Raw genomic sequence first — 124,630 nt, 5'->3', positions numbered from 1 at the left:
AAACCCACTAATGTATACTAGTAATGCGATGTTCACGCCTTTTTTACGCAAACACAATTTTTTCAAATTTCTATTATATTGGATATTAATGCAACCTATAATATGTATACACAATACTTTCTTACATTTAAGATTTATTAAATTCTAAACAATTAGTTCTGAAAAGGGAAAATTTGGAACACTATTCAACTGTATCATTGTATATAATACCTATTCTTAGTCCAACCAAGGACATTCCAACTAATCTACTAATACTAGGCTAGAATGTGTATTTCAATGTTCGCAGAATTAATTCTGATTGACTTCTGGATGCTGTGTGAAGATTGCTTCTGTAATTGTCGACCTAATTCCGGATATATCAGCCGCCTGAAACCAAGATATTTCTCAATCAGTGTGTTTTTGATATGTATTATAATTAATATTTAATACAATATACCTATTTGACTTATTTATAAGCTTCCCAGGAATCGCCCGTGTTGTCGGTAACTTAATAAATGTATATTAAAACTTTTCTAGAGATCAACTCTATCTTTAAAAATCGCATAAAATATCTTGCGTAATTTAAAGATTATAGCATAGACAGACAGCAGGAAGCGACTTTGTTTTTACAGCTACTATGCAGTGATAATAATATGTAATACAATAAAATATTGAATACTATTTATATTTTTATCTACTATATTACACACATTGGTAAAGAGCGAAGCTACGCACAATAAAAACAGTGTGTCACTAGTTCGGTGGATAATAATATTATCATGACTGATTGCAAGTGTGCCAATAAATATATTTTGTTTTCTTTTACTCTCTTTTATTACCTTACTACCTTAAGGTAGTACAGACTTAAGTCTGTCATGGTTTTCGCGTGAAATAGTAAATATTTATAACAGTAGTAAGTAGTAAGTGCATGTTAATTTATCTGCATATAAATATAAAATAGCTTCCAATCATCCATATGATTAATTATTTAAAATTAGTATAATTTAATAACTCAACTTTGTTTTATTAAGTGTGCAATACATTAAAATTTATTTGCATGATTCGTAAATTCTCAGACATATAATAACGTTTTATAAAAAAAGTGCAATTATCTTGATCCAGTTATGAGTTCATTACATTTTATGGCATACTTGCGAAGATAGTAAGTAATGAAAATTGTTGTATCCGTCCGCCCACGCTTGCTGTAAAATATATAAGGTACGGTTAAACAAAATAATTAATCGATGACTAAAGTTTGTTATAAAGTAAAGTTAATAATATTATAAATGCGAAAGTAACTCTGTCTGTCTGTTACGCTTTTCCGCTTAAACCTCTCAACCGATTTTGATGAAATTTGGCACAGACAATCTTTAGACCCTGAGAAATAACATAGGCTACCATTTATTGCGAAATATTTACCACGGGCGAAGTCGAAGCGGAAGGCTAGTAACATATAAAAGGGGTGATCACAATATATAGGTTGTTGAAATTGGCACATAGCAAAAGAGTGAGAGGAGCCACAACATAAAGTTAGTTAACTAAAATTAAAGGGTTATCTACCCACATGTTTATTCAATATTGGCTCTTAGTGCAATCCACAAGCAATTAGGAACCATTCATTAATGGTAATCAAGACGCTCTTACGTGTTTACGATATGGTTCATTGAATTATGCTTTAGTATCGTATAATAATTTATCGATTAGGTAATCTTTCTTGTATTCTATAAGGCTTTTTAGGTTTTAAATATTATTATTTAGTGTGTTCCCTCCATTTAGTTTAGGAAAATTAACTGTAAAGTTTAAAACTTAAAACCCTACCGCGTAATAGATAACGATTATTAGCGGATAAAGATTATTAAATTAAAACATTTATTAAACTTCACATCTTAAAATTCATCAGTTTCTATTAAGATCTTCAAACTTCAAGGTGAGGGTAAAAACGAATTTATCTCTGATTGTTTTATAGTTCCCAAACGCGTATAATCGAATACCAAGATTGTCCTTGTAAATTTTTAACATATTTCCTTCGATTTTGTAAAAGAATCTTGCGTAGTACGGACTGGTACAATAGTGTCCTTGGTAAAAAGGTCCTGTGTAAATAATACTGTGTAAGTAATATTGAAAATAAACCACAGATTACCAAAATGTGGTTTACAAGGAAATAGTTGGAAATCGGGACGAATTACCTTGAGATTTTGTTAATTATATCTTACACTCTGAGTGAATATTTTTACTACCTACTTACTTGAAAACAATAGATAGTGCTATCAGTTATACCTATATTTAAAATTAATTGGATGTATTTAAAAAGGGATTTATTTTATATATTATTAAAGTAAATAGAGCTGTTACTAGTATAATTTACCAGTATCAATTTTACCCGCTCTACTTTATCAAGCTCGACAACATTTTTTATAAATTTGATTATTTTAATACATTGTTTAAGCCTTGTCCAACTCGATACAGAATGTAAAATATAAATCAAACTGACTGTATTGTCCAAAATAATATATTTTTAGCATATTTGTTTGATTCAGATTTATTTTATACCGAGAAAACTAATGTAGAGCAATTATTCATTCTGAAAATAGATTTGTTTTAAATCGCATGCTATTTTCGTGATTTCACACGTTATTTATTTATATTTATCTTCTGTTTTGCGTATTGTAATTTTGTCTCAGTTTTTACTAGCTAATATTATAATATTAAATATATATTATATTTCATTAATCGAGAAATATAAATATTGGATGATTACATTACATTAAACAATTTAATTAAAATGGATTGACGATAAAATCGATTTCCTTAGATTATTTACGTTTTTAGAAATGTTTTTTAATTGTTTCATTCATATCGAATTTTCTATTAAAGTCGTAATGTTTTCGTAAATGTATCACGAGGTCATTCACTTATCGTATACGTCACAGCGTATCTATAACTAGGTGAATAATTAATTTCATGAGTTATCCTTGGATGAGTTTTATTAAAAATGCACTAATGACACATTAAAATAAATGTTATTTTTAATGCATATTTTAAACGAAGACGGAATTGTAGAATGTCGTTTTAAATTGAAATATTATGTGCATGTGTACATAAATAAGAGACTTTAAAAGAGAGCTCTATAAATTTTAAAATTTAATGTACTTTGACTTTTCAGTTTTTCTTAGTATCAATGAAATTCGATGACAATAAACCCGCATCTTTAATACAAATAAAAAACTGCCATTGACGATACTCGAAGTTCGGGAAATCTTTTTCCCAACTACACAAAACTTGCATCAAGTTTCCCGCAGTAAGGCAAAGAAGCTGAGCACGTACCCGAATAAAAAATCGCGGTCATCATTGTGGCTCCGAAGGGACGCATACGGATAGAAAACGCAAAAACTTTCCTATAATCCCCCTGAAAAGTTACAAAGTCCAACAGACTTCTAAATCAGAGAATTTATCGTTCTACAATATGTCAAACTGTCGAGAATAAATCCGCGTAGCTCGTAGATTTGTCAAGAAATTGTGTAAAACGAACCGATATTTTAAGAGATTTATTAAATTGGCAATGTTCAATCTGAGAGAATCTTCCTTAATTGACTGACACGAATCACGGTGTTGCAAAAACATCACGGGCTAACTCGGATAAACTGACGCGGGAACGTTCCTTGCTCTTTTCACTTTGAGACTAAACTCAGTTGCGTGCGCCCGCCAGCTGGCATCCGTACTTTCGCCCGTCGCGAATTAAAAAAATAACTTTAAAAAGTAACAGTGTCAATGATGTGACGTAATAATCGCGTGTTAACGATTCCAAATTTAAATTTATCAACGTGTCAACGATGTGATTGACAGTTTTATTTTTTAATTTAAAAGTTTTGGCGCGCAATGACAATGACTATTTCAGTTGAAAAGTAAATTGGAAGTTGCCGAATTTCGAGTCAAGGATTGCGAAACTCGTGAGTAATTATACATAATAGTATTTAAGTGTCAACTGGGTGTAATTTACCTAATTATAAAAGATAATTTGTGGGTTGAACTCCTTAGATTACTCCGGTCGAATATAAATAGGTTTAATGTAATAAAATATAATTTTAAAGCTCATAATAATAGGCTGACATTCGGATATGATTATATTTTTGCGTGAGCAAGCAATTATGTCGGAAGGGTTTGTGAATTACGTTATCATTGGTTAAGTCATTTATGCGTATGATTTAATTATTGATGTTAGCATATGCGATGTGTCTACAAATGTAGAGTTACAGAAATTACATACAATTTAATATTTAGTTCTGATTTCTGGATATTTGACGCAGTTATTTATTAAAATACTTCCTTCATTTTCCTTTCCTTTCCTTTAAATGATTTTTTCTAACAGATATAATTAGTATATCTTAGATTATGGATTGGTCTCCATAATCTAAGATATACCAATCCTTAATCTAAGTAGTATATGTAATTTAGGTATGTACAAATTAATTATTTGCTTTTTTAATATTTTACTAATAATATTAAAAAGTATGAGATAAATCATCGTTTCTCTTCAAAAGCATTGACTATCAATTATTAAATGACTGATATGGAAAATTAAAAAAGTTTTTTCATTTTGCAACAAACATTCATAGAATATTTATTAACATTTATACACTCTGTTGTTTCTTGTTTATCTCCAGAGAGCTGTAAATTCGTGAGAAGAATATAAAATTATAAATGAAATTGAAATTTTGATAAGATGTTATTAAAAGAAAACAATTTCTTAGTAACACTAAGCACGTATGAACTTTGACCTACTATAGAATTCTCGTATATGATCGTCGTAAAACAACATATTGTTCAGTTGTTCAGTCTTAAGCGACATAATATTTGAAATTTTTACTGTTATTTCATGGCTTTATTCTACCTAGGTTTTATATAAAATAATTCAATTGTATGATAAATAGCCTAATCTATACTTATAAAGCTGAAGAGTTTGTTTGTTTGAACGCGTTAATCTCAGGAACAACTGGTGATATTTGAAAAATTATTTCAGTGTTAGATAGCCTATTTATCGTGGAAGGCTATATTATTATATCATACCATCACGCTAAGGCCAAAAGCAGCGGAGCAATGCTTGTAAAACCGCGGGGCATACCTAGTATCTTATAATATCTTGACATTATGAGATATAAAATACAGAAGCAAAGCTCTACATAATAGCTAAATGGTGTAAATGTCTTCGAATCTATTTGTTTCATTTTAGAGAAACATATTATTTCAATAAAATCTTTATCTCTAGAATGTTACTCAATTTGCTGACGAAAAGTAAGATTGATATAAATACAATTTACATGTATATTGTATACTAGCTTCCGCCCACGACTTTGTACGTGCATCCCCGTTTCTCCCCGTTCCCGCAATAATTTCGGGAAATCCTTTCTTAGGGGACGCCTATGACATCTACCTGCATGCCAAATTTCAGCCCGATATGACCAGTGGTTTGGGCTGTGCGTTGATAACTTGATAGATCACTATATCAGTCACCTTTGAGTTTTATATATATTATATAGACTAGCTTTCGACCCACGGCTTCGCGCGCTTTGTCATTACATATATTATATTAATCTATAATAACTCTATCTATTAAAAAAACGCTTAAAAATCCGTTGTATAATTTATATAAATTATTTATGTAGACTTTTTAGTTATTTAAATGTCTATAATGATGTTATTTAAGATGTTCTTAGTGGTTAGGTGGCAATTAAGGAATCGTTAAGTGGATATGACTAAATACAGGAGTAGATGTTATGTTTTAGTAAAAATACGTTACATGAAAGAGAAGAATGATATGAGGTTGAAAATAAGAGAAAGAGAGCACTATATTTTTGGCAGTTTATCTTTTTTACATTAGCGAACTTTTTTATACCTAAGTGTTAAAATTGTGATTCTGATATTGTTTGTTTTATTTATATAATATTAATACATATCATAAACATTTCTTAAATGGAACAATAAAAACATTATCTTATTATTACTCATATAACACCTAAAGGTCAATTAAACGATGCACTAGGCCAGTGGAGTTTATACAAATATTTTTTTCCTGTTATTAATTTATGCGAATATTTATTGATTAATGTATTTGGATTTATAAGCAAAAAACTTAATGCAAAATTAAGCCAAAAGATTCAAATGTTTTTTTTAATGTGACTAAATTGTATCAACTAAATTCTAAGAACTAAATAGAAGATTATAAATTATGTAAATTATTTTTATAATTGTTTTTATTTTGTTTGTAATTATGTGTGTGAAAAAAAATTAATTACGTGTAGGTAGTTCATTTATTATTGTTTAATTTTTAAAGGAATGCTTTCCCGCTACTACCAAAAACGGCGGAAGGTATTTAATTCTTATTATGTATTTGTAATTTAATTCGATTTTTTTATAAAGTCTCTATTATAATATGTTAACTAGTTTCCACATTATGCATATATTGGAACATTGGGCATGGCTACATGCCCCGCGATTTTACCCTCATTGCACCTATTGGTCTCAGCGCGATGAGATATAGCCCAGCCTTCCTCGTTAAATGGATTATTATCTAACAGTGAAATAATCGGACCCGTGGTTCCTGTGTTCCGTTCAAGCAAGCAAACAAACTCTTCAGCAAAAACTAAAAAACTAAACACTTCATAATATTGGTATAGATTTCATGATAATCAGATCTAATTATTATTCGGGGCAGGACGTTGGGTTATTTGAATATCCTATTTGGCGATTAACTAAACCCAAACTATACCCGTACAAAATCGCGTTTAAATACAAAACTATAAACTGTGGTGAAATACTGATAAATTGCGAATAAAATTATGTGATATATAATATATTTAAATATTCATGAGCGCAGGTCGGTTGCTCTAGTTTTTAATTCTCGTTTGTTGATTTGAAGGCTATTTCCTTAAAATGTACGCTTACCCTTAAACTTCCGGTATCGTAAAGAAAATATTATGTACGTATATAAGTCTGTTTGTGTGTTTGATCACGCAAAAACTACTGAAACAGTTTGAATCGTTAACCTATTTTGTTTCCATTGTATCTCTACAGATCTCTCTCAGTTATATAAAGGTTTAGGACATAAATGTTGGTAAAGTTTTTTGATGGCTAAAATTGTTTTGATGTGCCGTTCTTCACGATTTTTTATACTCTAGTGGTGAATTCGATTGAGAACAATCCTAATATTCAATTATTAATTTGTAAGGATGAATGGATGTTTGCTTTCACGCAAAAAGCTAATCAGATGTGTATGAAATTTGTTACGCAGAGATACATAAAAGTTTGCATCAGCACATAATATGCTTCATTTATTCTTGCCACGCGAGTGAAACCGCAGGATCAGGCTAGTATGCAGATAAATTGAATTTTTCTATTAAAATTTATTGTATAAGGACTTAAAAGAGGACTGTTCAAGAACCCCCTAGCTTTTTGATTGAGGACGGAGGTATGAACTGCTGAGTCATTACCGTTCTTATATTTTTATAGCAGTGTATATTATAATATAGTTTATTTGTATTTACTACTTTATTTGTATACAGATGTGACTATATCTGTGAATTGAACAAAACTAAAGAAATAAATATACCTAATATAAGAAATAAATTTAAATAAAAAAATATAAATTACGATGATTAGGTACATCTTAGAGATAATTATTTATTGTTATGAAACAAAAGAAGTGAAAGGGAGAAAAGGTTGAAATAATATGATAATCTGTCTTTGTCCCTTTGTGGGATATAGGGCGGAATTTCAGTACTTACTAATTCATTGATCAATCTTATGTCGGGCTTGAATTTGCTCTACGTCTCGCTTTGTACTATGGCACATATTATAATACTTACTATACCGACTAGTAACTATACTATAGTAGCAATTTATATTATAATCTATAATATAATAACTGCGTTAAAAACAACCGACTTCAAACTTGCACTTGCAAAATTGCAAAAAAGGCGGGTCACTGAGTGGCTGAGTTGGTTAGGCATCCGCCCCGGAATGGCGCGAAGGATGCGGGTTCGAGTCCCGCCTCGTGATCGAATTTTTTCTATTCTTTATAAATTTATATTTATAAAGCATTTGAATGCCATAAAAACCAAAAAATATAGATTCAAGAAAAGGTCGTGTTCCATCGTTACAATATTGTATTCACTGAAAAGTGCTTCATATTGGTTGAGATGGTTGTTAAATCATCTCAATAGATGGCGCGCGGTGTGTCCCTTAAGACACATAAAACTGAAAGGATAGAATAAATTCGATTGCTCAGGCGGGTCACGAGTGGCTGAGTTGGTTAGGCATCCGCCCCGGAATGGCGCGAAGGATGCGGGTTCGAGTCCCGCCTCGTGATCGAATTTTTTCTATTCTTTATAAATTTATACTTGCAAAATTTACAAATACCTACAGACAAAAATGCTCATAAAATAAAAACTACTGGGCCTATCCGAATAAAATTTTTATGGGACCAATTCGACACCATCCCGCATCGAATAAAAAAGAATCACGTAAATCGGTTCAGAAACCTCGGAGTAATCGGTGTACATACATAAAAAAAAAATATATACCGGCCGAATTGATAACCTCCTCCTTTTTTTTGAAGTCGGTTAAAAATTAATCCCAAAATGTGTTGGTAAGCGAATAACTTGAGAACGGCTGAACCGATTTCGTTAATTCTTTTTTTATTATATTCCTTGAAGTACGAGGATGGTTTTTATGTAGAGAAAACGTAAATATGTACCATGGGCGACGCCGGGGCGGACTGCTAGTACATATATAAAAATGAAACCCGTTTTCCTTGGTCACGATATCACGCGTGAACGGGTGGACCGATTTTGATAATTCTTTTTTTATTATATTCCTTGAAGTACGAGGATGGTTCTTATGTAGTGAAAACGTAAATTTGTACCACGGGCGAAGCCGGGGCGGACTGCTAGTCTACAATAAAAATTTCAAATAATAATAATATGTACTACCTATCCCGCGACTGAAACGACGACGACAACTTATCACAGGGAAATTTCATTCAATATAATTAATCTTAAATTTTATAAAATACTAGCTTACCGCCCGCGGCTTCGCCCGCTTTCTCTAAAACGATTTGAGATTTAAACTATCCTATCTCTCAAGTTGGATCGAACTGCACATGGTGTGCGAATTTTATTATAATCGGTTAAAGTGGTTTAGGAGTCCATTGAGGACAAACATTGTGACACGAGATTTATATATATTAAGATTGCTTTACTGATAAAATAATATAAATATAAGTACTTATAGATAAACTAACATAATAAGTGTTATAATTTAAAATTGAATTATTTTACGACTCCATTGAAACCAGGGAAATTTTAATATACATTTAATTTTCAGGATATCAATAAATTAACATTCTCCACAATATCATGATTTTCAGTTATTCATTGATCAACAGAAACTACAGCTACATTTATTTGAATTTGCTGCGATATTTCAAATATAAATTTATTTTAGTTTCATCAATACATAAAACCGACATTGAATAATGTATCAAGTCAATTAGGATATCAATACACTTCTAATAAATATATAAAATGAATGTTTGTCTGTATGTCCATTATGGAACTATAAACTACGGATTTGATCATGTGTTGATTTTCAGCAAAGTAGTGTACATGAGCCCACGATGATTTCTGAGTTGCTACAACCAATTTTCGACAGTGTAACTCAGGCGAAGCCGGGATGCACTGAAAGTAATAAATATTATATTTTAACAATGTATAGTCACATTTCACACGAAGCCAGGTGACAACTTTAGTTTAAAATGAAATAAGAAGTCAAACATGATTTTTATTGAGTTCTATAGCAACTTTCGCAATACGACCGGTCTATTTCCTAAATTACGTAAAAGAATAACTGTTACTAACGAGTACAAGTAAAAATCCTATAAACACATATAATAATAACTCTAAATGGATGTGTCAGTTAGTTACTATTTCACGGCAAAACTGCTGAACTCGTTACGCTACAATTTATTATGCAAGTAGATTATGATCAGAATAATGGATTATTTTTATCAATTACCATGCGGGCAAGGTCGTAAGTTGAACTACTGGTAGGTACCTATACCTATATAGATTTTTATCACTTAGGTAGTCCCGTTGAACTAACTGTATCTATTCAAATACATATTTAAGTGTGTCATTAGTTCTTATTACGTACAAATAGATCTTTGTTCATGTTACAATTAACAGCTTCTTTAAAGTTCCGAAACAATATGTAGATTCAAGGAGGTAATTATGAATAAAAAGTTTTCCTCGTCCACTTCATACGGCTGAACATCGAAGAGAACAGACCAATTTGGCGGGAGAAATACGTTGTTAGCCGAAATCTTTTCAGCCAGAACACAACAAGGAAGTTGCGGGCGGAAGCTAGTGAAACAAAAAAAGCACACACACTCAAAATAACAATGCAAATGTAACACAAACGTCTATTAATATGTCATTTCTTTACGGTTTCCTACCACGCAATTCCACATCAAAGCGCGGATTGTTTTTAAAAACGGATCGAATTAAGCAATATTATTATTATGAAAGGAAACATAAATTTCAAACGAGATACGTATAAAGATTCCCGCAACATTGCCTGCTCGAATTTCCGTCGGGGAACAAACTCGCACTCGTAAATTGAACTTTATTCAATATAATCGAACGAAAAAATTGCCCCATTACGCTCTGCCGTGTGCGGTTTGATTTGTCGAGATGTGATTAATGTGTAATGGGGCCTCTACACAATGGGCAACATTGGCCCAATAAATAATTAATCGTCGATGTTTGCCGCCATTACGGCATGAATGAACAGCTACGCCTCTACCACAGATGAGATAACTACTGCCTCTACACTATCGTGATTGCCTCTACTCGCCCAACGCTGCCCATTGTGAAGAGGGCCCATTAAGATTTTTGTACGTGGGATTCGAGGATGATTTACCTTAATTTTTATTCATTGAAACATAAATCATCTTTTTACATTAAATCATTTACAATTGCATTTTGCACCTTAACGAATTACGAACAGTTTCGAAAAAAAAAATAATAATTGTGTGACAGTGCTTAATCATAGCCTAAACAAGGTAAGAAGGATAATATAATTATTAGGTATGTATTCTATAAAAGGAAGAATGAAAAAAAAAATGATCACGTTAAGCAACTTTAAAAAAGCTCTACAATTGTCCACGATATTCCATTCATTTCAATAATTGTTGACGATAATAATTATTTCATTCCAATTCGAATGTTTGCTTCCAAATTACCAAATTTACTTTATCTCAATTTCATTCACTCTTAAACCGTATTTAATTTGGCCTTACTTTCTTCAAAATCAAGGTTGGATCCTTGATTTTTAACGTGACTCGGGTTAAGAAGTTAAATTGAAAGTTAATCATTGTTCGAAACGTATTTAATTTAAGGGAGATGTCAGGAACACTTTGGACGTAATGAAAATTGTCTTAACTTGTTTTTACCTTAATCTATTGTATTGAAAGGAATAATTTTAGATTACCCTGTATATAGGTTCATTTATAAATTGACATGATAAGTTTTTATATAGGTAATTTTAATTTATATAATTCATACTAATATATAATATAATATTATAAATGCGAAAGTAACTCTGTCTGTCTGTTACTCAATCACGCCTTAACTACTGAACCAATTTGCATGGAATTTGGTATATAGATATTTTGATACCCAAGAAAGGACATAGGTTACTTTTTATATAAGTAAAAAAATGACAATATAAAATAACGAGTGATGAATGACTATGAAATGACATAATTTAAAAAAAATCTAAAAAGCCTACAGACAAGGAAAACAAACAAGGAACTGACTAAATATATAAATATTCTTTAGAATTTATCTAAAGCAAAGTATTCAATGAATTTAGCATCTCAATATTACATAGCACTTTCTAGAAGCGGTCACAGTAGAGATAAGAATTACCGAATAAAAGTTAAAACACACTTAGGGTACGTTCAGCTTGACACTCTGGTATGATGGATGGCAGTAATAATCTACAGGATTGGCTTTACAAACAAATCAATAAAACTTTTTGATATTCAATCAAGATTACGACAAGCTTCGAGAAGATTGGGAGTGGCTTGGAAACAATGTTTTGTGTGGAAATGGTTTAATTAAAGGATGAATTAGGTATTAGAATTTAAAGTACCCTTTTCCCTTTTCTAGTAGGCAACAACCGTAAGCTCAGTTGCCTATGGGCGGCGCACTTAGCTTACCACCAGGCAAGGCGTCAGCGTCGGCTCGTTTGTCTTCTTATATCATGAAAAAAAGCAATTAGTTAGCTGCTGTGGAGTGCAGTATCCCCCGCGCGGCAAAAAAAAAGTGTTTCTGTAGCTCAAGATAGTGTTAATATGGTACATAAGCTACATTACTGTTAAGTATTATCAAAATCCGTTCAGAGTTTTCGCGAAAAAGTGGAACATACATACATCCATTCATCCTCACAAAGATGAAGATTCCAAGAAGGTGTAAATACATAGAATATTATGTGATGCTAAATGTAAAGTTACCTTAATTGTTATATAAAATTGTAGAAATATAAAATAAGCGTGTATTATGTACATAAATAGAAAATTGTTGACTAAAATACAAGGCACAATTATAATAATCAAACAATAAAATAAATAAATACACAATGCCTGCAACTGAGTTATAATTAACGATTGTTTAAAACAGTCTGAACGTCTGAGTATTTCTTATATTTAGCAGAAGATATTTCAGTCCTGGTGGAGCTTCTGATGCTTAACTTAGTTATTCTAAAGGAAATTGTGTTCCATTTCCACAGTCACAGCAATTCAGGCAGTTGTCATAATTTACGAATAAGAAATTAGCATGTAGTTATGTAATAAAAATGTATCGCCAAATGTTTCTTTATTTCTGTAAAACTCAAGAACGACTAGACTTATTTTTTTACGTTTTTGTACGGTTCTTATAGAGAGAACATGAAAAAGGGGCAATAGGGCAGAACAATGTCTCTCGGGGCACGGCAGCTAGTAATTAATAAATAAAAAACTAATTAACTCCGCTTAACAATAAAATTATCACATAATTTGATTCCCACAGTTATATTATATAGAGCAAAATAATGAGAGACGTAGTTCTTTATTCAGTATTGCTTTCATAGTGTGAGAATTATGGAAATGATTTGACCAAGAACAAGTGATAATTCTGCGTTAAAAACAACCGACTTCAAACTTGCACTTGCAAAATTTACATATACCTACAGACAAAAATGCTCATAAAATAAAAACTACTGGGCCTATCCGAATAAAATTTTTATGGGACCAATTCGACACCATTCCGCATCGAACAAAAAAAGAATCACGTAAATCGGTTCAGAAACCTCGCAGTAATCGGTGTACATACATTTAAAAAAAATATATATATATACCGGCCGAATTGATAACCTCCTCCTTTTTTTTGAAGTCGGTTAAAAAATTGCAAATAAGCATACTTACTGTTTATTTACGAGGGTTGTTGTCTGCGGTAATTAAGCGCCATTGCAATAAAATAAAATGGACTGTTATTTTCAGAATAATACAATTAATATAATGTGCAGTGTTTTTTTTTATTAAATGTTCAATAATATTATAGTTTTAATTTTAGTTTCTTGATGTAGCTTTAACACGAAACTGATGAACGAAAGAAATTAAATATTATCCAACAATATTTCTGTTATATTTTATTAGCATTGAAATAACTAACGGACGTCAAACGCGACAGTATAATATTATTATTACAGACATCCTCTGGTCGTTAAAAAATCCTGAATGAAAATTTATTTCAATGCTTATCTACATAAATAACGTTGTATTCTTGTCGTTGTGTTTGTGTCTTGTTTGTGTGGATTTGAAAATGTTTATTTTTCACACAGTTTCATCTGTGTGCTCGATTTAGGGCCGATTTTTCAAACCTTGGTTAAAATTTATCCGTCCAATAAAGTATTACACGAAAATTTTACAATGTCACCTGTAAACTGTCAAATACGGACAATTAGAATACATTTTTGAAATAGTAGTTTAATACGTTATTCGATGAATAAGTTTTAACCAACGATTGAATCAGCCCTAAGTCGTCATAACACAGATACATAGATTACATATGCTTTTCGGCAAGTAATTACAAACACATTGTTATTATGAGAGTCCGTAAAACCACACAAGAGCTCAATTATGTCAAGAAATAAGTACCTATGAACTTATATGAATATCATTTTTATTATGCCCTCGTCGTATTGTACTGTAACGATCGACAAAAGCTGCCGATTGTTCTGTCAATTAAAATCTTTTAATTAACATTGATGTATTATTTTGACATACTTTTGTTTTTATGGATTGAATTTGGTTTTTATTTAATAGGGACTGCTGTCAGTTTTCAATGATATGTTGTGTTGTATTGTTTCATACTGCATAATAAACTTCAACTAAGAATATATTATTATTTAGGGCCGATTTTTCAGTCCTTGGTTAAAATTTATCCGTCCATTAAAGTATTACACGAACATTTTAAAATGTCACCTGTAAACTGTCAAATACGGACAATAAGAATACATTTTTGAAATGGTAGTTTAATACGTTATTCGATGAATATATTTTAACCAATGATAGAAAAATCAGCCCTTAGATATACAAAATTAACATAACATGTTTTGGATTATTTAAACAAACATCTTAATTTTACATTATATACTTATTGCCTACCCTTTTGCTCAAATATAAATTCGCATTATCTTTTCATATTAGTGTAGACCAAATTATATCTACTGAACAAGTATAACGATAATTTCCAAGATCTTAAGAACTAAATTGTATTTTCCGAAACATTTAAAAACTTAATTCAATGTTTGAATCTATACTAATATTATAAAGCTGAATTTGAAAAGTTTGTTTGTTTGTTAGAACGCGCTAAGCTCAGGAACTACTGCTCCGATTTAAAAATTATTTCGGTGTTAGATAGCTCTAATATCGAAATCTCTCCAATATCGAAATCCTGCAAAGATTTCAATCGAAAATGCTTAGACTAGTCACAAACGCTCCTTGGTATGTTACAAACCAACAGTTACACCACGATCTTAAAATTCGAACAGTGAAAGACGAAATCAAGCACTCTATGAGCTCCTACAGAAAAAGACTTGATGAACATCCGAATTCTTTGGCCATGGATTTAATGAAAAACGACACAAAATTCCAAAGACTAAAAGGAAAAGCTCCCATAGATTTATAAAAAAAAAAAAAAAAATAAAAATAAAAAAATAAAAAAAAACAAAAAAAAAATAATAATAATACGGCTGGCATCACTGGATCGCCTGCCCTACAAGTCTCAATCCATTCATAACCAAGTGCTGAATGTTCTTGAACAGATTGCATTTATACATACAAAAAAAAAAAAAAAAAAAAAAAAAAAAAGATAGCTCTAAGCTCATTTATCGAGGAAGGCTATATGTAGCTTTACGCTTAGACCAACAGGGGTGGAGCCATGCGGGTCAAACCGCGCGGCTAGTTCCTAATGAAATGACTTGTTGTAATAAGCACTCCACTTTATACAGATTATGAGAAAGTCTTAAGTCTATTTTATACAATGGCTCTTGTTTCTCTTAGTATCCAAAACACGTATTAAATGGATTCCATTACTTTAACTGTTCCTTGTTTCTTTATTTTTTGTTATTTCTAGACTGAAGTCACTCTTCGCTTATGACTTTAGAAATGAAATAAGTTTTTTTCAGTTTATTTATTTCGTAAAACTTTGGAAGTGCCTTGAATATAAATTAATGCGATCTAATCTTTCTTACAATATTATGAAAATATATGTGTATGAAGCTAAAACGGCTCATTCAATTTGATGAATTTTAGCCCTTATGTCCATATCTATTGTGTTTTATTTTTTAAGGTAGTCGCTACTCCTACCAGATAAATTAGATAGAATTGTTAAACATAAAATTATTATACCAATATTATAACAAAGATCTTTATAATATATTTCGATTTTCCAAAACTGTCTTACTCAATTTGGTAGTACGAAATACACATGTAGCTTCGAACCTGGCTTTCATCTTAGCATAGCGTGTTCGAACTTAGACGAGCTACATCTATAAATATCAACGGTGTTAAAAGTGATTAATTTTGTAGATTTCTTTATAACAATCGAAATGTGTCATATCAAATAGCCATGTACTTCTATACCCTATTAATCTTTAAATTTGTATACTTCATCACATTATTTATAGCCTACTTCTAACGCCATATTTCTTGCCAATCTGCTAGCCATAAAACGCAAACAAGCATTATTACTGAAATGTTATCACAAAAGCGTCTTAAGATTGCTTGTGCCAACAATTTAAAATCAGCTGGATACTGTTAACATATCACGGTGCATTTACATCAAACGAGCGAATGCTCTAACCCCACTATGACAAATTCTTTTAGTGTAAACAGGAATAGAACATTCTTTCGTTGTTCTTAGTGCGTTCCGAAATATTCTATACAATGTTCTAATACTGAATAACACTGAATACGATTTTTCGTATACACTAAAATATCACGAAAAAATGCTCTTGTTCTAGCTCTAGCTCTATGTTCGCTTGATGTAAATGCATCGTTACAGAGAGTTTTCTCAAACCCACTTCGTATAATATTACCGTTATAGGAACACTTGGGGTGCATATTATGTCCTTTTTTTGCCCTACATATTTTAGATAAAAAATGTAAAGATTAACGTTTTTAAAGCTGGCAATATGTAAACGTGTATGAAGCAGCATTTAGTTTATAGTCAAGATGAGGTATCAATACTTTTTAAACGCTTTTTCGTATTTGAACTTACTAAAAACTTTTGAAAGAGGAAATTGAGCGAAATTATGTAAAACAATATATTTAAATGCACTAACTTATTAAATGAAGTCATACTCTTTTTGATAATAACTTAATTATGAATATATAGTAGTAATTATTAATCACGATGGTAATTAATAATTATCTTTTGCTTTCAATTTCTACTGAAAACAATGCATTAGTACCCGTTTGCAAGAGAATACAATTACTACGCTGTGTTAAAACTTGTATTTTTCTTTTCAACTAATATTTATTTATTTGTGTAGTTTGTCATTTTTGTCAGCATATACAGTACCAATTTGAATTCACTTTGTTAACACACGCAGCTAGAAACAAAAAGGAATTTAAAAGTTTCCTTTGGGAAATATCGCGCTAAATATTTACACGAACAATTTTATGATGACGAGGAAAGATAAAATGATACAAAAGTTTATTGCTTATAATGTTGTCCAAAGTTAAATTGGGAGGTTTTATGAATAGTCTGTTGAAATCGAAAATATAGTTTATAATTATTAAAAAAAAACACTATCTATCATTTGGCACATATGATAAGAATAAACGTGCAAAGATAACATTTAAGTCCCTTTTATTAGGTAAAAAATATCAATGTAAAATGGCGATAGTATACACAGTGTCTCACTGTCGGTATTCTAAGCTCAATGGAGGTTTTAGTTTTGCATACGTACGTAAAAAATACTTATAAAATTTCAGATACATTTTTTTTTCAAATAGATGAATTCTAAAAACTCTTTGTGTACACCCATAACATGCAACCCGCCCGACTTTGCCACCCGCACGTGAGCTATCGTTTAAGATTATGTTTTCATAGACAAAATGCTCGAAGCGTTATATTCCGGCTGCGCCAAGATCAAAAAGAAAACAATATGAATTATAAGGAAAGTTTAGCAAAAAAAATTTGGCGTAATTTTGTTATTTAAGTATTTTTTACGTGATCAGTGTACATGCAAAAATACAAGTTCCTTCGCGCTTAGTATACCGATAGTGGGACACCCTGTATAATATTATTTGTCTAAGTAGTTATATGAATAAAGTCGTATCTAGTCCCAAAATTTTGCTGACCAGATTTTTTAAGGTCATTTATTTCTGTTTAATTTATTCAAATCAGCTTATTAAAAAGTTCAAGGACCGTTCATGCACAGATAAAAGAATATAATACACAATAAAATGACTGAAAGAACGATATTGTAAGCCCCAGGGAATAATGCTCCGTGAGGCGTATTTGTTTTTGCAGGAACTTTATTATTACTGAAGTTAAAGATCTGCTCCCGTACCATGTCAGAAAGCAGTATTAAATCCAATGTGGAAAAGAGGCAGCGCTATATACGTCGTCTAGCGCCATCACTTTCCAACACTGGATATAACACTGCTATAAGATATCATGGTATGGAGGGGCGGAGATAAAACGTATAACTTTTAATCAAGATTCATTCGATGGGAAATAAGGTTGTTTGTCACCGACTTTTTGTCGTTGATTGCAGCTTTAAAAGAGTAAGATCACATGCACTTAATTTTGTAATGAACCTGTATGTCTGTCCTGCCCCCCTATGTCTACAGCTTACGTCAATCTCATACATTCGTAGTCTATTCTATTGAACGCTACGCTAACAGAAAGCCACTTGGCTAGGGGGGCTGATGTCTTAGAATCTTAGATTAAGCGTAAAGCACTAAATACTGCGCATCACTGATGATGGTATGATGTCTCCTATAAATAATAGGAATGCTAAATTATATAAATTAAAGAAAGTTCTATTATTATTATTGTTCTTTTCTCATATCCTTTGATATTTAGCTCTTGAAACTATGTACATATAAGTATATTTAGTAGTGCTATCCGCGAGGGGGGCTAGTGATCTGTACTACAGGTCTTTCACAGACCTATTTTAGACAATAGTCCTTCACAACAAAAATGCTACACGCTTACATATTATTTGGTTCGTAATAGCTTTAAGTTGTGAAGGCAAATAAATGATCTATTTATTCATTTATTTATAGACGAATACGAGATTTTCGTTTTCGACATCATTAGGATGAAGAATAAGATTAATTTTACCTATATCTACTTTTCGCTTCCCATTACGCTTTTTCTCTTTACTAGCGTGTTCAAAATTGGTTTGGTCGCAATTTTCTACGTTCATGTCTATGTAATTTAGTCATAAAACTGTATGAAACAAAAATACGTGTTAACAACATTGTAATATTCATGTAATATTAGTATTCACATACAAGTGACACGTTTTTGCTTGCAATGAAGATGAGTTAATACTTATTCTATACTGCGAGAATATTTCAGAAAATATGTAATAAAAACAATATGTTCATCTACATTGTACCTGTCAGATAAGATCTACACTAATATTATAAAGACGATATATTATTTTTGTTTGTTTGTATATTATATGTATGTATAGGCTCCAAAAGTAATTGTCAGATTTTAAGGATTTTTTCGTTAATATAAAGCTAGATTTACAAGTTACGAAGTCTATATTTTATTTCCTCGTTATATGCTATATTTTATGTCCTAGTTCAGCCCGGGAAGAGCCAGGACGAGGGGTTAGTTACACAGTAAAGTAATTAGTAGTATGGTCAAGATTTAGACTTAATTATCTTGATTTATTGTTGCTCCAACGAAATTTATACGTAGATTTCCTTATTCCTTTAGACTATCTGCTGAAATGCATCAGACTTCTGATTTTGTAAATACACAGCACTTTAAAAAGTTAATTAGTAGTTAGTTTTTAAGATAAACAACAAGACTGTTTAGTCAAACAAGGCAAAGTATTTTAATCTTATTTATTTATAGAAGTTTTATTGTTTGTTTGATAACTCTAATGTTCATAGAGTACTAACGACTAGAATGCCTTATGCCAACTACCAATATCAGCTTTTAATATATACTTAGTTATAGTCGTCCACACAATAATTTTTAGAAAAATGATTGAATGATTAGAATTTTTATTGTTTAGATTTGAGAAATGAAATTTTAATAATTTCTTAGATTTTACCATCTGAACTATAGCAATCAAAATGCTTTACTCTGCTATTTTCTTCAAATAACACCAGTTGTTCTGTAGAAGAAAATATTCATTTGAAAACATTTCACTGTTTAGGCATTTTTATTTATTACTCTCTAAAAATTACATAAGATTTGAAAGAAGTTGGATAATCCTGCCGATTAAAATTTATAAGATGCTTGTTCTACCCACACACAAAACATGTGTTGTCGTGAATATATTCGTGAATTGAAATATATTTTTATACCTGAAAGTCATGTTCTTTAAATATTACAGGATGAAAAATGAATATATTCTAAGGAAAAAGTTCCGAACTGATCAACAAAGATATAAATAAACTTTATTACGTAGAAGCAATATTTAGGTATTTTCTCAATACTTGTTTTTGTTTCTCTACAATTAATTCGTCATTATCTAACATCGTATTACTATTAGATAGGGAGGCGAGGTAGCTAAATGGCGTAATTAAACGGCGCAATCGAGACTTATCAAAATCGATAGATAAAATAATTTCGAAAAGAAAAGCTTCTATGGTAAAAACCATTTTAGCGGTGGGTTTGGCGTGTACGGATTTTCAAAAATGTAAAAAAAAATAGTTACTTGGGCATTCTCGAGCGCGTCAGATATTCATACTACGTATGCCCGAAGTGCCTCTGATAACAACGGTATACTAATCTGCCGGTTTGCGTGGTGGGGCTAGGCATATTAATTCGTCAAAAATGCACAAAAAAAAATTTACTCGAGCGCGTCAGATTTTCGGAAGGGGTGTTAAGTAGGCCCCAAGGAAGCTCCCCTTAAAAAAACTGACGATTTCGGCGTGACGATAAGTTACGATGAATTTTTGAAAATGCAAAAAAAAATTCCTTTTGAAATACTCGAGCGCGTCAGATTTTCATAGGGGAGGTTTATCTCGGTCTCCTGGAAGCATATTTTCTTAATCTGACAAAAATGTTGGTGGGTTCTCTTAATCTGACCGAAAAAGGTTTGAGAGTTTCTTTTTTTTAATCATCGTTATTTCATATCAATTTTTCTTAACACCCTCAGTTTTCGAGATATACTCAAAAAACCGGGAGTTTGAGTTTTTATGATGCTTCAAGTCAAAAAGTTTTAACTTTGGACAAAAATGTAAAGAGACCTATTTTTTGTAAAATAAAATTACCTTTTTTGTTTATTCAAACTTTTTTTTTTGTAAAATGTATCGTTCGCGACTTATATACTGCAACGCGTTTTTCGGAAGACGAAATGGCTCCTCCAGACTTCCGGTCACGCGGAAACCGGCAGATTTTTTATTTTTAGTAAGTTTTAGATTATATTCTTCAAAATAAAAATAAAAACAATCGCGCTCGAGAATGCCGGATTAATGTTTCTTTTTTACAAGTTCGCGACCCTATAACTTGGCGGCGTCAAGGACTTATCGTCAGATTAGTTAGATTTAGTCTTAAAACACTAAAATCAACCCCCAATATCTTAATCTGACGCGCTCGAGTATTTCAGACTATCGATTTTTTTTTACTAATCTGATCGTCTATCCTGGGCGCGCGTCACTACTTAAAGAGCTAAATAGTTAACAAGGTTGTTCTATTAGGTCTAAGGTATCTCTCATATCTTAAACTGCCACGCTCGAGTATTGCAGAAAATTCCCCTCTTCGCCTCCCTATCTATATGAAAGAAGAAAAAATAACAGAGAAACTGCGTTCGCTAGACAAAGTTTATTGACTACGTAATATTAGATATTATTGGTATAGTATTATATTATCTGTGGTATTGTTGAATAATTTAGGTGAAGAATTTCAAAAATGCAATTAATAGATATGTTATACAGGGTGTCCCAAGAAGTAGTGATATACTGAAACCTCTAGGTTCTCTACCTCCCAGTATTCTCAAGACCAACAATCAGCACTTGTGAATATTTTTTTTGTCTTCTGCGTTGTTTATAGCCAATCATAATCATCAATATTTCTTGCTTCAGTAAAGTTATGAAAATGAAAAACAATAATTTTATGACAGCATAATATAACAAAGCATCGCGTTAAATCACACACAAGAAAAAAAATAATAATATTATACTTGAGTGCAAGCTACAAGCGTCGCAATGAAGAGCAAATACTTACAGCATAAGTCCAATCACTATGATTGCCTGAAATGTATCTCTTCAGATTTCTAGAGAGCATTTGAATGCTATAATGGTAATTATTTCTACGTAATAGACCTCAAAAATATTAAACTACACAAGTGTCTTCTATCTATCCTTATTGAAATAAAAGATAATAACTTTAAAATAAAATTACAAGTCAGCTTTGTGTATTATCTTCATTTTTGTTTTGGCATTTGCTGTTATTTAATTTAAAATTCAAAGAACATTAAAAATATTTCACGAGGCCTTTGAATAAAATATTTATTCGTCCTTTAAAGCGGTTATCTGTTTCGTACAAAAGTTCGCGATGTTTTAAAACGAAATACTATTATTTTCTTTAGTTATATCATTACATTCTATAAATAACTGTTTATCGAGTACAACTGTTTATTTTCAAGTGTTATCTGCATTATTTATGTACGATTAAGACATCGTACAGACAATATACATGTTCCTGGAATGCAATGCGTCGATGTTGCATATTTTATTATAATGTATTAATTATTTTACCACACAATAAGTTAGTTCGCAGTCGGATTCCGCACCGGGCGGAGCTCCATCCTAGATCATCTCATCTCATCCCATTATAGTGAATTAATAATAAATATCTCAAATCTCAATCTCATATCTTATAATTAACCCCAACCCCCACCAACATTGGTCCTTCGAGCAAACGGTGAATTGCGGGACCGGGACAAAAAGTGTGCATAAAGTTTGTGCTGTGTTTGTGTGCGTGGTTCTGGTTTCCGTGATCACATCGCGACCTCGGTGCGTTGGAAAGGCACCACACATATCTTCACATCTCTACCCTGGTGACTTGGGGGGACACCACACCTCAACCTCGGTGCTTTAGGAAGGCACCACACATCTTCATATCTCAGCCTTGGTGCCCTGGAAAGGCATCGCATCTCTACACATCGACGGAATAATTCACATCTCGGCGCGGCGTAAGCATAACTTGAAGCTAACCAAGTAAGGTTTCTTATTTTATCTCTTATTTTCAAACATGTCGATGGAGGATATTTTAGCTACCCAAGAGCAATTAATAGATGCATTGGAAAAGCTACACATAAACTTTAAAAAGGATGGAGCGGAGCGAAAGACTCCCGATTATATACGACGAATACTAGAAACGCTAGAACAATATTTTGTAGACTTCCACAACAACCATATGACTCTTCTATCTTTTAATGATCACTCTCATGAGTATTTTGCATTCAATAGATATGATCAAATTAAGAAAAAATACAATAACATAAAGACAGCTTTACAGAATTATAAATCTTTAGAAACCCCTGAATTACAACCTCCAACCTTTCAAACCCCGTCAACCTCTCATGAATATCAAGAAAAACCTCCCAACAATACCTCCAATATGAATAAAACGGAAGAGCTTATGAAAAAACAAACAACCAATTTTAAGGCTTTTCTGCGAACTGTTTCAAACATAAATCTTGACCTTATGTCGGAAAAGTGGGAATTTGAGGATATCCTAAAGTCCTTGCAAATCCGCTGGTCGGCAATTGATACCTTGCATTGGGAATTAGAAAATGAATTGAGCGGAACGAACGCTGAATATGAAGAACAATTTACTAATTATGAAAAACATTACTATAAGTTAAAAACAGATATTAATAAAAAGATGTATTCTCTATCTCATATAGAAAAATCAACCCCAAAAGTAGAGCTGCCTACATTCGAAGGAAATTACATGCAATGGGTTTCGTTTAAAGATTTATTTACGGAAACTATTCACAATAATCCATCCCTGTCTAATGCACAAAAGTTACAGTTTCTCAAGAGTAAAGTTAAGGGCGAGCCTTTTTTTTTTTTTTTTTTTTTTTTATAGTGGGGAAATCTTCCAAAGATACCCACGGCCCCCGGGGAAGGAGCCGTGGGTTATGTCGGATTCTTACCGACTAAAACCCCACTGTGTTCCGTCGAGCCGCTTTAATGAGGGGGCCGCGGGTATTTGTTAGAATTCTTCCGCAACCCCCTCGGCGGCAGCCCATCTCCAGGCCAGGCGCAAGCCAAGAACAGGAAAGGTGATTTGCCTGCTCTTCCCTCCCGTTGGCGGCATGAGCGGGACACGTCTCAAGTCGCCTCACCGCACCGGACGATGGATTACATTCCCCGTTCCACCGCCCGGCGCCCTTCGTCAAGGAGGCACGTTGCGACCGTGTAAAGCGGCCGCAACACGGCGACGACGCCCAATAAGACGTCTGCGCCGGATCGGGTCCGCGTGAGGATCCCTCTCGCGCACCCGCTCTGCCTCCTCTTTCTGCGAGATCACACTCTCCGAGAATGCGATCACCGCACGCCAGGATCTGTCGCCATCCACCATTGCGCGAACAACGGAGGGTAGAGAGAGATCCGGCCCGATTATCGCGACTAAGCGAGCACGGGGCTCGACCCACGCGGGGCACACGGCAAGGGTGTGATCAGCCGTGTCCTCCGGGCAGGCACACCAGTGGCAGACCATGCTGGGTTCCCTCCTCGCGACTTTACACAGGTACCGCCCGAAGCAGCCGTGCCCGGACAGTATCTGCGTAAGGCGGAAGGTTATGGCCCCGTGCCGCCTGTCGCACCACTCTTGGAGGACTGGACGTATGGCCGCAACCGTCCTCTCACCCGCGCTGGGCTCCTCGAGCCGGCGTTCCCACTCCCGGAACCGCCGCTCGACAGCCTCGGCCCTCCACTCCTCTACTTCCTCGTAGGAAGGATTCACCCCATGTGACCTAGACGCCGAGACGCGGCGATACACGTCCGCAAGCATCTCGGCGTCCAGATCCCATGGCGGCGTTCCGGCCATTACGCAGGCAGCCTCGAAAGACACCGTGCGGTATGCCCTAACTACCCTGAGCGCCATGACCCGCTGCGGCCTCCGCAAGAGGGGTCTGGTACGGGCGCTCAGGGTGTCTGCCCAGATGGGGGCCCCGTAGAGGGCCATGGAGCGGATTACGCCAGTGTATAGCCGGCGACACCCACCCCCAGCACCTCTAAGGTTTGGCAGCAAACTTCCCAGTGCTCCGGCCGCCCCTACAAGACGGGGGGCGAGGCGACGGAAGTGCTCCGTAAACCTCCATCGGCTATCCAACACGATGCCTAGGTATCTCATGGTGGTGGTGACCCTGATCGCTACCCCATCCACCCGGATCTCTGAGCCTGCGCTATGCAGCCTCCGGCGACCGGGAAAGAAGATGGCTTCGGATTTCTCCAGCGCCACCCGTAGTCCCAACCGCCGGATGCGGCACACCACCTGCTCAACTCCCGTGGTAGCTAATAAAGCTGCCTCCTCATATGTAGCCCCACGCGCAGTCACCAGAGTATCGTCGGCGTAACAAGTTACGCCAACACCTGGGAGGTTAGTGGCGCGCAGGACCCAGTCGTACCCGATGTTCCACAGAAGAGGCCCGAGGACCGACCCCTGTGGGACACCGCACGACATTTCCCTCTCACTCCATCCATCGCGGGTTGGATAGGCAACAGTCCTATCTGATAGGTATGACCGCAGCAGTCGCACCATGTAGCCCGGCACGCGATGATAGTGGAGAGCTTGCAGGATACTGCCCCACGGTAGGGTATTAAACGCGTTGGCGATGTCCAAAGACACCGCCAGGAGGACTTCTCCACTAGCGGCCGCATCTTCTGCGGTGGCTCTCACGCGAGATATCGCGTCGAGTGTTGACCGACCACGGCGAAAGCCGAACTGGTTCCCGCTGAGGTCTGGTCCCACTCCCTCCAAATGGTTGACGAGGCGAGCTGCGAAAACGCGCTCAAAAAGCTTGCTCACCTCGTCAAGCAATACAATAGGCCTGTACGCTGAGGGCGAATCGCGCGGGCGCCCCTCCTTTCTTAACAGGACCAAATTCCCTGTCTTCCACCTACGGGGAAATTGGCCCCGCTCAAGGCAAGCCGAAAACAACCGCTCCACACGGGGCCCGAGGGCTTCCAACGCTAGCACCCACGCTCGACCAGGTACCCCGTCAGGTCCAGGAGCAGTGTTTTTCCCTTTAAGCCGCGTAACTGCCGCCTCCAACTCCTCATGGGTAACGGCAGGGATTTCTTCTGCAAGCTCCTCCTGTGACGCAGGTGTCGCCGCCATCGGCGGAGGAGAGTATCTTCCTCGGTTCGGGAACAGAGACACCACAACCTGTTCTAGCAGACGGGGCTCGAGAGACTGAGACAGGGGCGGAGCCCACGGGCGGAGCTTCTGCCTCACCCGTTTATACGGCCGACCCCACGGCACCCGGTTCAGACCCTCGAGCATCTCTTCCCATGCTCTATCCTTGGCGCTGCTGATTGCCTCTTGCAGGGAGGTAACGCACTCCCTGTAGGAGGCATACAGTTGCGCTTCCTCCACTTCATCCCGTCCACTCCGGCGCCGGTGCCTGGTGTACGCCCGCCTCGCAGCCACGCAGGATGCGCGCAGCTGGGCAATTTCGGCGGACCACCAATACATCGGTCTTCTGCGCGGATTCGAGCGAACTCTACTCATGGCCGCATCACACACCTGCGCCATGGCATCAGCCATCCACGCTGCATCGTCCTCTACTGTTGTTGCGATCCGCGGTGCAGGGATCCATGCCTGAACTATGGCAGCCTCAATTAGGAGTTCCTTATCGAGACTACGAATCGACCAACGCGAACGTCCACCATTTAGGGAAGGCTCACTGCGAAACGCGGATGGCGCAGAGACGCTGAAGCGGATGTATCTGTGGTCCGACAGCGTTTCCACATCAGTAACAACCCTCCAGTCAGTAATTCGCCTTGCAAGGGGGGGGCTAGCGAAGGTGATGTCGACGATGGAGCCCCCTCTTTGCCGCACGCAGGTAAGCTCACTCCCGCGATTTACGACCGAGAGATCAGCCGCGACCGCCCACTCCTGCAGCACCGCACCCCGCGCATTTCTCACTGATGATCCCCATGCCATTGATTTGGCATTGAAATCTCCGGCCAGAAGCACGGGCTGCGAAGGAGCTAGGTCAATCAGTTCCCCCAGATCTGCCAAGAACCGCTCGAATTCATCCAGGCCACGGTTGGGAGAGAAGTAGACCCCGATCACTGTGTTACCCTTGATCGAGGCCGAGACACAACCCCGCCGCCGGACTACCCTTTCCATTACCGTGCCGCCCTGCGTTACGAGCGTCACCAGTCCATCCAAGTCAGCCGCCCAGTTGTCCCGGGACGGCACGAAATAGGGCTCAGCCACCACCGCCACATCTATCCGCCACTCCGCCAGACTCTGGAGCAAAAGATCCTGGGCTCCGGCGCAGTGGTTGATATTGCCTTGGAGGAAATGGAGTAGAGCCATTACTGCGTTTCCATTTCGCTAACCATCACATTCGCCTCGACGGGCGCGGGACAAGGACACGGCGCGGTACCTGGACCATCGCGTCCCCGATTTCCTCTTTTCCGCTTGGGAGCCTTGCAAGCTGGGCCCCCGAGCCGATGGCCTGCCGGTAGCTTGGCCTCGGAGCATAGAACGCAGCGAGCGGCGGAGGCAGAACATTCCCCGGCCTTGTGGCTTGTTTCTCCACATCGGAAACAGACGTTGCTCCTATCTACGAGCGAATTGCACTCGGCTCTTACGTGCCCCACCTCTAGGCAGCGGAAGCAACGCTGTGGCTTCACCTTGCCAAGCGTGACACTTGCAGAGATCCACCCTACTTGGATACGGCCTACCTGTGCCACCTTCTTTGCCGCGGCTATCGGGCAGCTCACCCAGGCTGAAGTCGAGCCGCGAGAGCCCACGCGCAGTCCACTACACTTAACGTGTTCTGTAGGGCATTCTCCTGCCCGAGAAATCGCAGCCACGACATCTTCAACAGCCGCCGAGTCGTCCAAGCCGATGATGTGCACTTCAGCGCATTTCACCGGCCTGGAAACCTTGACGGTGCCTTCGTCCCAAATCTCCCGCAGCTTTGCAGCGAGAGCATCTGCCTCCTTCGAGCTTGCGGCACCAGGGACTTCTAAGATCCTTGCCCCAGTCGCGGCACGCTTGAACCACAGCGCACCTACACCGATTTCCGCCAAATCAATCTTTTGGCGTGATCCAGCCATTATAGAGGCATAGGTGACGCCTTGCTCCACTGCGCCTGGCTGCAGAGCAATAACGACAGCCGAGGACGAAGGATTGCGCAACCTCTGCGCCCTCGAGCGCACTCGCGCCGGCCCCTTTTTCTTTTTCGCCTTGCCCTTCTTTCCGACGACCGTCCATTCCTGCTCCAGCCGTGGCTGGAACTGGGGAGCAGAAGAAGTGGTGGGCACAGCCTTGTCAGCTGGCTTGGTCTTTTCCGGCTGCCGTGCAGCCTTCCCCTTGCCCTTCCCCTTGGCTTTTGCAGCTGGACCCGGTTTTGCAGGCTGCGCAGCAGGCTGTTCCGGTTTTCTCGCCTTTGCTGGAGCAGCACCTTTCGCTGGTGCCCCCTTAGGGGGCTTTGGCGGCGGAAGAGGAGGAAAGTCCTCGGTTGGGGCTTGCCCAACCGCCATTCCCTCAACCCTGCCATCCCCCGCCAATGGGGGCCTTACACACCTTTTTGGAGGCAACTCCAACGCTTCTAACCGGGCGTCCACCATTCCCCCGACCTGCCGCAAAATCTCCGCGGTCAGATCAGAGTCCACTCGCGTTTGCATGGGCTGTGCGGTCCCTATGATAGCCCTAAGCTCTCCCATCTCTTTTCGGAGGCCCGCGATTTCCGCCTGTAACTGGGTGTTCGCAGCTTGCAGCTGCCGCGTCTCCTCTGATGCAGTACGCTGTGCAAGAAGCACCGCCGCTTCTTGAATGGTGTCCGAGGCTTCCTTGAGGGAACGTTTGAATGCCACCCTTAGGTTTGTCGATTTTGCACGCACCTGCTCGATGGCATCCAGGCTCTCCTCTATACGGCGTTGGAGGGCCGCGGCAGAATCGTCGGCAAGACGTCCGTCCCCAGTTTCTCCAGCGCGGGAGGTACCGGCTCGAGAGGCTCGGGTGACCTGCGTTTCCTCGCTAGCCTCGAGCTCCGATTCCCTCCGTACGCGCGACAAGGCCTTCCTAGCGGCTGTCATGTCCGCTAAGGTCTTTCTTGCAGAGGCTGTACCTGCACAGAACCCCGCTGCTGCAGCCCCTCGCCCTTTGCCCCTTTTCGGGGCTTTCTTGGCCTGCCGCGTTCGGCCTTCTTCCGTGGAGGAGCCTGAGCAGCTCGCTCCAGAGGACCGCTTTCGCTTGGCCCACAGTCTATCCTCCTCATATGACTGGACCGTCATGAGACTATCTACGGACGTTGCCGTGGACAGCCCACTGGGTCCAGTCTTCCTCCTTCTGGTTTCAACACGCCCCGTTTGGGTGCGCGCCTCCACCCCACGTTCCGTTTCGCTAAGCTTATCGGTCTCCGTTAGTCGTTTGCCAGTGGTCAGTTTCTCAGTAGCATTAGGGCCTGATGCATCACCCATATGGCGGCCAGTGCCCCCTCCAGAATACGATGGGGCTGACGGTACTGTCCCGTCGGGACAGTCCCGTGAGGGATTCTCCACACTCGAAGCGAGGTGGTACCCTCCTGGAGTAGTTTTAGTTTTATTGACCTCCATTTTTGCTTTTTTTTTGTTAACCAGGGGGCGCTCCCCTGAGACATCTCTATCTGCCGGATTCCCACCGACCATTCATCCTCTCGCCGAGTGTCACTGACTTAGGATTGGGGTAATTTTTTTTTTTTTTTTTTTTTTTTTAGGGGTTGTCTTCCCCGCAGTCCCGAAGAACTCCCGGCCCTGTCTGCCATCCTGCGAGCAAAAGCTCCGCTGGCCCCTTTGAGCCACAGACACGCGCCAAAGCGCCATGCATCTCCTATTTACTCTTCTAATAAGAGAGGTACAGAGAGCAACCAGCTCGGTCCATATTCGCTTCACTCAAGGTGCTGGCTTGCACCCCAAGCTACTGAGCCCCTCCGCCGCGACAAGGCTTGGACCACGGGGGGAAGAGTAAAGTTAAGGGCGAGCCTGAAAAAATGATCCAACATCTCCAAATCAGCTCCGACAATTATCTCATATCTTGGAATATCCTCAGTCATCGTTACGATAACAAGCGATTAATTTTTACATCTCATCTTATTAACCTCTTAAATATCCCTAACCTTCAATATCAGTCATATCAACATATTAAACGGATTCACGATGTTACATATGAGAGCATTAATGCAATTGAAAACCTTGGCATTAACGTATCATCTTGGGACCCTTTTCTTGTTTGTATATTATCTCAGAAGTTAGATCCAGAGACATACAATGATTATATGCGATCCTTAAAGTCGCCCAGAGAGATACCTGTATTGCAAGACTTTTTACAGTATTTAGAAACTAAGTTTATGACGCTAGAGACCTCACGAAAAAAGCATGAAAGCTACACAACAAAAGCATTTGATCAACCATCCAATCAGCATACACCTTTAAGAAACTTTAAGAATCAATCACCCTTTTCTAAAAGTTATAATTATAAATTTAAACAGAGTTTCAATGATCCATATTCTACAAATCATGCAATTTCGCAACGAACGTATTCCAGTAATGTTATAACAAATGTAAAACGCAAGCGGTGTCCGATGTGCAATTCTAGTGAACATCGCCTATATACATGTCCGACGTTATTACAAATGCATCCTTATGAGCGAAGAAAAACGGTTGAAAACATGAAACTTTGCCTCAACTGCCTACATTACCACGAAGGAATGAAATGCTTTTCACGGATATTGTGTAAGCAATGTAATAAAAATCATAATACCCTTTTACACGAATGTTTCACGTCACAAAATATGACACCAGAAGCGTCCCGTTCGAGGTTCCACGTGCCTCGTTCGAAACCTTTAAGCCCACAACAAGAAAATATGAACACATTAGTATCCACTCCAGGTGACCCCAGGGAAATACCTATTACTAGCTACTGCAATTATCAAGGTTCAAGCAGCAGATGGATCTCACCTTAACACGAGAGCGCTTCTAGATCAGGGTTCACAAATCTCAACTTTAAAAAATACCCCGTAAAAATGAATATATCAATGTAATCTTAATTTAAATAGCAACATCCAGTAGTTATGGGAAATGAAGGAAACCTTACTCTAAATCTTACTTTAAATCTATCTCAGGAAGACCTTTAAAGAAAATTTCGAAGAAAAATTAGGTGCGTCAAAATCTTAAATGTATCGCCTAATTTATGCAATTAGAAAACAAATTAATAAAACAACATCAATTAGCACGCGAGTATAAGCTATTCATATCGAAATACAAAGAACTCAGACACATGATACCCTGTGTGTCGGACGCCGACTTAAGGCCCAGTGGCCACCTACCGCGCACCTTACGCGCAGAGTCATCAACTACAGCCTTGCGAGTTGTGTTCAACGCTTCCTCGAAAACTTTAAATGGATTAACCCTTAATGATCTCATGTATAGAGCGCCGAATCTGCAACATGACCTTCAAATCCTAATTTTTAGATGGCGCCAATTTAAGTGCGGGTTCACGGCGGAATTGATCTCAAATCCTACAAAGCGACAATTTTTGTCCGAAATATCGAAAATCTTTGATCCCTTTACAAGAGATTACATAATAAAATAATGTGATGATTATGATTATCTTACTATGAAGCGATCTATTGTTAAGCTATCACTGTTACCTACAAATATAAATACTATTAATGAATCTACAATAAGGAAGAAATTAAAACATCGAAAACAAAGAATTCATATCTCAAAACAATAATTATGTCCCATGATAAGAGAACAACTAACACAATGCGACGCTATAATATTACAACTTGAGCACGAGTTCGGCGAATTTGAATTTTATAATAACATTTAATTTATGAGTGATTCATTTGATATGTGGTTTAATCGACAGAGTAGACTACGTTGCTAATAGTTTATTTGGACCAGAGGTTTGATGAAAAGAAATATGTATGAAATATTTAATCTCATTTCTATCCCACGTATATCAAACGGCAGCATGGTGAACGTGATACCAACCTCTAATTTAGCTGCTATCAACATACAAAAGGACTCTTGTATAACGATCTCGGAAAGCGATTTTAAATCATGTTTGAGCCAGAATCCTACTACGATGTTTTGTCTCATCAGAAATCCTATTCGACATTTAATAGACGATCATGATTTTATGTAAGAGAATTCCTAATACGAGAATTTGTCAAACAACATTATTACCTTGTACGAATCGTTGGAATTATCGACCTCTAATGTATATTATTATTTTTGTTGTAATGAATGCAGCATTAAATTTATCTGTACTGATAAAATAACCTCAACAAAGGTAACAAAAGTGGGTTTGTTAAGCGTTATGGAGGGTTGTATTATTAAAACTAAAGATTTTCAAGTATTTTCTCATAAAAAGCTGTCGAGCAACATAAATACCACTTCCGAGTTTGTGGCAATAGAAATTGCTCCAATAAATCATCTTATAAATATATCGATCTCCTAATTAACAGATCAGGATCTCAATACAAACAGTTCGGAAGACATTAAGCAATTTGAAGAAATAAAAAGAAAAATTGACCTCCTAAAACTGAGCGAACCATCGGGCACGAAGTTGTCGTATCACGACATTCATCATTACTTCATAATATATGTGTTAATTGGAATTCTGGTTGTTGTGGCAAAAATAACGTATTGGAGACAGCTGCGTCGTCGACGAACTTCAGCAGAGCCGGCGGGGGAGGCTGCGACCAGCGTCGCGGTCCCCGCCCGGCCACATCCAACCCCGGTGACAAGTGATTGTGTGATAAGTGTTAGTGAAATAGTGAGTGTGATGTGCGCGTAAATAAACAAGATCTTTCGAGTGTTTTCAAACTTAAGTGAATCTCTGTAACGCTATTTATATAAAACAAATGTAACTTAATCTTGTAACCCTATTGTAAAGAACAAATCATATACTTATTGTATCTTCATCTTTTACTCGTAGCTAACACAATCATTTAGTAAATAGACTATAAATTGTTTTATTACCTTGTTAGTTTTAAGTTCATCTTTCATCAAGTTACTAACCCTCATCTTTTCCTCCCCCGGGAACATGTACGATTAAGACATCGTACAGACAATATACATGTTCCTGGAATGCAATGCGTCGATGTTGCATATTTTATTATAATGTATTAATTATTTTACCACACAATAAGTTAGTTCGCAGTCGGATTCCGCACCGGGCGGAGCTCCATCCTAGATCATCTCATCTCATCCCATTATAGTGAATTAATAATAAATATCTCAAATCTCAATCTCATATCTTATAATTAACCCCAACCCCCACCAACAATTTATGTTTAATATATCTGACTTCAATATAAAAAAAAGCATTGTTACAAAAATATCTGCAAAGGGAATCTTTTGGGGACGGATAAAACAAGTTCCTGCTCCAACAGTCTTCTGAAACAAATAAATTCAATGGAGATTTTAATTTAGATATTGTTGTCATTGTTATAATTTTTATGACTGTTGTTTTGTTTAGAATGTGATGAAATTATGAGTCGTAAATTGACTGAGATGTAAAGATATGACAAATTATGATTTGTGAAATATTATTACAAAAGAGGTTGCTTCAGATAATATTACAAATGAGTCGATGCATCCAAATTTCCAGTTAGTAGATGACAAATTCTTGGGTTGGGTAACTGAAGGCATCGTCCCTTTTGACAGTAATTGAAACCACTAGTCTTTCTTATATAGCGTATATTTCCCAATGACTTGGTACAATTTTGCTATTTTTTTATGTGATATAGTTACAGAGCAATTGATTTTTAATCAATCCTCAAGAAGATGACTTGATTTTTACATCCTATCCTACTAATATTATAAATGCGAAAGTTTGTGATGATGTGTGTGTGTGCGTGTTTGTTACTCTTTCACGCAAATACTACTGAACCGATTACAATGAAATTAAGCACAAATATAGAGGGTAACTTGGAATACATAGGATAGGTTTTATCCCGGAAGTCCCACGGGAACGGGAACTATGCGGGTTTTTCTTTCAAAACCCGGGCGAAGCCGTTGGCGGAATGCTAGTATTAGATAATTAAAAAAGAACAGATTAGCGAAAACACTACATGCAACAAACTCTAAAACGAGAATATAGAACAGCTCTTTTATATTATATAGGTTTAATAAACTTTTCTAGTAATGTGTATGTGTCTGCAAATAAACTCTGGCTCAGAATGTAGTGGAACGGCAAGCTCCAATTCTTTGAAGATAGCATGTTTTAATTACATCTATAAGTAATAAAAAATTGTTAATTGCGACTCGTTATGATTTCTTTTAATTACGAAATGTGTTCTAAACTTACTTCGTAAAGGAGGTTCTCTTATTCGACTGTTTTGGTTTGGGTTTGCATTTCAGAACTTAGATACGAATAGGTGAAACGATTTTGATAATTTTTCGTAATTGAAAGCTGGTTCCTCCCTTGTGTTTCCATTTAAAAAAATATAGAATATATTATGTTATGTTTGTTTTCAAACAATTTGAAAGTGGTTTCGTTTTTTTAACCGACTTCAAAAAAAAGGAGGAGGTTATCAATTCGGCCGGTATATTTTTTAAACATAAAAATGGTCTTTTACTATAAGTACTTATGTATACAAAAATTCCTTCAAAGCCGCAGAAGATGTTCGTTATCAGACTTTCGCATTTAGTATGAATAAATATAATCATCAATCATTTTGATCTTGACATTGCTCGTCTACAGCAGGCTGAAAGAATTTCGAGAGGTCCACTTTTGAAGCGGATGTTTATAAATAGTTTAATGTTACACAAATAATCCGCGACCGGACAGCGTCGTAAAATATTATTTACTGTTAACATATTATTGTGGATGCTTGAGTTCCGTCGCATGATAGTGCATGTGGTGTAAACTTATGAAAATCGGTTGCAAAAATGTGGACCAAAGAATTTGGCTTTGGAGTTGTAGACCGTGAAGCTTTTAAACGTTTAAACGGTATTAAACGGATTAAACGGTAATATTATAAAAAATAAAACTTTAAAATGTTCACAAGTGCAAATAATATGCACACATATAATTATGTTAGAAACCATCTTGTAACATATCATCGACATAATATTATGTTGCTCTAATTAAAACTATTCTTTGTATACCTCGTCATTAGATTAAATAAACTTTTAAATTTGTATTTGCAAATGGAAAATTAATTAAAACACATATTGGATACTGATTAAAATTAAATTATTAATATAAACTTTTACATTGTAGGTTGTTTAGTTTTCATTTCATCTATTTATTATCATTTTGAAATATTGAAATAAAATAATTAGTTAAAGTAACTTTATAATTATTTCCAAATTTAAATTGATATTAAAATTAACACAACATAATATACTACGTATACTTGTATCAGATTTATTTTTCAATTACAAAAATAAAAACATCCACAAATTTTTACGAAGTAAATCGTATGTAAAAAGAAAATTTCTCGAAGATTCTTAACAATAAGGTTCAGTGGAAACATCAAATATTCGGGATGAGCTTTTTAAATGTATTTACTCGTATGGAAATATCAGCTGTTCTTGCAACTAGATATTATTGAGGTTTCTGTGTCCAACCGAGCCTGAATTATATCCTTTATTTTTATTAAAGGATGCTTAGAAACGTATTTGAAAGGAGAATATTATAAATCATACATTTCCTTTCCATCAGGTTGCCTGGTAGAGATTGCTGCTTAGCAATAAGGCCGCCTCTTGTACAAACTATGCCTTTCTTATGTATTAATGTTATTTTTATCATTTTATTTTAGTTTGTGCAGTAAAGAGTTATAAATAAATAAATAAAATAAAATTTATATTTTAAAGATGGAAATGTCTTTTTAAATTTTGGTAGAGCAAGATTTAAAAAACAATAATATATTTTTAAAATTTCTATTGCTTTATTCACAGAACTTTATTTATAAGGAAAACTTTATAAAAGTTTACTTGAACTTTTAAATTGTTCTGAATAAATGTTTTGCGTGAATCACTTAACTAGAACGATGTGTGAAAAATCTGTTATTAGAATACCTATATCATGAAATTAAGAGTTTCCTTGTGTTTTATTTCATGCAAGTATTATTTACATAATATAAAAAAAGTATATTCCGTTAGTAATTTTTTGCTTCAACCAATTTATATATTTTGTGTCATTTACCCTTTTTAAACAAGTACCTACAGACATAAAAGAAATACCATAAAAAATAAAACCGGGCGAACTTCATTTCGCCACCAGAGACACCTTTTCTTTGCTATAAACCTCACGGAGCCCGAGACCTTTCCAACGAATGCAAAACCGTGAAAATCGGTTCGTGCATTCTGGAGTTATAGCGTCAGGAAGGAAAACCCGACTTATTTTTATATAGTAGATAAAAAAATATATTGCTAAAGTGGAAAATACCAAGATTATTCAGTAGGTTTTGAAACTCAAATAACATAATAATTAAATCATCTTGCTTTTCCTGAAAATGATGTTATTTTATATAGAATAAATAATATAAGTATTTTAGAAGTGATTAACGTGACATATTCTGCGCACATATTGCAAACTAAACAATTTAATTTCAGTTATGAGAGCCATTGTTTATTAAATGTGTTCTACTGCTTGTATACTATCCTACTAATATTATAAATGCGAAAGTTTGTATGGATGTTTGTTACTCTTTCACGTAAAAACTACTGAACTATTTATATATGGAAATAGGTTTAGTTAAAACTAGTACATTTAAGTGGAATTAATTTATAACTAAACTTATATTCTATAGAGAAAATATAAAATAGTTTATTTTCGTTTATTTGTTAAGATTTAATTTAAAAAAACTACTGCTTTTTGTCGTTAAGTAGTCCCTTACTGAAAATCTTAAGCTATATTTTTATGCAAGGTTAACCCGAGTAAAACCAGGGGATGGGCTTGGCTGTAACTTGTACTGTAAAATAAAAAAAAAACTAAGAAAATTTAAAATTACTTATAAGACTAACCAACGACTTTACCCAGATTAAATGCGACATTTTTTCAGGCAACTCAATTTATTTTTCTAAAAAAGAAAAACCCTATGTTGGCGGCAGGCCCTCTCAAGTGGACTGTAGTGGCGGGGGGGTTTGTAAATAATACAAACAATTATTTCTTCATACGCAGAGGGCCAGGGTGCCAAGCCGGAGCGGAGTTATTTCCTTAGTTTCTTCTTGTAGCGCGGGAGCAACTGGAATGCCATGACGCAACCAGTTTTGCGTCGATATTTATACTCTACGTGTTATCCCCTCCATTCCGGCTGGCCACGCCCCTTTCCTCACCCTTTATTTTCATTCTCTTTATTTTTACACAATTTTACATTTTCTACGTTTTCATTACATTCATTATTACATTACTAATTAATTCTACATCCATAACATATCCCGCCAACGCCCCGTTTAGACTGCGCGCACGATTTTCCCGAAATTTACTTTTATACTACCCCGTCCCCCGCTTCAGGTGTATAAATATACTGCGGGGAACGGTTTGTGCGCGCAGTCGCGGACGTGATGCTGTCGGGAAAAGAAACATTAAATTTACATATCCTAATCATTACATAATCATTAAATATTAACATCTACAATAGTAAATTCAAAGAAAGACAAAACATTATCGTATACTTAAGGCAACACACAAACAAAGACATTTTCAATATTCAATAAACAAACATAAACATTTACTATCATTAAACAAGACATAAATATTTTAAATTCCAAGTAAATAAGTCTTCAGTCATAATCTTTCATGAATTTTCCTATCTAATTATGACTACGTAATAACAACTTAACAAACATCTTTACATATAAATTCGCTATTCTATTCTTAGTTATAAAATAATCCTTCAGGCATAAGCCTTCAGGAGCTTACTCTACGTTAATACTAGACAGATTAAATACTTTACTTTCCAAACATATAAAACTTTACATTTAAGAACTCAAATAAGACATACATTTATTCATACTAAAAATAAGCCTTCAGGCGTAAGCCTTCAGGAGTTTATACGTTATCTTATTCTATACTAATTAAATGAGTTGTGTACTTTACATTTACGTTTCGTCGTGCACATTTCTCCCGCCGTCGCACTCTGCGATTCGAACTGGTAGCACGACGATCTTCTTGGTGGGCCGCCGGAGGATTCTGCCGCCGCTGGTCTCCACGTCGACCACTCGTACCTCGCCGTCCTTGCCGGGATACGTGGCGATGACTCGTCCTCGGGGCCACGTGTTCCTCGGATGATTGGAGTCGCACACGATGACCAGGTCGCCGATCTTGGGGGCCGCGCCGCTTGCGTGGGGCTCCCGCCGCTGTTGGAGTACGGGCAGGTACTCTCGCACCCAGCGTCGCCAGAAGGTGTCGGCGAGCTGTTGCGCGCGCTTCCAGTGTGTGCGCGCTGTTGTTTGGTCTTCTTCGATGGTGCAGGGTGGCGGCACGTAACAGTTGGAGCCCAGCAGGATCATATTCGGTGTGATGGCGGGCGGCACGTCGGGGGTCACGGCCACATGAGTGAGTGGGCGTGAGTTTACGGTGGCTTCTACTTCGGCGAGGAGTGTGACGAGCGTCTCGTCACTGGGGTGCTGCTCGTGAAGCGTGTGGCGTAGGGCTTCTTTCACGGTGCGTACCATGCGCTCCCACGCGCCGGCCATGAATGGGGCGGCCGCCGGAAGGAAGCGCCAGCTGATGCGGCGGGCTGCTGCTTCTTCTTCAAGTGCGGCCCACGCGTCCGTGAGCTCTCGGTTGGCCGCGCGGAAGCACGTCGCGTTGTCACTCCATATTTCGGCCGGGCAGCCGCGCCGCGCTATGAAGCGGCGCAGCGCGTTGATCGCTGAGTCGGTGCTGAGCGAGGCGACGACTTCTAGATGTACTGCGCGCGATGTTAAGCACGTGAAGAGGGCCACGTAGCGCTTCTCTCGATGGCGGCCGACGGTTACTTCTTGCGGGCCGAAGTAGTCGAGTCCGGTGAATGTAAAGTTTCTTATCGCGTTTTCTTTGTTCGACGCCCACCCACGTAGCTCGAAGCCGGCGTATCGATGTATGCGATCGACGTGCGCCGTTATCTCCTTTGCTTCATCTTCGGTCGCGTAGCTATGTATATAGTCGTCCATATAATGGTTCTCTTGAATCGCGCGTGCGGCTGCCGGACTCTCGTTCGCGTGTTCTTGCGCGTTTCTATTCTTGATGTAGAGCGCGGTGCACGGTGATGAAGAGGCGCCGAAGATGAGCGATGTCATACGATATTCATCGGGCGGCCCGTCGTCGCGTCGGTCGCCACGCCAGAGGAAGCGCAGCGCGTCGCGGTCTTCTTCTATAATTTTTATCTGCATGAACATTTCCTTGATGTCGGCGGACACGGCGATTGGATGTTGACGGAACTTCATGATGACGGCGGGCAGAGATTGCAGTAGGTCGGGCCCGGGCAGCAGCATGTCGTTGAGAGAGCGGCCGTGTGACTTAGCGGCCGCGTCGTGCACCAGACGAATCTTCGCTTTGTCCGGGTTGATCACTGGAAAGTGTGGGAGGTACCACACTCTCCCGCCGGTGGGCGGAGTCTGCGCCTTCTCTGCATAGCCGGACGAGAGTAGATTTTCGATTCTTTCCTCATATTGTCTCTTCAGCTCTCCGTCTTTGTCCAATTTCTTTTCCAATGTCTTCAGTCTTTTCAGTGTGTCGCCGTAGTTGTTCGGTGTATCTGCGGACTCGTCTCTCCATAGGAGTCCGGTTTCATATCGGCCGGACGGCAGGCGTTGACTTTTCTTTTCCAGTATGTTGAGTGCCTGCTGCTCCGGGTCGCTGCGCTGTCGCTTAGGTTCGATGCCGATGGATTCTAATTCGAAGTATTTCTTCATCATATTTTCGAGTGTGTCGGGTGACTTCTCCGCTTCCGAGAGATGAGAACAGAACAAAACTGGGTGCTTGTTCGATGAACGGCAGCCGTGCAGTACCCATCCTAACAGTGTCTTCGATGCGACGGGCTGACTCCTCTTGCCGTGCCGTAGTTTACGTGTTATAATGAGCTCCCAGTTGTCTTGTCCGATCAGCAGCTTCGGTGTTGCATTCTCGTACAGCAGGTCGTCTTGCAGGTCGTGCAGATGGTTGCAGCGGGCGATGTCACTTTCGCGGATGGACTGCGTGAACGCGTGGAGTTGGTGCACGGTGCGGGCGTTGTCTAATACGTAATCTTTTTCTTCATGCCGTCCTCGTACTCGTGCCTTCACTCTCTTGCTGTACTCGTGCTCGTTCTCGTGTCCATTCACACCTTGAATTGTGATGGACTCGCGTGGCCCGTCGAGACCCAGCTGTTCTGCAAGCGCCGTTTCTATGATGGTCACCGTGCTTCCCTCGTCGAGCAGCGCGTACGTGTCGCATTTTCCTTTCGGCCCAGTGATGGTGATGGGGGCGATCTTCAGATACGCGCGGCGGCGCGTAGGTTGCTCCGACGTAGCGCTGTTGATGTTTATCGCCGACACGAGGACTTTTTCGTCGTTCTTCGTTTCGGCTTGCGGTTGAGTCGTTTCTTCATTTTTCTTTTCCGCTGTCTTTGTATGATGGAGCATCTTGTGGTGCTTCATGGTGCACCCGTTGAGGCCGCATGGACGAGCGCGGCATGTTGCTCGTTGATGTTTGCTTCGCAGACAGCGGAAGCACACTCGATGTTTCTTCGCTATTTCCCATCGTGTATTTACGTCGCTGTTCGTAAATTGTCGGCACTCGATAAGCTTGTGTTCTCGCTCGCACACCGGGCATCTTGTTTCTCGCTCGCTCGCGTTGCTTGCTGCGTAGGCGCGCTCCGTCCTTTTCCTTGTTATCCTCTCCGTCTCTGTGTCTAACGGAGCGTAACTGGAGCACTTGTCTGCTTCTTTATTCAGGAACTCTGCGAGCTTTTTCAGTAGCGGTGTCTTGTCTCGTTCGTCGGCGGCGAAGTCGTACCACTTATTCTTCATGATCGGTGTGAGCTTCTCGAGCACCTGCCGCAGCATTTCCGGGCTGTGCAGGTATTCTGGTTTTCCTAGTATTTCGACGGTGGCGACGATATTCGCTATTTTGTTTGCGAATATGCAAACATCCCGGGGGTTGTCCGACACTCGTGGTAGCGATTTAATTTTTTCCATTTCACCCAAAACGAGCGCGTCTGGGCGGCCGAACCTTCTCTGCAGGGCTTCGATGATCTTCTCGGGTCCGGTGTGTGATATGAGTAGGGCGGTGACGGCTTCTAGGGCTGCTCCTTTCAGCGCCTTCCTCAATCGTGCGACGTTTTCCCCGTCGGTGAATCCCTCTTCAGTTTCTTCATACGATGCCTTGAACGATAGCCACTCGTTGCTGGAGCCGGTGAACGTCGGTAGTTCACCGCCGTATCTTATTACTTTCCTTTGGCTTCTTGCGACTTCGTTGAAGGCGGTTACAATTGCCGCAACTTCTGGTGACCGCGTGGGCGGGTCTTTCTTCGGTTCCCGTTGCCCGTCGTCCTGTTCCTGGCGGGCCCCCCATCCTCGGTCTTCCTTGTTGTCGGTGTTCTTCGCTATGTAGCGTGGCGGTGAGAGCTCGCGAGTCGGGTTGGCGGCGGGTGGCAGTGGCTGGCTTGAATGCTGTTTCAACCACGACTCGACCCGTCGTTCCGGTTCGTAGTCCTCTTCTTCCTCTTCCGTTGTTGATTCTTCTTCAGCGCGGATTCTTTCTAACCGCGCCTTTTCTAGTTATGCTGCGGCCTTCGCTTGTTCCAGCTTTAGTTCGGCTAGGCGTTCCTTCGCCTCCAACTCCGCGAGGAGTCTCTTGCGGGAGGCTACGGAGCGCCGCGACCGCACCTCTGATGCCTGGCGGAGCGTCTTCGAGCGGCGTGCTGGCGACCCGACGGCGACGTTCGATGGCGCCGCGAGAGCGGCGTTTGTATTTAAGTTGACGTTGCTTATTGGCGCCGCGAAAGCGGCGGTCGTCGGCGCGTCGGCGTTGTCGGCTGGCGCCGCGAAAGCGGCGTTTGTGTATCCTACGACGGGTGACGGCGCTGGCTGCAACTTGTCGGCGGGCATGGTGCTCGGCGTAGGTGGCGTCGAGCTGCTCTTTTCTTCTGTCCTCGTCGTTCTCGTCGCGGTCGTGCAGGTCTCCGATGTCTCCGTCGTGCCGCTCGTTTCTTCCGATGTGTTCGTTGATGACGTTCCTGTGGCGGTGGCGGTCGTCTCGGATACCGATGGCGTGGCTCCTCTTCCGCTCCGGCTTCTCGTGTTCATTTTTCTTCTGATCCGGTTCGAAGCTGACCAATGTTGGCGGCAGGCCCTCTCAAGTGGACTGTAGTGGCGGGGGGGTTTGTAAATAATACAAACAATTATTTCTTCATACGCAGAGGACCAGGGTGCCAAGCCGGAGCGGAGTTATTTCCTTAGTTTCTTCTTGTAGCGCGGGAGCAACTGGAATGCCATGACGCAACGTCGAGTGGTCTTCACACACGCGGCCTCCGTTAGGAGGCTGCGTGGGGAATGCTGGTCGGGGCGGGAAGCCCCCTGCAGCAGGTAGATAGCGCCGCCCGCTAATACGGGCGGGTTACTGTGGGGGCGAACCGCCCTGTTTAGGTATTTGTATTTGGGACACAGTATAGGAGACTGTGTCCGACTCAGAAGATTTAAACCTTTTCGCATTTTGCGAAGACTCGACCGACCTGTGTTTGGTTTTACGAGCCCGGCCAGAACTTTTTAGGCCGGGGACGGACAAGGAACCCGGGAGCGACACAAAACCGATTGGTGAGGTAGGAAGCGCCAATTGCGCGTGGGGATAGGCGTGGGAGTGGCTGGGTACGTTGTGTACCGATTGTGTAGGAGTTATGCAGGGTGAGGCGACAGACGGCGCGGTAGAGTGCGCCGTCGCAGGCGGGGCTTGCGTGGGAGGGGGTATTATAAGGGATTGCGCTATTTGCGCGTGGGAGTGGATTTGGTAGGAGGGAGTAGTGAGGGTCGCACAGAGTGCGTGGGCGGTAGGTGGCGCTGGAAGCGCTAGATTGGATACCGACGCTGTTTCCAACGTCGGCTGGTGGGAGGGCGCTGTGGACGCCTTAGGAGAGGGGGGTGGCAGTAGGTCGCGCGGATTTGGACGACGCGACCCGGGAATGGCGCGGTGCGGAGCAATCTCTCGGAGATGGTGATGAGAGGAAGCGTCCGCCCGCGAGAACATGTTTTGGGAGAGACGAAGGATAAATTCATCCAGCGTTTCTACACCGAGATCGCTACGTATTAGCTCGTTTCTCACATACCTCGGCGCGCCGGCGATAGCGCGTAATGCGAGTGATTGCCGCGCGCGCATTCTGCGGCGCAGGCTTTCACACACATACACATACCAGGCGGGCGCAGCGTACGTGAGGAGCGGCCGTAGGTAGGTTTTATAAACGCTTACCTTTATACGCAGCGGGAGTTCAGAGTATAACACCGGACGAAGTATGGCGTGGGCGGCTTTGCACTTGTTGATTACCTGCTTCACGTGGCTGTTAAAGCGAAGCCTGCAATCAATAGTTACACCTAGGTAAAGGACAGTATCGGACCATGGGATCTGCTCACCAGCCAAAGTGAGTTGGTGGGAGGGGGTCAAACCACCGAACCGAATCACCTGTGTCTTTCGCGCGTTGACAGATATCCGCCAACGCTCGAAATACGCAGGCAACTCATCAAGCCAGCGTTGCGCCTTAACCATCGCATGCGTTGTATTCAACGATGCGGCGATCAAAGCTACATCGTCGGCATATAGCGCGAGGATTTGATTAGAGTTTGGCGCGGGGGAAGGGAAGTCATCTGTGTAGGCGGAGTAAAGCGCGGGCGATGAACAGCTGCCCTGCGGGACACCCGCCTGCACAGAGTGGTTTCGGGAAATGGCGGGGGACACGGAAACGTGAAAGGAGCGGTCCGTGAGGAAGGAGTGCAATATCCTCACAAGCCGCGCGGGACACTGGGTAGTGGTAAGGATCTTATATATAAGACCCTCGTGCCAGACGCGGTCGAAAGCCTTTTCGATATCTAGAAATATTGCGACCGCTCTCTCATTCCTGTTCAAGGCGGAGCTAACATGGTGCAATACTCTAGATATCTGAAGGGTGGTACTGTGTGCCGAGCGAAAGCCGAATTGCTCAGCGCGCGGCGACACGTACGGACGCAGCATAGGCAGCAGTAGTGACTCGAACACCTTGGAGACTGTGCTCAACAAGGTGATGGGTCGATAACTGCCCGCTAAGGAGGCATTCTTGCCGGGTTTCGGGATCATTATTACGCGACCGGTTTTCCACACTGAAGGGAAATGGCCGGTGCGTAATATACCGTTAAACAGCCGCGACAAAGCCGCGACTGTTTTACGGGGGAGGTGGCGGAGGGATTCGTTCGTCACGCCGTCCTCACCGGGCGCTTTGCGCAACTTTGTACGCGAAATCGCACGGCGGACGGCGGACGGGGAGGTGAAGAATACTTCCTCAGCGGGCGGTATCGGTGATGCTAGAAAACCTGACAGGTGTTCGTTCACCACTGCTGCGTGGGCGGCGCTCGACGGCGTCAGGGGGTTCGGCTGAAAAACTTGTGCCAGATGTTCGGCGAACAAGTCAGCGCGACCCTGAGGGGCGTATATATAATTACCCGCGGAATCGGTGAGTGGGCGCGCGGGGGCAGTTGAAGATTTAAGCCTGCGACAGAGGTTGTGGAGCGAGGGCCAGTCCTCGGCGGCCGAGTCGATCGCACGGTGCCAGCCCTCGATCCTGTTCTCCTCAAGCGCATCGCTAACTTGCTCTCTCAAGCGAGCAAGTTGCCGCTTGAGGGTGGGACAGCGCGAATGCTGCCACTGCCGTCGCAGAGCTCGCTTCTTCTGGATGAGGGCTTTGATGTGAGCGGGAATGGGGGGGAGTATGGAAGTGGACGGTTTAAGTGTCGTGGCTTGGGAAAGAGCGGACTTGAGTGCTTCATGCAAGCCATTTGCGAATATCTCCACGTCCTCGGCGCTTGAAACCGCGCGTGAGGGCGTAGAGCGCTCAAGCGTATTCGCAAATAACTCCCAATTAACACAACGGCGGGAGTAGGATGGGGCAAGCGCGGAACTGTTTGCAGTGATCTCGACCAATACCGGCAGGTGGTCTGAGCCGAGATCGTCCACAATAACAGTTTGCGACATCGACTGGCGGATCACATTGTGAATCGTAAAGTCGATGATGTCCGCTTGGTGGGAGTCTGTACGAGGATAGTGAGTGGGTTCGGAAGGGCCCTCTATAACAATGTCGTTATAATCGATAATGTTATAAAGGGCTTTGCCGTTGCAACAATCGAGGCGGGATAACCAGTGCGAATGTTTACTGTTCCAGTCGCCCGCGGCGATCGTCGGCACGCTCGAGGCGAAAAGTCGTTTCACCTCGTTCGTGTCAACTCTCCCCCCGGGCGGCCTGTATACAGCATACATACGCAGCCTGCCCACCGGAAACTCCGCCTCGATGCCGAGCGCGGAAAAGGATTGGGATGTGAAAGCGGGGAGTGGGGTGTGAGGGATGGACTTGCGGATAAGGATCGCAAGTCCGCGGTACTTACGCCCATGCGGGGAGCATTCGTCCTGTCTGTACGAGACGTAGCCAGACGCGCTGAGTTTGTCAGCCGCGCCCAAGTGCGTCTCGTTTAGGAGGACGACGTCTACTCGTTGTTCACGCATGAGGTGGCGCAGTAATGTCGCTCTCTCCTTGCTGAGCCCGCTCGCGTTCCAGTAAATGAAGCGGCTACTCACTGTTGAGCGAGAGTCAGCAGGCCCTGCATGATGATGGGGATCGGGTCGGCGCCTTCCTCCAGCGCGGCCAGCATGCTCTGGAGCACCTGGCACGCCACTCGCATCGCAGTCCGCTTGGCTGGGTCGAGCTGTGCCGATGCTGGGCCGAGCTGTGTCGAGGTTTGTACTCGGGCGGGTTCGGGTAAGTTCGGCTGCGATCGTTGCGCCGAAGTTACCCGAGCGGAGGTCGGCGGCTGCGCTCGTGTGCGCTCGGGCTGGCGCTGCTGCGCATGCGCCGGCGCCTGCGGAATGTGCGCGGGCGGGCCGGCAGGGAGCACGGAGGCGGTAGCGGTCCGAGGGGGCTGCGTGCGGGAACGTTTCTTACCGCTGCGCCCCCTTCGGTTTCTTCTTGCGGATGTGGTTGCGGGGGCGTTGTTCGCCGCCGCCATAAGACCGGTGGAGGGGGCCTCTCCACGAGGCACCGGCTCTACGGGCGCGGGTGGCGCCGCCGGCGCGCTAGGCCGCACATTCGGTGCGGCGCGCGGCTGCTGCGGCTGCTGCTGTGTGGTCGTGGTGCGCGCTATCGGGCCCGCCTTTTTATTGCGGGCCTCGCGCCGCAGCACCGGGCAAGAGGAGTGGTTGGCGGGGTGTGGTCCCGCGCAATTTGCGCAGATGGCGGGGGCGTCTCTTGGCCGCGGGCAGTCCGCGGTCGCGTGGCTCTCTCCGCAACGCACACAGGCAAGCGGCCTGTGGCAATTGTGCGACGAGTGCCGGAAGCCCTGGCACCTGTGGCATTGCGCGGGGCCCCGCTTGGAGCGCCACGCTTCTATGGTGACGCCGGGCATGTACAGCAGCTCTTTGACTGCATATATGCCCGGCGTGAGGTTCTCGGTCTTTCTTAGTATGACCAAGAATATGCATCCGGGGCGCCCTTTCCGGGCGCGGATGGGCCGCGCGAACTCGGGGTCATATCCCCGGTCGCGCAGCGCGGTCATGAGCTCCTCGGGCGTGGTGTTGACGGGAAGGCCACGGACGGCGACCTTCACACTGCGCTCCGATTCAGGGGAGTAGGAGAACCAGGATATCTCAACTCCCTCCTCCTGAATGCGGCGCAGGTACCTGTCCACCGCCCGGTATTCCACCTCGTCCTGAGGCGAGAAGCGCACGCCGGTCCCGTAGGCGCGCGCGCTTACCTGTCGCCCCAGCGAGGCGGTGATGTTACGTAGGTGAGTCGCCCAATTTGGGAGCGACTCAACCACGATAGGCGGGTAGCGGGGTGTTTTCGGCGCGCCGCTAGGTGGCGCCGTTGTAGCAGCGGTGGATGCGGGGGCGGCAGCGCTAGGTGGCGCTGCTGTCGCCCTCGGTGTGGGGGCGGTCGGCTGCGCAGGCGCACTGGCGCGCTGCATGCCGGACGGGCCCGGTTGCGGCTCCTCGGCGGCCTCCACGTTGATACGGCGGGGGCGGCGTGGATCGCGTGGGTGGAGTGGTGGCACGACGGCGCCTGCACTTACCGCCGCATAGGTGGGCGGAGCGGGTGTGGCTGCGGTCGTGTCCATGCTCTCGAAGTCCGTGGTGGTGGTGGTGGTGGTAGCGGGAAGGAGGGCGGGAGTCTGGCAAGGCCGCTTGGCCTGTGCCGCCTCGACCTGCTCCTCCTCCTCGTCGCTGCTGAGGAGGCGACGGCGCCTCGCCCGTGGCTTGCCCGGAGGGATCGGGAGGGTGGCAAGTTTTGCCAACAAAACCTGTTCATCCTCCGGCGATGGCTCCTCCAAGCAGCCCGGCGGTATGCGCGCCAGGTCGCCTCGTCTCATTTCAATGTAAGAGGCCAACCAGCCGCGCAGCTTGCGCGACAGGAGGCCCGACGACACGAACCGGTCGATCAGCACGGCATCCGACAGGAATGCGGTGCGTGGTGATACTTCCTGGTCCGGGTCAGGCACGTCCTCTGCGGCGGCGGCCTCAGGTAATCCCCATTGACGGGGTTGCGTCCAGAAGGGGCGGGAGGGGCGCCCGGGAGCAGAGCTCGACCGGGCTACTCCATCGCGGCCAGTGCGCGTAACTATGCGCGGGCGCGAACTGCGCGCGGGAGTCACATTTGTGTGGCCCTGAGAAGGGCCTTTGGGTCCGGCATGCTCCATCGGGGAGCACGTGGGCGTTTGCCTGCGCTGCTAAAAACGTGTTAAACACACATCACCGCCCTCTCCACTTAACGGCTTTCGCCGAAAAACGGCAGGCGGTGCTGCGGGTTATAACCGGGTATAACAGGCAAAGGCGAACTCCACGTGGGGCGACTAGCAACCGAACTTTATACACAAAGTGGCGTAGTACGCTCTGAATTGCGTATTAGCGAAAGAGATAGCACGAGCGCGGAGCACGTGGTCGGGAGCAGCAAGTGAACACGACCAGCGTACACGGCAAACGCGCCATGACGCAACCAGTTTTGCGTCGATATTTATACTCTACGTGTTATCCCCTCCATTCCGGCTGGCCACGCCCCTTTCCTCACCCTTTATTTTCATTCTCTTTATTTTTACACAATTTTACATTTTCTACGTTTTCATTACATTCATTATTACATTACTAATTAATTCTACATCCATAACATATCCCGCCAACGCCCCGTTTAGACTGCGCGCACGATTTTCCCGAAATTTACTTTTATACTACCCCGTCCCCCGCTTCAGGTGTATAAATATACTGCGGGGAACGGTTTGTGCGCGCAGTCGCGGACGTGATGCTGTCGGGAAAAGAAACATTAAATTTACATATCCTAATCATTACATAATCATTAAATATTAACATCTACAATAGTAAATTCAAAGAAAGACAAAACATTATCGTATACTTAAGGCAACACATAAACAAAGACATTTTCAATATTCAATAAACAAACATAAACATTTACTATCATTAAACAAGACATAAATATTTTAAATTCCAAGTAAATAAGTCTTCAGTCATAATCTTTCATGAATTTTCCTATCTAATTATGACTACGTAATAACAACTTAACAAACATCTTTACATATAAATTCGCTATTCTATTCTTAGTTATAAAATAATCCTTCAGGCATAAGCCTTCAGGAGCTTACTCTACGTTAATACTAGACAGATTAAATACTTTACTTTCCAAACATATAAAACTTTACATTTAAGAACTCAAATAAGACATACATTTATTCATACTAAAAATAAGCCTTCAGGCGTAAGCCTTCAGGAGTTTATACGTTATCTTATTCTATACTAATTAAATGAGTTGTGTACTTTACATTTACGTTTCGTCGTGCACACCCTAAGTTAGCCTTTATTACAGCTATCTACCAGACAAAGCCGCCTAGAAATTTCGAAGTTATCCGCCGCAATTGACACAATACAATGAAAACAATACAATTTATTTAACAAGAACAACGATGTAAATAAACAAGTGATAACTGCGTTAAAAACAACCGACTTCAAACTTGCATTTGCAAAAATGCCCATAAAATAAAAACTACTGGGCCTATCCGAATAAAATTTTTATGGGACCAATTCGACACCATTCCGCATCGAACAAAAAAAGAATCACGTAAATCGGTTCAGAAACCTCGGAGTAATCGGTGTACATACATAAAAAAAAACATACCGGCCGAATTGATAACCTCCTCCTTTTTTTGAAGTCGGTTAAAAAAAAAAACAAGTATTTTTTTTTCTTGTGTTGTTATGTTAATGTTTATTTATTAAATTATTCTTATTTTGATATTCAAATAGGATTCTACTGATTACATTTGCGAAATTTCAAACGAATAGCTGTGTATTATCTTGAGATGATATGAATATAAGTAATTTTTATTTTTTTTCATAAAGGCAAAATGTAAAAACGAAGCTTTTAAAAATTATATTAAAATAATCCATTTCCAATATCAAACATTAGATATTCATGTAAATAATCCCGGTTATATAAATTTTATGTAAATGAAGGAAAAGGTACAAACTGCCATGTGATATAGGAAAGGCATTACTTTTTATAAGATCGCCTGTAAAAAGCATTCGTCTGTCTCAACCCGAATTGCCCCATGGCCCAAATATAACGGGACATTGGTCAGAAATGGGACATTATCGGGGCCGTTAAAGTGGGACATTATTTTTATTTATGTGCTGAATAAAGTGATTATTGAAATTAGGTGCGGAGTAAATCAGAGGGTTTTGAGGTGTAAGGTTTCTGGATATCTTTATGTTAAGCACTTTCAACGGATTTGTTTTATCTAGACGTAACCGTACTTATATTATATCGATTTTGTAGTGTGGGATAGTTTATAAGAATAAATATTATTAAAAAAGTAGAGATTGTTTTAAATCCAGTTTTCTGCATATCCTCTAATAAACGAATATAATAAGTATTTCTGAACATTTATTTCGATTGATTTTGATGAGTGATAGTTATCAGATCAGTTAATATAATCACAATTTTTCCAAGAATGTTGACCTATTAAGTAATATAATACCTATTATATAAAATTGAATGCTTCCTTATATTTTATGATACGTGAATATTGAAACACTCTTATTTATAAATGTTTCACATGTAAATCCTCTTTATAATATAATCAATATTTGGTAACAGTTTCAAGTACTTCTGGCAAATAATAATAAAGATTGTTACGCATGTTTCCTGGAAATTTCGTTGCTATCTCTACTATCTGATAGCACTAAAACACAGCAGAAGCTTATCTGATTTAGCTTTTACATGTGTTTGCTTTTGGACTCAGTGTCGATGAGTATCAGCTGATGACCTCTGACGGGTGTCGAAGTGAAGTACTGTCCCTGACAATGATTTGGGATTGTTGAAATTAGATTGGCGTGTATTGGGTTTAATTACTCTTCCTTCTGTCTACATCAATTACCTAGTTTTTACCCATATTACAGGGGTTGCTATGAATGTTTTCGAGTAATATCAGAGTAAAAACTTGTCGATGTATGTATTTATGAATATGAAATGAATAGATGTATATTAACTCAGGCAGTTAAAATATGGTTGTGTTGTTTATGTTCATTGTCTCTATATACTGATTTGAGTCGTAAGATGTTTATTTTCTGATTGACTTCGATTAATTTTAGTCATCAAATTGTATTTCAATTACATTATTGTTATTGTACAGATTTTAAATCATTGTAAAGGTCTTCTACCTATAATAAATCTCTTAGTATTAATCAAATTGATTAATTTGCACCGCTTTCTAAATGAGACACAAAAATGCCTTTAGCGGGAAACTCCATTAAACCTAAAGACATTAACGAAACAAAAATACCAGAGAAAATATCCTGCCCATGGCTAGAAGGGCTCTTAAGAATGGCTCGGCTAAAAGCTGTTGTAGCAATAGTTTCCTGTTATTCCTATGCTTATCTTTACGTTATACCTGAGTTCTATATTCTTGTGTGAATTTGTTGTCCATTTTTCGATAGTTTAAGACGATGAATGTTGTGGTATAATATATACTAATATTATAAAGCTGATGAGCTTGTTTGTTTGAACGCGCTCTCGGAAACAATTTGAAAAATTATTTCGGTGTTAGATAGCCCATTTATCGAGGAAGGCTATAGGCTAATATCATCACGCTAAGACCAACAGGACCGGAGCCACAGGGGTGAAACCGCGCGGAGCAGCTAATCCATAGATAGATGGGTAGATCTCTACATACCAAAATTTTATTAATTTTCTATACAAATATTATAAAGAGGAAAGGTTTGATTTTTTGTTTGTTTGTTTGTATGAATTGAATAGGCTCCGAAACTACTTGGCAGATTTGAAAAATTCTTTCACCATTCGAAAGCTACATTATCCACGAGTAACATAGGCTAGGTTTTATCCCTGAAATCCCACGGGAACGGGAACTATGCGGGTTTTTCTTTGAAAACGCGGGCGAAGCCGCGGGCGGATAGCTAGTATTATATAAAATTGAATGCTTCCTTATATTTAATGATACGTGAATATTGTGAAATATTGAGAAGGCAAATTATATTTAATACCAATAATGCCAGTGTTGTCAAAAATATTAGAGAAAATTTTACACACGAGATTAGAAAAATATTTAGACCCATTTAATTTTATTTCAGAGCGTCAATACGGTTTTAAGCCAAAAAGTAACACTCTGTCAGCGACTATAGACCTGACTACTAAAATAAAACAGAACATTGACGCAAAAAATTTAGTTTTGGGAGTATTTATTGACCTACAAAAGGCCTTCGATACCGTTTCTCACGAACTTTTAATAAAGAAATTAGCATCCATTAACATTACTGGTAAAGCACTAGACATGCTGAAATCATATTTAAAAAATCGATCACAAATCGTTAAAATAGATAACTATAATAGCATTCCCTTACCAATTACGTGTGGCATACCACAAGGTTCGATTTTAGGCCCATTGCTTTTTTTAATTTATATTAATAATTTACAAGATTTAAAACTAAATGGTCATCTAACACTTTATGCGGATGACACCTGTCTGTTTTATTTTGGTCCCTCTATACATGACATGATAAAGCAAGCACAAAATGATTTAAATAAATTAAATAAATGGTTTCAATACAATCTACTAACAATAAATATATCTAAAACGTGTTATATTAAATTCAAAGCTCAGAACAAAATTATTCCACCACACGCTCCACTTAAAATTAACGGTGTTGTATTAGAACATAAAACCCACGAGAAATACCTAGGTTTGCGAATCGACAGCTCTCTCAAATGGAATTATCACATCGACCACCTAAAAAATAAATTATCAGCACTTCTTAGATCTCTGCGTAATATCACTTCTTGCATTCCTCATAAATTACGCCACACCATCTACAACACGTTAGTCAAACCTCACCTAATGTATTTAATAGAAGTATGGGGTAGCGCTTACAAAAATAAATTAGCGCCACTACAAATTTTACAAAATAAAATTATTAAAACCATTTTTAAATATCCTTTTTTAACTTCTACAAATAAAATCTACGACGATACTAAAATAATGAATTTAAAACAATTATACTTTTATAATACGTGTATGTTCATCCACAAAGCGCTACATAAAAACATAAATACAGATATAATATTCTCAACATCAAATCGCCACTATCCTAATAGACGAGCTAGCTATCTTGCCCTCCCGAAGATCCGAACGAATTATGGAAGGCGAACGGCAACATACGAGGGAGCACGTTTCTATAACGGATTGCCAAGCAAATTAAAAAGTGTAAACTCATTCATTGTATTCAAAAAACAATTAGCGAAACACATCCTGGAAGACCACACGCTCAAACTTTGAATGCAATGAATGAGTACCTACCTAACCTAAACTTATGTTTATAGTATGTAACTTACTCTAAATTTTTAACTAACGAATGATATTTTTTATAAATACCTATGTTTAAAATTTAAGTTTCTCATGTAAGTGACTTAATGTCTTAATGGGAATAAATGTCTTTAAACCTTAAACCTTAATATGTTTTCGTAGCATCAAAACTCTCTAGGTAAAAATATAATATGAAAATTAATCACCAATATTATTCGTTACTATATTTGGCTTCGATATATGTTAAGATAAAGTGCAAGTGCGGAAAACAAGTGATTCAATAAATCCCAGAAATATGTAACAATTTCTAATTCTGAAAGTTAACAGATAAAAGTGTTTACCATTAACAATTAGTGTTGAATCCAACTTGGCCGTAACACATACCATCTAAACACATTTGAGCCAAAACATTTGTTTGTATTAGTTGCGAAAAGCTTAACAAAAAGAAATACGAACTACGCTGTACTTTTCACGTACTCCGAATAAAAATATAAAGCGCATTCAACATTTTATGAGTCATTTAACCCAAAGAACAAGTTCTCACCTTTATTTTACTGGAACGAACTCTCTGCATCTATTTCTGAAATTTCCAGACTATGAATGGTAAGTACTTTAAAATTCACGCGATTTTCGACCTTATGTATATCAAAAGAGGTGATTATGGTGCAGTAAATTGGCTAACGCCTAATAACTTATGTGTTCTGGATAGTTTTATGTAGCGCGTTATCGTAAAGTTTTAAAGCAAACGTAAAATTAGTTTATTGGGTTAGTGTTTGAACGTTGTTTGTAATGAATTAATTTCAGAGGTTCTTTACAAACTGTATGAATCAAACTCTAATTGGAAAGTATTGTAACAGCGTGATCTAAAACCGAGATATGAATGAAAGGAAATAATACTGTTTCAGTAGTACTTGCAATGAAAGCTCAGCTTAGCAAAATAACTTGAAATATCTTTGAATTAAGTAAATAAAAATGATACTTAAAATTATGGTGAAGGTAATGACGATTCACATAAAAGGCGTTAACAATTGTCATAAAGAAAATAATTTACACAGAACATAAGTACTAAACATTAGAATATATTCAACAAATAATGTTTCCCACCTAGTTTATTTATACAATCACTATCGTATATTAAAGCACAGCGAAAACAGGCAGACGTCATAACAACCAGATATATTAGCTTCATGATAAATAGCCTCCATTCTCAATATCGTTACACAAAAAATGATAGCAGGCCACGTGCTTGCAATACTTGTTTCGCATTTCGCAGATTTAACGACCTTTTTCTTACAATTCGAGATGCCGAGACTCTTTTTATGTTACTTAATAAAACCTGTTGTAAAATCGAGAACATTCCCACTTTTATGGGGAGGAGTAATAGATATTTTATAGACATTAAAACGAATTGTATGAATATTTATTATCTGTAATGCCAACCTGTGCCTTAAGTGTGCATTATGACAAGTTTTTAAATTTAATTTTGTTTATTCTTATCCAAGCATCACTGTTATACTTTTAGGTGCTAAAATCCATGTAATTTTAAAATAATTCGTAGGCGATAAAATTTTAGATTCGCTGAAAACATAATTGCATTTGCAATCAAAGCATAGGTATTTATGGCAGATTCGATTTTCAACGACCGTCAAACTGAGCTAAAAAAATATTTGAAAAACTTGATTAAAAATACTTCTATAGCGTATTAAAATAAGATAATCACTCAAAAATCTCAAATAAAATCTTTGATGTTTAAACATTGCTATAAATAACTATTGCGTAGAAATTCTTTGTATGCAATAAATTAAAGCAGGAATTTTTCATACAAATAAGATTTTTTTACTAGTTTTAAAGCGAATTTTTCCTCAATCTATTCAAAGGCTGTCCATGTGTTTTTCTATTACTAGCGGACAGTATTCGCGTTGCTTCGGGAAAAAACAGTCTTCGTCAAATAAAGATTTAACTAGTCATATTTTTCTTTTGTTTATTTTTTATTACAAAAAGTATATTTCAAACAAGAACATATTCAGATATAAACCTACATATTATTCTGTGTGAATTTTCAAGTGATATAATATCTAAATATTATCTATATTAAAGTTTATCTTCCTTATATTTCAATACATCTATTGAGAGCTACAATGGAATGAAATTATTCTATAATGGAATAAACGGACTCGGATTATTGCTTTAAAATTACGTATTTGATTCTTTTTGAGATGCTCTAAAAGATCGTTTCATAGAATTACATTGATTGCTTTAAAGTTAAAATCCGTCTCAAGAAACTTCATTTATATCCAGCCAAAATTTACAAGAATGCTATTCTTTTTTAAACAATAAAGGTAGATTCTCGAAACTCGTTTTGTACAACAGATGGAATAAGTAACAATTCGAGCACAAAACGTGGCTAGATTTTTTCACTCAAAACGTGGAGCAAATACAAGAAATATATTACAAGAATTCAAAGGGACGATCATGGAATTTATTAAGTCCTCTTTCGGTTATATTTTTGTCTTTGGCATTTATTGGCTGAAATAATTGGGTTTGTTTATCGTTTCGTAAAGATGTGAATTACTTGCGGCAATATTCTTGAAGACAGGATTCTCCAGATGTGTGAAGTTTTTTGTAATTGAATGTATTTAGGATTTCTTTTTTTTTCGACTGAACCTGGGTTATGTGTATGGGTTATGTTTAAAATGCGTTCTTTTTCTCTATATTGTTTGAGCAATAAAGTAAATTATCTAAATTTTACACAAGTTTTTCCCCATGTTTTCCCTGTGTTGATAAAAATGTTATTCAAATTAAATGAAGAAGGACGCAGACGGCAGGACATATTCTTTAAAGGCTTCTCGAATATATTCGTTATGAATTTTTAAAATCTCAGTATAATTTTCCTATTACTATGTTTGGAATAATTTACCTATGTGACTCGAGGTAAAAACCAGAAAAAAAAAACACTTTTGGCTTTTATTTATTTCGTTTTATTCGCTACATTAAATAACTACAGAATTGTTTTAGCCCATTATCTATTAAATGAGATCCAATATAACTTAATAGTTTTTCAGTGCCCTCAAGATGTCCAGGACGTAATAATTTTCATTCAGAAATAAAAACGTTCTTACTATGATAATATATTTACGATATGACTAACAACCGTGAAGACTTACAACACAAAAATTATTTATAATTTTATGATCTCATAAAATTGTGTATGTGAAATATTGGTCGCGTATTTTTAATTATGTTAAACAATTGCTCTGAAAGTGGGTTATGAGGAAATTTTTGACGAGGTTTATTAAATACGTAAGATTGCGGGCTTTGTTGATTTTATTATGAAAATATATTATCTTCTGGAATATTGTCTGGAATGCGTTTCCTTGTTGTGATATTGTGATACGCGTAGAAACAAAAAATTGTTGAAAGGTTTGGAGAAAGTACTGCAATTAGGTCATTGTTTATTTTTTAAACTATACTTAATATATAAAGCTGAAGAGTTTGTTTGTTTGAACGCGCTAATCTCAGGAACTACTGGTCCGATTTGAAAAATTATTTCGGTGTTAGATAGCCCGTTTATGCAAGAAGGCTATAAGCTATATATGTATAATCACGCTAAGATCAACAAGAGGGAAGCACCGCGGGGCACAGCTAGTTAACTATAAGCTTGGTGATTGTATAGGCTAAATATAACTTTATTTTATCAATATTAACAAATTCAGTTAAAAGCTCTCATTGTTCAATCAGGTAAAAATTACTTATGAAAGCTTCATTCATTTTCCGGAAGCTATAAACGAGTCATGTTCGCAGTAAAGCAGATTGAAGGAAACTCGATTGATTGCTCAAAGCGTAATTTAGAATGGGTAAATATAATTTGTGTACCTTAACCGCGGTTACGGTTACGTTTGTACCACGGTTACGGGTTACGTGTCTGTAACGAGGTAACCGCTGTGTAAATTGAATTGATTTACATCTTTGCTGAATATGTGTGTTTACTACCGACATGGTACATCATGCAAATGGTTTATGTTTGTAGAAAGAACAATGGTAAGTAACTTCATTAATGTTTCTTTTGTCTTGTTAGTACTTTTTAGATGTTTGGAGTATTAAGACTTGTGTACGGTAATTAAAACGGGAGTAGGTGATTTGAGATACTCTCGACTTACTTACCTACTCTTTATAACAAAATATAATAGATATATTAGTATAGATAATCCTTGAAACTCATTCAGCTAACCGGGTGATATATGTATGCAAAAGTACGAGCACAGAATACTAATTAATAGTAGCTAATGCAAGTAGCTAGTATAATATTAGATAAAAGTTATAAATTTCTTCTTATTATTTATTTTTTACGAATTTAATTTCTATCGTTTAATTTAAAATTTATATGTAGATGAAAGAAAGGTGGCAGAAATCGCTACGTTTAAATATTTAGAAATTAAAGACTTTTTAACGGATTTTAAACGCGATTTATTCATTATATTATTTTCCCGTCGTTTCGAACACTTTACAGAGAGCGTGGTCACGGCGAGTCTCCCCGTCTCTAAATGTATAATACTCGCGTAAAATCAAATACTAGAATATACGTTTTTATATAAGTACATTTTTTGGGCTTCTCATCAAGTGTGGGAGGCATATAATATGTATATTACAATATAGTAGGTATACATACCTACACATATTTGAGAATCATTGTAAATAATCTTTTCAAATTACCTAAATGAATAAAATTAAAAAATATTGCTTTTGAATTTCTGTATGTGAAGTTATTTATTTGATTTTATTGTGATTTTAAACGATATGAAACCTACTTACGTTTGTAAAAAAAAATAAACACTTCCTTTATTATGAAAGTGTAAAAGCAAGGCAAAAACTATCTAGTGCTTAATAATGACAATATACATTGTGTTTTAATCTAAAAGCAATATAGTGCAGAATGTTATTAGTATTGAGTTATATTATATTGTGTAAATTATGCTTATGGGGTAATTAAAACTTATAACTATATTGGTTTTAATGTTTGCGTAGGTTTAATGGGACTAATAACATTGTATTTTATATTGATAGGTCTTAAAGTATGAGTAATGCTGTGATAAAGTTTAATCAACATAATTAATCTATATATATAAAAGAAAGTCGTGTTAGTTACTCCACTTATAACTCAAGAACGGCTGAACCGATTTAGCTGAAAATTGGCAGGGAGGTAGTTTAGAGCCAGGAGAAGGATATAAGATACTAAATACGTACCACGGGCGAAGCCGGGGCGGACCACTAGTTTATAATAAAAATAAAAAAAAAATAAAAAAAAGTCATAAAGTCATAAAATCTTCTTTAAAATGGGCATAAAATGCTTTTTTGTCAGGGCAAATTGTTTGAATACTCAAGATAGTATTGCCACTAAAAATATAACGTATTATTCTTCAACAAACATATACGTTTTTGAATAGTAACACCAAGTTGTTAATAATTTAATTTGGTTAGTTACATTGAGTGTTTGGAAAACTTTGACCCTTATTTCAAAGAGACCCTAAAGTAGTCTGTAACTAATGTTGTGTTTGACAAACCTCTAGTCTGGTAACTAGACTGTGTTTAAGAATTAAAATAATGTATCAAGTTGTCGATAAACTTTAAACTGTATTGTGATGTTGGTTTTGTTATAGTAATGGCTGAAATTAGGTATTTTCTTTAACTTTTTTGCAGTTAATCAAACCATAGTAAAAAATTTTATATTTTCTAGAACAAACTTTCTGTGAAAACGCATTTTCTTTACAATGTTAATTGTGATAATGTGGAGTATTTTTTTACTATAATAATATATATATATACTTAATTCTTTATTAAAATACTTACCTAAGTATTTATATATTTTCATTATATTTGGAACTAGCAACACAAACTAATGTGTCTTTTATTAAGTGCAAAATAACAATAGCCTTCTTTATTATAAAAATTCTGGGAAACTCAATTTTGTAAACCATCTCAATTTACAAAATAATTACACTTAGATCCGTGACCTTTGTGAAAAATAATAGAGTTTCAAATTTCAAGCTAATTATAGTACACGAGTAATTACTGACCAACAAATTAATTACAAAGTGTATACATCGGTTGAAAGTAATCAAAATTTTATAATGAGATGCTGTTGTATGGAAAATCATACCATTTGATGTGGAATTTCGGGTTATTGTTAATGAACTTTGTAAGATCTAAAGAGGGTTAATTAAACCGTTTTCATATTATTAATTTCTATACTGGGTTAAAAAGTTCGTCGTAAACCGATTAAAAACTGGATCGAAAACAATCGAAAAAAAGTTTGTTTGTTTGTTTGAACACGCACTCAGGAACTACTGGTCCGATTTGAAAAAATCTTTCAAACTCAAACTCAAACTCAAACATCTGGGGGCACGGTAGTGCCCCCGCCAAGACGAGCCAAGCGAACAAGCGAAGCGCACGGGCACTACCTACCTTTTCTTGAAGCGCTTCGTCGTTTTTTTGAACCCTCATAACTTGGGTTTGGATTATGCTAGATCAACAAAATTTTCGGGATATATTGTCAATAGCGGACTTATTGAATATATTAAGTTTTAATTACATTAGCTTTTATACTTCAGATTTTATTTATATCTAAAAAACGCTAATTTCGTCACTGACTCACTGATGATCATCAAAATTCTTAAGGTATTTCCTAAAGTCCTAGAAAGCTGAAATTTTGTATGTAAGCTAGTATTAGCACACAAACAACAAAAAAATTATAAAACTTGTAACTTTCATCCCCCAACCCCTTAAACTAGGGGATGGGTGTTTGTATGAGACCTGTAATTTTAAATTAAATTTTGATGACGCTAGAGGTCTAATCTAATAATCTAAAACTTGGTTCCCCTAGATATATATATGTATAGGTACTCCTTGTTAAAAAAAAAATTAATCGACATATAAAATTTTGTTACAAACAACTTACAAAAAGAAATGAAATCCCACCAAAACATTTTCATGTAAAATGTTGCCAAGACGAGCCTATATGACTCGCACTGTCAAAAAGTTATCAGATCTCATGTAGAGCCAAGCTTCTAACACTACACGCCCTAACTCTACAAGGCCTAACTTCACAAACTCTACACCTTAGTCAAAATATGTGGCTTGGCCGTTCGTTACTACAAGAACTATTGTATAACACAAAAGTAATGAACAGTGAATTAATTTTTCACCTTACGTCGATGTGAATGTAGCGAAATGGCCAAGCCACATATTTTGACTAAGGTGTAGAGTTTGTGAAGTTAGGCCTTGTAGAGTTAGGGCGTGTAGTGTTAGAAGCTTGGCTCTACATGAGATCTGATAACTTTTTGACAGTGCGAGTCATATAGGCTCGTCTTGGCAACATTTTACATGAAAATGTTTTGGTGGGATTTATTTATTCAATTAGACTTCTTTTAGAAGCACTTTTGAAACGTCATTACATATTTTAACATTTACCACCGATTCGGAAAGCAGTATCTACGGAGAAGAATCGGCAAGAAACTCCATAGTTGCTCTTTTTAATCATGTCAGTTTTACAATTTAATTTTACAAAATACATTATATTATGTGTTATATGTACATTATAATCATAATATGCCAAAGAACTGTCCTGTGGTTTTTACGCGACAACCCTCCATGGGTTTTTATCGTCCATATATTCCTTAATACTGTAATAGGCTCTCTGAATAAGTACATTTTTTATATAAGTTTTAAATTTAGAACTACTGAACTCTTTAATATTATGAGGAATTCTGTTGTAAAAGCGTATACCTTGACCCATAAATGAATTTTTAACTTTAGCTAGCCGGAAAAATGGAATTTCAATTTTATTTCTGTTTCTTGTGTCATAACAATGTCTATCTCCTACTTTTGTGTGTAAATAAGCGTTATTGTGTACATATAAAATATTATTAAATATATACTGCGACGGTACAGTAAGGATACCAGTATTCTTAAAGAGATCTCTTAGTGAGTCTCGAGCACGCAAATTATATATAGAGCGTATGGCTCTTTTCTGTAGTATAAATATAGTTTCTATATCTGCACCCCTGCCCCATAGTAGAATTCCATAGGACATAATGCTATGAAAGTAGCTAAAGTAAACCAATCTAGCCGTCTCTTCATCGGTGAGATGCCTTATTCTTCTCACTGCATATGCAGCTGAGCTGAGCTTAGCAGCGGTGGTGGTAATATGGGCCCCCCATTGTAGCTTCTCATCTAGTGTCAAACCAAGAAAAACAGTAGATTCCACAGGGTATAATACCTCCCCGTTTAAAATAATATTCCTTTTCACCTTTTTTACATTTGGGAGGATAAATTCTACACAATTTGTTTTTTTTGCATTTAGTAGTAAATTATTAGCATTAAACCAATCGGATATGCGTGAAAGAGCAGAGTTTACTTCGTCAACATTTGTGTCATGTCTATCCACATTAAATATTAAAGAGGTGTCATCTGCAAACAGTACTATTTCACACATATCCTGCAAATAATAAGGTAGGTCATTAATATACACTAAGAACAAAAACGGTCCTAAGATAGATCCCTGCGGAACACCTATGTTAATCGGCGCACCGCAAGATTTCTCTTCATTAACGACAACGGTTTGTACTCTGTTCTGAAGATATGAAGCTATGAGATCCTGAGCTAAACCTTTTATACCATAAAAATTTAGTTTCCGTAATAGAGTGGAATGTTCTACACAGTCGAAAGCCTTAGAAAGGTCGCAGAATATCCCCAAAGCATTCTTTGAATTTTCCCATGCTTTGTATATATGTGACAAAAGAGCGTTTCAGTGTTAGATAGCCCATTTATCGATGAAGGCTATAGGATATATATCATCACGCTAAGACCAACAGGAGCGGAGCAATGCAGATAAATATATCCCATGTTCTTTCTCGGGTATCAAAATATGTCTATACCAAATTTCATGCAAATTGGTTCAGTAGTTAAGGCGTGATTGGGTAACAGACAGACAGACAGAGTTACTTTCGCATTTATAATATTAGTATGGAATATGGATTACTCCTTACGCTAAAACTAAATAACAGAATGACGTCAGTAGGGAAACCCTGGTAATTCTTCAATTAAATATAGTGACCTTTTCCAATTTCGCGAAATCTATTTTTGGTGTCGAACTAAGCACAGCGTGATGGGAATATATTGCGTAGGTGAGATGGGAAAAACAATCTGTAATTTGCCGAGGAGATAAGGTAGCCTTAGGTAGGACCTTACCAAAGGTTATTTATTAATATTAGTGGGAAAATAATATATTAGAGGGAATATTTTTACCCTGATGGCAAATTTTACTCTATGTTCTTTAAGTTAAAGCAGTTAAAAACTGCTTTAGTTATTGCTAAGTATTTCTAAAATAAAGAAAAAGATAATTTTTGTGCCCGTTAACTATTATTATTAGAATTAGAAAAATTAATTATGCGTTATTTACAGTATAACTATTATTTTCAACTTGCAAATTTTTTTAATTGTATATCGTGCGAAAGAGCTAAGATTAAAGACTTAAGAATATCTCAGCAGTTCGAAGGATTTTCGATAAATCACGATAAAAATTTGTTGGGTTTTTATAATAACTCACATTGTATACAAATGTTTTATACGACTAATGAATGTTTAAAAACGTATAAAACAGAAGTTTACTGGCGCCTTTAAGATACATGTTGATGAATAATGCTTGTTCATGCTAATAAATGATGTTGGAATTTTGTGCTGTCGTTTTAACGTGTATTCTTTAATGATTGTATTATTGAGATTAAAAGTGTATTTTTTATTTGGTTCATAGAAGAATTAGGTAATCTATATCATAATGAAGAATGTAAATTTCATACAACTAGAATTTTAATTTTCATAAGACGCTAACTTTTTCCAATGAAAATGTGAGCTAGTGAATGAGAAAACCTGCTTAGTGTTTGTGATAAAATTTTGATATATTAAAATGTACGAAGTTAAAATCCGGTACCAGGAATCGGCTACTAATTAAGAGAATACAACTGTGTATGGAAAAGCATTTTCTCACTATAAATTACACGAACAAAGCCACGTGTGAAACTAGTGTTAGATATATTTTCATCGATGCCTCATTGATAAACAGCAATACAATTCAATGTTAATTACTTCTGATATTGTCCAATGAATCTATAAATTTTATAATGACGCTATAAAAGCTATAAAAGAGATTATGGCTTAATGAATTCTTAATAAGGGTAGGTGCTTCGGGCTCTTAGCAAATTGTTTTTATTTTATGGGCTTATGAATTATGCGTTATTTACATTGAACATTTCGTCGCGTTATTGTTCGCGAATATCGTTTGGAAGCTTTATATGAGCGCCTTTCAACGTTTATAAGGTTTTTAAAAATGTGTTTTAGATTCGGTGGAATTATTTTATAAATTGTTATGATCTAGATAAACAGTTATTTGTGGAAATATTTGGAGCTACTGAATTGTTTTAAATACCAATTTAGTTTTCACCGCGTGCAACAATAAATCATTTTGCACCTTAAACTAATAATTAATAAGTGATACATAATAGAGACAATAAGCTGATTATCCTAGTATAAATTTACATTATATTGTATTAAAGAATTATAGCTGATCAAAACCATAATCTTCAACCATGTGGTTTACCTACATTACGATTTTAATGTCTTTTAAATTCTCTATCCTGTCTATTATGTGTTGAGCTACTTGCCCTGACTCCACTCGTGATGCCTGGCTCCACTTGTATACTTGTAAAGAAATAATTTCTTCTAGGCCGATTTTTTATATTCTCTCTCAGAGCTGTTTTTTACGTGTTGGAGCATGTACAAAAAATCCTTCTTTTTATTATATTATTCTAGATAAAAGTCCTTATCATAACCCGCCTGGAAATTGAACTGTCTACAAAATATAGTGAAGTTACTCCAATCTCATGTTAAGGTTGATCTCACAAATTGTTTGCTTCATTTGAATGACAAATTTAATACCTTGTTTTTGGATTTAGAAACCTATTTGCTTCAGACTTACAGATCTTAAGTAATGTTATCGTAATAAAATGTTAATGTTATACATTCATTCAATCACGAATCACATTTTTTTATATATAGAATAGCCAGGCATTTGACTGCACTACTACCTGATGGTAAATAGTGATGCAGTCTATGAAAGGAAAGATTTAAATTATATTTCTCGGGGAAGACGGAAGCGGGATTAATTAGTAAAAAGTCACCTAAGACCTGACAAATTTTAGATTAGATTATAAAAACAACGTAATGTTATGAGCTCTAGTCTCAAATCTCTGCAACGTAGTGTATTCTATCAATTATTCTTGACCCTACTGTTCCAATATTTTAAGTTTGAAACTATTATTAAAAAACTTCGCTTTACTTCGTCTCTGCTAAACCAAGAAGTTTTCTTGTTTATATTCCTAGTATTTTTCTAAAAATCCGTAATGATCCCTTACAACTTAAGTATTCGTTGTATGGTGTTATCCCGGAGAAAGTAGATAATGAAAATATTATCAACTTTTCCATCTTCCATTGAATATTGAAAATTATTGAATTGAACACAACAATTTTAGACGACGCGATTGACATCTTTACCCCGCTTAGAACAGTTGGTTCAATGCTCTAAGTTGCCCCGTCTGTCTGTACCACAAATAAATGATCCTGACTGATGAATAGTAACCACTAAGTAGGTACTTACTAAGTAACTGAAAACTTCCATTAGCGATTAAAAAATCGATCCATCACATCACAACGCTCCATATTTGATATTCAAAGGCGATTAGCGTCAGCAGTCTCAAGCAGTTTATTAAAAGGTTTTACGAGTTAACAGCGGGACGGTTCCAAATTGATCACTTACTGTAACGAGGTGTCAGGGTCAGAGTATAAACCGTACTTACATGGACTCATGAAGGCCCTTAATGTTTCTTTTATTATCCCTTTCGCTGGCTAACTGTTTTTTGTTTGATTTGACTTTATTGGGAGTGGATTTTGACGGCTAAGGGGAATTTATTTTGAGCTTTGTGAGTGTTAGATATGATACTACCAAGCAACCCATTTTTCTTAAAGAAAAGTAAACTTATAAAAATACTGAAAAGATAAAATACTTATGAGTTATGAGAGTAATGTAATAGACATTTTTTTTTTAATCTTACTATAGATTAAAATTTTACACGGTTATCGGCATTTCAATTAAATAATGGACTACTTTTTATACCTATTTAATCTTGACCCTTGTTTGACTGGCCGGTTGGCTTGGTTGGTAGTGGCCCTGCCTTCCAAGCCGGAAATCGTGGGTTCGATCCCCACCCGGGGCAAATATTTGTGTGATGAACATAGATGTTTGCTCTGTGTCTGGGTGTTAATTAGATATCTATATAAGTATTTATTTAAAATTATATAATATGTATGTTTATCAGCCATCTGGTTTCCATAATACAAGCGTAAGCTTAGTATGGGATCAGATCGTGCCGTGTGTGTAAATTGTCCCGAAATATTTTAATTTTTGGGTTCGTCCTGTGATGAATTAAATAATCAGCTGTTATTTCTTTTTTGAGAGTACAATTGTTGATATTATAACATTTATCTTAAACTATAACTTTCACATACTAGTCAATACTACTCATATATAAACTAAATAAATGTAAAATAAATACAAATAATACAACTAAACTCTATAAATACGTGCAAGTAATACATACTCTTTATTTATCTCAAAGGTTATCTTTCCTGTAAGTATGCATTCATCGAAAAGACCGACATAAAATAAAGTTAATATAACAACATTTCATTTCAATTGGGAACATTAAATCTATTATTTAATCGTTTTACCTCATAAATAACGCACTTATTGCAACCCACTTTACGCATAAAACACATTTAAAAACATAAATTTTTCGAGTCATACGTCTTGCAAAAATATGCGTACCAATTCCGTTTATATTGATCATATCAATGCAATACATTGTGCCCATAGGATTTGTTTCGAGAACATTCTTGAACGTTGTGTCCTATTTCCCTTGTGTTTTTAGATTGAAGATTGCTTCTTTTTTACGCAGTCACAAAGACATGAACGTTTATTGATTAAATGTTTGAATAACAAATTCTTTAGTAATATATAATATAAAATTCTTAACGTAATATTTTGTGACAGTTTGTGACAGTATGTTTGCTAATCCATACCTACTTATTTTATATTTTTATATCTCTGTCTGTTTGTTACTCAATCAAGCCTTAACTACTTAACCAATTTGCATGAAATTTGGTATAGAGATATTTTGATACCCGAGAAAGGACATAGGATAAGTTTTATCCCGGAAATCTAACGGGAACGGGAACTATGCGGGTTTTTATTTGACTGCACGGGCGATGCCGCGAGTGGAAAGCTAGTATGAGATTATAAATTATAATTAAATCTGAGTAGTGTTTTTCTTCACAACTGTACACTTATATGCTTATTTGTCTTGTTGTTGATAATAAATAATTAAAAATAATACTACATAATATAAATTACAAAAGAAATACATTGAATGCAGATTTACAACCTTGCCTTTACTACAAACTTGATTGGATTGCCTCTTTGACCAGAAGAAGCGGTCACCTCCGGACTTGATGGAATGACCTGCAGGTGTACTTCGAAGACTGCTACTGGAACTATTATACGAGTAGAGCTAGGTGTGCCGAGTTTGGGCTCGTTTTGTTAGTTACGTTGAGACCTTACCTCCGGACTTGACGGAGTGACCTGCAGGTTTACTTCGAAGACTGCTACTGGAACTAATAGACGAGTAGTACGAGTAGTAGAAGTACACCTGCAGGTCACTCCATTAAGTCAGGAGGTAAGGTCTCAACGTAACTAACAAAACAAGCCCAAACTCAGCACACCTAGCTCTACTCATCTATTAGTTCCAGTAGCAGTCTTCGAAGTTCACCTGCAGGTCACTCCATCAAGTCCGGAGGTAAGGTCTCAACATAACTAACAAAACGAGCCCAAACTCGGCACACCTAGCTCTACTCGTATAATAGTTCCAGTAGCAGTCTTCGAAGTACACCTGCAGGTCATTCCATCAAGTCCGGAGGTAAGGTCTCGACATTACTAACAAAACGAGCCCAAACTCGGCACACCTAGCTCTACTCGTCTATTAGTTCCAGTAGCAGTCTTCGAAGTACACCTGCAGGTCACTCCATCAAGTCTGGAGGTAAGGTCTCAACATAACTAACAAAACGAGCCCAAACTCGGCACACCTAGCTCTACTCGTATAATAGTTCCAGTAGCAGTCTTCGAAGTACACCTGCAGGTCACTCCATCAAGTCTGGAGGTAAGGTCTTGATATAACTAACAAAACGAGACCAAACTCGGCATTCCTAGCTCTACTCGTCTATTAGATCCAGTAGCAGTCTTCGAAGTACACCTGCAGATCACTCCGTCAAATCAGAAACTAACGCAATCCCGGAAATCCCACGGGAACGGGAACTATGCGGTTTTTCTTTGACTGCGCGGGCGAAGCTGCGGGCGGAAACCTAATTGTTATTAAAACACAATTGCCATCTTCAAAAATATTTTGGGGCACGTATTCTCGCGCGGTTGCAGTTTACAAACAATACCCCGAATTAATTAATAAAACATAAAACTCTTAAATATAAAAAAGTTTTAAAAGTTTTATGAACCTTTTTAAATGATTTTCTGGTATAATTTCACCAACGTCCTTAACTTTTTATGAGTTTTGACTGGGCACGTCGGTTAAAACCTATATTGACTAGATGTCTCAACTTAAAATCAGTTAATAAGGATATTGACCGATGCCCTTAGTCAATAACGTTATTAACTGGTTAAATCAGATAAAATCAGTTAATAAGGATATTAACCGACGCCCTTAGTCAATATCCTTATTAACTGATTTTACCGGTCAATAACGTTATTGACTGGTTCAGGGTTTTGACTGTAACATATACATATAATAAATCTGTAGAAGGGTCAATTCTGTACATTGAAAATATTGAAAAAATAAATACCAGGGGGTGTTACTGGATCGATACCAAACCCAAATATGTGATTAAAAAAATTTTTGTCTGTCCGTCTGTCTGTCTGTCTATCTGTCTGTCTGTCTGTATGTGAAGGCATCACGTGAAAACTAGCGGTTCGATTTCGATGAAACTTGGTATAATTATACCTTATTATCCTGGGCGTAAAATAGGATACTTTTTATCCTGAAAAAATACGTAGAAAAAAATTAATCTTAATTTTTCAGTTTTATCCATAGACGTTGTTCCGTAGAACCGCGAACACACGTTGCGTATTATTATAGGCCTAACCGTATTTGGGAATTGGGTCCAATAGATATTTATAAGATGTTATTGTCAGAGGTCTCAAAATGGAGAAATAAACCATCCACGCGAAGACCGACATCCGCGCGGACGGAGTCGCGGGCGGAAGCTAGTATATAATACAATTCATTTAGATTGGAAAATAATTACAATACAATACAAAGCCATATAAAGGTCGGAAAAGCCGAATAAGCAAACGACCCAATTATTTCTGTTGTAAATTGGTAATATTGCCTACTGAAATTTTATAATTGGGTATTTAATTATCTGTTGTGCTTTTATATGAAGTTAATTTATGAAAGAGTTGTTCTTTAATAAATGCCTTTGTTTAAAACATTTATTAATTGTAATTTCAATGAAATAATGTAAAGAATATTAAGAACAACTAAACGTGTTTTCAATGATGATTAGAGTAATTATCTGGATGATGAAGTAAACTATTAAGTTTTCGTTTATTTCTGTTATCTGATGACATTAAGCTCTGTATTGAGTCTTCAAAAATATATCATTACTAGCTTTCCGCCCGCGGCTTTGCCCGCGTTTTGAAAGAAAAACCCGCTTAGTTTCCGTTCCCGTGGGATTTCCGGGAGGAAACCCACGGGAACGGGACTATGTGTTAATCCAAGTTATCCTCTATATGTGTGTAAAAATTTAATTGTAATCAGTTCAGTAGTATTTGCGTGAAAGAGTAACAAACACACACACACACACATCCTCACAAAGTTTCGCATTTGTAATATTAATTAGTAGGATAGGATGGGAACAAGCCTATTACTGATAAGACTAAAACTTCTTATTTAAATTTAGTGCTTATTTAAAGGACAGCACACACACACACACACACACACAGCTTTCTCTGTCCATATGTCCCTATGTATGCTTAAATCTTTAAAACTACGCAACGGATTTTGATGCGATTTTTTTAATAAATAGAATGGTTCTCCAGGAAGGTTTTAGTATATAATTTATTAGGTTTTAGACAAAGCGGGCAAAGCCGCGGGTGGAAAGCTAGTATTTAATTTGTGAAAAATATAAATGTTTTCTTTTATGTCATACTGGTAAGACATTTGGTCTCAATTCTTGCCAAATTGGCATTGGTTACTAGGGCCCCATGTATTACCTATATGACATTCTTTAGTTTATGTTACAGATTTTATTATAATTTTCAAGGATTATAAGATACTGAGATCTACCAACACCTGGATGAGTCAAATATTGACCTATATGATAGACCTATGGAGTTTCTTGCCGGTTCTTCTCCATAGATACTGCTTTCCGAATCGTTGGTAAATGTTAATACTGTTATGACGATTTAAAAGTGCTTTTAGAAGAAGTCTAATTGAATAAATAAATGTTTGAGATGAAGATAATCCCCCAAATGATACCGATGAAGCCGCCCAAATACCAGAAAATGATTCTTCTTCCATTCGTCCACTGAGTATGAGTCATGTCAGACAGAATCGTTACTATGTATGTCGTCTTCAGTTGTTGGCAGACCATCTTGGGGACGCACATGACGAGGAGCAAGCATTAGAGGAGGCTGACCGAGAGGATGGATAAGAAATAAGACCTAGGGGTGGACGTGACAATATAAATACACCGCCGCGCCGGTGCAAAATACTTGAACTGGTCGTTTCTTACCCTTAAAAATACCTATCTTTGAACCAAGGTACAAAAAAAGGACACAGAACAATGGATAGAATAATAAATATTTAGATTCAAGTTTAAAAATATATAATAACTAAAAACACATGTAGTTTTTCTTCATTTTCATAAACTCATTACACTTGGAACTGGGACCCCTTGTAATATATATATGAAATGAAATGAAATGAAATGAAAATGAAATCATTTATTGGGTACACCACATTGACACATAAAACATAAGTAACAAAATTAAAAAAAAAGAAAGAACAGAACGCAAAACAGAGAAAATAATAATAAATTTGTGTGGCGACCTAAATGGTGAGGCCCTCAGCATATGTCATGCCGACATGGTCGGCATAACGCTGGTTTTCAGTGCCCCCCACAAGACAACAGGGCAGAAGCCCAAAGTGTCCCCTAACCGTGACTATTACTAATAATACCTATACAGGAAAGATGAATGACATAAAGAAAATCCAAGTTTTCCACGAAAGATTTTTTTTACCATTTTTTTGAATATCTATAATTGCATTAGAACAGATACAGCTAATTTTTATTAAAAAAGAAAGAAAAAAAACTCCTGGGTCTCAGGAGGTTAAAATACAGACGAAGTGTGTTTGTGAATTTGTTTTAGTAATAACTTTCTTAGTAAAATCACCTATATTTAGAAAATCTTATAGGTAAAATTAGCTAAGAATAAGATAGTCCTATGGAAGTAGACACAAATAGACGGTGATATATTATATGCTTTGCAAGACGCTGAATAGATAAATGATTACGAAATAAGGAAAATAGCAATTCTTCATATTAATGGTCCCCAGTAATCGTTGATATGATCGATCGTGAGAAACACCACCTGTGACTGTAAACAATGTTTATGTTTGATATGACTCTATTTTATGTTATTGTAGCATCTAGTATTTGGCTTTTTATAGTTCTTATTGACTTACACTTCTGTTTGTGAATGACCTATCCTGTATTTTATGAGTGGCCAATGTTGCTGGCTTCAAGTTCGATATGTGATATGTCTAGTATGGTTGGAAGAAGTGCTACGTATATCTCTATTAGACAAAACAGCATCCTGAATGGGTCTATAGTCCTCTGAATAACATTTTATAGTATGTTATAATATTATAATTAATAATGTGATACTGTTAAAAACTGATTGTGAATAATGCTACTTACTGCGACTACGTTGTGACTACGTCGTAGTCAAAGAAGTTGATTAGGTATCTACCTAATCTTGAATTTAAACGATCGTCGATCGATGAGATAGTTTAATTTAGCAAATTTATTTATAGCTCAAAAACAACTGCATCAATTAATGAAGTCTGACGGAGTACAGAACGAATAACATAAAATAAACAATGTATAGAACATTATGTACGTTACAGCCGTTAAATAAAATATGGAAGTCTCAAAGCAATAAGACCCCAAATTCACTTGATGATGTAATGAAGCCACTAGTTCGTTGAATTGTTTGCTCCATACATCAAATCAAAGGCAGTGTTTGCTATCACTCCTAATGCCCTTCCAATGGTATTGCGTAACTATCGGTTACAGGATATTGGTATATATTGGGCCAAATATACTTTCTATATAAGAGTATTATTTACATTGTTACCCTACTAATAGTATCAAATATGCCAGTTTATGAGGATGTATGTATGTATTTTTGTTACTCTTTCACGGGAAAACAACTGAACTAGATTTTGATGATACTTGGTTTCATCTATGTATGTAGTTTGTTAATGTGACGTACCTTATGTACCAAAACAACAAATTAAATATAGAAATACTTGCTTTTATCATTTGCGGGTTCGTCGGTAGGTGAAACCGCGTGCATGGCTATTATATGATAATCTTCTTTAGTTGTCTATGTAGACATAACAAGCAGCATCATTCACGCAGTCATTGTTATATATTTTTAATCACATTATTAATATTTTGTTCATACATATGAATGAAAAAAAAAAGGTTTAAGTGGATTTTCGATTATTACTTATAAATTTAAATCCTTGTTCTTCACTTTACTAGTTTTCTCATTAATCAAACAAAGAATTATTTGTTTTCAACAATATGGTACCCTGTACTTTGTCCTTGAAATCTAATAAAAACTGATATTTATAAAAAAACTTTGAAAAACCCGTCCGAATCAAAACAGTGCTAAAAAGGCAATTCATAAGTTTACTTACAATGCGACTAAATTGATGTTTATTAAAAAAAGGATTTCTCTGAACAGCGGATTGTGAGAGTCAATTATTTTTTTCCATTGTATGATAAAAATGAATTTATTAAAGGCGAAAGGTACGGCTGATAAGGGAGTGAGGGATAATCAAAAATCAATTCATAATAAGCAATCACGGTCTATTATAATATTGATTGACAGGGATCGGTTTCAGTCAAATTGTTAATAATGTAAACTTAATCCCACCAAAAACATTTTCATGTAAAATGTTGCCAAGACGAGCCCATATGACTCGCACTGTCAAAAAGTTATCAGATCTCATGTAGAGCCAAGCTTCTAACACTACACGCCCTAACTCTACAAGGCCTAACTTCACAAACTCTACACCTTAGTCAAAATATGTGGCTTGCCCATTTCGCTACATTCACATCGGCGTAAGGTGAAAAATTAATTCACTGTTCATAACTTTTGTGTTATACAATAGTTCTTGTAGTAACGAACGGCCAAGCCACATATTTTGACTAAGGTGTAGAGTTTGTGAAGTTAGGCCTTGTAGAGTTAGGGCGTGTAGTGTTAGAAGCTTGGCTCTACATGAGATCTGATAACTTTTTGACAGTGCGAGTCATATGGGCTCGTCTTGGCAACATTTTACATGAAAATGTTTTTGGTGGGATTTCATTTCTTTTTGTAAGTTGTTTGTAACAAAATTTTATATGTCGATTAAACTTCTAATTTTTTTTAACAAACATATATATATCTAGGGGAACCAAGTTTTAGATTATTAGATTAGACCTCTAGGGTCATCAAAATTTAATTTAAAATTACAGGTCTTATACAAACTCCCATCCCCTAGTTTAAGGGGATGGGGGATGAAAGTTACAAGTTTTATAATTTTTTTGTTGTTTGTGTGCTAATACTAGCTTACATACAAAATTTCAGCTTTCTAGGACATTAGGAAATACCATAAGAATTTTGATGATCATCAGTGAGTCAGTGACGAAATTAGCGTTTTTTAGATATAAATAAAATCTGAAGTATAAAAGCTAATGTCATTAAAACTTAATATATTCAATAAATCCGCTATTGACAATATATCCCGAAAATTTTGTTGATCTAGCATAATCCAAACCCAAGTTATGAGGGTTCAAAAAAACGTCGAAGCGCTTCGAGAAAAGGTAGGTAGTGCCCGTCGCTTGATCGCTTGGCTCGTCTTGGCGGGGGCACTACCGTGCCCCCAGATTTCACCCGTTGCTTTGCTTTATCGCTAGAAGTAAATATATAACTACATACATAACTACTACTACGTACAGAAACATGTTTTTTTTTTATCACAATAATCTTTATTGAGATACATATGAAGGAAAATCGATTTCATCATTTGTTTCCAATACGCATGGTTTTGATTGTAAGTAACTATCATGTTAATCACAATAGTTTTTTGAGAAAAATTGCAAAAGGTGCTTCTAATATGATAGTTCAGTCTCATACACAGAAGCACTGGAATAGATTTGAATAAAATTCTGCTTTATAAACGCAGGCACAGACAGCGTTTCGACTATGATATAGAGCCATAACCATGTAATGAAAAGTATCATTAAAGTACAATTAAGTATCATTAAAGTACAAAATCAAGCAAACAAGCATTTTCACAGATTTAACAAAAGTATTAAAAAACTTCGTCCAATTTTACGACTAACGTAATATTCTAAGCTTGGTAATAGGTATGAAATTTACATACCAACGTAAATAATGTTATAAGTTTTATGAAGTGTATTTACATGAAACTAAGATATGAAAGCTCGAATTTAATTCGCGTGTTCTAAGAGGAGTAATATTCTGAATTTTGAGTAAATGTGATGACGGGGAAGGATTAAATTAGCTGCTCATCCCGGCTTTGTCTGGCTTGATCCGGGATTATACCCTATGTGTTAATACCTACTGGTTGTAAAATATATGTAGCAAATTTCATCTTCATCATAGATTGAATTAGATTTTAAGTAATTGTAAGGCTTATTGACTACTTTTTTCAATTTTTGGCGGAGTTATTAGAATATAGAGATGAATGTAATTTATATTTAAAGCTTATTTTATTCGTTAAATATTTAAAAATTAGCAAATGGGGTAACTACATAAATTACTATTCCACTTCTCATTTCGTGAAGAATGTCAAATACTGAAATTACAGAACCATTTTAAGCTATTGCATAGCTTCTGTCGCGGGCCTTGAGCGCGGGGACCGAATCCAGAAATTCCGTAACGAAAAAACCTCACGCTCCCCACACCGACGGGAACGGAGGTGTGGCTTGAAGGCATGCTATGCAATAGCTTTACCGCGGCAGTCCCCGAGTGCCACAAGTCTTTTTTTTAAATAAAACTCCTTTATCCAATCATAATATTTTCAGCACGTTCCCGCAAAAATAGTGTAAATAATCTCAAGCTGGGTTACAAAAACTCGCACAAAGATATTTCTCGGTACTCAAGCGTCTCAATCAGGATTTGTTCAAGTTCATTACGAAGGTTATAAAGTAAATAAATCCCGGCCTTGTCAGAGTTTCGTATTATCTGACCGAACCATTAGGCGACTGCACAGAGCGAGCATCCTCGCGAAGCAAATGCAGCTCGATGTGTTGACACTTTAATTCTAGCTCACTGTGTATGAATTGGAAGAATACACTCATGAGGTATAAAGCCGCTATTTTTACATCTCTTTTATAAGTAACTATCTCACCCAATCACCCATGTAACAAACTATATTTTAATGTATGTACTATAACCGATAACGTGATGTTCAATAAATAAAAGGTGTAAGAATTTACTACGAGTGGTTTTATTATACATATGCGTTGCATACGCGCAACAGGACAAACTGTCAAAGTGATAACAGATAATATATAAAAATATGTAATCTAAGTGTAATCTACTTCACATGTACAATGAAGAGTATTCATTTTATTTCTTTAGCCTAGCCACGTCCACACTGACAGAGCTTCACACTGCTTCGCGAGGATGCTCGCTCTGTGTAAACCCGTCTATTGAATAATTTTGGGAAGTTATTACGTGGACTTAGCGGATATCTCATCGCTCTATAGTCTATGTTTGCTGTCGTAATTCAGAGATATTCAATTGTTATTTGTATTGGAAACTACAGAGTAGAAACTGTATCTCAGAACTGTATCAACTGTATGGTGTTTATTTTACGATAACGAATGTTCTCAAGTGGAATACGCAAATTGAAGTTTCATTTTGCATCTTATATTTTCTGATTTTTCGTAGATTATTATTTATTTTGGAAGAGAAAGGCTGAGTTTAAATAGGTTTGGTTATAACATAGCATAATATTATTTACATACTATTTAGGGAGAATTAATGTCTTTAGATATTAGTGAATAATGTTCTGCAGCAATGCAAAAATCCCACTTTTGTATTTAATTACCACAGAAAAATTAGCAATGATTCACGTGTAAATTTTTAAGTAGTATTTGCACTTTTGTAGAGATTTTGAAAGAGTTAATTCACGACGCAAAGTGGATCTTTTATACTCTCAACTGCACTGTTAACAGGAAAATTAACTCTGGTGCAAAAAGCTCTTCAGAGTTAATGTATTCTACGAGTTACACGCCCGGTGAGTCAATTAAAGCAAAGAAGGGTTTTAGGAAACAATAACTTTGGCAATTACCTTGCCAACCTTTTTTAATAAAATGACGAAATCCATTACCTTTTATGTAAATAAAGTTGAACGTTTTGTAATGAAATGCGGCCTTGATCATCCACTTAGAGGTTCAGTGGAGTGATTTGTTACATAAATTATGGGGTTTTCGTTTTGTAAAAAATGTGATTTCAAAAGGGAAGTTAAAAATTAAAATATCTTGCTTGAGAAAGATTTAAATCCTAGAGTATAGGGATGACTATGTAGTGTGATTGTATGTACCTATTTTGATTGTAAAAATAACTATGTTTTGAAGCAATCAATATATTAAGGTATAAAATTATCAAGTCTACGTATGTTTTTTATGTACATTTTTTATAAAGTACCTTTTTCGAAATATGTACAAGTTATGGTAACAACATTACTTGTACATATTTCGAAATTATTAGTTAATGGATGTATTAAAAATTTAACGGGGCATGTTCAAAATATTACAGCAAACGAAACAGCGTATACAATATACAAAGCATACATTCAAAATCTGATTGAATGTAGAAATCTAGATAGGTACATGAAACTCAATATTCCATCCAACAAACAATGGAGGTCCCCAAGTAAAGAGAATGTATTCGGTAACGAAGCGCAGAGATTCAATAAATCTGTCATTGATGGGTCCTTATTGCTTTGTTTAATTTGTCTAAATAAAGGCCTATGGATCTATGAACTTTTATCTAAGTTAAGGAGGAATAACTCATTTATTGTTTGTCATAATACTCTACAGCGACCTTTTAATGGAAAGGCTTTGAATGAATTAGGGAAAGTTCATTGGAAGTTATTTGCCTTATTTATTAATTAACATAATATTGTTTATTTATTTCATTCATTATTACACTACTGATACGTACTTATTAACTTGTAAAATACTAAATTCAGTTTTATACAAACTGAATTAATAAATGGCCGATATATTTTCTAGTATGTTATAGATAGATGTTTAAGATAATCAATACCTAATTGAAACACTTGTAAAATATTTATAACCCGCAGCTTCCCAAAGGATTTGTAATTCGCATTTCGATCATCTTTTGATATAATGCACACGTTCGTTTATGCAGCTGCATTCCATCATCCTACTAATTTTATAAATGCGAAAGTTTGTATGTATGTACGGATGTTGTTGTACTCTTTCACGCATCTACTACTTAACCGATGAGAATGAAATTTGGCACACACATAAAGATTAAATTGGATTAACGCAAAGGATAGGTTTTATCCCGGAAATCGCACAGAACCGGGAACTATGCGGGTTTTTCTTTGAAAACTCGGGCGAAACCGCGGGCTGAAAGATCTGAAGTTCATGTATAAAAAAATTATGTACATATATATTCAACAGAAACCAAGAAATAAATAACTGTACAATATTCCATATTATACACGTGTGAATGAATTATTTTCATAAAGCCATACAAAGCACAAGGCTTCCTAAGAATTTTTTTATCATGTATATTTTTTATCAACGACTGCTTTTCTTTACATTTTGCCCAGAAATTATTCTTCCAAATAAAATGTACATAATATTATATTTATGTACATTAGAATAAGTATTTCAAGAAAAGTATTTTACAAATTTCGCAAGTATCGATATCGATATATTTACGTCGAAACTTTTGTATTTTATCGTATTAGTTGAAGAAGCAAGTATTGAATGAAAGGATATCGCTACGAGGCTTCCAAATCTACATGATTACAGTATTGTATCTATAGATTATAGAACATGTGTAGCTGTTATTATACAGTATTGTATGATACAATCCGTACTATAATATTATTATTGCGAAAGTAACTCTGTCTGTCTGTCTGTTACTCAATCACGCCTTAACTACTGAACCAATTTTCATGAAATAAGGTATGGAGATATTTTGATACCCGAGAAAGGACATAGGGACTAGGGTACTTTTTACCCTGGGACTTAGGATAGATTTTATTCCGGAAATCCCACGGGAACGGGAACTATGCGGCTTTTTCTTTGACTGCGCGGGCAAAGATAATAAATAGATCTGTGGTTGGATGAAGGTTCTTGTATTGAATGACATTGATCCTTGTTAAAATAATTTATTAGCAAAAGAAAGTAAACAAGGCTAGTTCAATGTGAGTAATGAAAGCACTCTAGTTGGTTTATTGTTGAGTAATGTATAGTGCGAATTACTTTATCAAGTAGGTACTTTAAGTAGGGATACCTTGCGAATACATTTTTTTTTTAAATAAATAAGGTAAATTGTAATATTCCGTGGGTCTTCATCTTACAAGTGGCTAACGATTTAATTCAAGTAAATTCTAATACGAACTTTTCCTACAAAGATATCTTATTTATTTTTTTAAAAGGTTCATCAGGGATTAAAATATCATATAAATAAAATAAAATCTAATTATATGGACATCATATAAAAATATTATTCTAATAATCATATATTTTATATGAAAAATTTGCTGCTACATTATACGAAAAGACCCTTGTAATTTTGTATGTCGCTAACATAAATTTTAGAGGAACTAAGGATTGTTTTTTGCCGGCCTTCGCATAAAAAGAAAATGCGTGGTCCATTGTCCATTGTTACTTAATGATAGTGGATTATCTGGATAGTTTTAGCTTTTTTTGGTCTCATTAAGAGTAATACCACTATTATACGCAGGTTTGACTTTGATAAATTAACAAATAAGAAGGTCTTAAGGGAGAAAGAACTTACTTTATGTCTTTGGCCCTTTTTATAATAAAATTTCATGTAACTTTAACGAGTATCGTATGATAATATCTATATCGTATCGTCGATTGAGCGAACAATATTTGAATCTTCTATTCTATCTTCTATTTTATCTAATCTTCTATTCTATTGTTTAAATGAATATTTCTATATGAATATTACACACATACTCTCTTTATCTAGAATGAAAAATAGACAAATAATATGAATACTATACTTATCACGTTTTTTAATATTAAAATGTCATGTTTATAAAAAAGCACAGACAATATTTTCACATAAAAATAAATCCTATCATTTTCAGTTGATTAAAACAAGATTAAAACCATCCTAAAACGCAATAACCAGTGTCATGTACACGCGTCCCATCGGCACTTATTAAAATATCATTGTTGTTTAATTGAATCAAATGTTGATTTTTAATATAACATTGTTCAAATCTAATATCATAATCTAAATTAATAACAAATTCGTTTACCATTTAAAACAATCGTGATATCTACAAGAATATTGAACTCAAATATTAACTCAAAGAAGTTATGATTTAAGTTCCTCCACGAGCATTACCGTATTTCAAAAAGGACATTAACATTTTTCATAAGAAATTATTGTCACTGACATATAAATAGGGAACTACTTTTCAACTCAAAGTTTTCCAATTATTCTTGGAAGTATTTTAGTTCGCAAATAGTATGAAAAACTGGGATGGAATTCAGTTTAATTTTATACTTCATGTTTGGCTGAGCAACAGATTTAAAGTTTGGAATCGTTAACTAAATAGTAGGTACTGAAAAAATATTGCCAGATGTTTGAAACTTTCAAGCATAAATATTCAGATTTTTACCAGAGAACTGGTTTTCGGGCATTTAAAACTTTGTCTACCTATACTTTTCTAGTGAATCGGAATTTATAGTAGAGCCATTTTAATAGGCAACATTTGACAGTTCAACAAAATTCAACAACGTAACCTAGTAACGACGACATAGAATAACATGATATTTCGTTTTGTTAGAACTGCACATTTGCTTAACTTTTTTCAATTACAATTACATATTTATAATAATAATGACCGATACAAGTAATTTTAAGATTTCATTTTACTGATAAACCATCCTAAACATAATAAACAATTTCTGAATTGAAGAACTGACGTCGCTACAATTTTGTGTCAATAAACCTTTTTTCTTTTTAAATACTGGAGACGTTACTCTAAAAATCGAAATCTGACATCTAGAATCGAATGCATTGATTACTTGTGAATAAAAATCATCATAAATTAATAAATTCGATTGACAAATGTTTCAAATCCGTATCGATTAATACACTTCAATCGATGTTTTTAAGCAGGTTACCTCTCTTCGAAGATAAAATTGATAGACGTCAAATGTTGCCTATTAAATTGGCTCGACTATAACAGAAAATTTGTACCGAAAAATCGAGCACTTTTTAGCTCATGTCAATCTATAACTAAAAACAAAAAAAAAAAATGCCATAGACATATATTTTTATATTTAAAATCAGAATACTACAATTTAGTTCCAAGTTTAATATTATTATTTTATGTAGGTACCTATTCTTCAAATTATTATTGTAGCTACCAAGGTAGCACACCTAGAGTATGTATAGCTACAACTTTATTGATCACTAGCTTTCCGCCCGCGGCTTTGCCCGCGTTTTCAAAGAAAAACCCGCATAGTTCCCGTTCCCGTGGGATTTCCGGGATAAAACCTATCCTATGTGTTAATCCAAGTTACCCTCTATATGTGTGCTAAATTTCATTCAAATCTATTCAGTAGTTTTTACGTGAAAGAGTAACAAACATCTATACTTACAAACTTTCGCCTTTATAATAGTAGTAGGATAAACCGTATTTCTTTGTATGGTCTATATTCAGTGTTCTTGTGTTTTTTATCACGTATAATTATTGTAATGTGTGTATAATATTTTTTTGTACTGGTGGCATTGTGGTGCTTTGGCATGTCTGTAAGCCACATGTTCTATAATTAAATAAATAAATAAAATAAATAAATAAGATACTAAATAGTAAGCCAATTGATATTCATAGCTTCAGGAAGTCCCACAAAAATTATAATTATCGATAAAATCTAATACTTACTTTACGGATTGCGTATTTTACGACGTGTTTTCGAGATGTTTCAACCAACGTATCTCTTGCAACATAAACAATGAAACGATTTCAATCTTAATCAAAGTATATTTTACGATATTTTCGGGAAACAATAAAAATTACGTTTGTGGGGGAATTTTTATGGCATCTATTACGAAAAAGTTGTGATAAAACATTTTTTAAGATTTTCTGTGACTCTCAATCAAAAATATATTTTTAAGTGTGCATAATATATTATGTTTAGGGTTGAAAATCATAATTCTCTAAGGTTGCCTGGAATAGATCCCTGTTTTAGAGAGGCTTTCTGTAGACTTTAAAAAAGGACACACTCTTGTATAGTTTGTTTTATTTTTGCCCAAATGTAGTGTTTTCATTGATTCATCCATTCTATTCTCTGATTACAAGGTTAACGTTAATTTATTAGAACACTGAAAACATTAACGTCTAAATATAAAGTAACGTATAGTCCGAAACCGTAGACCAAGGGATTTAAAATTTGGGGCACATATTTCCTCAAGCGTGAACTAAGTCTGGATTTATTGGAATTCTTCCCTTATTAGTTGCTGAAATTCGCCGCGGGCTGGACGTTTACCGTTGAATATTGCTTTTAATATAATAAAAGATCCAATAACTATCGATAGATTACTTTTTAATATATTAAAATATTTATTCATGTTATCTACTTACATAATAATATGAAACATTTGATAAAGTTGATTGAACGTTCTAAGCCAGATTCCAAAAATTTACTCACCCATATTCAGGAAGTTATACTTTGTAGATTTTTTTTTTTTTTTTATGTCAGAGCAAGCAAAGGAGCAGGTGGGCCACCTGATGTTAAGTGGTCACCACCGCCCATAAACACTTGTAACACAAGGAGTGTTACAGGTGCTTTGCCGGCCTTTAATGGACAAGATAAAATTATTTGTTTAATATTTATAGTAATTTTTATATCACGTACCTATTCTATAGTTTATAATATCTATTCATAAACCTGGGTTGCGCGCTAAAAAAAGCGCGGCCAAAAATAGCGCGCTTCTTATAAAAAAATAACGTTAATAAAAAATAAAATTATATTTATATATCTCATTTACAATTAAATGTAATTATTAAATTAGTATCTACATATTTAGAAATTTGAAAATTGCATTAAATTATATTTTTAATAGGCAATAAACAATTGACGCAGCCATAGACTGTAGACACAACTCGCAAAAAAAATTGTTGTTACCTAATCTGTGGTCAAATGGAATTGGCGCGTTGTTGAATTTTTATTTGAACCTAAAAAGTAAAAATATGATCACATTTTATGCTATGATATTATAGTTATTAAATATGCAAAATTAATTGATGATTATTATTTATATTTTTTCATATTATTATAGTGTTAATTTATTTGGGTAACGACGCGCAGATATACTGAATACTGGCAAGCAAAAAAAAAAGTTACGCGTTCTTAATTTTTGAATTTAGATCAAATGAAAAAAAAACAAAACAACAATTTCTACACATTAACTTTTAATAATCGTAATAAATGTAAATAATTAGCTGATATTCATGATATTTCGTTTTTTTTACGTGAAATATTAAGTAGGTGTGGCGTATATTGTTCAATAGAAGTTATCTAACAATTTAATGGTAAATAATTAAATTGTGTTTGTAATAACTATCAATACCAATTTGTGCATATTATATTTTCGTGAAGTCTTACAATTACATGTATGTATACAAACAAATAGTGTTTTTTTTTTAGTTGCTATCAATACTAATACATGTTTGTTTTTCACAGGTAATGGAGCCAGACCTCTTCGAAGAGATGCCGGGGTCGACGCCCCGGTCCCTGGTCACAACTATCTATCCAGGCAATAGCAGTAACACTTCAAATGATCTCAATGTGTACTATTTTTATGACGTAAGTACTTTTAATCATGTTTTTATTAGGTCGTGCTAAGTAAATCTAGCTTTTCATACTTCACTTCATATTGTTATATGGTGTCTCGTATCATTTAATCTTAATCGTTAAAAAGATTTCTACCATATATATATTAATTCGATTAAATAATTAATGCAACCATTTATTTCAATCAAGAAAGTATATATTTTACTTTCAACTGCCTCGTAAAGAGATTGCATAATTTAAGAAGCAATCGAAGTTCGTACATCTTTCGTAGTTTAACAAGAAAGTCAGCAACAAATAGCTTAAACATTTGTTAAACATCTTAGTTAAGCGCTATGATATATAAAAGAGCTAGATACGTTACCCGCTCTCTATTTTGGCAAGAAAAAACTCAGGTAAGTGCCCGAGTTTCACTTAGTCACGCACCATTCAGCGTCGTGGCTGGACGTTCTTTTTGTATTTTAATCGGCAGTTGTTATTACGAAGTACATGAGTGAGACATGTATTATGTCTCGTGCGTGAGAGTGAAAGAGAGAACAACTGTATTGGTGATAATGCGTTAGTAAGTAGTTATGTATTAATTACGCTGTTTTTTAGTGCAATGATGTTTGCGTATGCCGCGTCTACTAGTATAATAGGTCATTGGTTAAGCGGCAGTAGTTTATACAAGAAAGTCAGCATCTTGAGTCCATAGTTTGATTTAACAAACGAAGCCTAGTCGGGGGCCTAAAGCGTCGCCTCGCGGAGCCGCCTTTGACCGACTGGAAATATGGCCTTGTTTTTCTTTTATAAAGTGCATATTATGTACAAGCATGTAGTAACATACTATAATGAAAGTGATCACTAAATAGTATAAAACAAAGTCACTCTCAAGTTTGACACTCTACATTCGACATTTGTGTGTGCTTACCTATCCTTAAAACTACGCAACATTATGATGCGGTTGTTTTAATAGATAGAGTGATTCTCGAAGGCTTCAGTATATAATTTATTAGGTTTTAGGTAGAGCGGGCGCAGCTATAGTACAAAATAAACGTCATTCATACCAAATTCGTGTTCATACATCATACATAGGAAATGCCCAGGAATATTACTTATTAAAATTTATAATCAATGTTCCAAATCAATACATAATATAATAAAATTCTAGAAAAGTGGTGTCTGTACAATGAAAATATGTAAAAAGAAATTAGCAGGGGTTATTACTAAATCGATCCCAAACCCAAAACTGTCGTTAAAATTTTTTTTGTCTGTTTGTCTGTTTGTCCGTTTGTCTGTTTGTCTGTATGTTTGAACACGCTAATCTCAGAAACGGCTTATCCGATTTAAATGCGGTTTTCATTAATATATTGTGGTAATCTTCATTTAACATTTAGTGTTTATTTCATGTCAATCGGTTTATAAATAAAAAAGTTATGACCATTTAAGTATTCACGGCGAACATTTGCTAAGGCATTCTATGGTACGCTATTATAATAACAGTGTACGTTAAAACGTAAGTTATTTCTATAAAATGTCCATGTGATCATATCGAAAGTCCCCAAGGGTGGGGTGGGGGTGGGGGGGTAAGCTGAGGTAGTAGGGGGGGAGGGGTCAAATTAAAATTATGATTATTTTTAGGTAAATTTTATACATAAAATGTCCTTTAAATTATGTGTTATTATAATATTTTTATCCCCCGACGTAAAAAGATGGGTGATAAGTGTTTGACCGCTATGTGTGTCTGTGTGTGTATCTGTTTGTGCCACCGTAGCTCGCTAGCAGGTAATTAGATGCGGTTTTTTTGTTAGGCAGCATATTTTCCGACGCTGGTTCTTGGATAAACTATATCAAAATAGGTTAATCCATTTATTATACCTAGGTATACATATAGAGGTAAAAGTAGGAATGAAAATAACTAAAGTTATCGAATATACTTTAGTGATATATTAAATGAAAGCGAACGACCTATCAGTAACAATAAATCAAATTTTATCAAAATCGGTTCATCCATTTATTTGATATACGATATAAAAGTTTTAGGTAATAAAAAAATGAATTTTGACTCATGTGACATATGAAATGAAAGTGCGTGTAAAGTATAATTGGACATATTTAATCAAAATCGGTTCATCCATTTACTATACCTATATATTGGTAAAAGTTGGAATGAAAGAAACGATTGTTGTCAAGTATACCTAAGTGACATATCAAATGAAAGTGCATAACGGGTGAAGTACAGTTATAGTTCTATTTTTATCCAAATCGGTTTTTCCATTTATTAGATTACAGCACAGATTACAGCGGTAAAAGTGGGAATGAACAATAATCGAATGTGGTCAAATAATATCTCAAGCGGCATATCAAAATATGAAAGAGCAACGTGTGAATTACAATTAGTAATGTTTTATCGAAATCGGTTCATCCGTTTATTACACTTTAGGGGTGACAGTGGTTAGGTAAATAAACCAAATGGAGCATCAAACGACAGGATATGTCGTGTACATATAGGTACAATTAGATAATATGGTTTACATCAAAATCGGTTCTGCCATTTACTACACTAGGGATGGAAAGGTTGAAAGTCTGTGAAAGAAGAAGGGGGTATGGAAGCGAGATTATAGTCACACCCTGGAAATTTTGAATTCTACTCAAAGCCACATAGGCCTGGCGCGGCGCTTGGCATTTTTTTCTTAAATATACCACTTCTTTTGCCACTGTGGTCCATTACAATTTGTGCACGGTTACGGCACAACTTAAAAGGTGTCAAGGAGCAACAAACTTATAGATATCAATATGATGTAGGAATGTATTATGGAGGTAAAGGTAGGTCTCGCTCACTTGAAAATATTACATGAAAATAAGAAACCGAAGATTAAAAATTAAAAAAAAAAACCCAACGCAATGAAGGAAAAGGAATAAATAATTTTACAAACTTCCCGACGATCTTTAAAAATTATGATAATATGATAATGATGGTATGGCAGCCCCGACGACTTTGTTTTTTTTTATTTTTATAAATATTTAAAATGGTATTTATTTTTAAAGATCTTCGGGAAGTTTGTGAAATTATTTATTTCTTTTTCTATGCACTTTTCTTCGTTGCGTTGGGTTTTTTTTTAATTTAATTTTTATTGCACAGTCTAAACGGTTTAGTTACTACAGGCGCGAGACAGGAAAGATGAGCGCTGAGACCAACGTCAAAACGCAAAGGAATAGAAGGAATCCGCTACGATAATAAGAGCTAGCGCGCACGAGCAACTTTGTCTCCGCAACTATTTTGTCTCCGCAACTATTTTGTCTCTCCAGCCATGGGCTAGTATAAAAGTGCGCGTACGTAGCGACGCAACTCCCGGGAGACTTTTTTGTCCGCGGGTTCGGAGACAAGCCCGCGACGCAACTGTCGCCCTATCTATTGGTTTCAATGCAAGTGCGCGCACGGCGACAAAAATGTTGCCTGTCGGCGGCCGCCGGCCAGTTGCCGCGTAACCGGCGTAGCGATAATACGTATTTATGTCAACGTATTTATTCTCGTACACAGTAGTTTTAACCGACTTCAAAAAAAAGGAGGAGGTTATCAATTCGGCCGGTATATTTTTTTTATGTATGTACACCGATTACTCCGAGGTTTCTGAACCGATTTACGTGACTCTTTTTTTGTTTGATGCAGAATGGTGTGGGATTAGTCCCATAAAATTTATTCGGATAAGCCAGTCTTTACTCAGGTGAGACAGCAAATCTCATATTTGTATCTTGATGAGCGATTACAGGTCGTAAAATTCTGCACAGTTCATCAAAACTTTCTATACTCATTCTGAAGTAGCGAAAAAATTTTTTTGGAAATGTTCTCAATTTTAAAAACATTGTATGGAATTTCCCCAATGTCAGTCTCTCACTCCATAATGGGTGCACCCAATATTGCCTTTTTCGCTGCCGTCTTCGGTTTCTAAGGACAAGAGCACAGACCACAACCGTCTCTTCGAAATCCATGTTGATAAATGCAGAAAATTTTAAAGAAAAAGTTGCGTTGCTGTCGCTTTCGTGTGCGCATCGTTCAAAACTTTGCGAGGAGACAGCGACAGAGACAAAATAGTTGCCGGGCAACTAAGTTGCTCGTGCGCGCCCGCTCTAATTGTCATAAGCGTATGATGTGTTTTGCACAATTTTATTAAATTGCGACTGGATGAAAATTTTGTTCGTGATCGTCGTCGTCGTTGGTAAGGTGAACAAATCTTTAGTAAAACATCATCAGTACGCTTATGTCAATTAGTATCGATAGCGGATTCTATTCCTTTGCGTTTTGATGTTTGTCTCGGCACTCATTTGCTGTACAATATATTGTCAAAAACATCCATACAAGGAAGGAAGGAAAATAAATTTGCTCCTTTCCCTCCTGGTGCCTAAAAATAATATGACATAATTTAAAATAAATTTTACGTAGAAAATTAATTAGTTAGGCATTTATCTTTTTAGCTCAGTTTAGTAATAAATTTTACTAAAAGTTTTTTTAATTATTTGTGGTAGTACGTGTTTATTCAATAAAAGTTAAGTAGTAACTACTATGCAGTCACTATTCCACGCGGACGAAGTCGCGGGCACAGCTAGTATCTAATCGGTAAATATTTTTAACATTTACCGAATTAATAAATCAGCGCTTTCTGCTGCTCCCTTTCGTGTATCGCCCGGAGCCCGCCCGCTCCTTTGCTACGGCATGGAGAATAGTAACTACTGTTTATCTCAATACAAAGTATTACACTAGAGGCAAATACTTGCAATATCGTAATGTAAATCGCGCCCACGCATTCAGGTGGATTATCAACAGGCTGAAAGGTTTTAATCGTGTAATGGACGCCTGTTACCGTTCTGTCGTCACGGCAGATAAGTGTTTTTAATAGATTCACTGTGTACGATAACGTTGTTTATTAGTTAATTGGATGGACGCGCTTTGTTTTAATAATATGGTAATAGGGTTGGCTGTTTCATGTTAGTTTGAATAAAAAGATTCGAATTTTTTTCTTAATGCGTAGTTAGCGGGATCGCTAAGTTATATAAAATTACAAGGAAGTCTTTATATTATGGTTAAATTAATAAAATAAAAAAATTGGTATATTACCTATTAATTATTTCTGCTTAATAATTATTATCGTTGAGAGTACCATATGGGTAATTTTAAATTACGTTAAATAAATAAAATTTATTCCCATTTCGTGAGGGCTCTATCATGCTTGTTTGATGCATCGTTTCCCTATACATGGGCGTAGCCACGGTGGGGCAGGGTGGGGCGCTTGCCCCACCCAGGCTTTGACCTGGAAGGTACCTAACCAAATCTAAAAATTGAATTATCCAGGTACTAACTACTAAGCTTAATATCCGTAAGAAAACTCTCACACTCGATTCTCGAAAGTCGACAGTCGACACAGAAAATGAGACCAAAACATTAGTATTATTTACCTCTACAATGACTGATTAACAAAATAATAATTGTCATACGCCCAGCGACCAAACGGCTGAAGATAGGGACACATTTTGGATCTATTTCGTGATGTGGTAGGTGAACAATAAGGTGTTTTGAATAAGAATAATTCGAATAACGAATTACACACAAAAAAAGAAAATAGCTGAGGCTTCTATGTTACATAAACTGTAAGAAAATTTTTATTTTTATTTTTATTTGATTAAAAATGAGTGTAGTACAGTTAGTTACCCCACTATTTTATCCAATTTCAATTTTGTTTTAAGTTTCACGTTCTAAAGAACGTGTCACGTGAGTTACAACTCAAAAAAATATGGGCCTTAGAAAAAAAAACTTTCAGAAAATATTGCACAGAATAAAGTGAGTGTTATAAAAAAGTTTTCAAGGTAAAGAAGATGCCATCGCAAATGCCATCGCAAATGCCATCGCAAATGCCATCGCAAATGCCATCGCAAATGCCATCGCAAATGCCATCGCAAATGCCATCGCAAATGCCATCGCAAATGCCATCGCAAATGCGTTCGCAAGCGCGTTCGCAGGCGCGCTCGCAGGCGCGCTCGCAGGCGCGCTCGCAGGCGCGCTCGCAGGCGCGCTCGCAGGCGCGCTCGCAGGCGCGCTCGCAGGCGCGCTCGCAGGCGCGCTCGCAGGCGCGCTCGCAGGCGCGCTCGCAGGCGCGCTCGCAGGCGCGCTCGCAGGCGCGTTCGCAGGCGCGCTCGCAGGCGCGTTCGCAGGCGCGCTCGCAGGCGCGCTCGCAGGCGCGTTCTCAGGCGCGCTCGCAGGCGCGCTCGCAGGCGCGCTCGCAGGCGCGCTCGCAGGCGCGTTCGCAGGCGCGTTCGCAGGCGCGTTCGCGTTCGTAGGCGCGCTCGCAGGCGCGCTCGCAGGCGCGTTCGCAGGCGCGTTCGCAGGCGCGTTCGCAGGCGCGTTCGCGTTCGCAGGCGCGCTCGCAGGCGCGCTCGCAGGCGCGCTCGCAGGCGCGCTCGCAGGCGCGTTCGCAGGCGCGTTCGCAGGCGCGTTCGCGTTCGCAGGCGCGCTCGCAGGCGCGCTCGCAGGCGCGTTCGCAGGCGCGTTCGCAGGCGCGTTCGCAGGCGCGTTCGCAGGCGCGTTCGCGTTCGCAGGCGCGCTCGCAGGCGCGCTCGCAGGCGCGCTCGCAGGCGCGCTCGCAGGCGCGTTCGCAGGCGCGTTCGCAGGCGCGTTCGCGTTCGCAGGCGCGCTCGCAGGCGCGTTCGCAGGCGCGTTCGCGTTCGCAGGCGCGCTCGCAGGCGCGCTCGCAGGCGCGCTCGCAGGCGCGTTCGCACGCGCGTTCGCAGGCGCGTTCGCAGGCGCGTTCGCAGGCGCGTTCGCAGGCGCGCTCGCAGGCGCGCTCGCAGGCGCGTTCGCAGGCGCGTTCGCAGGCGCGTTCGCAGGCGCGTTCGCGTTCGCAGGCGCGCTCGCAGGCGCGCTCGCAGGCGCGCTCGCAGGCGCGCTCGCAGGCGCGTTCGCAGGCGCGCTCGCAGGCGCGCTCGCAGGCGCGTTCGCAGGCGCGTTCGCAGGCGCGCTCGCAGGCGCGTTCGCAGGCGCGTTCGCGTTCGCAGGCGCGTTCGCGTTCGCAGGCGCGTTCGCGTTCGCAGGCGCGTTCGCGTTCGCAGGCGCGCTCGCAGGCGCGTTCGCAGGCGCGCTCGCAGGCGCGCTCGCAGGCGCGTTCGCAGGCGCGTTCGCGTTCGCAGGCGCGTTCGCGTTCGCAGGCGCGTTCGCGTTCGCAGGCGCGTTCGCGTTCGCAGGCGCGTTCGCAGGCGCGTTCGCGTTCGCAGGCGCGCTCGCAGGCGCGCTCGCAGGCGCGCTCGCAGGCGCGCTCGCAGGCGTGCTCGCAGGCGCGCTCGCAGGCGCGTTCGCAGGCGCGCTCGCAGGCGCGTTCGCAAGCGCGTTCGCAAGCGAGTTCGCAAGCGCGTTCGCAAGCGAGTTCGCAAATGCGTTCGCAAATGCCTTCGCAAATGCCTTCGCAAATGCCTTCGTAAATGCCTTCGCAAATGCCTTCGCAAATGCCGGCGGCTGTGCCGCGCCACCGGCATTTGAGGTTCGAAGACCTGGATATGACTTTGGGTACATACAGTTGCTAGTTACATATTATTTTTTTATTGTTGCCCCACCTTGAGCCCATGGCTAGCTACGCCCATGTCCCTATATAATAGTACAACAGTTCTCAAATAATTTACGAGAATACAAATACAATGTCGCAAACAAGTGGTTTACAATGGCTATAACAATAAGCGGTTCGCGGCTTTTGGCACGTTTACAGTTCTTCATGCGTTTGTAGCTGTCAATACGCTGAAATTTATCGTTGACCGCGCGCCGTTGAGCCGCTTTATACGATACGATACGATATTTTATTTGTTTTGAATTTATGGAGTGAAACTTGTTCGATGATTCAATAATGACAATTGTATTGGGTGTTACATTTTGTATGCGTCATGTTTATGCACATTATGGTTATGCAAAAAAAAATGTATGAAGTAATGAAAAAGGGAATGATTTACTTCTTACGCGTTTTTCTGTAAGCACGCTTTATTTATATTTATGCATTTGAGTAGATATAAGTTGCAGTTGATATAATAAAATAATGATTTTTAATATTACTCCTATCCTTGATTGATTTAAATCAATAATAGGGTGACATAATTAGAATTATGGACATTATAATGCGGATATAACCCTAATATCCGCAAATGTAATATTTTTATACTTTCAAGATCTTTTCAGGAGTATTTCGTTATATTTTCAGAATCTAAATATAAGGAACATTTTGGTAATTTGCGCTTATAATCCCTTAAAAAATATGATCAAATATTATTCTAATAAAGATATTATTTATCGTGTATTATAAACGTCAAATGAGTTGTACACACAGAATTAAATATATCTGAAAATCGGGTATGCCTGCTATTTTTAAAATGGCATTCAATAAAGGTTATTGACTTCACGGTGTGTTACTCTATTTAATATATTTCCCGCGATAAATAGCATTTGCTATTTTATTGACGTTGATATTTGGAAATAAATATTTTATAGCGTATTTGAATTTAAATGGCATGTTTATTATACACATTTGGCTTGCGGTTTTCAATAATTTACTGAAACATTAATGCTTTTTAGCGCTTAAACAAAATTCCCTTAATGATGTTGATTTTTTCATATTGTTATGCACGTGACCTCGCTCGCTATAAAGTGTTCGAATTGTCGGGTCGAATATATAACAATCATCACGTTAAATCAAACAAAAGACAACCGTAAATTATGACAATGTATAGGAGTAACAGTGCGTTCAGTTAAATGTCACACAATAAATCTAACTATATTCATTTATTACGCACACATACAATCGCGTAATATGTAGGAACACGCTTGTATGTGTGCGTTATATGTGCATGAACGTACAACTGTACCTTGTTAGTATTATATCTATGTGTGAGTGTAATAGATTCAAATGCTTTAGAAATAGACATAGTCGCAGTAATTTATGAAGGCATCACAAAGACATCTATCAGCAAACTGTCTGCGATTAAGCTAGAAGTGGCTGTAAATTTTATTAATGTCAAATTATAATAAATCAGCCGCTTTAAATTTGTTATAAAGTGGTTTATTATTAGTTCTACGTGACATTTGACTGCATTATTTAAGCATGGGCTTATGTTTTCGAGGAAGTGATTTTATAACATCGTGACTTTTAATTGTATTGTTATTCAAAAATAGGTTTATTAGTCTTTGAAAATAGCATTATTTAACACACAATTTAACATGAATTAATGTTTAACTTATTAATACACGAAAAATTAAGACTTTATTGAGGTACTCGATATAGGAATGTAGTCTTTATGTAAATATTAATGCGATTTTGGGTAAATAATGTGATATAATTTATTCATAAACTTTATAGAGCACGTTAAAACGCCAAAAACTACTTGAATTTAATGTCGTTTGCCAACATGAACTAAATAACAATTAAATACCAAAAACTACCTCAATTCAATGTGCTTTTCTAACATGATCTAAATAATACCAAGAACCACTGTCAAAAGCAGCAGTAAGCAAAAAGGGTCCTAATTAATGAATCTAAACGGACTGTGAGTTGTCAAAACCACACTTCCATGGTCCACTATACCTTTCACTGAGATCCTTACTCAATGGCCTAATTGTTTTAATTACTAAAGTATGACAATAGTGCTTGGTTAAATGTTATGAACGATACGTAAACTGCAAGGTAAACAATGCTTATAAAACCGAGTTTAAATTATTCAAAGCTTTCTCAAAAGTGTGATTAATCGTTCAAATTTCAAAGGTAAAAATGAAACTTTTTTACTAATTGCTTTCATGACTTTTTAGTTGCTACCTCTTATCGTCATAATTTGAATATGAGGTAATTTAGTTCCGCAAAACTAATTTTAAACAACAATTATTCGTATAATTAGGTTCCTTATGCCAATCAATATCTAAAGTTGGAGTTGAGTGTGCTTCATCTAATTAGATTAGGCTCATTAAGCTGAGGGTACCATAATAGTTTCATCTCGAAGCTTCGGTCGCGAATTAAACATTAAACTAGTAACCTATATTATTCGATTGTCTCTATGTATGTGTTCAAGATTAATGTACCTATCTATAAAGTCTTTTTTTATTTTTACAAAGATTACTTAACTATTATGATTTACAATTATACGTATCTACAACTAGACACTACTGATAGGTCTGTTCAATTTCTTTCTAGGCTGGTCAATTTCTTGTACAAATATTTCATATTTTTCATTTAAGTAAATTGTAAATCCAGTGATTCATCAGCTTTTTCGAAAGATTTGTCGATTCTCACACCCTGACATACAAACATTATCAATGAGGCAATCACAATATAATTATAAGCGAACAACGTTACTATAAAAAAATTCACGGGCTAAAAGTTTCCTTTAGATTACACCATCAACAACAACAATTATTTATTGTGCACCACAGGACAGTAAAAATAAGAATACACAAAACGGTACTTATTTAAAACTACGTCATTTTTTCCAGCTGCTGACTATAATAATATAATCTATATAATATATAAAACTCAAAGGTGACTGAAGTGGTGATCTATCAACGCACAGCCCAAACCACTGGACGTATCGGGCTGAAACTTGGCGTGCAGGTAGACGTCATAACGTAGGCGTCCCCTAAGAAAGGATTTTCCGAAATTCTTGCGGGAACGGGGAAAAACGGGGATGCACGTACAAAGTCGTGGGCAGAAGCTAGTATTATAATATAATTCATTATTCTACTAAACTATATAAATTTATTTCATTTCATTTCATTATTTTCCAGTCGATCCAGTTTCCTGTAATGTGGGTGCTGTTTTTCCTGATCGTGCTTCTAAATGCATCGGTCATAGCAGCTCTACTCTGCACCAATGCTAGGAAGAGCAGAATGAACTTCTTCATAATGCAGCTTGCTATTGCAGGTACGTAAATAAATAATAAAATAATAAATAAAATCTATATTTTGCCAAAAAATTAACGTGGTAATGTTAGAGCAAAAATCTCAAAATACCATACATTTAGTACATTTACTAAATGTATGGTATTTTGAGATTTTTGCTTTTAGTGGGAGAAATCCCATGTGATAATTACGTATTGATTGTTGTGCAATTTTAGCAAGTTCTTTAAGGTATTTTTATTTATTTAACTCATAACTATACATACTGTTCTTGTCGTTTTATAACGCACGAACTTAATTCTAACGATTTATAAATTATTTCTTGAAGAAATGAACAAAATTGTTAAGACTTACGGTAACCTTTCCTTTATTTTGTGAGTATTCCATTAAGCTGTGAATAAATTCTCATATTATTAATTATAATATTCACAAGAATCCATTAACAGAATATAGTGAAACAAGCAAGCGTGAAATATTATGGCACAGTCATATCACATCCAATAAATATGCAAATATAAGTTTTAAGTGAGCCTCCAATTTCATAACCCCTAAAACGTAAAACGACAAAAGGTAATTCTGCCCTTTCACCTTAATTAACGGCACAGACAACTTTCCAAATTAAGAGACCTTTAATAAAATTACACCCATTTTGTTAGACCACCTAGATATTAAAAGCATGTAATTATAGCATTCATAAAAATTATAATTGGTTAAAAAAAACTACCTATATAGGTTTTCGGAGAATTCTTCGCTGCTTTTATGACTCAATAGTCTTAAGTTATTAGATATGTTTTTAAATCATATTTATGAATATTAAATAATTTTGATTATCATCTGTATTGTCAACTGTTAGCGCAACGACAAAGGCACGAATTTTGAGACAAAGAAACAGTAAGACTAGTAAAGTAGGTAGACACCTACCATAGCAAAAATTGGCAAATAGATCTCAAAATATCTTTTTATAGCAATAAAATTCACATTACAATGAGAATATGCAGCTTGTGTATATCAACATTTTCAGACAGTTTTGCACGGTCATAATAATAGGACTGGAATAAATAAATTTATTACTTTTATACGCCTGAGTTGCAATCATAAAAGTGTGAACGCGAATTCTTCACAGATTTATAGTTCCCAAAAGACGGATGATATATTTTACAGTCTGGTTATAGTCGTCTGCATCAAATTAAGTGAAATAAATGTTCTGCAGTTTGAAAATAAAATTTATGGAGTAAGGTTGCTCGCAAAGTTGGTTATTTTGCTATTATTAACATGATTAAGATGTGTTATTAGGTGTAGGCTATGAATCGGTTACATTGATTTGACTACACATAAATAGGGCTAGATGGTAATGGATTGTTATCCTTTTCAAAATACGTAATTATTTTCTTTAAACTTTACTAAAACACGTCTTATCGTATTAATTAATAGATCGCTAGGAAAAAGAAACGATACAACATCTCAAGAATAATTTTAACAAACTGTTTTTCTTACATACTAAATTTTAATACAAACTAGATTTAAATTAGGACCACTTTCACAGTTCCCATTCATATCCATTAATAAAAACTTCCAGAATAATTTTAGAACGATTTTCTTTTGTTCCTCCATCGTCAATTTTTTGCAAAATTATGTACAACAAATAATAATGGAGATACAAACCGCGGCTGTCTAATTTAATCACAATAAATTAATTATAAACGGGATGCGGAAACGCATTTATCATCGGGCAATAATTTATATTAATTGGGGGAAACAACAATTTGCGTTCCATTTCACGTTCCCTACAAAACATAGGTTTATTTAAATTGTTTGCGTTTGCCAATTTACTATCCCGAAATATAATTTTAAGGATTTATTTTATAAAATACTGGCATAAGTAAATTATGACCTAGAATAATAATATTTAAAATTATATCACATGGGCAAAGGTGTGCATGCTCCCTATGTAGACATCGCATTCAAACCGTTTATTTTTTCATTTTGCCGTACTAACTTTTCATAGTTTAGATTTCTATTTAAAATTGTTAAGTTCATTAGAAGATCAATAAATATTAAATAAATTATTTGCCCAGTCCACCAAGTACTTTCAGATTAGATTATGAAATATTGCCAGAAATGTATGTGTAACTAACGTTTAATACTGCGTAATCATGGACCATATAACATTACCTACTTTAGCGGTAAAACACGATAATAATTATAGCAATCTTATGCAAAATAATTGGATAGATTAACTATTATTGCATAAATCGATAATCACTATCGATCGAGTCGATTCTGATTAAAACAAGCACATGGCAGCTGGATATAATATCCAACAATGTGACTGAAATTGAGCGTTCAATGCCTTCGCCATACACAACGTATGATCGCTTTTGATCGCTCATTCGATTAATAGCGTTTAATCTCGATTAACGGATACAATTCCATCATGCGTTTAATATTTTCACTGCTTACTGACATTTCATGAACTTTTGGCGTAGGTGGTGTGGTTCAGGAAACTGGATGTCATCTATAGGTACTAATTGTAATGAACTTGAAATTCCGTGTTTATCTTCAGTTTGACAGCGACATCTTACGTACGAGGAAAACAATCGTGCGGAGAAATATTTACACGTCATAAACTACAAGCTAACTATCGTGGCTACTTAAAACGTGATAAAAAACGCTTTCATGTTTTCAAAGCATATAAAAATCTGAAAAACATTTCTGCCACACGGAAGTATGGTTTTAAACAGCGCGTAAACATTGTAGCATTCTCTTTGACGTGCTTTCATCGCTTCATTAATATCCAGTCACTATAAAACCCTTGTCCAAACTAGCTTATTTGTAAAATTCAAACAAGATTACGCTTTATTACAATGTATTAAAGATTATCAGATGACTAGTTCGAAGATTCACTCAGCATGTAAACAGAAGCAGTTTATTTTGAGCAGCGTAGGTACGTTGTAAAATTTTTTAAGCCTACCGCAAACTTCATCGACACTGTATTGTTACATTTGTCTCGAAAATAAAACGATAATTTTGTTAACTGTTTCATATAATTTAGTTTCTTTAAATTATTTTGACTTTGGTTGATTCCTTCTTATGTAGTTTAGTACAAGCAGGAAAAAAACTTCGATAAACCAAACGAATTACTGAATAATAAAATATACAAAACGCAAAATACTGAAATATTTGGACATCTATTTGGATTAATTGAATTCGATTTCCTTCTATCATTTCCAACATCTTTTATTCTTGTAAAAAAAAAATACGTGAATATTAATATCATTCTTTTGACCGTAAGCAAAATTGCTTTATTGTATTTGAATATTTAGTTCTTTTTCTTAGTTATCTTCAAATTTTGTGTGATTTCTCAAGAAAATATAAAAAATTATTCTTATTTTTGTATCCAAGCGAAATTATAGAGTAAACACCCTGAACTTACGGATTAAAACCGGCTTAAGCTTATATTTTTTTATTATTTTTGACTGATTTATTATTACTATGTACTGTTGGAATGTATCACATGAGATTTGAAGATAACTAATTAAATTTAAGGACTCTACATCCCTATACTTAGGACTTTCACTATTAAAAACTGACATGATAATCATTTTTAAATTATAATTTTGTATGTAATATTATGAAGCTAGCCAAAGATAAAACGTATACTTACGATTATGTGTAAACTAGCCATAATAAATATGATGATGTAAACGGTAGAATATTTTTGTGCGAACCGATAAAAATACTGTGATGCGTAATTTTCAATGTTAGTCGATGTTTCTTTTATACTGTGGTTATTTTAATAAATAATTCTTGTACTTACGTTTAATATGTTTGCAAAAATAATTTGACGTGTCTACTATCCAATCTTCCTGATTTTTATAATTCTTAGTAACCTTAGTAACCCATAAAATTAAAAAGTCGTAAAATTTGATACTACATTCAGTAGATCCTATTTATTTTAAATTTTACCTTGTATTAAACGCACCGTTAATTTAATATTCAATAAAATATACAGAATATATTATAATAGCTCTAATAGTTTTACTTCTTTCGCAGATCTCATGGTTGGTCTCTTATACGTGTTCGTGGACATCGTACAGAAGATCACGATAGCCTGGCTGGCTGGAGAATTCATGTGTAAAGTTGTCAAATTCTTACAGGTAATATAATTTGTAATATTATTCATTTATTTAGGTTTATTTCTATTTAATGTAATATTAATAAATTTCTGAGATAGTATGAAAAAAAAATGAAAAGTATAGGTATTTTTTGACCGAATCCGTAATAATGTTTTACTTTCGTAAGAAAAGTTTTTAAGATGAAATTGTTATGGACATAGAGACGTTAGAGTACACTTTGAAATCAACATAATTTAGACAAGAAGACGAAATATCTACTTTATGTAAATTGTTTTCTAAGTAAATCAGTTTCTCTTAAAAATACGTATCCCCTAGGTAAATACCCTTGAAATTTACTTTTGTTGTTTATATTATAGGTATATTATTTAACTTTGCAGTTTGTCAAACAGACTAAATTCTAGTTCAGGATACATCGCCCATTTTTGCAAGTGACTACTATCAAGCTAATTTTCCGTTTGTAGCTTTATTTTGATGAGACGCCCAATAATTTCGTGTACAAAAGTCTCGATTGTGGTAGCTAACAGAGATAACAAGGTTAAAAATTTTTGATTTGATGGTTCTCAAATATTTATTACTAACTGAATATTTTTTTTTTGTTCAATCGCAAGATAATTACCTAAATTATTCGAAAAAATATTTGTCCTACAAAATCTATGGTTTGTTCAAAGAGTCCCCCTTTCCAAAGTGTATCGATAACGAGGTCATCATAAATGATTACTAACAAGCTGATTTTTTTGTTTTCACTTAGTTAATGTTTATATAATTCAACAGACATATTGTCCTACAAATTGCGTAATAAATATTTGAGAACCATCAAATCAAAAAATTTTATCCTTGTTATCTCTGTTAGCTACCACAATCGAAGTTTCGTACACGAAATTATTCGGTGTCTCATCAAAATAAAGCTACAAACGGAAAATCAGCTTGATAGTAGTCACTTGCAAAAATGGGCGATGTATCCTGAACTATTCATTATATTATGCTTTATCTGACTTGAATATAAACCATTAAATATTTATAACACTAAATATATACACCAAAAATATTATAACAGCCTTAGATTAAGGATTGGTCTCCACGCGCGCGTTCAATCTTAACCTCTTGATCAATTCTCTTGAGCAATCATTACTAAAATTTTACTTGTCTTCGGTTTGTTAAAAGACATTTCTCTTTGTCTTCAATGAATGATGGATATAATTTCCATACTTATATTGATAGCTAATTTAAATAAGTTGATAATAACTCAGTTTAATCTTTAGTATCCAGAAAATCTCTTTATTGTGAATATTCAAATTAGTAAACCTGGCTTGTTATTAATTTTAAACTTAAATATGGATAAGGGATAGGTTTTGTTATCGAGATTTTGAACTTTTGCTTGATGTTTAAGATTATTTTATTTTTGGCTTGATACCTAATAAAGAGAAAGATGAAGTTTTCGTTGACAAATCAAAATATTCTCATAATTATAGTAGCTTACCTCCCGCGGCTTCGCCCGCTTTCTCTAAAACGATTTGAGATTTAAACTATCCTATATCTCTCAAGTTAGATCGAACTGCACATGGTGTGCGAATTTTATTATAATCGGTTAAGTGGTTTAGGAGTCCATTGAGGACAAACATTGTGACACGAGATCTATATATATATATTAGAATTAGAATAAATTGAAATAAAATAATAACACGCACTTTCACACTTTTAAGCATTTAAAAAAATGTCAGTTTTTGGTGAAAAGCTATTCAAAAGGTATTGTAATGAAAATAATAACGGACGGACGGAAAACAGAGAAAATTTAAATATTGATAAGAATGTTAAACTGTAAATTTAAATTAGAAATCAGAGTTTTTGATTACTTTAAGTTTTTGAATTGGACTTCAAAGCTACCGTCTTTATCACTTTTTAAGTGCAATGGCATTTCAAACTGAAAAGGTTTTGATGATCTTCAATTTTACGACATTTATATTTGTTATTCCGGAACGAGTGCCTATTATTTTCTCGTTATTCAATGTGACCTTCTATTTAAAATCTTTGATAACATTTTTACTGGTTTTGAAAGAATTCTCTTAAAAATACATTTATTTTTTAACACTGAAATGAAATGAAAGTTACCATTTAAATAAAGTCACTAGAAATCCGAAACGAACATCGGTAAGCTAAATTCAAAATATTGGGCGTGTTTGGCAAAAGATGCGGAACGCAGATATATCACCCCATTTACATTATACGCAAAAGAAAAGACATATCTCTCTCTTTTTATTTCACCATTTTCACCTCTGGTTGAAAGTCTATTTCGTAGTTTTTGATTGACATACAATAATTGATTCAAACTGATAGATGAGCTAAACACTGTGAAGCTGCCCTTAAATTGCTTTTAGTTTTCGTATACAAAATATATAAAAAATATACTTATGCAAAAGTGAGTTTGTTTCTCTTTCGTGTGGCAACTAAGTAATTTATTACACAGTATAGTTAGTGATACATGAAGGATACTTTTTAATGCAGTTAAACATCTCTTTCCCATACGAATTTCCCTTTAACATTTAGGTGAAACCGACGGTTGTTGATAGTTTTTTATACAACATTAAATGCAATTAACATATTTTTTAATAAATTCTGCTAAGTATTGATTTAATTTAATACTAAATCCCTTTTCCAGGCGGTAGTAATGTATGCGTCCACATACGTTCTAGTGGCGCTCAGTATAGACCGCTGCGACGCGATCACAAATCCCATGAACTTCTCCGGCAGTTGTGAGTATTTACTTTGATTTCAGTATGATAATGGTTCTAAACCTTGTCTATTTGGGAAGCTTGATTTAGTTTCTACTATGATGTCTAAAAACAGTATTATTTCCAATATTATTTCCATTATGGAAATATGAGCTTGTCGAAAAATAATACTGCTATAAGACGTCCGCGTCGTGATAATGAATCATCGCACTTTAATTTGTGTTTTACTATTGCACATTATGAAGTGCATAATGACTGTGTGTGTTGATGTTGGTATAATTTGGGATTTAAACATGACTGCTTTTGTATTCGCTAAATAAAAGAGTAACCTCTCATAAAGAGATTTTATTACAGTGTAAATAAGAATGCTTTTTTTTAATTTATGTGCATACTTAATGCTCCTGTTGTTTCTTTTCTTTATGTCAAAAAGGTGAGTGGCCAAAATACTGAACACTTTGAAAAATCGTTTAATTTTATATGCATTTTATAACATGCCCAAAAAGAAGCATGTTTCATCGCGGTTCTTAATAAAAGTAATTTGTATTGAATAATTCCATGCGTTTAATAAAATGCAGCACTTTGCATATTGTAATTTGCTTTGAGGTGAAGTCTAGATTAAAATAAATTCCTAGCAGATGTAGTTACTGAATCAGAGCTAATTTATAACACGAAACCATATGTTCAGGACACTCACAACATACACAGTTTATTTTGAACTCTAGTATATTCGTTTTTCGTGTTTAATTACACATATTAATAACATTTCAGTCGACTTTGCTCTCTACACTGTGGGCTTAAAGGTCATTTTAATGCGAATATTAATTATCCATTTAAAGTTCATTCATCTTACCTGCTGTAGAGTTCTTGTAAATTGAACAATAAATTTGTTTCGAAATGTATCTAACGTTGTTAACATCATACATTACACATTTGGGTGATTTCTCGAAGTTTCTTCTAATAAATTTATAATGGTTGTTCTCAAGGGTAATTTATATTTCATAATATGCAATGGAATGGTAAATTTTTAGTCGGTTTATTACGCATTATTGAAAGTTGAAGGTAAATGTAATGTTTCTCCTATAGACTGTAATTAGGATGAAATTAAATGCTTTATTACTTTCGTTATATAAACGAACCTACCTTCTTACTTAAGTATTAGGTATATCTTTTCTCATTATAATTGTATTTCTTTACTGAGATATACATTACTTTTTCTCGGACGGGCATTCGTTTAATTACCTAGGTGGTGTGGATAATGTGCATAAAAATATATTTCATTTGTTCATACTTGTATCAATACTCATGTGAAGTCCTCAACCACTGAAACATAAAAATATCTACATATTATTATAATATTATATAGTAAGTAAGAGCAATGGTGGCTCAGTGGTGAGACCTCGGACTTCGAATCGATAAGTCCGTGGTTCGAGACCAGGCGAGCGCGCAGGAAATAAATTGATTTTTCAATTTGTCTGCGCATGTTGTAACATCACCACTGCTCGAACGGTGAAGGAAAACATCGTGAGGAAACCGACATGTCGAAGAATTAAAAAGTTCGACGACATGTGTCATCCGCCAACCCGCACTTGGCCAGCGCGGTGGATTATGGCCTGTACCCTCATAGGAGGCCCGTGTCCCAGCAGTGGGAACGTATATGGGCTGATGATGATGATAATGATGATATAGTAAGTAGTAATGTAACCTTTGCTTTTTGTGATACCATTAAATTAATAGTTAGGTACAATATAAAAATATTAATTTTAGAAAATTTAGGAGGTATTTAACAATATTTCAGGGAACAGAGCACGGGCACTGGTCGCTTCCGCGTGGATGATCAGCATTGTGTTCTCTATACCACTCCTTATTCTATACGAAGTTAAGGAAGTACAAGGTGGGTGATAATTTTGTTTACCTATTAATTCTTTTAACAAAAATATTAATTCGATTGATTGCTTGATATAATGTGTAAATATTTAGGGATATTATTAAATATCTCATATTGTTAATAGACATTTCCAACTATGTATTTATATAGAGCTGCTCAAAACACTCACAACATTTCTCACAGTAACTATACAGAGTTGTTAATACCTACAAAAAAATTCTAGCAACGTATCTACATAGAGCTGCAAAACAAAACTAAATTCTATGCATGCAATATTAAAAGAAAGACATTTAACTTTGTAAAAAAAAAATTGTTATCTGTATGGCAAGTATGAATGTTTGTTTCAGACTTTCAATTTAAATTAATTTTGTAAGATTAAAGCTAAAATTTCCATACCCAGGTCAGCTCCAATGCTGGATAGACCTCGGCACCACAAAGCGCTGGCAAGTGTGGGTCACTCTAGTCGCAGTCATGATATTCGTGCTCCCCGCACTTGCTATAGCGGCGTGTTACGCGATAATAGTACTGACAATATGGACCAAAAGCAAAGCTGTCGTTATGAGCCCACCGGTCAATTCTAGACGATTCAAGAATTGGAGGAATGGTGAGTTTTGTTGTATTTGTGAGTTTGTTGCTATAGCAGTATTACGCGTAAGAGTATCTGGACCAAAATAATAGGTAGGATTCTAAACTTATCAATCAATTTATAGTCGTCAATCAAACATGTTTAGTATCATTAAGTTTATTACAATCTGAAGAACATTCCTTTATAGAGTAGGTTTCATCAAGCTAAACTAATTACTCTCGACTAAATCTTCATATATTTGCTACTGCGTATAGGTATTTACCTCAGAATTTAATAATATAAATGTATTAATTCATAGAGATATATAATTAACATTCGGTACTAATTAGTAGGGAAGATGGCGCCTTACAAATATTTAACTCATAAGATTTCCATGTCAAACACTGAGATGTAGATAAGTATTTTGATTAAAATTTGTTTTATGTGGCATGGGTATGTAAGTCAGACGTTTGAAGTTTTTAATACTTGGAAAATTATTGCTAAAACCTTGATTAAAGTAATCTTACAATATCGAAAAGCACAAAAACCAGCTCTACATGTTCCAATCAATAAATATCAAATGATACATCTTGATTGTTTAAATATTTGCCAAATGTGAATTTTATTACTTATTTATTTATTATTTATTAAATTTGTCGATAGTTTCGGCCTTCTATTAGTGTTGATGTAATTTTAAATCTCTTAAAGTCCAAAATACAAAAACAACAGTGCGTATTTCACATTCACTTTAATTACACAAACAAAAAGATAAACATAAATATTCCCACATTATTATGTTCAAAAGTGCATTTTTAAAACTCCATCAGTCTAGATTATAAGATTAAGAAGGCACAAGAAACTCGCGGATGTGAACGAAACAAAAGTGTGACGGAATGCACTAAAGACTAAAATACTGGGTTAGAAAGTATGCGATACGATCGTGTCCTTTTCATTTCCATTATTAAAAAGCTTTATTCACATCTTCTGGCTATGTTCTATTTACTTTATTTGTCAGTAAAAATGACGATATAACGTTTGAAAATATCCTAAAGTCTTAAATTAGGAACCTTATTAGCTAATGCTTAAACTGGCACGGATATATTTTTGCATTTAAAGCGTAGAGTTAGTATTTTATATTACCTACTCCCATTGCATTGCAAGTAGTCTTTGGTTTACCTACCGTCCGTACGTCTTCAATAAGCAGTACATTATTCGATAGTTCATAAGTATAAAATATTCAAACATAATATTGTACTCTATTACATATGATTATAATAATACACTGCTCTAACAGAAAAGTCAATAGAGGTCTATCTTAGTGTTTAAAAAGGTCCAATTTCTCTAAGTGCACAACCCAGCTAAGTAATCAAGACCTCTTGCATTCAATTTAGATACGCTGAAATTCCCCAGGTATTCTTATGACGACTTTGAATTCTAAAACAATGATTTATATTTATATCTCCTAGAAATATTAATTAATAGTAATACGTAGAAAACCAATTACGGTACGGTCGTACGAAAAGTTTCATTTGCACAAACAATGCAAAATGGTTGAATAATAATATTGTTCAACCATATTGCATTGTTTGTGCAAATGAAAATTATGATTAATACACAAAATTAAATAATTGTATGTGTATTTCTAACGTATCCAAGACCACCGTATTAATTTTCGAAGTCCGAAAGTAGGCAGAGTTTGGGATCCGACAATTTTTAAGTTTGATCGAGTGTCTAGTTGTTTATAGCACGTCAATGGACTGGCCAGATTGTTGAAGATTATTTATTTTCCTTCGTGTTACTCAAGTTTTACATTTGGTCTCTGAATACGTTAGCAATTATGTTCTAATTTCCAGTCCACTAGATTATAAACTATTTATTGTAAGTATACTTGGGCTAATTATTGACTTGGTACAATGTTACTAGATTATAAACTAAACTAAACTATTGTAACTATATTTGGGATAGTTAATAAGTAGATCTAATGCAATTCCAGGGCAAGCGGAGAGCGAGCCGGAGTCCCGTCGCGCCAGCTCGCGCGGTCTCATTCCAAGAGCGAAGATTAAAAGCGTCAAAATGACGTTTGTCATTGTTTTTGGTGAGTATTAATTGTGTGTGTGTTCTTGTTTTGAATTTCTTTGATCGAATCTGAGGATCAATTGGACGTTTATTATCTTTGTAAATAGTGATAAAGGTACATTACGACTCGCAGTAGATGTCACGATTTAGTTTTGCAATTATTCGTCTGCCAACGCTTATCCACTTTCAACAACTAAATATGTTGACGTCCGTTCAATCTTATGGACAACAATACAAAGTAAAAATATGTACAAAGTATAAATCATAAATATAATCTTCATAGATAAGTACGAAGCCATAGAATAAAACACGAGATTTCATATATTTTCATATAATTAAAGTACCACATATAAAACCTGACGATCATCAAACTTTATTACCAAGGTACGGGACAGTTATTACATAAGGTAGTTGACAGTTAAGATTGATCACTTCCAAGAGCTTTTCAACACGTCGGTTTAGTAATTAGTGGAGTGAGTGGCTGAAATCTATAGAATAAGACATCTTATAGAGAGATTAATCATAATTTGGTATAAGATGTCCATACTTGCGTGTGTTTGGTCATTTTTGAGTTTCTGTGTAAAGCTTAAAAAGACGTTTTTAATTGAGCATTATTATAACGTTTGTCTGAACTAATCTGGTGATTTGATGGATGTATGTTTTTAGTTTATTATTATATAGTTAATATTATTAGCTAAACTAGCATAATAAACTTGTTTGTTGTTTTAGTATCTGAAATTTGTACTAAACCTTCGTTGTAGAATGTACAATATAAGTTATTTAGTTCATGAATTAATGCCTAATATTATACTAATAGTTATCGTGGTCGATTTTTTCTATTCTCTAAAAAAATATCAAAACCATCTCAAAGAGATCCTATTCCTATGAAATTGTAAAATTTGGGGCGAAAATGTTTCCTCAATGTTTTTTCCTAAAGAAAAAAGATAATTTTTATTGCAAAATTGTTTTAAAGCGATTTAAAATAAAAATATTTCTTAAGAATAAGGGAACTGGGTCATATGTCCGTATTTCCTTTCATACTCGTAAATGTAACTTGAATCCCGTCCCGTTAAAAGAAAGTTATTAGTGTTCCTTATTAAAATATTAAATGGAAGGTGACACCAATTAGTTTGCAGTAAATGAAGTGACTAATGGATGACTGTAATTTGTTTTTATTTTTATCTTACAAATGAAATAAACTGCATTTAAGTAGGTATTTATTTTAAACTAGCGGTCCGCCCCGGCTTCGCCCGTGGTACATGTTTACGTTTTCTCTACATAAGATCCATCCTCGTTCTTCAAGAAATATAATAAAAAAAGAATTATCGAAATCGGTTCAGCCGTTCTCGAGTTATGCGCTTACCAACACATTTTGCGATTCATTTTTATATACATATAAGATAATTACTGAACATTGGAAGCACCTACTTGTAAAGCTTAAAGATTCAAGTAGGTATGTACATTGAACATTCTTAAAATTATGATTACATACAATCCTACCACTTGTAGTAGGTATTAAACTCAAATAAATCCAAAATTCAATATTTGAATGAGTGGATATCGATCAAAAAGCATTACGTTTTTAAATATAAAATTCATAACCTCCAAAAGCTCTTAGTTACATAATAAAAATTCTATTACCAGATAATCTTCAAAACAATAATACATATAACTCATACCGGAAGCGGGAAGGCAATTATCTAAAGACGCTATACGAACACGAGATCATTTATAAGTCAGAGCAAGATGTATCGTTTATTTTATACACCTCGAAACGGTTCAAGATCACAATATATTTAGACTGTGGTTCAACTTCCGAAATAGCGCTGTGTATTCATTTTACATGGTATTTTTTTATCGCGCAGTTCTTGTATAAAAATTGGTTGTTTGTTTTTATTTCACTCAAGATCTGAATAGTAAGCTTATTTGAAGGCCACGCTTTAAACGTTTGCCTAATACATTAGTTTTCACTGTTTCAGTCACTTCAAAGGAGATTCAAATATTTTTCACAATTTATGACATTATTTAAGTCTTTAGTACATACCATCATTATTATATACCTATTAGTTTTTATGCCTGGTGAAGTAAGGGAAAGCTTTCAATCTTTGTAAAGTTGATGAGTAACGCTTGCTTGTAAAGCTTTTTCATTGTTATTTTGATACAATTTTTTACAATTTATTAAACGGGCTCTCTATACAATGGGCAGCGATTGCCCAACAAATGATCGTCAATGTTTGCCGCCAGTACGGCGATTAGGAAAAACCATCTTCAACGACGGCTGGTTATAGATGTTTAGGCCATCTACACTATCGTGATTGCCTCTACTCGTCCAACACAGCAAATTGTTCAAAGGATCTATAAAAATGTGTTTTCAGATATTGTATTAAACGAATCCGACAATAGTTCTCTTCTTTGTATTTACTTCGAACACAGTAGAGTGTTTTGATAGCATATTTTATGGTTTTCTTTGGCCAATGTATTCCGGAACACGTGACGAGTGACGTCCGTAACGTTTGATGTTCATATTGTTTTTCGACTCTAGTTCATTTATTTTTAAATATTTCTGAGAACATATCAATTAGTAAGTTCTTGACATGGATTAAGAGTTTGGAAAGTAACTGGTGCTTGTTTGTTTTGTATTGTTGACAGTAACAATAGAAAATTGTCTGCAGTTAATAATAGGTCCTATAAATAAACCCATTAGGCATTAGGTATCTGTTTCAGTTGCCATTGTTTTAATTTTAGGAAACTTTTTATTTTTTAACTTCTATTTTCCTGGTGAATCGATATTATACAGTTATAGGTTGGCACTACATTGTTATCTATAATTTTATATATTATTAAATTAACACTTAAATCTCTACTAATAACTAATATTTTCATTATAGTATCACATTTATTGAAACTATCTACATTTATTTTCCTCTTTACTTCGTTCCATCATTAATTTAAGTTGCAGATTCCTTAAATTTTTAGCAACAAATTATTTACTAATAACGTTTTAGCAAAAATGTTCTATCATAATTTCAAACTTCGTTCTTCAATAACAAGATAATATTTACTATTTTTTTGCCACCATATAACCAATTATTTCCCGAATTTCAGTGTTCATCCTCTGCTGGTCGCCCTACATCCTCTTCGATCTCCTCCAAGTGTATGACCACATCCCGCCAACGCAGGCCAACCTGGCCATAGCCACGTTCATCCAGTCGCTCGCACCACTCAACTCAGCAGCCAATCCCTTGATCTGCTGTATGTTCTCGCCACATATTTATAGCAGCTTGAGGTGAGGATAGGAACTGTTTTGTTTTATGACTGGTTGGAGGTATTAATAATTGACTAAAAATAAAGAAAAAAAATGAGTTGTAATTGATATATTTTTTTTTTATAAATTGAGGGTAATTTTATTTTAGGTAATAATAGCTATGTGTTATTATTCAAATTCACTCTTTTGCATAAGGCTCCATTTCAATTAGATCTTAGAGATGGGATCGGTTTCAGTTAAATCACTCTATTTTTCAATGTATGCGATAAATTACACTAAATATAAGGTAAGAAGAAATAGTCTCCGGTGCGAGCTAGCTCTACTTGTGTTGAAATGTGGGTAATGTGTATGTAATGTTGGTGATTCCTAAAGCATGATTCATGCTACACCTCGCTGGAGTCGGGTAACAAATGAAACATTACCCGTGGAAATTTCAACGCCGCGGCCGTGCCCCGTTCGAACCCTGGTTGTCAGTCAGGCATGAATTACTTCAAAAAGTATATACTTAATCATTTTTGATCGTGTCCTGGCCGGGGTTAATTTAATAAATTGATGATTAATTTATGCTAAAGCTGAAGAGTTTGTTTGTTTGAACGCGCTTATCTCGGGAACTACTGGTTCGATCTGAAAAATTATTTCAGTGTTAGATAGCTCATTTATTGAGGAAGGTAATAGGCTATATATCATCACGCTACGACCAGTAGGAGTGGAGCCATGGGGGTGAAACCGCGCGGAGCGAAAGTGAAGTCCCATATCTCCGTAGTGGGGTAGATGCATTACGCAAACATCTGTTTCACTGAACGATTTTTCTTTAGGGAGAAATAGGTGATCAGCTGTGTCCTACCAGACCGAGACATTTATTTTTTCTTCGTCTCCACCGGGAATCGAACTTAGGACCCCTCGGTTATACGCTCACGCGTCAACCACTGGAGGCGGTCTAACCGCGCGGAGCAGCTAGTCATGAATAACTATGTTGTTTGACTCGTTTTCTCTCATCGCAGACGCGTCCCGCCGTACCGCTGGGTGTGGTGCGGGCGGGCGCGCGGCGCGCGGCTGCGCTCGCGCTCCGACTCCACCGCGCACTCCGACCTGCTCAGCTCCACACACGCGAGGCGCTCGCATGCTGCTGTCAGTGGGAATTTTATTCTATATTTTATTAGTATTACTATATTTAGTATCTAGAGTATATTAGACGCAGTACGCAGCGTACTACACGCTCTATTCGTATTTAGAGAATATTCTATACGCTAATATTCTCTAGATAGCTCCATACATTGCGTACTGCTTATAACTACGTATATCTTCTTAATATATATAAATCTCGTGTCACAATGTTTGTCCTCAATGGACTCCTAAACCACTTAACCGATTGTAATAAAATTCGCACACCGTGTGCAGTTCGATCCAACTTGAGAGATAGGATAGTTTAAATTTCAAATCGTTTTAGAGCAAGCGGGCGAAGCCGCGGGCGAAGCCGCGGGCGGTAAGCTAGTTATATTATAAATTAAAAGTAGTAAATTAAGTAAATTTTGTATTGTTAGCATGTTGCTATGTATAATTGAGGAAGAGGGAACTTTCCTATAATATTAGATACAGGTTTATTTAACTTAACAAGGAAGTCCAGATCTTTGTAACCACACCGCTATAGTTTAAAGTTTAAATTGAACATTTAAAATTTAAATTATCCTACGCTTATACACACAATATAAAATATGAAGTGTTGTTTCCTATATAATATGTATACCATATCATTGCTGCCACTTACATTTTTACGTTAGGTATATAAATAATAAATAAAACTTAGCTGAAAAGTTATTAATTGGATTTTCTGATGGTTTTTGATTTTAAAAACTTACATTATATATTTTTATGATTTGCACATTCTATATTTTATCAACTTGGTCTGAACATGTCTGTATTTATACAAACCTATGTACAGTTCAATGTTTTACGATTCATACTTAATGGCAGAAATTAATAATAATAATAATCATTTATTTGCAGACACATGAAGTCCATAGTGAAATTAGGTGCAGGTGTCAGTGTGGGTGCGCACAGGTGGCTTAACGTTCCGCTAATTCCTAAAATTGTTTTTTCCGAGCCGCCATTAAGTTTGAATCGTACTATATAAATCATTCATACTAATAACATAATTGGTCATAACTTACAGGCGCTAAACGCGAGTCAGTCGGGCAGCGCGTCCCGCGCGCCGCGCCGCGCCACGCTGCTCGTCGCGCTGCACAAGTGACGTCGGCACACACACACACACGCACACCACCATACACATAGCTATGTGTGCACATACTCACATACACACACGCACTCACACTCGCACTGCGCGCAGGATGTCATGTTGTAATTATACAAGTGACGGCACACGCAAATACACAACATGTACGTGTACACGTGTACATAGTTATGTGTGCACATACTCACATACACACACGCACTCACACTCGCACTGCGCGCAGGATGTCATGTTGTAATTATACAAGTGACGGCACACGCAAATACACAACATGTACGTGTACACGTGTACATAGTTATGTGTGCACATACTCACATACACACACGCACTCACACTCGCACTGCGCGCAGGATGTCATGTTGTAATTATACAAGTGACGGCACACGCAAATACACAACATGTACGTGTACACGTGTACATAGTTATGTGTGCACATACTCACATACACACTCGCACTCACACTCGCACTGCGCGCAGGATGTCATGTTGTAATTAAATTAAGTTATTATTGCTAATTGGCTACCTTAAGTTATAATTTGTCCTTTGCCTGAAGGTTGCCTGGCAGAGATGGCTTTGATAAGGCCGCCATTTGTACATCTTAAATAGTTCTGTTTTATGTACTTTTATTCTAATATGTTGTACAATAAAGAGTAAATAAATAAATAAATAAATAATTATACAAGTGACGGCACACGCAATACACATACATATACGTGTACACGTGTACATAATTATGTGTGTACACACTCGCATATACATTCGCACACTTATTCACATTGCGCACATTGTCATGTTGTAAATAACAAAGAGCAGCTACACACTTATGACACACACGCATAGTTATGTGTATTCACATAGACATACAGGAGCAGTGGTGTCTCAGGGGTGACACCTCGGACTTCGAATCGATAAGTCCGAGGTTCGAGCTCCATCCGCCAACACTTGGCCAGCGTAGTGGATTATGGCCTGTACCCTCACAGGAGGCCCGTGTCCCAGCAGTGGGAACGTATATGGGCTGATGATAATTATGATGACATAAACACGCGCATCATAGTCAGTCAGTAATCATACGTGTGTGTACCACATAGGTACATTAAGCTACGATGTATCATTCTGTATGTGCGTAGTATGAATGCGAATGATGCGCGTGTGTATGTTAATATACAAAGTGAAGTCCCATGTCCCCTAGTGGGGGAAGGGGCAGATGCATTATACATCTGTTTCACTGATCGATTTTCTTTAAGGACAAGTAGGTGATCAGCCTTCTGTGTCCTGCCAGACCGAGACATTTTTTTTTTCTTCGTCTCCACCGGGAATCGAACCCAGGACCCCTCGGTTCTACGCTCACGCGTTAACCACTGCACCAAGGAGGCGGTCTAAAATATTAATATACATAACTGATATGTAAACACATACGTATTTATACTCCTTGCAAGACGTTGTTGAAAATATCCTGATTCATGATAATCACACTCCGCATACATTTTTATGCTGTACTAGCTGCTCCGCGCGATTCCACCCCATTACCCCATAACTCCATTCCTGTTGGATGGGCTATCTAACACCAAAAGAATTTTTTAAATCGGACTAGTAGTTCCCGAGATTAGCGCCTTCAAACAAACAAACTTTTCAACTTTATAATATTATTATAGATATACAACATACGCACACACATAAATCTCATTATTTTGCAAAGAAAAATAACGGCACGTGCTACATACTATACTTATACGCAAATTTACAATAGTTGAATTTTGATATCTTATTTTCACATCTAATCGTGTGCGTTAGTGTGCCGTTTTTGAAGATCAAGTATTGGTGCCTACATCTTTTTAATTATCATTGCCGTTTATAATATTCACACACCACACAAAATATGTTACATATTAGTATATAAGAGAAATATTGATAAATGCAATGTAAAATTCATTAACATGCCATAATAGTCATTTAAAAAAAGCGTCTCTACTCTCAACCATTTTTGAAGGACATAATAACAAACAGGCAATCAAAACTTAAATTATTATTGCATTTCAAAACAGGCAACGAAATGTCTCTTGCATTTCCCTCCAAAATAACATACTGTGAAGACATAAAATTAATAACGTACATATTAAATAACTATTATATATAAGTAAAATCTCTATGTTGTACTATTTTGTAGAGTGAACCAGATGCAGTAACGGATTATAAATAAGTATCATAAAAAACTCGACATGAAGTGTAAAATTATTCACTTCGGTGAATGTGGGACTGAATTACACCACCTTATACCACCTTCTCCTTTCCAATACAGGACGTTGCGACGAAATACTGGTTTCCACCCCTTCGTGGTCGAGATACCCCATGTGCGCACCAAGCGCTTCGAAAACAGTTTTGTAATAAAAACCGCGAAGATGTGGAACTCCCTACCGCCATCCGTATTTCCCGATAGATATAATTTGGATCTATAAATTTATAAAGAATAGAAAAAATTCGATCACGAGGCGGGACTTGAACCCGCATCCTTCGCGCCATTCCGGGGTGGATGCCTAACCAACTCAGCCACTCGTGACCCGCCTGAGCAATCGAATTTATTCTATCCTTTCAGTTTTTTATGTGTCTTAAGGGACACACCGTTGGACACACGCATTTGAATGCCATAAAAAAAAACCAAAAAATATAAATTCAATTTGGATCTATTCAAGGCCAAAGTGAATAGGCTTTACCTTACTGATCAGGCATGCTAACCTGAAAGACCGCATCTTCACTTACCATCAGGTGAGATGGCGGTCAAATGCCTGAGCAGTGTGTAAAAAAAAAAAATAATTATTATTTTTTTCTCTACAACCCTAGTAAATTTAAACTGAGCTAAAAACAAGGAAGAAAGTGATGATAATGTGAAAATATAACAAAAACAATTTATGCTGAAAGGTTTTTTTACAAGGCCAAAATAAAAGAGAAAAAATTAAGTCTTTATTTATTTATTTATTTATAACACTTCATTGTACAAAACAGTAAAGGAAATGTGGTACAAATTAATGAAGTACAAAAATTTTGCACAATAGGCGGCCTTATTGCTACACAGCAATCTCTGCCAGGCAACCTGGTAGAAAAGGAAATGTGAGAAGAATAAGGATAAGGATAAGCCTTCAAAGTAAACAAGAAACTTTCATTAAAACTTTTGAGGGAACGCACTAGATGGCGCGGTTAAATACAAGACAAATAGAGTCAATTTATGTACTTCCCTTATCCATATTTTATTAAATTTAGAGCCATTTATTTTTAATAATAATTATCATCGTGCATAGCATTCACGGCAAATCTATGAATTGTGTTTCCCTTTTATAAAATTGATATAAATTCAAGCATACTTAAAATATAAAAACAAAACAATCAAAGTATTCCGAATTTTTAAAGCCTTCTTTAATCAATGTAATATTGTGATTGCATTTTAAGTTATTCAACAATGAACTAAATTAAAATTATTTAATTGTTAAAAAAATAGTTTAGTCTGTCTTCAGTCATTTGCTTTCTACTCCGTCCGCTTCTTTCTGCAGCTGAAATAACGACGCAAAATTATAATATAAATATTATTTTATATAATTTATATTGTGTATTTTAATAAAATTTATTAATCAAATTCATGTTTCACCAATTCAATTTTAGTTGATTTCGAATTTTACAATATTTAGGTCTTTGGTAAAACGTCTGTATTATGTTCTAATATGGTAGTTCTTAGTATATTACATTTTTATATTAATCGAGTATTTCATTATTATTAATAAGTCATTTACTATAATTAAATGTGACTGATTGTAAATATAGTCCATATTAGTGTGTGTTATGTTTTGTAGTTTAAATGTATTTAAAATTATAGTCAAATATTCAGTATTTCTATGTATATTGTATGTATTTGTTGTTTAGACTGAGTAATTTTGAAGTGGTTGTGTTAAGAGCAATGTAACATATTTCCTGAAATTAAACCATCTTGACTGCTTATTTAATTTTTTATTACGAATGACAACTTTTTGAATGTTATTTGGAACTGGTTTAATGCTCTTATTTTTTGAACATATTTTTTTTTCAAGAAACAATCAAATAAAAAAATTAAATTACATTTATTTAGTTCTACCGAAAGAAAATATTTTTTGTTGAATTACTTTGTTATTTATATTAATATTTTATTTCTTTTATAATATTGGGTCTGCTTTTTTATTGTACCTACTGTTCGTATTAAATAAGTTATTTCAAAATTAGCAAGAGCAACGAATCACTATATTATAAAATATTTAATACTTGAAGTAGGTAAGTGAATTTATTAAGTCATCCTTATTCATAATCAAATATGAGGCTATTTTACGTGTGTAGAAATTATTGTAAGAATTAACCTATTTAGTGCCAAAGAGACATAATATTTATTTGTCTTGTTTGATATTTTGTTCAAGGCATACATTTATAGAGACATAGATGTTATTTATAATTAATTGGATATATACTGTTCTAGTAATATTTAAAATTTGATAAGGAAATGAAAGGGAAACCTCAATCTTTAAAATTTAATAAAAATGCAAATAGAGTAAAAAAAGCAGAAAATTCGTCTATTTATTGAACAAAGTATAGTTAACGGCTAGTCCATTTTTAATGTAATTTAGTGTTGTATTGCTATATAAATTAATATTCATCTAGGTTATTATTATTTTATACTGGCATTTTCGATAGACATATTTTGTATATCAAAAATAATAGTATTATTTACTAGTTAATAATATGTGTTTAAATAGAAAATAATATGTAAAAAACGTAAATATAATCGTGTGTGAGTAGATTTTTAATATTGTCTAAGAAATGTTTACAATTATTTTTGTATAATATACCTATTGAAATATAATAAAAAGATTATTCAAGTGTACATAAACCTGATTGTTTTATTTTTCCTTACTCCTATTTATTGCCCTATAGGTTGTAGGGAATCGATTTTCCAGATGCTAATTGCTCTTAATATATATAAATCTCGTGTCACAATGTTTGTCCTCAATGGACTCCTAAACCACTTAACCGATTATAATAAAATTCGCACACCATGTGCAGTTCGATCCAACTTGAGAGATAGGATAGTTTAAACATGTAGGTACCACGGGCGAAGCCGGGGCGGACCGCTAGTTGGATTATAAATACCCATTTCATTGGGCACTATCTTCGGGTATTTCACAAATTTACAATTAAAAATATTATTATCTCTTTATACATGAAATATTTAAGTACTATTCCCACGTAAAATATTATAAGAATTTGCAGTCTTAGTAGGTATAGCATCATGTGATTTTATTCATCAACTCTACTCATAAATAGCGTAAAATTTTTTCGTAGAACTACAAATTGTAAGATGTCACAGTTAATAAACGTCTTGTTCAGATTATATTATACTGTGTATTATACAAATGCTTGCAGTTTTGTTTTTCTAAACGTCTGTCAAGTGCAGTGGTACGGAGCCTTTATTGGCGGGGCATCTTTTTCTGTTTAGTTTTAAAAATAACGGATCTAACTTAACCGAAACTATTCTGATTCAAATTCTCTGCATATGTACCTAGCATACCAAGGTTTATTTAAAAACTGCGAGCGTTTGTAAATAGTGAAAAAATACGATTTAATCGTGTCTGTGCTCGTAAGCTCGATATATAGAAACAAAACAGACAAAAAGATAGAGCATAGCTTTACATTGCCTTATTTCATGTGATAGGCAATTTATTCAACATTTTCACATATTCTAATTGAATATCATCATCTCATCATTTACATTGTACTTACAAATCTTTACATTAGCATTGTATCATCACTTAGTTCATAATATTTGTTTTGTTTTTCTAAATTGACTGGTAAATTGTAGATATAGGTATAATCAGTAATTATTGTAATAATTGCTACGTACTTTGCGACGTATTTGAGCCTGTTAATTTGTGCTATTTGAACATGAAACGTGTCTTAAACAAACTAAAGGTTTCAAAGGCAAAACCTTGCGGTTGATGTACAATTAGTATTTTAATTAAAATGTTATTTAGGTTCTACCTGCTCTAATTGCTTGTACGTACCTACGTTTCTTTTTTAAGATGGATAACTGCAACCAACGGTATCATAAACTAGAGATGGGTTACTTTCATAATAATTTGTCTGTCGGAAGTTCGTGTAGAGATTTTTAATTTTCTACTAAATGTTTGTACATAATATATTATATAAATGATTCTTTAACTTTTAACAATTATACAAATCTAAATAAGCTTTATAAGTATTTTAATAAGCTTTACAAGGATTATATCCCAGAAAAAAGAAAAATTAAATTATTACTTTTGAATTGAAAATTGAATTGAAATTGTTAATTATACTTCTTCTTAAGCAAATAAGTTTCCAATGATGACAATAAGTTCCCAATAAGGTGAATAAAATTTTACTTATTTAACCAAATTTGATTTATGAAATCAAACCATAACAATCTTTACTTGATTTGATCGGGGTTTGCTCAAACTTTCTTTAGGCTTGTTTGCGGCCGCCGAAATTGTCGCCCGAAGCCATATTGGTTGCGGAATCAAAGTAAGTAATATTAGAAAAAGTTTTCTATATCGTCACGTTTTGAACTATGAAAATAGCCTGGGGTGGAGTAATACTGGCTGTCAGCACGGTTTTCTTCAATTGGCATTGCTATTTCCGGAATAGTCTCTTTGATTTAAAACATCTATGTGGAAAATCTAGGGCAAATACGGAAAACAAATTTTCATTTTAATATATCGATCAAGGTAAATTAAACCAGTACCTATTGTCTATCATAATCTTAAATAAAGATTATGAAAAAGAATAAAAATACAGTAAATACATTTAATACTATAATAAAAGCAAAGCTCTAAATTTTTCGGGTGTGGCATTATCCCCCAAACATTTTTGGTTTCAAATTTTGTCTCATTTTAACCAGGTACTTGTGGTGCCACTATAGAAACAGGAATATTCACATTCATGGAATTTTCAGTAGTATTCATCATCATCATCATCATCATCATCAGCCCATATACGTTCCCACTGCTGGGACACGGGCCTCCTATGAGGGTCAGTAGTATTAATCCTCAGAAGTTTACATATTTTTCTTACATTTTATTTCCTTTAAACTTTAAATAAAGTACTTGTTTCATTGTTTTATGAAGAAGATTTCAAAATGGCCGCATTTAATATTAAATACTTAGTTTAGAATCTTTATTATTAAGTCTCCAAATAACTTTAACGTAGTTCAAGGAATCACAAACTATTATAGCAATTAATAGAACTTGCGAGAATTTTCCAGAAAGGACTAAATAGATAAGTCACTGAGACAGACTTTACCACAAAATTGTAAGAACTTAATAACTTTTTGAATAACGAAACAATAGTCAGTAAATTAATTATTTATAGTTTATTGTGTAACGATTCAAATGCATTTTTAATTATCATTAGAATTGTTGAATTATAGTTTCATCCGATTTTGAGATCCATCATAATATTATTATACACGAGACAATTTTTCACTACAATGATGTACCACATTCTTAGAACTATTGTACAACATAATATACATTTAAAAGATTTTTGAGGCATCCATTATATGTTCTGTTACCAAGAACTCAAAAGCTCCTGATTTCTTAAGAACACAAATGTGACTGTCAGCATGCTGTCAGCATTATAACGTAGACTTCTAAAAAACCATTTACATAAAACAAAATCAAACCACCAAGTAAAATTCATTAATTAATTTTGTAATTCAAAAGACAGAACACCATAACAATCACAGCCTCGTCATTGTCATTGTACAATGTTAAACGAACCGATACTATGCCATCATAAATTTTAACGGGGAATCTCATTAATTTGCCACAATTTTAATGGTCCTTGAACCTGAAACAAACAAGGGTGAATGACATTGTATTATTCATTATTCAGTTGGTAGAATTTGTCTTATTAGCAATCATCACGTTACAATGTTGTAAGACGAAAAAATCAATGGTTTTAGAAAAATATTATTACAGAGTATTTACAATTTTTCATAGAACGTTTATGTACCTATATTTCTTACGCCTACAATCAAAATGTGCACTTTTACACAGACTCTACAATGAATGATTTTACATGATGTTATAATATACAAACTCAATAAATTCCAACCTTTATAATATTATTCAATAAAACTTCTTCCAGTAGCACTTTTGAATCGTTATAACACAGTTTTACCATTTACCACCGATTTGGTAAGCCGTTTTTACAGAGAACAACCGGCAAGAAACTTCATAGTTGCTCTTTAAAATTTAACCTAGTGTTTTAATATATTTGATATACTGTATTTTTTATTATACTGTAAACAAAATAAACACACACACTCACACAATAACCTTTTACTTTAAATAACAATTAATTGAAAAACTTTATGGTATAAATGCACGTCATTCTAACGCCACGTTGAAGGAGGTCCCGAGGAATTTCAATTAACTTTCGTCTACCTTTTAATGTGTATTTTATTTTGTTATAAGTCCTTTGCCTAAGGGAAACTAGAAGAGAATGCAGTGTATTTTCAAAACAATTCGTAATTTATAATCTAAAATTAAATTTATTATTAGTTGTCTATGAATGTTGTTGAATAAACTTTATATATAAAATTAACAAAAGAGATTATGCCAAACAAGATGAAATTTAATTTTTATAGAGGGGGACAAAAAATAATTGCTTCAGTTTTTATTTCGATAACAACCAAATTTATCCCAAATATTTGTTTTTCTCATAATTTTCGTCAATAGCAAGCAGTCGTAGCATGTGAAAAATATAACAAGCCTCTATAAAACTTTACTATATCCATATTAAAATATTGCGTTATAAAAATGTAAATAAAGTATATTAAAGGTATCGGTGTCAAAGGAATATAGGCTTCCAGTCGATAGCGTATCTTACCTATTGATGAATAAATATAATGAATAATTCAATGATTCCCGTACGCCTACAATTCATTTTCAACATGTTCAGTGAAGCGGTTTTTAATATTTTGCTAATGTATTCAATTACGTGTTGGTTTTTATTGGTTATTTCAACGTTTTTCTTTATAAATTTGATGGTCTATATTTATGTTTTAAGTAGAAAATTGTAACAATGGAACTCTATAATTTTGGTATGCTCTCCTCGAGCGAGCGAATAATACTTAAATTGTAATATTAGTGACCCGACCACATAATAGTTTATACACGTATTTCAATGACACTATAAACTTTTGTAGCTATTATAAAAATATTTTTATATTCTTTAGCGAGAAAAGAAGCTCTATAGGATATTATAAAAGTTATACATAGTTAGATTCACTCACCTCTAGTAGTTACGATGTTATTTTACGAGAAATTGGTTCCAAAGCCTAATGTTATACGGTTGAAATAGAAGATGTAAGTTTTTGCCCGTAGTTTTTGTCCGTATGTGAAACCGAGCAAGCCCAAAAATGTTAGGATTTAATAAATCTCAATTATAACAACCTTTAAACCGAAGTAATTTAATATTCTTATATTGGATTAACCTCTTATTTTAATATAACAAACTAATTTCAAATTAATTATTTTGGCAAATTATGCCACTTGGATCGTTTTAGATAATAATAATTAATTACTATGTTCTTATGTTGATTATCTTCATGTAATTTCATACGAGATAACGAAAAGAACATAATATAATTATATTATTATCTTCTCCGAGTATGTTAAAATTATAATTTAATACAATATTATTATTTATTATTGTATGTATTTATACAATTACTAGCTGTGCTCCGCTGTTTTACCCGCAGTGCTCCGCTCTTGTTGGTCTTAGCGAGACGATATATAGCCTACTAGGTTTCCACCCGCGGCTTCGCCCACGCAGTCAAAGAAAAACCCGCATAGTTCCCGTTCCCGTGGGATTTACGGGATTGCGTCATTTTCCCGGAATAAAAAGTAGCCTAGGTCCTTTCTCGGGTATCAAAATATCTCCATACCAAATTTCATGAAAATTGGTTCAGTAGTTTAGGCGTGATTGAGTAACAGCCAGACAGACAGTGTTACTTTCACATTTATAATATTAGTATGGATAGTAGCTTTCCTCGATAAATGGGCTATCTACACCCGAACTACTACACACCGAAATAATTTTCCAAATAGGACCTAGTTCGAGTAATACATCGAGAAATAAAAAAAAATTTTTTACTCATTCACTCGACGCTCTGAAACGTTTTTGAAAGCATTCATAACCTAAATCCATCAACGCCTATACATCTTAGCTCCAAATAAGTGCTAAATACTGAAAAATATATTAATTAAGTGTCCACTGGTCACAAACATTTGTCACTGACGTAGATTGATAAAGGTCGATTGGTTGAACAAAACCAATTTCATTGTGGTTTGTTGAACCTGAATTATAATTACGTATTAATTATTTTGGCCTGGTAACTAACTCCCATTGGTACTAGACAAAGAATATACTATGTGTATTATAAACTAATATTATAAAGCTGAAGAGTTTGAGCTTAAACGCGCTAATCTCAGGAATCATGGGTCAAATTTGAAAAATAATTTCTCTGTAAGATAGTCTATTTATCGAGAAAGGTTAAGACCAATAGGAGCGGAGCATTGCGAGTAAAATCGCGGGCACAGCTAGTATTGTATAAGAGTGATTTTAGAAAGGCCTGTATGGAGTTCCTGCTTGCTATTATTCTATAATGATAACATTTGTTGCTTGAAGTAATTTTGCTTGTACTAAAAAGGTTTTAAAACCACTGTATAATGATAAGTGAACTTAAAAGGTATTATTATAAGTAGTCTTATATGGTAAATACTTATGATGTAGACTACTGCAACTGTAATACCTAAAACACATACTGTGTAGAAAAGACAATAATTTTAATTTCACAAAAATAAAATATTAAGCTCACACACATGACTTATACGTTTTCACGCCATTGAACTTAGACTCCACGAATATAAAACGTATATTTATTTTGATGTATTGTTAAATCCAGGACAAAAGGCTTGGCGAACCAAACTTCTCATATTGTTTGACAAGTAAATATTTTTGGAGACAACCCAAAGATAGTGCGAATCTGCATACTAATAGCTTGTATGAAATTTTATGAGTTGAAAAGTCTCGTGAAATTCACGACCGTGACACATTGTGACGTAGCATGTATTTTATCTGTTGTTCCATTTACAACTTTATTTTGCCCGCATTTAGTTTTATTTGACATTGATAAGCAGACTTTAGGAAATGATGATGTAACTTGGATGTAACAATGTTTGTAATGTTTAATTTTTCAAAATAGTGGATTCGATATACTAAATAGAGTCTAAGTATAAATTAGGTACTAAATACTAATTAAGTAATAGTTGGGTCCATGGTAATAGTTAAGCATCAGCCGAGTAAAAGTTTAATTTTTAAATAAAATAGCTAGGAAAACAAAATACATAGGTAATATGTAGGTAATTCATATAACGTTATTTACAATTGTTATTGTATATACAATAAGTCAATTTTTATATCGCATCGTATCATAGATATTTTTTTTTTTAATTTCAAAGTGATTCAAACAGTAAAAGACTAAAAAGATTATTCATATAAACAAATTTAACACGTACGTATTTTAGTATCCATATTGTTCACTAAACAGGTTTACGCAGGTACCATACAGTCGAAAATCGCATAAAACCCTTGTTTATTTATAATATTCTCGATGCAACGTATCTGGCGCTTTCCCAAGCAATTAATTTCAGTTTACAAGAAACTGTAAATTGCATTTACTTGTATGGAAATATATTGCCTTGTTTGAGATTGTTGTGGACGCATTTTGATATATTTTCCTTGTTGATTTGGGACTTTTTGGTGAATTGTGATAAGGTACAAACGTTTCAGGGTTTATTATGTAATATGGTACAAACGGCAATGTAAATGTGTTTAAATGATATTTGATGATATTTTTGGTAAATCTATATTTTTCTTAATTTCGGAAAAATATTATTACCTTTACCATTAAATAAAGGAAAATTATTTAATAATTTTAATCAATGTTCTACACAAATAAAATGTTTGGCACACACAAAGTGCTTCAGTTGAAGTAGGCACTCACTTACAGTCACTTCATCATTTATTCCCCTTATCAGTACAAAATTTATACATAATAATAATATAACCCAAAACCTAATTCATAGAACTAGGCTTGTTTCAAATGTAATTTTGTCGTCAAATGGTACCTACATTAATTGAGTAGCCATAGTTTGGAAGGCCATTAATACATTTAGTCCTAGTACTTTATGACCGGAATAAACTTTGTATATTGGTCATAAAAGTTTATCGATGTATTAATTGAGAGTGTATGTGTACTTTTATAATTAAAGAAGAAAGTTTAATATCAACCTTAATACTACCTACATATTAGGTAGATAAATTAATCAACATAATTATCATGAAGTAACTATTTAGTAATTTGTGATATTATTTGATTATGCTGCTAATCTGCTAATACTATCCTATCCAAAGAGATCATCTATAGATTATGTGAAATTTATAACCTCTTTGGATAGCCATTGGCCCACTTTGTTTTTACTGTTCTGTGGCCTGACACATGACGTTAAACTTTTTTAAATTCTAGGACATGCCAGTGCGATCCGGGTCGTTTCGTTCAGCGGAGCATTTTGAAAATGACATATTGATTGCATGCCATTCATCAACACTCAAGCTGGGAATATACGTTACATTCACTTACATTCTTTCATCCAAGAGTCTGACTGACTGGCTGTTCAGACTGTCTGAATCAGGCTCTCGTGCCATACTCTTGAATACCTAATACACTTTCATATTTAATTTTATCGCAATGGTTAATTTTAAATTTTATTCAAATGTTTTATAAAGGAGAAATAAAAAAAATTTGCTCAAAACACCGACCCGATTGTCTGATCGGCAGTGGCGGAGCAAGACTTATATAATATTATGGTACCTACATGTCGTGAGATGCGAGGCCCTCTGTCAAAAGAGAATTTTAAATTAAAATATCGGTGTCGGACGGCGCGCGATTACGAGAATTCATAATAGTAGTAAGTAGAAGTTTGGCGTGTAGTTTTGAGTTTAAATTTTCGGCTGTAAGGCCCCTTAAACCGCGAGGCCTTATGCCGTCTCTGCGGATCCGACGTGTATTACGAGCCTAAGATGTGCTGAGTGTCACATAATTATGAGATTGAGAATGCATGTTACTTCAGATTTGTCAATTTGGATTTGAGATTCATGATCTGTATGACGTTAAATTTGTTTTAAAATAATGTTCTTTTGTGTTTGAACAAATAAAGGTTAATTAATTATTTAAATGATTGTATACAGTACTATAATAATATAAGCCCCAGATTTGCATAGCTTTCCTAATTGTCGGGAGTCGCGTGAAAATTTTTATTGCGTTGTAAAACTCGCAGTCGTAAATAAGGTATCGAAGTTCATCGGTCTTAGCCTAATTTTCAACTTTATTACATTTATATAGACCCTTAACTGTATTAATTTGTATTTAAATTAAAAGTGGGCATTTTTCCATACTAAGTGTAAATAGAAACTAAATTTAATTCGATTTTAGATTAAATATATTTCTGTTTCCACTGTGTGCTCTATGTTTGTTATTTTTTATACAATAAAAACATTAATACGTTTGCTGAAAAGTCACCTTATAGTAATTACTTACGTAACAGAAATAGTATTCATTTAAAATCATACTTATGTTTGTTTTTCTTTTTAATAAAACTTCTAATAACCAACGGTACTCCAATCAGTGCAGCAAGATATTGCAAGGAAACCAGCTTGTCGCAGAAATACAACTATCGACAGTATTGGTTAACATGAAAATTGTAAACCCTATTATTTCCTATACTTATAAATCAAATCACTATTTCTCAAAAATCCCAAAAAATATATTTAAACATTCCCGTGTAAGAGCGTTGTGTTCAATTTTTCAGTAATATTGTATATTAAATAAAAGTACAATAGAATATTCAAGGCTTTAAACTTTTATGAGTTCTGTTAAATTCGAGTTGCATCTGCCAACTAACTATTATACAATTGGCAGAGTATAACACAATATTGTTCAGTTTTATGAAAAAAATAAACGAAGAATAAACTATTTTACGTTACTCTACATAAGTACATAGTAATACGTGTTATAAGGCTTCATAGGTGTGTTTGAAACCCTTT

General features: G+C 36.1%; 3 protein-coding genes across 3 annotated transcripts; 1 reads left to right on the top strand and 2 right to left on the bottom strand.

Moving 5' to 3' along the window:
* The first annotated feature begins 3,669 nt into the window (after positions 1-3,669).
* On the top strand, positions 3,670-110,416 carry LOC123692705 (cardioacceleratory peptide receptor-like). Its single transcript, XM_045637478.1, has 11 exons — positions 3,670-3,926; positions 82,523-82,645; positions 93,405-93,540; positions 97,569-97,672; positions 100,305-100,398; positions 102,173-102,268; positions 102,663-102,866; positions 104,821-104,922; positions 108,009-108,189; positions 109,170-109,296; positions 110,339-110,416. Exons 2-11 carry the CDS (start codon positions 82,526-82,528, stop codon positions 110,414-110,416), a joined length of 1,242 nt encoding a protein of 413 aa, XP_045493434.1. The 5' UTR covers positions 3,670-3,926; positions 82,523-82,525.
* Positions 27,344-29,593, bottom strand: LOC123692707. The gene has a single exon (XM_045637480.1). It carries the CDS (start codon positions 29,591-29,593, stop codon positions 27,344-27,346), a length of 2,250 nt encoding a protein of 749 aa, XP_045493436.1.
* On the bottom strand, positions 45,746-47,863 carry LOC123692706. Its single transcript, XM_045637479.1, has one exon. It carries the CDS (start codon positions 47,861-47,863, stop codon positions 45,746-45,748), a length of 2,118 nt encoding a protein of 705 aa, XP_045493435.1.
* Positions 110,417-124,630: the final 14,214 nt, after the last annotated feature.

This window comes from Colias croceus, chromosome 6 (assembly GCF_905220415.1).
Source record: "Colias croceus chromosome 6, ilColCroc2.1".
NCBI lineage: Eukaryota > Metazoa > Arthropoda > Insecta > Lepidoptera > Pieridae > Colias > Colias croceus.
Note: the sequence above shows the minus strand (reverse complement) of the source record. Positions and strands in the feature narration are given on the sequence as shown.

Bases quoted from the DNA above. Each gene is read 5' to 3' on its own strand.
- LOC123692706 (XM_045637479.1), bottom strand. From the start codon at position 47,863: ATGGAGCATGCCGGACCCAAAGGCCCTTCTCAGGGCCACACAAATGTG.
- LOC123692707 (XM_045637480.1), bottom strand. From the start codon at position 29,593: ATGGAGGTCAATAAAACTAAAACTACTCCAGGAGGGTACCACCTCGCT.
- LOC123692705 (XM_045637478.1), top strand. From the start codon at position 82,526: ATGGAGCCAGACCTCTTCGAAGAGATGCCGGGGTCGACGCCCCGGTCC. The intron at 100,399-102,172 runs GTGAGTATTTAC...ACAATATTTCAG, and splicing joins CATGAACTTCTCCGGCAGTT to GGAACAGAGCACGGGCACTG. The intron at 102,867-104,820 runs GTGAGTTTTGTT...ATGCAATTCCAG, and splicing joins ATTCAAGAATTGGAGGAATG to GGCAAGCGGAGAGCGAGCCG.